At 55.4% G+C, this 126,151-nt stretch overlaps 12 protein-coding genes and 6 pseudogenes across 12 annotated transcripts; 12 read left to right on the top strand and 6 right to left on the bottom strand.

Annotated features, from left to right (window-relative positions):
- Positions 1-1,034: 1,034 nt before the first annotated feature.
- Positions 1,035-4,341, top strand: LOC149913556 (SUN domain-containing protein 2-like). Its single transcript, XM_090129386.1, has 7 exons — positions 1,035-1,315; positions 1,578-1,713; positions 2,021-2,105; positions 2,658-2,770; positions 3,175-3,342; positions 3,705-3,791; positions 4,221-4,341. Exons 1-7 carry the CDS (start codon positions 1,038-1,040, stop codon positions 4,326-4,328), a joined length of 975 nt encoding a protein of 324 aa, XP_089985512.1. The 5' UTR covers positions 1,035-1,037; the 3' UTR covers positions 4,329-4,341.
- Positions 4,342-8,895: 4,554 nt separating this feature from the next.
- LOC149913555 (SUN domain-containing protein 2-like) lies at positions 8,896-12,217 on the top strand. The gene is made up of 7 exons (XM_090129316.1): positions 8,896-9,176; positions 9,439-9,574; positions 9,882-9,966; positions 10,519-10,631; positions 11,036-11,203; positions 11,566-11,652; positions 12,082-12,217. The coding sequence occupies exons 1-7, from the start codon at positions 8,899-8,901 to the stop codon at positions 12,187-12,189; spliced, it is 975 nt and encodes a 324-aa protein (XP_089985442.1). The 5' UTR covers positions 8,896-8,898; the 3' UTR covers positions 12,190-12,217.
- Positions 12,218-15,954: 3,737 nt separating this feature from the next.
- LOC149913554 (endogenous retrovirus group V member 2 Env polyprotein-like) lies at positions 15,955-17,363 on the bottom strand (annotated as a pseudogene).
- A 6,194-nt stretch (positions 17,364-23,557) lies between these two features.
- Positions 23,558-27,308, top strand: LOC149913553 (SUN domain-containing protein 3-like). The gene is made up of 7 exons (XM_090129334.1): positions 23,558-23,562; positions 24,350-24,434; positions 24,791-24,875; positions 25,427-25,539; positions 25,945-26,112; positions 26,590-26,693; positions 27,203-27,308. Exons 1-7 carry the CDS (start codon positions 23,558-23,560, stop codon positions 27,306-27,308), a joined length of 666 nt encoding a protein of 221 aa, XP_089985460.1.
- A 3,376-nt stretch (positions 27,309-30,684) lies between these two features.
- Positions 30,685-32,190, bottom strand: LOC149913552 (endogenous retrovirus group V member 2 Env polyprotein-like). Its single transcript, XM_090129333.1, is given in 2 exon segments — positions 30,685-31,518; positions 31,521-32,190. Coding segments are annotated over 2 exon segments (822 nt in total). The 3' UTR covers positions 30,685-31,366.
- A 3,983-nt stretch (positions 32,191-36,173) lies between these two features.
- On the top strand, positions 36,174-39,573 carry LOC149913551 (SUN domain-containing protein 3-like). The gene is made up of 6 exons (XM_090129332.1): positions 36,174-36,236; positions 36,291-36,341; positions 37,667-37,751; positions 38,304-38,416; positions 38,821-38,988; positions 39,466-39,573. Exons 1-6 carry the CDS (start codon positions 36,174-36,176, stop codon positions 39,571-39,573), a joined length of 588 nt encoding a protein of 195 aa, XP_089985458.1.
- Positions 39,574-43,814: 4,241 nt separating this feature from the next.
- Positions 43,815-45,223, bottom strand: LOC149913550 (endogenous retrovirus group V member 2 Env polyprotein-like; annotated as a pseudogene).
- Positions 45,224-52,727: 7,504 nt separating this feature from the next.
- LOC149913549 (sperm-associated antigen 4 protein-like) lies at positions 52,728-55,003 on the top strand. The gene is made up of 5 exons (XM_090129429.1): positions 52,728-52,755; positions 53,307-53,419; positions 53,824-53,991; positions 54,354-54,440; positions 54,870-55,003. The coding sequence occupies exons 1-5, from the start codon at positions 52,728-52,730 to the stop codon at positions 54,975-54,977; spliced, it is 504 nt and encodes a 167-aa protein (XP_089985555.1). The 3' UTR covers positions 54,978-55,003.
- A 4,540-nt stretch (positions 55,004-59,543) lies between these two features.
- On the top strand, positions 59,544-62,850 carry LOC149913548 (SUN domain-containing protein 2-like). The gene is made up of 7 exons (XM_090129430.1): positions 59,544-59,824; positions 60,087-60,222; positions 60,530-60,614; positions 61,167-61,279; positions 61,684-61,851; positions 62,214-62,300; positions 62,730-62,850. Exons 1-7 carry the CDS (start codon positions 59,547-59,549, stop codon positions 62,835-62,837), a joined length of 975 nt encoding a protein of 324 aa, XP_089985556.1. The 5' UTR covers positions 59,544-59,546; the 3' UTR covers positions 62,838-62,850.
- Positions 62,851-67,404: 4,554 nt separating this feature from the next.
- Positions 67,405-70,711, top strand: LOC149913547 (SUN domain-containing protein 2-like). Its single transcript, XM_090129318.1, has 7 exons — positions 67,405-67,685; positions 67,948-68,083; positions 68,391-68,475; positions 69,028-69,140; positions 69,545-69,712; positions 70,075-70,161; positions 70,591-70,711. Exons 1-7 carry the CDS (start codon positions 67,408-67,410, stop codon positions 70,696-70,698), a joined length of 975 nt encoding a protein of 324 aa, XP_089985444.1. The 5' UTR covers positions 67,405-67,407; the 3' UTR covers positions 70,699-70,711.
- Positions 70,712-75,265: 4,554 nt separating this feature from the next.
- LOC149913546 (SUN domain-containing protein 2-like) lies at positions 75,266-78,572 on the top strand. The gene is made up of 7 exons (XM_090129387.1): positions 75,266-75,546; positions 75,809-75,944; positions 76,252-76,336; positions 76,889-77,001; positions 77,406-77,573; positions 77,936-78,022; positions 78,452-78,572. Exons 1-7 carry the CDS (start codon positions 75,269-75,271, stop codon positions 78,557-78,559), a joined length of 975 nt encoding a protein of 324 aa, XP_089985513.1. The 5' UTR covers positions 75,266-75,268; the 3' UTR covers positions 78,560-78,572.
- Positions 78,573-83,126: 4,554 nt separating this feature from the next.
- Positions 83,127-86,448, top strand: LOC149913545 (SUN domain-containing protein 2-like). Its single transcript, XM_090129315.1, has 7 exons — positions 83,127-83,407; positions 83,670-83,805; positions 84,113-84,197; positions 84,750-84,862; positions 85,267-85,434; positions 85,797-85,883; positions 86,313-86,448. The coding sequence occupies exons 1-7, from the start codon at positions 83,130-83,132 to the stop codon at positions 86,418-86,420; spliced, it is 975 nt and encodes a 324-aa protein (XP_089985441.1). The 5' UTR covers positions 83,127-83,129; the 3' UTR covers positions 86,421-86,448.
- A 3,737-nt stretch (positions 86,449-90,185) lies between these two features.
- On the bottom strand, positions 90,186-91,594 carry LOC149913544 (endogenous retrovirus group V member 2 Env polyprotein-like; annotated as a pseudogene).
- Positions 91,595-97,788: 6,194 nt separating this feature from the next.
- On the top strand, positions 97,789-101,539 carry LOC149913543 (SUN domain-containing protein 3-like). Its single transcript, XM_090129331.1, has 7 exons — positions 97,789-97,793; positions 98,581-98,665; positions 99,022-99,106; positions 99,658-99,770; positions 100,176-100,343; positions 100,821-100,924; positions 101,434-101,539. Exons 1-7 carry the CDS (start codon positions 97,789-97,791, stop codon positions 101,537-101,539), a joined length of 666 nt encoding a protein of 221 aa, XP_089985457.1.
- A 3,168-nt stretch (positions 101,540-104,707) lies between these two features.
- Positions 104,708-106,116, bottom strand: LOC149913542 (endogenous retrovirus group V member 2 Env polyprotein-like; annotated as a pseudogene).
- A 6,601-nt stretch (positions 106,117-112,717) lies between these two features.
- Positions 112,718-113,453, top strand: LOC149913541 (uncharacterized; annotated as a pseudogene).
- Positions 113,454-113,582: 129 nt separating this feature from the next.
- On the top strand, positions 113,583-115,873 carry LOC149913540 (sperm-associated antigen 4 protein-like). The gene is made up of 5 exons (XM_090129422.1): positions 113,583-113,610; positions 114,175-114,287; positions 114,692-114,859; positions 115,222-115,308; positions 115,738-115,873. The coding sequence occupies exons 1-5, from the start codon at positions 113,583-113,585 to the stop codon at positions 115,843-115,845; spliced, it is 504 nt and encodes a 167-aa protein (XP_089985548.1). The 3' UTR covers positions 115,846-115,873.
- A 3,854-nt stretch (positions 115,874-119,727) lies between these two features.
- Positions 119,728-124,289, bottom strand: LOC149913539 (uncharacterized; annotated as a pseudogene).
- Between the last annotated feature and the right edge of the window lie 1,862 nt (positions 124,290-126,151).

Below are 126,151 nucleotides of genomic sequence, written 5' to 3'. Positions count from 1 at the left end.
ATGAGTCTGTGACTTTCACAGCCAGGAGCACTCAGCCTGTCCGTGCCCAGGACGGGAGCAGCTGTGCAACAGCACAGACATCCTCACCGCGGCTCCTCTCTGCGCTCGGAGGTGTTTCTGGCAATTTCACCCCGGGCTGGGCTCACAGCCATGGGCTCTGTGCCTCCTGGGCACGCCCTGGGAGGGCCTAGAAGGCGTCCCTCGGCCTCGGCAGCTGTCAGCTATTATGACATCAGAACCCACCGTCCTACTCAGCCACGCCGCAGAGCTGTGCAGCAGTGCAGTCCCGCCAGGATTGCAGAGCAGGCGAGTGAGAAGAGGTGCTCGTGTCCTGGGAGGAGAGCGAGCTGTTCCCTGTGTCTGCTGGAGTGAAGGTGCCAAAATGCCAGCCCAGCTGGGCAGGTGGGTGCGGCAGGGCCCAGAATGCAGGGAGGGGAAGCCAGGAGCAGCGCGTGCTGCCGGGCTTTCTGCAGCCAGGCGGCCTCAAATCCCCTGCCGTGGGCACAGCCCTGCTCCCGCTCTGGGCCGTGATAACCGCTGTCTGATCTCTCCCTTAGGCAAGGCGTCACCCAAGAGAGGGGAAGGAGGAGCCCCGTCCTGCTTCTAGCAGTGCTTTCTGGTGAGCGTTCCCCACCCAAAGCCACCCCAGCAGAGCTGGGGAGCGGGACTGTCCCGCACGGCGTGTCCCCGCTGTGTCTGGAGGAGGAAAATGAGGCTGCGGGGCTCGGAGCGGTCTGAGCAAACTAACGGCCTGTCCCGACTGATGTCCCCCACAGCTGGAGCCTTCCTCTGGATATTGGCAGCTTGGAGAAGCGACGTCCCGCAGGTCAGTGCCGCGGTGTGCGGCGGAGGCCAAAGCTCTGCCCTTCTGCCTCTGCAGGGACGGGAGTTTGGCCACGGGCTCCTCACTGCTGAGGCAGAGGGCGGACCTTGAGCCGAGCTGGGGTCGCCTTGGCAGCAGAGTGGGCTTCGGTCTGGAAGCACCTTCCCGGTGCCCAGCTCGGAGCTTGGGCTGAAGGCGGCAGCACGTGGGAAGAATGGGCCTTTGGCCCATCCCTGGCACTGGGGAGTCTGGAGGGACTGGGAAAGCAAACGGAGAAGCAGCAGATGCTCTGCAGCACGGGGAGGGCTTAAGAGCCCGACTTTGGGCAGCGCTGCCCTGCAAACCGCTGGGAAGCAGCAGGAAATTCTGCCAGCGGTTCCCTGGGAAGCTCCTTCGGAAGCCCTGGCCGTGCTCCGTGCGCTTCCTGCCATGGAATGCCTTTCTCTTCCAGGTGGCTTCAGCAGAGGCTGTGCGTGAGCTCCCGTCCCTGGGGTAAGAACACTTCCTTGCCCTGCACCTGGTCCGTAGCGTGGCCTCAGCTGGCTGCGCGCTCTTGGCACGCCTTCGCCTCGTGCCCAGGGCTCCAGCCTTTGCCATCCGTACGGGGGAAGGCGGCCCTGGGCAAAGCGAAGGAATGAAAGGGGCTGGGGGATAAGGAAGGGCACAAAGCCCCAGGACCCTTCACCTCATGGCAATGGAGCTTTGAGCTGCGGGCTGAGCAGTGCCGAACAAGACTCTTTGCCTTTGCCTTCAGGAGCTCACCGGTTTGGCTGGAGGGGAAGAGGCGGGAGCTGAACGTGAAAACTCAGCTGTCGGCCGGGAAAGACCTGATTCTCCAGTCAGTGCTTGACGTCCTCCAAGAGAACGGGATCAATGGATTGAAGAGAGAGGTAAAGGTGCTGCTCCCTCCTGTTTGCTCTCAGCCCTTGCCAGAGACAGCTCTGTGCTCTGGCTGCCCAGGCTGTTCTGGAGATGGCACGAGGCTGGCAGCAGGGGGGTCAGGCAGAGCCCAAGGTCCATCTTTGTTGTGGCTCTGGAGTCCCGCGGCTCATCAAGGCACGCTTTGTGGAAGGTCTTGCCGGATTTCTGGAAAGACATGGAGCCGTCCCCTAGCTCTTGGATAGGACTCCCTGCTCACACCGATCTCCTCCTGCATCTGTGCTCACTGCTGTCTCTCCATTCCCTATTTGTTGCCAGGAAATTCTGCATCTGACACAGCACGCCATTGAGAAAGTCATGGAAAACGGCGTCTGGATGCCCAACTGGGCTCTGGAAACCATGGGTATGTAGACAGACGGACAGCTTCACTGCCCTCAGCTTTGCGTCTGGCACTCCCCAACACCTGCCAAGCTCTGCTTTCTGTCAGAGTTATCTCATAGAGTTTCAGAGTGGCTGAGGTCTGAGGGGACCTTACAGAGCATCCCAGTCCAACTGCCTGCCGTTGACAGGGCTGCCACCCTTTCCATCAGGTGCTCAGGGCCCCATCCCACCTGGTCTCCATCGCCTCCAGGAATGGGGCTTCCATCCATGGCTTCTGTGGGTAGCACATTGCAGGGCCTCTCCGCCCACTGCCGGTCAAGAATTTCCTCCTGACATCCCATCTGAATCTCCCCTCTCTGAGAATTTAAAAAGCCTTCACCTGTGCTCCTAGGGCTGAGCGGCTCCTTTCCCCAGGTGCACAATCAGTGGCTCAGGCTGGGACTCAACAGTTCCCAGACACAGCGGGAGGGATTTTGCACCGCAGAGCCCCACCCAGAGCTTCGGGGAATGAGCATTCACTCCTTCAGCTCATCTCTGGGCTGCCCCAGTGCACGTCTTCCCATCCTTATTTCAGGTGCCACTGTTGATGCAGAGAGGACATCCAAGAGCTTTGGTGGGAAAGGCTGGAAGAACCGCTGGCTTTCTCCACTCTTTTCCGCCGCCAAGCCTCCCGAGACGCTCTTGAAGGTATGGCAGGAGAAATGGTGGCTGTGTGTTCACTGCCTTGCCTTCTGGCTGCAGGAGCAAGCGCGCAGCAATTTCCTTGGCCCAGCTGCACTGCTCAGCCCACACTCTTCCCCACATTACTGGCACCAGCGCTACGGCCGATGGGTGATGGATGGGTTATAGATAGGTGATGGGCCGACAGATGCTGGGAGGGCTGCCCTGTGGCTCTGGGCGAGCAGGGAAAGGCGGTTGACTCCAGAGCTGTTGTCCAAACCTTTGCACATTCCCCTCCCGTCCCTTGACTAGCATTGCATTACGAGGAGAACAGCAGCCCACAGAGAAGGCAAGCTCTGTGCTCCTTGCCCAACAGCCAGCTCTGGCGGCTCTTTGCCTCAGCGCTGAGAGACGCGTCTTTCTCATTTCAGCCCGATATTTCTCCTGGCAACTGCTGGGCTTTCCAAGGATCTCGGGGCCACGTGGTCATCCGGCTGCCGGAGAAAATCTGGCCCACAGCTTTCACCATCTGGCACATCTCCAAGGCGGTCTCTCCCTCCGGGGAAGTCAGCAGTGCCCCCAGAGAGTTTGCTGTCTTGGTAAGTCTCTGCCTGCTGCTTCTTCTGGAGGGCCCCGGGGAAAAGCTTTGGCATAGAGCCCCAGAAGACCCCATAGTGGTGGCAGCTCCCAGAGAGCTGTGGTGGGCTGCTGCAGAGCGCGGCATCCTGCCCAAGGGACGGAGACCCTCGGGGTGGTTACACATCTCTGGAGGCCTCTGCTGCTCTTCGTGGCCGAGCAGCTAGGAGCTATTGCTCCACGTGCCCCAAATTAGCTTCACCCTCCTTTGTGCTCCAATCCTGCCAGAACCGAGGAGGGGGGAAGGGCTCCCACCTTTGGCCTCGACGGGTTCCTTTTCACACTGCCTGCCTAAATGTGACCGAAATCATCTCTTGCCTTTCAGGGACTGGATGAGGATGAAAGTGAAACTCTCCTGGGGTTATTCGTTTATGACGTGGACGGAGACATCGCCCAGACCTTCCACGTGCAGGTACGGCAAGCGCGTGCGCCAGGCTGCCAGGCAGGAAGGCCGGGCTGCCTGCAAGTCCTGGCAAGAAAGGGTTTGCCTGATCAGCCAGGCTCTGCTCTGTTCTCCAACGCGGCTGACTCCTACGGGGAAGACAGACGAGGCAGCCCAGCAATTTGGAAGCAATTATTCTTTCTGCTAGGGCAGAGAGAGCAGCACGGGAAGGCGCTGTGGGAGGGAAACTGTCTCCCTGTGGGTGTGGAGCGGCGATTGCTGGTGGGAGGGAGCAGTGCAGCTGCCTTCCTCCATCAGCAGTGCCATTCTGGCATCCCCCGGCAGCCCAGGGAGCCGAGCAGAGCAAGCCAGAGTTGGGCAGCTGGCAAAGGGAGCTGTGCGGATGCGCCGTGGCTCTTCCCATGTGCGTCACGAAGCCTCTCCTCTTTGTGTTGGCAGGAGGAGCCCCGCAAAGCCTTCGGCCGTGTCAAATTGGAGGTGCGGAGCAACTGGGGAAACGCAGAACACACCTGTGTGTACCAAGTGGAAATTCATGGAAATTTGTAAAAGACAGCAGAGATTTCTTAAAAGGCAATAATCACGACCACTGCCCAGCGGCCGCATGGCACCACCAGGGCGGCCCCTGCCAGGCCTGACAGCAGCCGGGCTCTGCTGCTCCCGCCGCAGCCCCCACAGCCCACCAGCCCAGGCTCTGCAGAGCGGGGGCATCAACACCAACCCCCGTCCCCCAGCACCATCCATCCTTCAGGGGTCGGGAGCGGTCCCTCCAGGTTGTCAGTTTGGGGGCATTATCCAACACCCAGAAAACCACGCAGAATGCCAGGGAGAAGGATACCAGGCCCTGCAGCCCCCAGCCCCCCCGCAAAGCACCACCTCTGCCCTCCCACTCCTCTCTGTCATCCATCAAGAGGTGGGAGTGGCACCCATGGGGGGGGCATCATGCAACACCTGTAAAACCACTGCCTGGGGGAAGTAGGACAGGCACAGCAGGCCCCTGAGCTCCCCTCTTCCCCCCGCCCCCCCCAGCATCACCTCTGCCCTCCCACTTCTCTCCACCATCAGTCAGGAGGTGGGAGCACCCCCGGCGTGTGGGTTTGGGGGCATCATCTGCAGGCCAGAGAACCACTGCTGGCATCAGCCGGGGCTTTCCAGGCTGTGCTGTGCCAATAAATAGAAAGTACCACCACAATTGTCCGCGCTGTACTGTTGTCATGTATGGGACATAAAGGGGGTCCAGTTGGGGAATATTGGGGGTCAAAATGGGGGAACGGACTCCCGAGGTCAGGAAGGAGGGCATGGGAGGTACAGGGGACTCTAGGGGTCAGAAAAGGGGGTCAGGATTGGGGGGGAGTAAGGGAAGACAGGAGGCCTGGGGTGGCAAAGTGAGGGGACTGGGGGACAGGAGGAGACTACGGATCAGAATGGGGGAGTTGGAGTGGGGATTCTTGGGGGGATGGGGAATTCTGGGTGTCAGAGGGGACTGGGGGAGATGTATCTAGGGGACAAAATGGGAAGACACATGGAGGGGGCAAGAAAGGGGACACAGGGGATCAGAGTGGGGGACTGAGGAAGGAACAGGGGGTCGGGGGTCAGACAGGGCACCCTGGGGGTCAGAATGGGGAAGACACTGATGGAGGAAACAACTGAGGGGAGGGAGGGGTGGAAGAGGACTCCATAGATGAGAATGGGGGAATTGGAGGTGGGGGAGAGGGGGGAGAGTGTAACCCCGGGGGTCAGACTGAGGGACGCGGGGGGTTGTGGACCACCCGTGGTGGGGGTGGGGGGAAGGCAGTGAAATACCCTGGGATGGGGATGTGGGGGGGTGAGGCGGTTGCATAGGGCCTGAAGCCCGAGTGGGGCTCGTGGGGCAGTAAGGTTGAAGGAGAAGAAGAGTGTGGGGGGAACGGAGAGCCCTCAGGGATCTGCTGGGGAGCTGGGGGAGCGACTGGGGGAGGGCAGAGCTCCGGGGATGGGATGCAACGGGCAGGCATCAGGATACTCCCCTCTATCCTCCTTCCCAGCTTATCTCTATGCAAGGACGAGCAGATGTCCAGAAACAATGACCGAGTGTTGAGTGAGCAGGTGTGAGAAGTTAAATAATCAGCAATCCATGCTGAGCTGGCAAAAATTCACGTTTGTCCAGCATCCGTGTGTTCAGCTGAGCGTCAGGAAGGTTGTGATCCTGAAGTACTCAGCCAATGAGGAACCAGGGGAGAAAGAGATAAGCAGTAGGGATAGTAGAGAGAATAACAGAGATAGGTAATAGGGCATAAAAGATGTAAGGCTGCTTTCTGTGCACGCTGCTGCTGGTGGGATCCTGCCGCTGCAATTGCGAATAAAGTCTGCTTTATCAAAGACACTGATAAGTGATTTGGATATTTCCAACAATATGAACATCGTAATCCTCAAAGGCAAAGGAGGCATTGATGCGGGGTGCTCTGTCCGGCATCAGGCATTAGCACATCAGTTTAAGAACCAACGTGTGAGTTTAGCAAAAGGAATCCATGAGCGACAGTTCCAAAACCTTCTGTTCCAGCCTTAGTGGGAGAACAGCCTCGTTCCTCCTCAATAACTTTGCACGGGTCACAAAGGAATACTTCTCCCTTCTGCCTCCATGATTGTGCCTCACGAGAAGCACCGCAGTCCCAGTAGAATACTTTTATCTTTTGCCTCAAAATGTGCAAGGACATTTTCCTCAGGTCCCACACACTGTTAGGAAAAAAGCTCACTATGGCCTCATCAGCCGCTCCGCTCGGCAGCCGGTAACGTCTGAGTGCAAAAACACAACATGTGATGGAACTCCAAGTTAAGCTCTGCAAATTGCCACGGCGCTGCTGTGTGTGTGTGCAGGGATAGGATTAGGAAAGCCAAGGCACAGGTGGAGCTGAACTTGGTGAGGGATGTGAAAATGACAAGGGGTTCTGCAGGCACACAGGCAGGAGAGGAGAGCGTTCCCCCTCTGATAAGTGAGGACGGAGAACTGGCTTCCTCCGACATGGGAAAAGCTGAGGTGCGCAATAAGAGCTTTGCCTCACTCCTCACTGCTGGTCAGGCTCCTCCCCACGGCTGCCAGGACCCCGAAGCCCTCAGTGTGGGTGAGAGGAGCGGATTCCGTCCCGCTGTAACAGCGGAACAAGTCCAGAGCTTCTCATGGAACTGAAGGTCTGTAAGGCCGGGGGAGCGGATGATACCCATCCCAGGGTTCGGAAAGAGATGGCTGATGTGGTCGCCGAGCCACTCTCCATCATATCTGCAAAATCGTGGCTGTCCGCTGAAGTCCCCGGTGTCCCTCAGGGGTCGGTCCTGGGAGCGGTGCTCTTCAACAACTTCATCAGTGACAGACGATGGCATCGAGTGCATCCTCAGCAGGTTTGCGATGACACCCAGCTGAGCGGTGTGATTGAGATGGCAGGGGGAAGGGAAGCCATCCAGGGGGTCCTGGACAGGCTGGAGAAGTGGGCTCACGAAAACCTAATGAGGTTCAATAAGGCCGAGGGCAGCGTGCTGCATCGGGTCGGGGCAATGCCAGGTACTGGTACAGACTGGGGGAAGATCTGCTGGAGAGCAGCCCTGCGGAGAAGGACTCGGGGGTCCTGGTGGATGAGAAGCTGGCCGCGGGCCAGCAGCGTGCGCTTGCAGCCAACTGTGTGCTGGGCTGCATGAAAAAAGGGGGGGCCAGCAGGGAGAGGGAGGTGATTGTCCTCCTCTGCTCGGCTTGTTTAGCCTGGAGAAGAGAAGGCTCTGGGGAGACCTGACTGTGGCCTTCCCGTGCGTGAAGGGAGCGTATGAACAGGAGGGGGAACGGCTGTTTGTGAGCAGATGGTGATAGGACAAGGGGGAATGGGCTTAAACTGAGACAGCAGACTTAGGTTGGGTATTAGGAGGAAGTTTTTTACTTGGAGGGCGTGGAGGCACTGGGACAGCTTGCCCAAGGAGGCTGTGGATGCACCATCCCTGCAGGCGTTCGAGGCCAGGCTGGATGTGGCTCTAGACAGCCTGCTCTGCTGGTTGGCGACCTGCACACAGCAGGGGGTTGGGACTGGATGAGCATCGTAGTCCTTTTCAACACCAGGCATTCCATGAGTCTGTGACTTTCACAGCCAGGAGCACTCAGCCTGTCCGTGCCCAGGACGGGAGCAGCTGTGCAACAGCACAGACATCCTCACCGCGGCTCCTCTCTGCGCTCGGAGGTGTTTCTGGCAATTTCACCCCGGGCTGGGCTCACAGCCATGGGCTCTGTGCCTCCTGGGCACGCCCTGGGAGGGCCTAGAAGGCGTCCCTCGGCCTCGGCAGCTGTCAGCTATTATGACATCAGAACCCACCGTCCTACTCAGCCACGCCGCAGAGCTGTGCAGCAGTGCAGTCCCGCCAGGATTGCAGAGCAGGCGAGTGAGAAGAGGTGCTCGTGTCCTGGGAGGAGAGCGAGCTGTTCCCTGTGTCTGCTGGAGTGAAGGTGCCAAAATGCCAGCCCAGCTGGGCAGGTGGGTGCGGCAGGGCCCAGAATGCAGGGAGGGGAAGCCAGGAGCAGCGCGTGCTGCCGGGCTTTCTGCAGCCAGGCGGCCTCAAATCCCCTGCCGTGGGCACAGCCCTGCTCCCGCTCTGGGCCGTGATAACCGCTGTCTGATCTCTCCCTTAGGCAAGGCGTCACCCAAGAGAGGGGAAGGAGGAGCCCCGTCCTGCTTCTAGCAGTGCTTTCTGGTGAGCGTTCCCCACCCAAAGCCACCCCAGCAGAGCTGGGGAGCGGGACTGTCCCGCACGGCGTGTCCCCGCTGTGTCTGGAGGAGGAAAATGAGGCTGCGGGGCTCGGAGCGGTCTGAGCAAACTAACGGCCTGTCCCGACTGATGTCCCCCACAGCTGGAGCCTTCCTCTGGATATTGGCAGCTTGGAGAAGCGACGTCCCGCAGGTCAGTGCCGCGGTGTGCGGCGGAGGCCAAAGCTCTGCCCTTCTGCCTCTGCAGGGACGGGAGTTTGGCCACGGGCTCCTCACTGCTGAGGCAGAGGGCGGACCTTGAGCCGAGCTGGGGTCGCCTTGGCAGCAGAGTGGGCTTCGGTCTGGAAGCACCTTCCCGGTGCCCAGCTCGGAGCTTGGGCTGAAGGCGGCAGCACGTGGGAAGAATGGGCCTTTGGCCCATCCCTGGCACTGGGGAGTCTGGAGGGACTGGGAAAGCAAACGGAGAAGCAGCAGATGCTCTGCAGCACGGGGAGGGCTTAAGAGCCCGACTTTGGGCAGCGCTGCCCTGCAAACCGCTGGGAAGCAGCAGGAAATTCTGCCAGCGGTTCCCTGGGAAGCTCCTTCGGAAGCCCTGGCCGTGCTCCGTGCGCTTCCTGCCATGGAATGCCTTTCTCTTCCAGGTGGCTTCAGCAGAGGCTGTGCGTGAGCTCCCGTCCCTGGGGTAAGAACACTTCCTTGCCCTGCACCTGGTCCGTAGCGTGGCCTCAGCTGGCTGCGCGCTCTTGGCACGCCTTCGCCTCGTGCCCAGGGCTTCAGCCTTTGCCATCCGTACGGGGGAAGGCGGCCCTGGGCAAAGCGAAGGAATGAAAGGGGCTGGGGGATAAGGAAGGGCACAAAGCCCCAGGACCCTTCACCTCATGGCAATGGAGCTTTGAGCTGCGGGCTGAGCAGTGCCGAACAAGACTCTTTGCCTTTGCCTTCAGGAGCTCACCGGTTTGGCTGGAGGGGAAGAGGCGGGAGCTGAACGTGAAAACTCAGCTGTCGGCCTGGAAAGACCTGATTCTCCAGTCAGTGCTTGACGTCCTCCAAGAGAACGGGATCAATGGATTGAAGAGAGAGGTAAAGGTGCTGCTCCCTCCTGTTTGCTCTCAGCCCTTGCCAGAGACAGCTCTGTGCTCTGGCTGCCCAGGCTGTTCTGGAGATGGCACGAGGCTGGCAGCAGGGGGGTAAGGCAGTGCCAAAGCTCCATCTTTGTTGTGGCTCTGGAGTCCCGTGGCTCATCAAGGCACGCTTTGTGGAAGGTCTTGCCGGATTTCTGGAAAGACATGGAGCCCTCCCCTAGCTTTTGGATAGGACTCCCTGCTCACACCGATCTCCTCCTGCATCTGTGCTCACTGCTGTCTCTCCTTTCCCTATTTGTTGCCAGGAAATTCTGCGGCTGACACAGCACGCCATTGAGAAAGTCATGGAAAACGGCGTCTGGATGCCCAACTGGGCTCTGGAAACCATGGGTATGTAGACAGACGGACAGCTTCACTGCCCTCAGCTTTGCGTCTGGCACTCCCCAACACCTGCCAAGCTCTGCTTTCTGTCAGAGTTATCTCATAGAGTTTCAGAGTGGCTGAGGTCTGAGGGGACCTTACAGAGCATCCCAGTCCAACTGCCTGCCGTTGACAGGGCTGCCACCCTTTCCATCAGGTGCTCAGGGCCCCATCCCACCTGGTCTCCATCGCCTCCAGGAATGGGGCTTCCATCCATGGCTTCTGTGGGTAGCACATTGCAGGGCCTCTCCGCCCACTGCCGGTCAAGAATTTCCTCCTGACATCCCATCTGAATCTCCCCTCTCTGAGAATTTAAAAAGCCTTCACCTGTGCTCCTAGGGCTGAGCGGCTCCTTTCCCCAGGTGCACAATCAGTGGCTCAGGCTGGGACTCAACAGTTCCCAGACACAGCGGGAGGGATTTTGCACCGCAGAGCCCCACCCAGAGCTTCGGGGAATGAGCATTCACTCCTTCAGCTCATCTCTGGGCTGCCCCAGTGCACGTCTTCCCATCCTTATTTCAGGTGCCACTGTTGATGCAGAGAGGACATCCAAGAGCTTTGGTGGGAAAGGCTGGAAGAACCGCTGGCTTTCTCCACTCTTTTCCGCCGCCAAGCCTCCCGAGACGCTCTTGAAGGTATGGCAGGAGAAATGGTGGCTGTGTGTTCACTGCCTTGCCTTCTGGCTGCAGGAGCAAGCGCGCAGCAATTTCCTTGGCCCAGCTGCACTGCTCAGCCCACACTCTTCCCCACATTACTGGCACCAGCGCTACGGCCGATGGGTGATGGATGGGTTATAGATAGGTGATGGGCCGACAGATGCTGGGAGGGCTGCCCTGTGGCTCTGGGCGAGCAGGGAAAGGCGGTTGACTCCAGAGCTGTTGTCCAAACCTTTGCACATTCCCCTCCCGTCCCTTGACTAGCATTGCATTACGAGGAGAACAGCAGCCCACAGAGAAGGCAAGCTCTGTGCTCCTTGCCCAACAGCCAGCTCTGGCGGCTCTTTGCCTCAGCGCTGAGAGACGCGTCTTTCTCATTTCAGCCCGATATTTCTCCTGGCAACTGCTGGGCTTTCCAAGGATCTCGGGGCCACGTGGTCATCCGGCTGCCGGAGAAAATCTGGCCCACAGCCTTCACCATCTGGCACATCTCCAAGGTGGTCTCTCCCTCCGGGGAAGTCAGCAGTGCCCCCAGAGAGTTTGCTGTCTTGGTAAGTCTCTGCCTGCTGCTTCTTCTGGAGGGCCCCGGGGAAAAGCTTTGGCATAGAGCCCCAGAAGACCCCATAGCGGTGGCAGCTCCCAGAGAGCTGTGGTGGGCTGCTGCAGAGCGCGGCATCCTGCCCAAGGGACGGAGACCCTCAGGGTGGTTACACATCTCTGGAGGCCTCTGCTGCTCTTCGTGGCCGAGCAGCTAGGAGCTATTGCTCCACGTGCCCCAAATTAGATTCACCCTCCTTTGTGCTCCAATCCTGCCAGAACCGAGGAGGGGGGAAGGGCTCCCACCTTTGGCCTCGACGGTTTCCTTTTCACACTGCCTGCCTAAATGTGACTGAAATCATCTCTTGCCTTTCAGGGACTGGATGAGGATGAAAGTGAAACTCTCCTGGGGTTATTCGTTTATGACGTGGACGGAGACATCGCCCAGACCTTCCACGTGCAGGTACGGCAAGCGCGTGCACCAGGCTGCCAGGCAGGAAGGCCGGGCTGCCTGCAAGTCCTGGCAAGAAAGGGTTTGCCTGATCAGCCAGGCTCTGCTCTGTTCTCCAACGCGGCTGACTCCTACGGGGAAGACAGACGAGGCAGCCCAGCAATTTGGAAGCAATTATTCTTTCTGCTAGGGCAGAGAGAGCAGCACAGGAAGGCGCTGTGGGAGGGAAACTGTCTCCCTGTGGGTGTGGAGCGGCGATTGCTGGTGGGAGGGAGCAGTGCAGCTGCCTTCCTCCATCAGCAGTGCCATTCTGGCATCCCCCGGCAGCCCAGGGAGCCGAGCAGAGCAAGCCAGAGTTGGGCAGCTGGCAAAGGGAGCTGTGCGGATGTGCCGTGGCTCTTCCCATGTGCGTCACGAAGCCTCTCCTCTTTGTGTTGGCAGGAGGAGCCCCGCAAAGCCTTCGGCCGTGTCAAATTGGAGGTGCGGAGCAACTGGGGAAACGCAGAACACACCTGTGTGTACCAAGTGGAAATTCATGGAAATTTGTAAAAGACAGCAGAGATTTCTTAAAAGGCAATAATCACGACCACTGCCCAGCGGCCGCATGGCACCACCAGGGCGGCCCCTGCCAGGCCTGACAGCAGCCGGGCTCTGCTGCCCCCGCCGCGGCCCCCACAGCCCACCAGCCCAGGCTCTGCAGAGCGGGGGCATCAACACCAACCCCCGTCCCCCAGCACCATCCATCCTTCAGGGGTCGGGAGCGGTCCCTCCAGGTTGTCAGTTTGGGGGCATTATCCAACACCCAGTTTGGGGGCATTATCCAACACCCAGAAAACCACCCAGAATGCCAGGGAGAAGGATACCAGGCCCTGCAGCCCCCAGCAAAGCACCACTTCTGCCCTCCCACTCCTCTCTGTCATCCATCAAGAGGTGGGAGCGGCACCCATGGGGGGGGCACCATGCAACACCTGTAAAACCACTGCCTGGGGGAAGTAGGACAGGCACAGCAGGCCCCTGAGCTCCCCTCTTCCCCCTGCCCCCCCCAGCATCACCTCTGCCCTCCCACTTCTCTCCACCATCAGTCAGGAGGTGGGAGCACCCCCGGCGTGTGGGTTTGGGGGCATCATCTGCCAGCCAGAGAACTATGGCTGACATCAACCGGGGCTTTCCAGGCTGTGCTGTGCCAATAAATAGAAAGTACCCCCACAATTGTCCGCGCTGTACTGTTGTCATGTCATTACCTGACCCCAACATCCTATCCCCATCCCGTACCCCATATCCATATCTATCCCAAATCCGTATCCGCACATCCATCCCATGTCCATTCCATATACTTACCCCAATGCATTCTCATCCCAGTCCCATCCCATATCTATATCCCATCCCCAATCCATCCCATGTTCTTCCCATATTGATCCCATCTCCATCCTAAACTCATCCCGTATCCATCCCATATCCACATCCTCACACCCCAATCCTAAACTTCACATCCCAATCCCACATCCAACATGCCAATTCCAATTCCAAACCTCATTCCCAATCCCACATCCCAACCCCATCTCCCACCTGTCAATCCCAATCCCATATCCCACCCCCTATAGCAATAGGGCACACCCTTTGGCCCTGTGGTTGTGTGGGGAAAAGAGGTGAACAGACTCTCTACGAGGCAGGAAGGACATCTGGGGGCAAAGGGAGGAGTGGGACAGGAGAGCCAGGAGTTGTGAGGGGCTTCTATGGGACACAAAAGGTGTCCGACTGGGGGGGGACTAGAAGTCAAAATGGGGGAAAGGACTCCAGGGGTAAGGAAGGAGCACACAGGGGATACAGGGGTCAGAAAAAGGGGGAGAAGGGAGGACAGGGGACCTTGGCAGTCAAATACAGCGGCCCCCGCCGAGCGGAAGCCCCGAGCACCGCAGAGATGCCGCGGGGCCGAGGCAGAGCAGCACCTTAAGCCCGGCCCACCTGAAGGCAGTGACACTCAGAGACACCCAATATCGTCCAGTGAAGGTGACACCCAACCACAGTGACACCAGCGACCCCATGTCACACCCACACCAGATCCCACGTGTCCCCGACTGTCCCCAGACCCCCTCCCTGTACCTCTCCTCGTCACCTCTTCAATGAGGATGGCACCGCGCTGCAGTTGTGCCACCATGGCAGGGGGGACAGCGTGGGACGGTCATGGACAGCCAGGGTGACAGCATCACCCGGCTCCAGGAGCTGCAGAGCGCTGATGGGGCTCTCGAGGTAGACGGGTTGGTACGGCCCCAGGTTCCATGGTTACAGTGACAGTGAGAACTTCGGGGACGGGCGGTTGTCCCGGTGTCACCCTGAGGCCCTGGGGGGAGATGTTTCCGTGGGGCTTTGCACGGGGATTTGGTGAGAACCATCCATTTCTGAAAGGAAGTGCGGAAAAAAATACAACTAAATTGACACAGTACTGATTTTAAGGGAAGCAGACATTTTTGGGGGCGATCCCACGGAGACAAAGCAGAGCGAGAACGTGTCGCTATGTGAGGTTGTCCTCAAAATCCCCATTGGAGACCTCTGCCGGACTCCGGGAACCCCTGGGGACACACTGGTCTCCCAGAGACCCCTCTGGGACATCTCCAACCCTTCTGGATGACTCCAGGACCTTCCTGGACACCACAAGACAACTCTGAAACATCTCCAGACCCTTCCAGAAGACAACAGGACCCTTTGAACCCACCTGAGAACTCCCTAGACCCTACAGGACCATTCTGGAACATCCCCAGACCCTTCTGGATGACTCCAGGACCACTGGAGAACATCAGACCCACATGAGAACTCCCTGGACCCTACCAGACTCTACTGGGACATCCCAGTGGCTCCTCAGAGCTCCTGGACACATCCTGGGAGCTTCCTGATCCTTCAATGGACCTCCAGGACCATCCTGGGGACCCCCTGGACAACTCCAAGACCCCTCCAAGACATCTCCAGACCCTTCTGTATGAATCCAAAGACCCCCAGCACCCACCGGGGGACCCCCTGCGCACCCCCAGACCCTTCTAGGACATCTCCAGATTCTTCTGCACGACTCCAGGAGTGGATAGGAGAGGCTGTGGGAGGAAAACAGGGGTTACTGAGGCTTCCATGCTGTGTAAAGGGAGTCTGGGGACAGACCTTAGGGGGACACTGGGCAGGGGGAAAGAGGGGAATGAGGTCTCAGTGGTGTTGAAAGAGAGTCTGGGGGGAACTGAGTGGCTTGTGTGGGGGAAAGAGGTGAACAGAGTCTCTACGAGGCAGAAAGGACATCTGAGGGCAGACGGAGTAGTGGAAGAGGAGAGCCAGGAGTTGTGAGGGGCTTCTATGGGACACAAAAGGTGTCCGACTGGGGGGGGCTAGAAGTCAAAATGGGGGAACGGACTCCAGGGGTCAGGGAAGAGCGCACGGGGGGGTACAGGGGTCAGAAAAAGGGGTGAGGAGGTGGGGGGAGAAGGGAGGACAGGGGACCTTGGCAGTCAAATACAGGGGACTGGGGCGTGGTTGGAGACTCTAGGGATCAGAATGGGGGAAATGGAGTGGGGGTACCTGGGGGGAGGAGAGGGGATTCTATGGGTCAGACAGAGGGGACTGGGAAAGGGGGGGGAATCTAGGGAACAGAATGAGTAGGGGGGGGAGGGACACTGGGGATCAGAATGGGGAGGGACGAGGGATTGAGCGGGGGGGTCGGGGACAGTCAAGGGGACCTTGGGGGTCAGAATGGGGACGGCACGGAGAGAGGGGTGGAAGAGGACTATAGCGATCAGAATGGGGGAACTGGAGGGGAGGGGGGAACGGGGAGAGGGTGTAACCCCGGCAGTGACACAGAGGGACTGGGGGGGTGGGCGATCAGCAGCGGGGGGAGGGGCGGAGGGCAGCGAAATACACGGGCTGGGGGAGGCGGGGAGACACAGGGCAGCGGCCCCCGCCGAGCGGAAGCCCCGAGCACCGCAGAGACGCCGCGGGGCCGAGGCAGAGCAGCACGCGGCCCCCCAGCACCTTAAGCCCGGCCCGCTGCCCCCCGATCACCCACCCTTCGTGCTGCTGGGTAGGGATGGGGAGCAGAATAGGCCCTGCAGGTCATTATCACGCGGCCGTGGCACGGCTTACTTGACTCGCTTTTCTCTTCCTTCTGGAGATGTCCTTGGCTCTCAGCGGTGCTTTCTCGTGCCGTTGGTGTTGCTCCACAGCTGCTGCTCTGAGCAGTCGTTCTTGTGCTCGCACAGGGTCGGGCCCGGTCAGCACGGGTTCCTGAAGGCAGGTCCTGTCTGGCGAAGCTGATTTCGTTCTCTGACAAGGTTGACTCGCGGAATCAGACTCCACAAGCCGAAGTGAGATTATGAAGCAGGTACGTTTTAATCAGTGCTGCGCGGGCACGGGGTGCAAGGGGGATATTTCCACCTATCTTGCCCAATGTAAGGAAGAAGCTTGGTACAGATACAGGCCGAAGGAATAGACCATCAGTGGAATTCGCATCCATATTCATGACATTCCTGACTTATCGCCATGAGCAGTGGGGGTCTCCTTTGATGGTGAGAAGACCCATTGTCTCTGACAGAAGTATTCCGATCCTGACCCATTCCTTGTGTAATGTTGCAACAGTTTCCAGATGTCCTCTTCTTATCTGACCACACATCCTGCTTAGCTACATTCCTAAACAAGAGTTAATCCTTATCTTGTCCTCTCCTTACTCAATTCCCCCCTTTTTCTTGAACCTAGCAAATTCTTTTGCTAAATTGCTCCATTCGGGAAAAGGGAAGTTTTGAAATAACTCCCGCTTTCCACTCTCTGCCTTAGCTTGTGCTTTTTCCATTCCTCATAACTATCCCCAGAAGTTTTACATATCCATAATGCACATCTCATTGCAACACACATAAACAGAGCAAGATGATTATAATAATACAAGCCACAGAGAGTTGCTTTAGCCACGCAAAGTTAGGTAACCAGCTGGTAAGCTTTTCCCACAATTCTGTGAATCCTAATGAGCTATCATCCCTCGTTACCTGATGAAGTAATTTAGTGTGCTCCCATATTGCCTGTAGATCAGTCTCTATCCCTTGAGTCTTATCTACATAAGCACAACAACTCTGATTAATTATCACACGAACCCCTCCCTCTTTGGCTGTTAGGAGATCCAATGCCATTCTGTTTTGTAATACAACCTTACTAAGCATTGAAATCTCAACTTGTAATGCTTTGACTGCATCAGCAGTAGCGTTCTCTATTACCTTTAGAGTGGCTGAAATATTAACAATTGCTTTCTCCAGCTCACTTACTCCAAGAGATGGGATGAGCCATCTCACAAAGCTGTGGAAACCAGTGGGTTTTTCCACCAAAGGATTTAGTACTCTTCTCACCCGTCTCCAGGATGTTCTCAAGAGTCCCCGTGGTATTTCCTTATGCACCGTGGTCTGAGGTACCAAGTATCCTGCAGAGCATGTTCCAATGCAATTGGGAGGCAGTGCTTTTTGTGCCTGCCCATCCCCACATAACCACCAGTATCCATAAGGTAATCTGCATGGATTAGACGTACCCTCTTGTTGGGTAAAAGACGTTCCCGTTCTCACAATCCCAAGTACATTCTTATCTGTAGGCCAAGATGAATTTTCACTTGTGCTAGGATCGCACCCTATGCCCTGCTTCCACCTTGTAGTTTCGTTGAGTCCTGATACTGTTCTCGAATTCCCATACTCCCAGCTACATCCTATACCTGTTAAATTTCACCACCCGACTTTCACACTAATTTTCCCTATCCACAAAGATAGATTTAGAGGAATTAATAATCAACAGATCAAACTTGGGGCCCTTTTGTAATTTATCCTCTATTCCATACTTACATTCCCCATGTTGCACCCAATTTGGAATTGTCCAATTAAGCGCTACTACCCCATAGACTGGCACCCCCCCTGCTCTGGGGAGGGCCGTACATATCCAACAATTTGTTAGGTTAAAATTTTGGGCCACTGCCCGAGTAGCTACTACCTTCCCAGGCTAAAGCAAATCTTATGAGGTTAATTACAATGCACAGTTTATCCATTTTTCTTAATTGTTAGCCGGAGGGGTCCTTTCTCCTCGCAGTCCACTGTGGTCGGACCGTCTTCTTCAGGCGCTTCCTCAGGCATGCCATGCCTTGTTCTCTGGTTTGATCTCGTGCAGGATCTTCTTGCAACGTGTAAGACAAAATATACATATATACACCTATGTACAGAGCCCACATACCAAACAATTACTGATACAAGTACACTTTGCAATGATGTTTTCCACCAGAGATACATAAGCATTTACATCAAATGCTGCACTTAATCAAATTAACATTTCTAACAATTATAAGAGCCCACATTACTGTCTCTGGATTCACAATTTTAAGGGTCCAGCTGACTTCAGTTCCCATTGTATTTGAGGGATCAAGCCGTCAAGGCCTTGGGCTCTAGTTCCTAGAACCAGTTTCTCTATTTCCTGACGCTAGTCTTGTAGACTTACCACATGCTCGGTATTTCACTCCCTACCTGGGTAGAGATCCTGTTTGTACAACATAAGGCCTTTTGTACCGTATTTTGAAAGACTTAACCCCTCTTTGGCTCTAGGTTTCCTAAGGAGAGCCAAAGGCAACAACTGTGGGCAGGGTAGTCCAGCTTCCTGGCCCAGTTTTACAACCTGCGATTTAATTCCAATTTATTCCCAATGCTTACTGACCTATTGGACAATCTCTGCAGTAAAGTGAGTTCCCTGGTTGAAGGTATTGTTGCAGGACATCCAAACCTTGGTATAATCTCCTGCAGCAATACCTTGGTTATTTCTTTGGCTTTATTGGTCCTGCAAGGGAATGCTTCTGGCCATCCTGAAAAGGGTATTTCTTAGAACCAGCATATACCGAAACCCTCCTTTTTCCTGGCAGTTCTGAAAAAAATCAATTTTCAATTGTTGTCCTAAAAGATTCTCTTTCCCAACAAGCCCCACTTGCACCCTGTTCCTGGTACTAGGATTGTACAGTTACTTTCTGATGTCTGTACCCCCATATGTTTTATTATGTTCCCTTAGAACCGATTTCTATAAAATAATAAAGGGCACAGCAATGTGTCCATCTGGGTATGCACCCACCTGTCAGCTTGCTCTCTTCCCTTCTAAATCATTAATTAGATTCCTATCCTCTCTACAATATCTTATAGGTTCTGATTAAGGTTCAGATATTTTAAGTTTACTGTCTGGAATTAAAGCCAGTTCACCAATTTCTTTTCCTTCAGCTGCCTGTTCTGCCCCCTGATCCACCATCATATTCCCAGTTTCCTGTACAGTGTCACTCCTCTGCTGTCCTTTACAATGTATAACAGCCATGCTGCTCTTTGGTAGATTTACATCATGCCGAATTTGTTTTCCATGTGTGTAAGAAAACCTCGATCTTTGCAGATGGTACCATGAGTGGGTACCACCCCAAAAGCATATTTAGCATCTGTCCATATGTTTAAGGTTCTTGTCAAGGCAGTTATTTCAGCCTTCTGAGCGGAAGTCCCCACAGGTGATGGTTTTGCTTCAGTTACCTTATCAGTAGCAGTTGCTGCATGTCCTGCTTTACAGTTTCCTTGTCTCACAAAACTGCTTCTGTCGATGAATCCAGGAATCCTCAGCGTTGTCCAACGGTTCCTCCTGTAGGTCTGACCAACTGGCACAGACAGCCTCCATGCAGTGCACACTGCTGGCTTGGAGGCAGCTCTGCATTGGTGTTCTGGGTGTTCAGCGAATTGCTTCCTTCTCTTTGATCAGTTGTGCTTTCTGTTGAGAAACTTGATAGCCATTTAAATCAAGAAATTCAGCAAACTCACAGTCCACTGTACACAGTCCTCCTTGGTTACTGTGGCATCCACGTACTGCAGTAAAGTTCCACTGTGAGATGGAGGAACCCAAATCTCAGGCTCACGAGTTGACCAGTTCTCAAAAATCACTGGGCTGTTCTCACAACCCTATGTAACACTGTCTAGGTTAGCTGAATTTTTCTTATATATTTATTATTATTTTGTTTAAATTATTATTATTATTATTATTATTATTATTATTATTATTATTATTTCCTTCTTCCCTTATTGGAGTTTTCCTATTCAAAGGCAAATAATTTTAGACTTTCTTTGGCAAAACCAGGCAGAAAAAGGTGTACTTCAAATCCAGAACGGTAAACCCCACCTACTTATTCCTTAACTTGGTTAATAAAGATATACACCACTGGTTGTATATATTCAACATTTCTATTAATTGCCCTCAAATCTTGTACCAAACTATAGCTCTTGCCATCCAATTTTTCATTTGCAAGATTGGGGTGTTCTATTTGGATTTCTATCCAATTAATAATCCAAAATTCATAAAGTTATTTATTATTTCTTTTATCCTCCTACAGTCTTGTATCCTCAAAGGGCACTGCTTTACCCTGGTTGGGCTGGCTCCCGTCTTTAACTTAACTTTTATTGGGCTGCATTTTTGGCTCTGCCAGGCATTCCTGATGCCTACAATCCTGTGTATACCTGATTTAGGATTTACCTAACTTCTATGGGTACAACATTGCTTTTCCCAGTTTGTGTTAAAGCCAGACTTAAAATTTTCCATCAATTGGTCTTGCTTGACACTTAGCTTCAATTGTCTCTACTGAATTTAATCTCTTTACCTCTTTATTCTGCTTCCCTAGCTGTAATTTAACCAGTGGATCTGCTAGGGTAAACTTCCCAAATTCCCATCCTTCATTTTTGCAACCAGAGGCGGTTCCCTCTTTCTCAGTAATTCACACATTACTTTCATTGCAGTGGGGCAGAGCCCTCCCCGGGCTCTTCCAGCCCCCCCACCCCCCTATCTCTGAGTGGATCCCTGGGTCCTACGCCCTACTCTAGTGCTGCGACAGTAACAGCTGCTGTTATCCCCAACTTCCTTACCATCTCTGTTTCTCAATCAGTTTTTTGTTTGTTTGTTTTTCCTCCATATCGCTCACCTCTACATCCCTGTCACACCCTGCTCATCCTTGCCTTCCTCAGCCTGTGTCCTTCCCAAACTTTTCGCTTTCCAAACTCTCATCGTTACATAAACTACTAACATCATATTTCAGTTTTACCTCCTCCTCTCCAGCGGCTTCCAGTGCTAACACTGGGATTTCGGGTTTCCTAGACCTCAGCAGAGGCTATTCTCACTTCCCCCTTCACAAGCTGGGCAGGTGGGTGCGGCAGGGCCCAGAATGCAGGGAGGGGAAGCCAGGAGCAGCGCGTGCTGCCGGGCTTTCTGCAGCCGGGCGGCCCCAAATCCCCTGCCGTGGGCACAGCCCTGCTCCCGCTCTGGGCCGTGATAACCGCTGTCTGATCTCTCCCTTAGGCAAGGCGTCGCCCAAGAGAGGGGAAGGAGGAGCCCCGTCCTGCTTCTAGCAGTGCTTTCTGGTGAGCGTTCCCCACCCAAAGCCACCCCAGCAGAGCTGGGGAGCGGGACTGTCCCGCACGGCGTGTCCCCGCTGGGTCTGGAGGAGGAAAACGGGGCTGCGGGGCTCACAGCGCTCTGAGCAAACTAACGGCCTGTCCCGACTGATGTCCCCCACAGCTGGAGCCTTCCTCTGGATATTGGCAGCTTGGAGAAGCGACGTCCCGCAGGTCAGTGCCGCGGTGTGCGGCAGAGGCCAAAGCTCTGCCCTTCTGCCTCTGCAGGGACGGGAGTTTGGCCACGGGCTCCTTGCTGCTGAGGTGGTGTTGCCTATCGTAGGCGTGGCGACCCGGTTCGGGAACGGCACGGCGACCAATCCCAGGTCGCTTGGTCCATCAGCTCGCTGACACCAATGTGGTGGACGGCAAATGGCGTTTATTGGCAGGAAAAACGGCCTTACATCACCTGGGCACTGAACGCTATCGGCTATCGGGAGAGGGACCCTGTCTTCCCATACAACGCGATATCTTCCGGGCGCCAGACCCTCACTACCTACATTTCCCCCCTCCCTATGCACAATTAAATTAGGTAAAATATAACAATAGATAACAATCTTCAGTAGAAAACTTGAATAAAACAATCTTCAATAGAAAACTCGAATAGAAAACATAAGGTGCTCTGAACAAGAACATTCTTATAACAGTTGTTGGTGCTCTACCAACATGATGTTAGTCTTTTCTAATAGGAAGAAAAGGGGGATGAGCTGCGGCCTCAGGCGCGCTCCCCACGGGTGCGCTGGGTGAGCTGGATGTCCTCGAAGAGCCCCACCAGGTAGGCCTCGCTTGCCTACGGCCGGGCTCTGGAAGCGCAGGTCGGTCTTGGAGTCCTGCGTGATCTCGCACACCAGGCGCTGGAAGGGAAGCTTGCGGATCAGCAGCTCCGTGGACTTCTGGTAGCGGCGCGCTCTTGTGGGCTGCCTTGGTGGCAACCGGGCCTTTCGCTTCCGCGGGCAGGGTCGAGGAGTCGACTGCTGCCTGGAGGCAATCTACAAATTGTGTAAAGCTCTCCCTTTCATTTTGTCTTATGGTGGACCATGGCGATGGCTTAACAATTTTAACAGCAGGGCTCCGTCAAAAACTAGTCTACAGGTTTGTTTTTTGTCAAATGGGAGCATATCGTCTCCCCCAACAACACCATCTATAAGGGTGGAGACCATAGCTGAGTGAAGCCCTTTATCTGCAATTGCCTTAACAATTGCTTGTATATCCCTAGGGTTTATCGGCGAGTGGACCCTCTGTCCCCCATCCATCACCCGGACCGGGAACGCTAGTGCGGCCGATGGGGCCCAGTCGGCGCATGCAATCTTTATTTTCCTCCAGTCTGTAAGAGGGATTTCGCCCCCTCGCGGTTTCTCTTTAATTTGGATGGGAATATTTCGGCTCTTAACTCTGTTCGTATTCATTCCCTCCTCCTCTGAGTTTAAGTCAATTGCGAACCACTCGTCCCAGCCACTGTCTGATCCGGAGTCAGAGCCCGACTGAGCGGCCACTTCCGGTTTCCCGTACCTCTTTGTTAGGCTCCGGCCCCGCCCGCCTCCCTTGCGGGCAGGCCGTTCCCTCCCTCTTGGTTCGTCCCGCCCTCTGCTCGGCGGGATGTTCGCCCCACAGCGGCATTTCTTCAGACGGCCGCTCTGATTGGCTTTCCACCCTTCACTCACGCTGCCCTCACCTTCCCGGTCGCTCCCACCGCCTTTATCTAACACCTCCTCGATGTTCCCGCCAAGGGCGTCCTCCCCCCGCCCTCCCTCTTCTGGCTCGGCGCCATCTTGGGGCGCATAGGGGGGCGGTCGAGCCCACACTTCCTCGGGCTCTGATTTCCCCGCGGCAGCCCTGGCCTCCTCGATTAACCCACCCCAGAAGGACTTCGCTCGTTTCTGTCCCTCCGTGGGCGGGTCGGGGTTCGACTGAGAGGACATGTCATCATCACCGTCAGAGGGGTGCAAAGTCCGCGTGGCCGCCCCGACTCCCAGTCCCGGGGTGGCCAACAAACGGCTCTCCACCGCCCTCCAGGTCTCCCGCTCCTGCATGGCCCTGCGCAGGGCCCGCACGACTCTCCCCCACGACTCTAGGCTTCTCTCACAGCCCGAGGACATCGTCTCCTCAGTTAACGCTTTAGTGCGCTTACCGCACACTTCGGGGTGGAGAATATCCACCGGCTGGTCAATGACCCTCATTTGCAAAAGCCTCGCAATAGTGAGAGTAAAATCTTTGGGCTTACGATCGATACCCCACCGCTTATCTAACTGTGATACGACCTTCACAAGGACTTCCATCCTCCTTGTTGGTCCGGGAGCGTCTTCCCCGCCAGGCTGGTCCGGCCGCTCCGGCCGCCGTTCACCCATCCAGGTGACAATCCCGGGTTTCGGCACCACTTATTGCCTATCGTAGGCGTGGCAACCTGGTTCGGGAACGGCACGGCGACCAATCCCAGGTCGCTCGGTCCATCAGCTCGCTGACACCAATGTGGTAGACGGCAAATGGCGTTTATTGGCGGGAAAAACGGCCTTATATCACCTGGGCACTGAACGCTATCGGCTATCGGGAGAGGGACCCTGTCTTCCTGTACAACGCGATATCTTCCGGGCGCCAGACCCTCACTACCTACAGGTGGAGGGCGGACCTTGAGCCGGGCTGGGGTCGCCTTGGCAGCAGGGTGCGCTTCGGGTGTGGAAGCACCTTCCCAGTGCCCAGCTCGGAGCTCGGGCTGAAGGCGGCAGCGCGTGAGAAGAATGGGCCTTTGGCCCATCCCTGGCACTGGGGAGTGTGGAGGGGCTGGGAAAGCAAACGGAGAAGCAGCAGATGCTCTGCAGCACGGGGAGGGCTTAAGAGCCCGACTTTGGGCAGCGCTGCTCTGCAAACCGCTTGGAAGCAGCAGGAAATTCTGCCAGCGGTTCCCTGGGAAGCTCCTTTGGAAGCCCTGGCCGTGCTCCGTGCACTTCCTGCCATGGAATGCCTTTCTCTTCCAGGTGGCGTCAGCAGAGCCTGTGTGTGAGCTCCCGTCTCTGGGGTAAGAACGCTTCCTTGCCCCGCACCTTGTCTGTAGCGTGGCCTCAGCTGGCTGCGCGCTCTTGGCACGCCTTCGCCTCGTGTCCAGGGCTCCAGCCTTTGCCATCCGTACGGGGGAAGGCAGCCCTGGGCAAAGCGAAGGAATGAAAGGGGCTGGGGGATAAGGAAGGGCACAAAGCCCCAGGACCCTTCACCTCGTGGCAATGGAGCTTTGAGCTGCGGGCTGAGCAGTGCCGAACAAGACTCTTTGCCTTTGCCTTCAGGAGCTCACCGGTTTGGCTGGCGGGGAAGAGGCGGGAGCTGAACGTGAAAAACTCAGCTATCGTCCGGGAAGGACCTGATTATCCAGTCAGTGCTTGATGTCCTCCAAGAGAACGGGATCAATGGATTGAAGAGAGGTAAAGGTGCTGCTCCCTCCTGTTTGCTCTCAGCCCTTGCCAGAGACAGCTCTGTGCTCTGGCTGCCCAGGCTGTTCTGGAGATGGCACGAGGCTGGCAGCAGGGGGGTCAGGCAGAGCCCAAGGTCCATCTTTGTTGTGGCTCTGGAGTCCCGCGGCTCATCAAGGCACGCTTTGTGGAAGGTCTTGCCGGATTTCTGGAAAGACATGGAGCCCTCCCCTAGCTTTTGGATAGGACTCCCTGCTCACACCGATCTCCTCTGCATCTGTGCTCACTGCTGTCTCTCCATTCCCTATTTGTTGCCAGGAAATTCTGCAGCTGACACAGCACGCCATTGAGAAAGTCATGGAAAACGGCGTCTGGATGCCCAACTGGGCTCTGGAAACCATGGGTATGTAGACAGACGGACAGCTTCACTGCCCTCAGCTTTGCGTCTGGCACTCCCCAACACCTGCCAAGCTCTGCTTTCTGTCAGAGTTATCTCATAGAGTTTCAGAGTGGCTGAGGTCTGAGGGGACCTTACAGAGCATCCCAGTCCAACTGCCTGCCGTTGACAGGGCTGCCACCCTTTCCATCAGGTGCTCAGGGCCCCATCCCACCTGGTCTCCATCGCCTCCAGGAATGGGGCTTCCATCCATGGCTTCTGTGGGTAGCACATTGCAGGGCCTCTCCGCCCACTGCCGGTCAAGAATTTCCTCCTGACATCCCATCTGAATCTCCCCTCTCTGAGAATTTAAAAAGCCTTCACCTGTGCTCCTAGGGCTGAGCGGCTCCTTTCCCCAGGTGCACAATCAGTGGCTCAGGCTGGGACTCAACAGTTCCCAGACACAGCGGGAGGGATTTTGCACCGCAGAGCCCCACCCAGAGCTTCAGGAATGAGCATTCACTCCTTCAGCTCATCTCTGGGCTGCCCCAGTGCACGTCTTCCCATCTTTATTTCAGGTGCCACTGTTGATGCAGAGAGGACATCCAAGAGCTTTGGTGGGAAAGGCTGGAAGAACCGCTGGCTTTCTCCACTCTTTTCCGCCGCCAAGCCTCCCGAGACGCTCTTGAAGGTATGGCAGGAGAAATGGTGGCTGTGTGTTCACTGCCTTGCCTTCTGGCTGCAGGAGCAAGCGCGCAGCAATTTCCTTGGCCCAGCTGCACTGCTCAGCCCACGCTCTTCCCCACATTACTGGCACCAGCGCTACGGCCGATGGGTGATGGATGGGTTATAGATAGGTGATGGGCCGACAGATGCCGGGAGGGCTGCCCTGCTGGCTCTGGGCGAGCAGGGAAAGGCGGTTGACTCCAGAGCTGTTGTCCAAACCTTTGCACATTCCCCTACCGTCCCTTGACTAGCATTGCATTACGAGGAGAACAGCAGCCCACAGAGAAGGCAAGCTCTGTGCTCCTTGCCCAACAGCCAGCTCTGGCGGCTCTTTGCCTCAGCGCTGAGAGACGCGTCTTTCTCATTTCAGCCCGATATTTCTCCTGGCAACTGCTGGGCTTTCCAAAGATCTCGGGGCCACGTGGTCATCCGGCTGCCAGAGAAAATCTGGCCCACAGCCTTCACCATCTGGCACATCTCCAAGGCGGTCTCTCCCTCCGGGGAAGTCAGCAGTGCCCCCAGAGAGTTTGCTGTCTTGGTAAGTCTCTGCCTGCTGCTTCTTCTGGAGGGCCCCGGGGAAAAGCTTTGGCATAGAGCCCCAGAAGACCCCATAGTGGTGGCAGCTCCCAGAGAGCTGTGGTGGGCTGCTGCAGAGCGCGGCATCCTGCCCAAGGGACGGAGACCCTCAGGGTGGTTACACATCTTCTGCAGGGAAGACAGACGAGGCGGCCCAGCAATTTGGAAGCAATTATTCTTTCTGCTAGGGCAGAGAGAGCAGCACGGGAAGGCGCTGTGGGAGGGAAACTGTCTCCCTGTGGGTGTGGAGCAGCGATTGCTGGTGGGAGGGAGCAGTGCAGCTGCCTTCCTCCATCAGCAGTGCCATTCTGGCATCCGCCGGCAGCCCAGGGAGCGGAGCAGAGCAAGCCAGAGTTGGGCAGCTGGCAAAGGGAGCTGTGCGGATGTGCCGTGGCTCTTCCCATGTGCGTCACGAAGCCTCTCCTCTTTGTGTTGGCAGGAGGAGCCCCGCAAAGCCTTCGGCCGTGTCAAATTGGAGGTGCGGAGCAACTGGGGAAACGCAGAACACACCTGTGTGTACCAAGTGGAAATTCATGGAAATTTGTAAAAGACAGCAGAGATTTCTTAAAAGGCAATAATCACGACCACTGCCCAGCGGCCGCATGGCACCACCAGGGCGGCCCCTGCCAGGCCTGACAGCAGCCGGGCTCTGCTGCCCCCGCCACGGCCCCCACAGCCCACCAGCCCAGGCTCTGCAGAGCGGGGGCATCAACACCAACCCCCGTCCCCCAGCACCATCCATCCTTCAGGGGTCGGGAGCGGTCCCTCCAGGTTGTCAGTTTGGGGGCATTATCCAACACCCAGTTTGGGGGCATTATCCAACACCCAGAAAACCACCCAGAATGCCAGGGAGAAGGATACCAGGCCCTGCAGCCCCCAGCCCCCCCGCAAAGCACCACCTCTGCCCTCCCACTCCTCTCTGTCATCCATCAAGAGGTGGGAGCGGCACCCATGGGGGGGGCACCATGCAACACCTGTAAAACCACTGCCTGGGGGAAGTATGACAGGCACAGCAGGCCCCTGAGCTCCCCTCTTCCCCCTGCCCCCCCCAGCATCACCTCTGCCCTCCCACTTCTCTTCACCATCAGTCAGGAGGTGGGAGCACCCCCGGCGTGTGGGTTTGGGGGCATCATCTGCCAGCCAGAGAACTATGGCTGACATCAACCGGGGCTTTCCAGGCTGTGCTGTGCCAATAAATAGAAAGTACCCCCACAATTGTCCACGCTGTACTGTTGTCATGTCATTACCTGACCCCAACATCCTATCCCCATCCCGTACCCCATATCCATATCTATCCCAAATCCGTATCCGCACATCCATCCCATGTCCATTCCATATACTTACCCCAATGCATTCTCATCCCAGTCCCATCCCATATCTATATCCCATCCCCAATCCATCCCATGTTCTTCCCATATTGATCCCATCTCCATCCTAAACTCATCCCGTATCCATCCCATATCCACATCCTCACACCCCAATCCTAAATTTCACATCCCAATCCCACATCCAACATGCCAATTCCAATTCCAAACCTCATTCCCAATCCCACATCCCAACCCCATCTCCCACCTGTCAATCCCAATCCCATATCCCACCCCCTATAGCAATAGAGCACACCCTTTGGCCCTGTGGTTGTGTGGGGGAAAGAGGTGAACAGACTCTCTACGAGGCAGGAAGGACATCTGGGGGCAAAGGGAGGAGTGGGACAGGAGAGCCAGGAGTTGTGAGGGGCTTCTATGGGACACAAAAGGTGTCCGACTGGGGGGGACTAGAAGTCAAATGGGGGAAAGGACTCCAGGGGTAAGGAAGGAGCACACAGGGGGGTACAGGGGTCAGAAAAAGGGGGAGAAGGGAGGACAGGGGACCTTGGCAGTCAAATACAGCGGCCCCCGCCGAGCGGAAGCCCCGAGCACCGCAGAGATGCCGCGGGGCCGAGGCAGAGCAGCACGCGGCCCCCCAGCACCTTAAGCCCGGCCCACCTGAAGGCAGTGACACTCAGAGACACCCAATATCGTCCAGTGAAGGTGACACCCAACCACAGTGACACCAGCGACCCCATGTCACACCCACACCAGACCCCACGTGTCCCCGACTGTCCCCAGACCCCCTCCCTGTACCTGTCCTTGTCACCTCTTCAATGAGGATGGCACCGCGCTGCAGTTGTGCCACCATGGCAGGGGGGACAGCGTGGGACGGTCATGGACAGCCAGGGTGACAGCATCACCCGGCTCCAGGAGCTGCAGAGCGCTGATGGGGCTCTCGAGGTAGACGGGTTGGTACGGCCCCAGGTTCCATGGTTACAGTGACAGTGAGAACTTCGGGGACGGGCGGTTGTCCCGGTGTCACCCTGAGGCCCTGGGGGGAGATGTTTCCGTGGGGCTTTGCACGGGGATTTGGTGAGAACCATCCATTTCTGAAAGGAAGTGCGGAAAAAAATACAACTAAATTGACACAGTACTGATTTTAAGGGAAGCAGACATTTTTGGGGGCGATCCCACGGAGACAAAGCAGAGCGAGAACGTGTCGCTATGTGAGGTTGTCCTCAAAATCCCCATTGGAGACCTCTGCCGGACTCCAGGAACCCCTGGGGACACACTGGTCTCCCAGAGACCCCTCTGGGACATCTCCAACCCTTCTGGATGACTCCAGGACCTTCCTGGACACCACAAGACAACTCTGAAACATCTCCAGACCCTTCCAGAAGACAACAGGACCCTTTGAACCCACCTGAGAACTCCCTAGACCCTACAGGACCATTCTGGAACATCCCCAGACCCTTCTGGATGACTCCAGGACCACTCAGACCCACATGAGAACTCCCTGGACCCTACCAGACTCTACTGGGACATCCCAGTGGCTCCTCAGAGCTCCTGGACACATCCTGGGAGCTTCCTGATCCTTCAATGGACCTCCAGGACCATCCTGGGGACCCCCTGGACAACTCCAAGACCCCTCCAAGACATCTCCAGACCCTTCTGTATGAATCCAAAGACCCCCAGCACCCACCGGGGGACCCCCTGCGCACCCCCAGACCCTTCTAGGACATCTCCAGATTCTTCTGCACGACTCCAGGAGTGGATAGGAGAGGCTGTGGGAGGAAAACAGGGGTTACTGAGGCTTCCATGCTGTGTAAAGGGAGTCTGGGGACAGACCTTAGGGGGACACTGGGCAGGGGGAAAGAGGGGAATGAGGTCTCAGTGGTGTTGAAAGAGAGTCTGGGGGGAACTGAGTGGCTTGTGTGGGGGAAAGAGGTGAACAGAGTCTCTACGAGGCAGAAAGGACATCTGAGGGCAGACGGAGTAGTGGAGGAGGAGAGCCAGGAGTTGTGAGGGGCTTCTATGGGACACAAAAGGTGTCCGACTGGGGGGGGCTAGAAGTCAAAATGGGGGAACGGACTCCAGGGGTCAGGGAAGAGCGCACGGGGGGGTACAGGGGTCAGAAAAAGGGGTGAGGAGGTGGGGGGAGAAGGGAGGACAGGGGACCTTGGCAGTCAAATACAGGGGACTGGGGCGTGGTTGGAGACTCTAGGGATCAGAATGGGGGAAATGGAGTGGGGGTACCTGGGGGGAGGAGAGGGGATTCTATGGGTCAGACAGAGGGGACTGGGAAAGGGGGGGGAATCTAGGGAACAGAATGAGTAAGGGGGGGAGGGACACTGGGGATCAGAATGGGGAGGGACGAGGGATTGAGCGGGGGGGTCGGGGACAGTCAAGGGGACCTTGGGGGTCAGAATGGGGACGGCACGGAGAGAGGGGTGGAAGAGGACTATAGCGATCAGAATGGGGGAACTGGAGGGGAGGGGGGAACGGGGAGAGGGTGTAACCCCGGCAGTGACACAGAGGGACTGGGGGGGTGGGCGATCAGCAGCGGGGGGAGGGGCGGAGGGCAGCGAAATACACGGGCTGGGGGAGGCGGGGAGACACAGGGCAGCGGCCCCCGCCGAGCGGAAGCCCCGAGCACCGCAGAGACGCCGCGGGGCCGAGGCAGAGCAGCACGCGGCCCCCCAGCACCTTAAGCCCGGCCCGCTGCCCCCCGATCACCCACCTGTAGGAGCCGAGCCGGCGCTCGGAGCCCCGAGGTGCCCCGCGGCGCCGGAGCGGTGCGGGACCCGGCACGACTTCCGCGTGGCCGGCTGCTCGGGTCGCAGCGTGATGACGTCACTCGGCCGGGCCGAGGCCGGGGCCGGGGCCGGGGGCGGTGCCGCAGCCACAACCGCGGAGCGGCGCGGGCGCGCTCAGGCGCCGTCGGCATGGAGACGCGGGGACGGCTGCACGCGCCGCACGGAGGCAGGGCGCGCCGTCGCCATGGCAACGCGGCCCGCACGCGCGGCCTGAAGCCCGAGTGGGGCTCGAGGGGCAGCGGGGGGCGAGGAAGACGGGAGGGGGGAACGGAGAGCCCTCGGGGATCTCCTGGGGAGGTGGGGAGGGGTCGGGCAGATCAGGATCAGGATCAGGCTGAGGTGCTCAGCGCCTTCTTTGCCTGCAGGCTTTGCTGGTTGTTCCCTGGGCACGCAGCCCCTCGTGCTGCTGGGTAGGGATGGGGAGCAGAATCGGCCCTGCAGGTCATTATCACGCGGCCGTGGCACGGCTTACTTGACTCGCTTTTCTCTTCCTTCTGGAGATGTCCTTGGCTCTCAGCGGTGCTTTCTCGTGCCGTTGGTGTTGCTCCACAGCTGCTGCTCTGAGCAGTCGTTCTTGTGCTCGCACAGGGTCGGGCCCGGTCAGCACGGGTTCCTGAAGGCAGGTCCTGTCTGGCGAAGCTGATTTCGTTCTCTGACAAGGTTGACTCGCGGAATCAGACTCCACAAGCCGAAGTGAGATTATGAAGCAGGTACGTTTTAATCAGTGCTGCGCGGGCACGGGGTGCAAGGGGGATATTTCCACCTATCTTGCCCAATGTAAGGAAGAAGCTTGGTACAGATACAGGCCGAAGGAATAGACCATCAGTGGAATTCGCATCCATATTCATGACATTCCTGACTTATCGCCATGAGCAGTGGGGGTCTCCTTTGATGGTGAGAAGACCCATTGTCTCTGACAGAAGTAATCCGATCCTGACCCATTCCTTGTGTAATGTTGCAACAGTTTCCAGATGTCCTCTTCTTATCTGACCACACATCCTGCTTAGCTACATTCCTAAACAAGAGTTAATCCTTATCTTGTCCTCTCCTTACTCAATTCCCCCCTTTTTCTTGAACCTAGCAAATTCTTTTGCTAAATTGCTCCATTCGGGAAAAGGGAAGTTTTGAAATAACTCCCGCTTTCCACTCTCTGCCTTAGCTTGTGCTTTTTCCATTCCTCATAACTATCCCCAGAAGTTTTACATATCCATAATGCACATCTCATTGCAACACACATAAACAGAGCAAGATGATTATAATAATACAAGCCACAGAGAGTTGCTTTAGCCACGCAAAGTTAGGTAACCAGCTGGTAAGCTTTTCCCACAATTCTGTGAATCCTAATGAGCTATCATCCCTCGTTACCTGATGAAGTAATTTAGTGTGCTCCCATATTGCCTGTAGATCAGTCTCTATCCCTTGAGTCTTATCTACATAAGCACAACAACTCTGATTAATTATCACACGAACCCCTCCCTCTTTGGCTGTTAGGAGATCCAATGCCATTCTATTTTGTAATACAACCTTACTAAGCATTGAAATCTCAACTTGTAATGCTTTGACTGCATCAGCAGTAGCGTTCTCTATTACCTTTAGAGTGGCTGAAATATTAACAATTGCTTTCTCCAGCTCACTTACTCCAAGAGATGGGATGAGCCATCTCACAAAGCTGTGGAAACCAGTGGGTTTTTCCACCAAAGGATTTAGTACTCTTCTCACCCGTCTCCAGGATGTTCTCAAGAGTCCCCGTGGTATTTCCTTATGCACCGTGGTCTGAGGTACCAAGTATCCTGCAGAGCATGTTCCAATGCAATTGGGAGGCAGTGCTTTTCGTGCCTGCCCATCCCCACATAACCACCAGTATCCATAAGGTAATCTGCATGGATTAGACGTACCCTCTTGTTGGGTAAAAGACATTCCCGTTCTCACAATCCCAAGTACATTCTTATCTGTAGGCCAAGATGAATTTTCACTTGTGCTAGGATCGCACCCTATGCCCTGCTTCCACCTTGTAGTTTCGTTGAGTCCTGATACTGTTCTCGAATTCCCATACTCCCAGCTACATCCTATACCTGTTAAATTTCACCACCCGACTTTCACACTAATTTTCCCTATCCACAAAGATAGATTTAGAGGAATTAATAATCAACAGATCAAACTTGGGGCCCTTTTGTAATTTATCCTCTATTCCATACTTACATTCCCCATGTTGCACCCAATTTGGAATTGTCCAATTAAGCGCTACTACCCCATAGACTGGCACCCCCCCTGCTCTGGGGAGGGCCGTACATATCCAACAATTTGTTAGGTTAAAATTTTGGGCCACTGCCCGAGTAGCTACTACCTTCCCAGGCTAAAGCAAATCTTATGAGGTTAATTACAATGCACAGTTTATCCATTTTTCTTAATTGTTAGCCGGAGGGGTCCTTTCTCCTCGCAGTCCACTGTGGTCGGACCGTCTTCTTCAGGCGCTTCCTCAGGCATGCCATGCCTTGTTCTCTGGTTTGATCTCGTGCAGGATCTTCTTGCAATGTGTAAGACAAAATATACATATATACACCTATGTACAGAGCCCACATACCAAACAATTACTGATACAAGTACACTTTGCAATGATGTTTTCCACCAGAGATACATAAGCATTTACATCAAATGCTGCACTTAATCAAATTAACATTTCTAACAATTATAAGAGCCCACATTACTGTCTCTGGATTCACAATTTTAAGGGTCCAGCTGACTTCAGTTCCCATTGTATTTGAGGGATCAAGCCGTCAAGGCCTTGGGCTCTAGTTCCTAGAACCAGTTTCTCTATTTCCTGACGCTAGTCTTGTAGACTTACCACATGCTCGGTATTTCACTCCCTACCTGGGTAGAGATCCTGTTTGTACAACATAAGGCCTTTTGTACCGTATTTTGAAAGACTTAACCCCTCTTTGGCTCTAGGTTTCCTAAGGAGAGCCAAAGGCAACAACTGTGGGCAGGGTAGTCCAGCTTCCTGGCCCAGTTTTACAACCTGCGATTTAATTCCAGTTTATTCCCAATGCTTACTGACCTATTGGACAATCTCTGCAGTAAAGTGAGTTCCCTGGTTGAAGGTATTGTTGCAGGACATCCAAACCTTGGTATAATCTCCTGCAGCAATACCTTGGTTATTTCTTTGGCTTTATTGGTCCTGCAAGGGAATGCTTCTGGCCATCCTGAAAAGGGTATTTCTTAGAACCAGCATATACCGAAACCCTCCTTTTTCCTGGCAGTTCTGAAAAAAATCAATTTACAATTGTTGTCCTAAAAGATTCTCTTTCCCAACAAGCCCCACTTGCACCCTGTTCCTGGTACTAGGATTGTACAGTTACTTTCTGATGTCTGTACCCCCATATGTTTTATTATGTTCCCTTAGAACCGATTTCTATAAAATAATAAAGGGCACAGCAATGTGTCCATCTGGGTATGCACCCACCTGTCAGCTTGCTCTCTTCCCTTCTAAATCATTAATTAGATTCCTATCCTCTCTACAATATCTTATAGGTTCTGATTAAGGTTCAGATATTTTAAGTTTACTGTCTGGAATTAAAGCCAGTTCACCAATTTCTTTTCCTTCAGCTGCCTGTTCTGCCCCCTGATCCACCATCATATTCCCAGTTTCCTGTACAGTGTCACTCTTCTGCTGTCCTTTACAATGTATAACAGCCATGCTGCTCTTTGGTAGATTTACATCATGCCGAATTTGTTTTCCATGTGTGTAAGAAAACCTCGCTCTTTGCAGATGGTACCATGAGTGGGTACCACCCCAAAAGCATATTTAGCATCTGTCCATATGTTTAAGGTTCTTGTCAAGGCAGTTATTTCAGCCTTCTGAGCGGAAGTCCCCACAGGTGATGGTTTTGCTTCAGTTACCTTATCAGTAGCAGTTGCTGCATGTCCTGCCTTACAGTTTCCTTGTCTCACAAAACTGCTTCTGTCGATGAATCCAGGAATCCTCAGCGTTGTCCAACGGTTCCTCCTGTAGGTCTGACCAACTGGCACAGACAGCCTCCATGCAGTGCACACTGCTGGCTTGGAGGCAGCTCTGCATTGGTGTTCTGGGTGTTCAGCAAATTGCTTCCTTCTCTTTGATCAGTTGTGCTTTCTGTTGAGAAACTTGATAGCCATTTAAATCAAGAAATTCAGCAAACTCACAGTCCACTGTACACAGTCCTCCTTGGTTACTGTGGCATCCACGTACTGCAGTAAAGTTCCACTGTGAGATGGAGGAACCCAAATCTCAGGCTCACGAGTTGACCAGTTCTCAAAAATCACTGGGCTGTTCTCACAACCCTATGTAACACTGTCTAGGTTTTCTTATATCTTTATTATTATTTTGTTTAAATTATTATTATTATTATTATTATTATTATTATTATTATTATTATTATTTCCTTCTTCCCTTATTGGAGTTTTCCTATTCAAAGGCAAATAATTTTAGACTTTCTTTGGCAAAACCAGGCAGAAAAAGGTGTACTTCAAATCCAGAACGGTAAACCCCACCTACTTATTCCTTAACTTGGTTAATAAAGATATACACCACTGGTTGTATATATTCAACATTTCTATTAATTGCCCTCAAATCTTGTACCAAACTATAGCTCTTGCCATCCAATTTTTCATTTGCAAGATTGGGGTGTTCTATTTGGATTTCTATCCAATTAATAATCCAAAATTCATAAAGTTATTTATTATTTCTTTTATCCTCCTACAGTCTTGTATCCTCAAAGGGCACTGCTTTACCCTGGTTGGGCTGGCTCCCGTCTTTAACTTAACTTTTATTGGGCTGCATTTTTGGCTCTGCCAGGCATTCCTGATGCCTACAATCCTGTGTATACCTGATTTAGGATTTACCTAACTTCTATGGGTACAACATTGCTTTTCCCAGTTTGTGTTAAAGCCAGACTTAAAATTTTCCATCAATTGGTCTTGCTTGACACTTAGCTTCAATTGTCTCTACTGAATTTAATCTCTTTACCTCTTTATTCTGCTTCCCTAGCTGTAATTTAACCAGTGGATCTGCTAGGGTAAACTTCCCAAATTCCCATCCTTCATTTTTGCAACCAGAGGCGGTTCCCTCTTTCTCAGTAATTCACACATTACTTTCATTGCAGTGGGGCAGAGCCCTCCCCGGGCTCTTCCAGCCCCCCCACCCCCCTATCTCTGAGTGGATCCCTGGGTCCTACGCCCTACTCTAGTGCTGCGACAGTAACAGCTGCTGTTATCCCCAACTTCCTTACCATCTCTGTTTCTCAATCAGTTTTTTGTTTGTTTGTTTTTCCTCCATATCGCTCACCTCTACATCCCTGTCACACCCTGCTCATCCTTGCCTTCCTCAGCCTGTGTCCTTCCCAAACTTTTCGCTTTCCAAACTCTCATCGTTACATAAACTACTAACATCATATTTCAGTTTTACCTCCTCCTCTCCAGCGGCTTCCAGTGCTAACACTGGGATTTCGGGTTTCCTAGACCTCAGCAGAGGCTATTCTCACTTCCCCCTTCACAAGCTGGGCAGGTGGGTGCGGCAGGGCCCAGAATGCAGGGAGGGGAAGCCAGGAGCAGCGCGTGCTGCCGGGCTTTCTGCAGCCGGGCGGCCCCAAATCCCCTGCCGTGGGCACAGCCCTGCTCCCGCTCTGGGCCGTGATAACCGCTGTCTGATCTCTCCCTTAGGCAAGGCGTTGCCCAAGAGAGGGGAAGGAGGAGCCCCGTCCTGCTTCTAGCAGTGCTTTCTGGTGAGCGTTCCCCACCCAAAGCCACCCCAGCAGAGCTGGGGAGCGGGACTGTCCCGCACGGCGTGTCCCCGCTGGGCCTGGAGGAGGAAAACGGGGCTGCGGGGCTCACAGCGCTCTGAGCAAACTAACGGCCTGTCCCGACTGATGTCCCCCACAGCTGGAGCCTTCCTCTGGATATTGGCAGCTTGGAGAAGCGACGTCCCGCAGGTCAGTGCCGCGGTGTGCGGCAGAGGCCAAAGCTCTGCCCTTCTGCCTCTGCAGGGACGGGAGTTTGGCCACGGGCTCCTTGCTGCTGAGGTGGTGTTGCCTATCGTAGGCGTGGCGACCCGGTTCGGGAACGGCACGGCGACCAATCCCAGGTCGCTCGGTCCATCAGCTCGCTGACACCAATGTGGTAGACGGCAAATGGCGTTTATTGGCGGGAAAAACAGCCTTATATCACCTGGGCACTGAACGCTATCGGCTATCGGGAGAGGGACCCTGTCTTCCTGTACAACGCGATATCTTCCGGGCGCCAGACCCTCACTACCTACAGGTGGAGGGCGGACCTTGAGCCGGGCTGGGGTCGCCTTGGCAGCAGGGTGCGCTTCGGGTGTGGAAGCACCTTCCCAGTGCCCAGCTCGGAGCTCGGGCTGAAGGCGGCAGCGCGTGAGAAGAATGGGCCTTTGGCCCATCCCTGGCACTGGGGAGTCTGGAGGGGCTGGGAAAGCAAACAGAGAAGCAGCAGATGCTCTGCAGCACGGGGAGGGCTTAAGAGCCCGACTTTGGGCAGCGCTGCTCTGCAAACCGCTGGGAAGCAGCAGGAAATTCTGCCAGCGGTTCCCTGGGAAGCTCCTTTGGAAGCCCTGGCCGTGCTCCGTGCACTTCCTGCCATGGAATGCCTTTCTCTTCCCGGTGGCGTCAGCAGAGCCTGTGCGTGAGCTCCCGTCTCTGGGGTAAGAACGCTTCCTTGCCCCGCACCTTGTCTGTAGCGTGGCCTCAGCTGGCTGCGCGCTCTTGGCACGCCTTCGCCTCGTGTCCAGGGCTCCAGCCTTTGCCATCCGTACGGGGGAAGGCAGCCCTGGGCAAAGCGAAGGAATGAAAGGGGCTGGGGGATAAGGAAGGGCACAAAGCCCCAGGACCCTTCACCTCGTGGCAATGGAGCTTTGAGCTGCGGGCTGAGCAGTGCCGAACAAGACTCTTTGCCTTTGCCTTCAGGAGCTCACCGGTTTGGCTGGCGGGGAAGAGGCGGGAGCTGAACGTGAAAACTCAGCTATCGTCCGGGAAGGACCTGATTCTCCAGTCAGTGCTTGATGTCCTCCAAGAGAACGGGATCAATGGATTGAAGAGAGGTAATGGTGCTGCTCCCTCCTGTTTGCTCTCAGCCCTTGCCAGAGACAGCTCTGTGCTCTGGCTGCCCAGGCTGTTCTGGAGATGGCACGAGGCTGGCAGCAGGGGGGTCAGGCAGAGCCCAAGGTCCATCTTTGTTGTGGCTCTGGAGTCCCGCGGCTCATCAAGGCACGCTTTGTGGAAGGTCTTGCCGGATTTCTGGAAAGACATGGAGCCCTCCCCTAGCTTTTGGATAGGACTCCCTGCTCACACCGATCTCCTCTGCATCTGTGCTCACTGCTGTCTCTCCATTCCCTATTTGTTGCCAGGAAATTCTGCAGCTGACACAGCACGCCATTGAGAAAGTCATGGAAAACGGCGTCTGGATGCCCAACTGGGCTCTGGAAACCATGGGTATGTAGACAGACGGACAGCTTCACTGCCCTCAGCTTTGCGTCTGGCACTCCCCAACACCTGCCAAGCTCTGCTTTCTGTCAGAGTTATCTCATAGAGTTTCAGAGTGGCTGAGGTCTGAGGGGACCTTACAGAGCATCCCAGTCCAACTGCCTGCCGTTGACAGGGCTGCCACCCTTTCCATCAGGTGCTCAGGGCCCCATCCCACCTGGTCTCCATCGCCTCCAGGAATGGGGCTTCCATCCATGGCTTCTGTGGGTAGCACATTGCAGGGCCTCTCCGCCCACTGCCGGTCAAGAATTTCCTCCTGACATCCCATCTGAATCTCCCCTCTCTGAGAATTTAAAAAGCCTTCACCTGTGCTCCTAGGGCTGAGCGGCTCCTTTCCCCAGGTGCACAATCAGTGGCTCAGGCTGGGACTCAACAGTTCCCAGACACAGCGGGAGGGATTTTGCACCGCAGAGCCCCACCCAGAGCTTCGGGGAATGAGCATTCACTCCTTCAGCTCATCTCTGGGCTGCCCCAGTGCACGTCTTCCCATCTTTATTTCAGGTGCCACTGTTGATGCAGAGAGGACATCCAAGAGCTTTGGTGGGAAAGGCTGGAAGAACCGCTGGCTTTCTCCACTCTTTTCCGCCGCCAAGCCTCCCGAGACGCTCTTGAAGGTATGGCAGGAGAAATGGTGGCTGTGTGTTCACTGCCTTGCCTTCTGGCTGCAGGAGCAAGCGCGCAGCAATTTCCTTGGCCCAGCTGCACTGCTCAGCCCACACTCTTCCCCACATTACTGGCACCAGCGCTACGGCCGATGGGTGATGGATGGGTTATAGATAGGTGATGGGCCGACAGATGCTGGGAGGGCTGCCCTGTGGCTCTGGGCGAGCAGGGAAAGGCGGTTGACTCCAGAGCTGTTGTCCAAACCTTTGCACATTCCCCTCCCGTCCCTTGACTAGCATTGCATTACGAGGAGAACAGCAGCCCACAGAGAAGGCAAGCTCTGTGCTCCTTGCCCAACAGCCAGCTCTGGCGGCTCTTTGCCTCAGCGCTGAGAGACGCGTCTTTCTCATTTCAGCCCGATATTTCTCCTGGCAACTGCTGGGCTTTCCAAAGATCTCGGGGCCACGTGGTCATCCAGCTGCCAGAGAAAATCTGGCCCACAGCCTTCACCATGTGGCACATCTCCAAGGCGGTCTCTCCCTCCGGGGAAGTCAGCAGTGCCCCCAGAGAGTTTGCTGTCTTGGTAAGTCTCTGCCTGCTGCTTCTTCTGGAGGGCCCCGGGGAAAAGCATTGGCATAGAGCCCCAGAAGACCCCATAGTGGTGGCAGCTCCCAGAGAGCTGTGGTGGGCTGCTGCAGAGCGCGGCATCCTGCCCAAGGGACGGAGACCCTCAGGGTGGTTACACATCTTCTGCAGGGAAGACAGACGAGGCGGCCCAGCAATTTGGAAGCAATTATTCTTTCTGCTAGGGCAGAGAGAGCAGCACGGGAAGGCGCTGTGGGAGGGAAACTGTCTCCCTGTGGGTGTGGAGCAGCGATTGCTGGTGGGAGGGAGCAGTGCAGCTGCCTTCCTCCATCAGCAGTGCCATTCTGGCATCCGCCGGCAGCCCAGGGAGCAGAGCAGAGCAAGCCAGAGTTGGGCAGCTGGCAAAGGGAGCTGTGCGGATGTGCCGTGGCTCTTCCCATGTGCATCATGAAGCCTCTCCTCTTTGTGTTGGCAGGAGGAGCCCCGCAAAGCCTTCGGCCGTGTCAAATTGGAGGTGCGGAGCAACTGGGGAAACGCAGAACACACCTGTGTGTACCAAGTGGAAATTCATGGAAATTTGTAAAAGACAGCAGAGATTTCTTAAAAGGCAATAATCACGACCACTGCCCAGCGGCCGCATGGCACCACCAGGGCGGCCCCTGCCAGGCCTGACAGCAGCCGGGCTCTGCTGCCCCCGCCACGGCCCCCACAGCCCACCAGCCCAGGCTCTGCAGAGCGGGGGCATCAACACCAACCCCCGTCCCCCAGCACCATCCATCCTTCAGGGGTCGGGAGCGGTCCCTCCAGGTTGTCAGTTTGGGGGCATTATCCAACACCCAGTTTGGGGGCATTATCCAACACCCAGAAAACCACCCAGAATGCCAGGGAGAAGGATACCAGGCCCTGCAGCCCCCAGCAAAGCACCACCTCTGCCCTCCCACTCCTCTCTGTCATCCATCAAGAGGTGGGAGCGGCACCCATGGGGGGGGCACCATGCAACACCTGTAAAACCACTGCCTGGGGGAAGTAGGACAGGCACAGCAGGCCCCTGAGCTCCCCTCTTCCCCCTGCCCCCCCCAGCATCACCTCTGCCCTCCCACTTCTCTCCACCATCAGTCAGGAGGTGGGAGCACCCCCGGCGTGTGGGTTTGGGGGCATCATCTGCCAGCCAGAGAACTATGGCCGACATCAACCGGGGCTTTCCAGGCTGTGCTGTGCCAATAAATAGAAAGTACCCCCACAATTGTCGCGCTGTACTGTTGTCATGTCATTACCTGACCCCAACATCCTATCCCCATCCCGTACCCCATATCCATATCTATCCCAAATCCGTATCCGCACATCCATCCCATGTCCATTCCATATACTTACCCCAATGCATTCTCATCCCAGTCCCATCCCATATCTATATCCCATCCCCAATCCATCCCATGTTCTTCCCATATTGATCCCATCTCCATCCTAAACTCATCCCGTATCCATCCCATATCCACATCCTCACACCCCAATCCTAAATTTCACATCCCAATCCCACATCCAACATGCCAATTCCAATTCCAAACCTCATTCCCAATCCCACATCCCAACCCCATCTCCCACCTGTCAATCCCAATCCCATATCCCACCCCCTATAGCAATAGGGCACACCCTTTGGCCCTGTGGTTGTGTGGGGAAAAGAGGTGAACAGACTCTCTACGAGGCAGGAAGGACATCTGGGGGCAAAGGGAGGAGTGGGACAGGAGAGCCAGGAGTTGTGAGGGGCTTCTATGGGACACAAAAGGTGTCCGACTGGGGGGGGACTAGAAGTCAAATGGGGGAACGGACTCCAGGGGTAAGGAAGGAGCACACAGGGGATACAGGGGTCAGAAAAAGGGGGAGAAGGGAGGACAGGGGACCTTGGCTGTCAAATACAGCGGCCCCCGCCGAGCGGAAGCCCCGAGCACCGCAGAGATGCCGCGGGGCCGAGGCAGAGCAGCACGCGGCCCCCCAGCACCTTAAGCCCGGCCCACCTGAAGGCAGTGACACTCAGAGACACCCAATATCGTCCAGTGAAGGTGACACCCAACCACAGTGACACCAGCGACCCCATGTCACACCCACACCAGACCCCACGTGTCCCCGACTGTCCCCAGACCCCCTCCCTGTACCTGTCCTTGTCACCTCTTCAATGAGGATGGCACCGCGCTGCAGTTGTGCCACCATGGCAGGGGGGACAGCGTGGGACGGTCATGGACAGCCAGGGTGACAGCATCACCCGGCTCCAGGAGCTGCAGAGCGCTGATGGGGCTCTCGAGGTAGACGGGTTGGTACGGCCCCAGGTTCCATGGTTACAGTGACAGTGAGAACTTCGGGGACGGGCGGTTGTCCCGGTGTCACCCTGAGGCCCTGGGGGGAGATGTTTCCGTGGGGCTTTGCACGGGGATTTGGTGAGAACCATCCATTTCTGAAAGGAAGTGCGGAAAAAAATACAACTAAATTGACACAGTACTGATTTTAAGGGAAGCAGACATTTTTGGGGGCGATCCCACGGAGACAAAGCAGAGCGAGAACGTGTCGCTATGTGAGGTTGTCCTCAAAATCCCCATTGGAGACCTCTGCCGGACTCCGGGAACCCCTGGGGACACACTGGTCTCCCAGAGACCCCTCTGGGACATCTCCAACCCTTCTGGATGACTCCAGGACCTTCCTGGACACCACAAGACAACTCTGAAACATCTCCAGACCCTTCCAGAAGACAACAGGACCCTTTGAACCCACCTGAGAACTCCCTAGACCCTACAGGACCATTCTGGAACATCCCCAGACCCTTCTGGATGACTCCAGGACCACTCAGACCCACATGAGAACTCCCTGGACCCTACCAGACTCTACTGGGACATCCCAGTGGCTCCTCAGAGCTCCTGGACACATCCTGGGAGCTTCCTGATCCTTCAATGGACCTCCAGGACCATCCTGGGGACCCCCTGGACAACTCCAAGACCCCTCCAAGACATCTCCAGACCCTTCTGTATGAATCCAAAGACCCCCAGCACCCACCGGGGGACCCCCTGCGCACCCCCAGACCCTTCTAGGACATCTCCAGATTCTTCTGCACGACTCCAGGAGTGGATAGGAGAGGCTGTGGGAGGAAAACAGGGGTTACTGAGGCTTCCATGCTGTGTAAAGGGAGTCTGGGGACAGACCTTAGGGGGACACTGGGCAGGGGGAAAGAGGGGAATGAGGTCTCAGTGGTGTTGAAAGAGAGTCTGGGGGGAACTGAGTGGCTTGTGTGGGGGAAAGAGGTGAACAGAGTCTCTACGAGGCAGAAAGGACATCTGAGGGCAGACGGAGTAGTGGAGGAGGAGAGCCAGGAGTTGTGAGGGGCTTCTATGGGACACAAAAGGTGTCCGACTGGGGGGGGCTAGAAGTCAAAATGGGGGAACGGACTCCAGGGGTCAGGGAAGAGCGCACGGGGGGGTACAGGGGTCAGAAAAAGGGGTGAGGAGGTGGGGGGAGAAGGGAGGACAGGGGACCTTGGCAGTCAAATACAGGGGACTGGGGCGTGGTTGGAGACTCTAGGGATCAGAATGGGGGAAATGGAGTGGGGGTACCTGGGGGGAGGAGAGGGGATTCTATGGGTCAGACAGAGGGGACTGGGAAAGGGGGGGGAATCTAGGGAACAGAATGAGTAGGGGGGGGAGGGACACTGGGGATCAGAATGGGGAGGGACGAGGGATTGAGCGGGGGGGTCGGGGACAGTCAAGGGGACCTTGGGGGTCAGAATGGGGACGGCACGGAGAGAGGGGTGGAAGAGGACTATAGCGATCAGAATGGGGGAACTGGAGGGGAGGGGGGAACGGGGAGAGGGTGTAACCCCGGCAGTGACACAGAGGGACTGGGGGGGTGGGCGATCAGCAGCGGGGGGAGGGGCGGAGGGCAGCGAAATACACGGGCTGGGGGAGGCGGGGAGACACAGGGCAGCGGCCCCCGCCGAGCGGAAGCCCCGAGCACCGCAGAGACGCCGCGGGGCCGAGGCAGAGCAGCACGCGGCCCCCCAGCACCTTAAGCCCGGCCCGCTGCCCCCCGATCACCCACCTGTAGGAGCCGAGCCGGCGCTCGGAGCCCCGAGGTGCCCCGCGGCGCCGGAGCGGTGCGGGACCCGGCACGACTTCCGCGTGGCCGGCTGCTCGGGTCGCAGCGTGATGACGTCACTCGGCCGGGCCGAGGCCGGGGCCGGGGCCGGGGGCGGTGCCGCAGCCACAACCGCGGAGCGGCGCGGGCGCGCTCAGGCGCCGTCGGCATGGAGACGCGGGGACGGCTGCACGCGCCGCACGGAGGCAGGGCGCGCCGTCGCCATGGCAACGCGGCCCGCACGCGCGGCCTGAAGCCCGAGTGGGGCTCGAGGGGCAGCGGGGGGCGAGGAAGACGGGAGGGGGGGAACGGAGAGCCCTCGGGGATCTCCTGGGGAGGTGGGGAGGGGTCGGGCAGATCAGGATCAGGATCAGGCTGAGGTGCTCAGCGCCTTCTTTGCCTGCAGGCTTTGCTGGTTGTTCCCTGGGCACGCAGCCCCTCGTGCTGCTGGGTAGGGATGGGGAGCAGAATCGGCCCTGCAGGTCATTATCACGCGGCCGTGGCACGGCTTACTTGACTCGCTTTTCTCTTCCTTCTGGAGATGTCCTTGGCTCTCAGCGTTGCTTTCTCGTGCCGTTGGTGTTGCTGCACAGCTGCTGCTCTGAGCAGTCGTTCTTGTGCTCGCACAGGGTCGGGCCCGGTCAGCACGGGTTCCTGAAGGCAGGTCCTGTCTGGCGAAGCTGATTTCGTTCTCTGACAAGGTTGACTCGCGGAATCAGACTCCACAAGCCGAAGTGAGATTATGAAGCAGGTACGTTTTAATCAGTGCTGCGCGGGCACGGGGTGCAAGGGGGATATTTCCACCTATCTTGCCCAATGTAAGGAAGAAGCTTGGTACAGATACAGGCCGAAGGAATAGACCATCAGTGGAATTCGCATCCATATTCATGACATTCCTGACTTATCGCCATGAGCAGTGGGGGTCTCCTTTGATGGTGAGAAGACCCATTGTCTCTGACAGAAGTATTCCGATCCTGACCCATTCCTTGTGTAATGTTGCAACAGTTTCCAGATGTCCTCTTCTTATCTGACCACACATCCTGCTTAGCTACATTCCTAAACAAGAGTTAATCCTTATCTTGTCCTCTCCTTACTCAATTCCCCCCTTTTTCTTGAACCTAGCAAATTCTTTTGCTAAATTGCTCCATTCGGGAAAAGGGAAGTTTTGAAATAACTCCCGCTTTCCACTCTCTGCCTTAGCTTGTGCTTTTTCCATTCCTCATAACTATCCCCAGAAGTTTTACATATCCATAATGCACATCTCATTGCAACACACATAAACAGAGCAAGATGATTATAATAATACAAGCCACAGAGAGTTGCTTTAGCCACGCAAAGTTAGGTAACCAGCTGGTAAGCTTTTCCCACAATTCTGTGAATCCTAATGAGCTATCATCCCTCGTTACCTGATGAAGTAATTTAGTGTGCTCCCATATTGCCTGTAGATCAGTCTCTATCCCTTGAGTCTTATCTACATAAGCACAACAACTCTGATTAATTATCACACGAACCCCTCCCTCTTTGGCTGTTAGGAGATCCAATGCCATTCTATTTTGTAATACAACCTTACTAAGCATTGAAATCTCAACTTGTAATGCTTTGACTGCATCAGCAGTAGCGTTCTCTATTACCTTTAGAGTGGCTGAAATATTAACAATTGCTTTCTCCAGCTCACTTACTCCAAGAGATGGGATGAGCCATCTCACAAAGCTGTGGAAACCAGTGGGTTTTTCCACCAAAGGATTTAGTACTCTTCTCACCCGTCTCCAGGATGTTCTCAAGAGTCCCCGTGGTATTTCCTTATGCACCGTGGTCTGAGGTACCAAGTATCCTGCAGAGCATGTTCCAATGCAATTGGGAGGCAGTGCTTTTCGTGCCTGCCCATCCCCACATAACCACCAGTATCCATAAGGTAATCTGCATGGATTAGACGTACCCTCTTGTTGGGTAAAAGACGTTCCCGTTCTCACAATCCCAAGTACATTCTTATCTGTAGGCCAAGATGAATTTTCACTTGTGCTAGGATCGCACCCTATGCCCTGCTTCCACCTTGTAGTTTCGTTGAGTCCTGATACTGTTCTCGAATTCCCATACTCCCAGCTACATCCTATACCTGTTAAATTTCACCACCCGACTTTCACACTAATTTTCCCTATCCACAAAGATAGATTTAGAGGAATTAATAATCAACAGATCAAACTTGGGGCCCTTTTGTAATTTATCCTCTATTCCATACTTACATTCCCCATGTTGCACCCAATTTGGAATTGTCCAATTAAGCGCTACTACCCCATAGACTGGCACCCCCCCTGCTCTGGGGAGGGCCGTACATATCCAACAATTTGTTAGGTTAAAATTTTGGGCCACTGCCCGAGTAGCTACTACCTTCCCAGGCTAAAGCAAATCTTATGAGGTTAATTACAATGCACAGTTTATCCATTTTTCTTAATTGTTAGCCGGAGGGGTCCTTTCTCCTCGCAGTCCACTGTGGTCGGACCGTCTTCTTCAGGCGCTTCCTCAGGCATGCCATGCCTTGTTCTCTGGTTTGATCTCGTGCAGGATCTTCTTGCAACGTGTAAGACAAAATATACATATATACACCTATGTACAGAGCCCACATACCAAACAATTACTGATACAAGTACACTTTGCAATGATGTTTTCCACCAGAGATATATAAGCATTTACATCAAATGCTGCACTTAATCAAATTAACATTTAACAATTATAAGAGCCCGCATTACTGTCTCTGGATTCACAATTTTAAGGGTCCAGCTGACTTCAGTTCCCATTGTATTTGAGGGATCAAGCCGTCAAGGCCTTGGGCTCTAGTTCCTAGAACCAGTTTCTCTATTTCCTGACGCTAGTCTTGTAGACTTACCACATGCTCGGTATTTCACTCCCTACCTGGGTAGAGATCCTGTTTGTACAACATAAGGCCTTTTGTACCGTATTTTGAAAGACTTAACCCCTCTTTGGCTCTAGGTTTCCTAAGGAGAGCCAAAGGCAACAACTGTGGGCAGGGTAGTCCAGCTTCCTGGCCCAGTTTTACAACCTGCGATTTAATTCCAGTTTATTCCCAATGCTTACTGACCTATTGGACAATCTCTGCAGTAAAGTGAGTTCCCTGGTTGAAGGTATTGTTGCAGGACATCCAAACCTTGGTATAATCTCCTGCAGCAATACCTTGGTTATTTCTTTGGCTTTATTGGTCCTGCAAGGGAATGCTTCTGGCCATCCTGAAAAGGGTATTTCTTAGAACCAGCATATACCGAAACCCTCCTTTTTCCTGGCAGTTCTGAAAAAAATCAATTTACAATTGTTGTCCTAAAAGATTCTCTTTCCCAACAAGCCCCACTTGCACCCTGTTCCTGGTACTAGGATTGTACAGTTACTTTCTGATGTCTGTACCCCCATATGTTTTATTATGTTCCCTTAGAACCGATTTCTATAAAATAATAAAGGGCACAGCAATGTGTCCATCTGGGTATGCACCCACCTGTCAGCTTGCTCTCTTCCCTTCTAAATCATTAATTAGAGTCCTATCCTCTCTACAATATCTTATAGGTTCTGATTAAGGTTCAGATATTTTAAGTTTACTGTCTGGAATTAAAGCCAGTTCACCAATTTCTTTTCCTTCAGCTGCCTGTTCTGCCCCCTGATCCACCATCATATTCCCAGTTTCCTGTACAGTGTCACTCTTCTGCTGTCCTTTACAATGTATAACAGCCATGCTGCTCTTTGGTAGATTTACATCATGCCGAATTTGTTTTCCATGTGTGTAAGAAAACCTCGCTCTTTGCAGATGGTACCATGAGTGGGTACCACCCCAAAAGCATATTTAGCATCTGTCCATATGTTTAAGGTTCTTGTCAAGGCAGTTATTTCAGCCTTCTGAGCGGAAGTCCCCACAGGTGATGGTTTTGCTTCAGTTACCTTATCAGTAGCAGTTGCTGCATGTCCTGCCTTACAGTTTCCTTGTCTCACAAAACTGCTTCTGTCGATGAATCCAGGAATCCTCAGCGTTGTCCAACGGTTCCTCCTGTAGGTCTGACCAACTGGCACAGACAGCCTCCATGCAGTGCACACTGCTGACTTGGAGGCAGCTCTGCATTGGTGTTCTGGGTGTTCAGCAAATTGCTTCCTTCTCTTTGATCAGTTGTGCTTTCTGTTGAGAAACTTGATAGCCATTTAAATCAAGAAATTCAGCAAACTCACAGTCCACTGTACACAGTCCTCCTTGGTTACTGTGGCATCCACGTACTGCAGTAAAGTTCCACTGTGAGATGGAGGAACCCAAATCTCAGGCTCACGAGTTGACCAGTTCTCAAAAATCACTGGGCTGTTCTCACAACCCTATGTAACACTGTCTAGGTTAGCTGAATTTTTCTTATATATTTATTATTATTTTGTTTAAATTATTATTATTATTATTATTATTATTATTATTATTATTATTATTATTATTATTATTATTATTATTTCCTTCTTCCCTTATTGGAGTTTTCCTATTCAAAGGCAAATAATTTTAGACTTTCTTTGGCAAAACCAGGCAGAAAAAGGTGTACTTCAAATCCAGAACGGTAAACCCCACCTACTTATTCCTTAACTTGGTTAATAAAGATATACACCACTGGTTGTATATATTCAACATTTCTATTAATTGCCCTCAAATCTTGTACCAAACTATAGCTCTTGCCATCCAATTTTTCATTTGCAAGATTGGGGTGTTCTATTTGGATTTCTATCCAATTAATAATCCAAAATTCATAAAGTTATTTATTATTTCTTTTATCCTCCTACAGTCTTGTATCCTCAAAGGGCACTGCTTTACCCTGGTTGGGCTGGCTCCCGTCTTTAACTTAACTTTTATTGGGCTGCATTTTTGGCTCTGCCAGGCATTCCTGATGCCTACAATCCTGTGTATACCTGATTTAGGATTTACCTAACTTCTATGGGTACAACATTGCTTTTCCCAGTTTGTGTTAAAGCCAGACTTAAAATTTTCCATCAATTGGTCTTGCTTGACACTTAGCTTCAATTGTCTCTACTGAATTTAATCTCTTTACCTCTTTATTCTGCTTCCCTAGCTGTAATTTAACCAGTGGATCTGCTAGGGTAAACTTCCCAAATTCCCATCCTTCATTTTTGCAACCAGAGGCGGTTCCCTCTTTCTCAGTAATTCACACATTACTTTCATTGCAGTGGGGCAGAGCCCTCCCCGGGCTCTTCCAGCCCCCCCACCCCCCTATCTCTGAGTGGATCCCTGGGTCCTACGCCCTACTCTAGTGCTGCGACAGTAACAGCTGCTGTTATCCCCAACTTCCTTACCATCTCTGTTTCTCAATCAGTTTTTTGTTTGTTTGTTTTTCCTCCATATCGCTCACCTCTACATCCCTGTCACACCCTGCTCATCCTTGCCTTCCTCAGCCTGTGTCCTTCCCAAACTTTTCGCTTTCCAAACTCTCATCATTACATAAACTACTAACATCATATTTCAGTTTTACCTCCTCCTCTCCAGCGGCTTCCAGTGCTAACACTGGGATTTCGGGTTTCCTAGACCTCAGCAGAGGCTATTCTCACTTCCCCCTTCACAAGCTGGGCAGGTGGGTGCGGCAGGGCCCAGAATGCAGGGAGGGGAAGCCAGGAGCAGCACGTGCTGCCGGGCTTTCTGCAGCCGGGCGGCCCCAAATCCCCTGCCGTGGGCACAGCCCTGCTCCCGCTCTGGGCCGTGATAACCGCTGTCTGATCTCTCCCTTAGGCAAGGCGTCGCCCAAGAGAGGGGAAGGAGGAGCCCCATCCTGCTTCTAGCAGTGCTTTCTGGTGAGCGTTCCCCACCCAAAGCCACCCCAGCAGAGCTGGGGAGCGGGACTGTCCCGCACGGCGTGTCCCCGCTGGGTCTGGAGGAGGAAAACGGGGCTGCGGGGCTCACAGCGCTCTGAGCAAACTAACGGCCTGTCCCGACTGATGTCCCCCACAGCTGGAGCCTTCCTCTGGATATTGGCAGCTTGGAGAAGCGACGTCCCGCAGGTCAGTGCCGCGGTGTGCGGCACAGGCCAAAGCTCTGCCCTTCTGCCTCTGCAGGGACGGGAGTTTGGCCACGGGCTCCTTGCTGCTGAGGTGGTGTTGCCTATCGTAGGCGTGGCGACCCGGTTCGGGAACGGCACGGCGACCAATCCCAGGTCGCTCGGTCCATCAGCTCGCTGACACCAATGTGGTGGACGGCAAATGGCGTTTATTGGCAGGAAAAACGGCCTTATATCACCTGGGCACTGAACGCTATCGGCTATCGGGAGAGGGACCCTGTCTTCCCATACAACGCGATATCTTCCGGGCGCCAGACCCTCACTACCTACATTTCCCCCCTCCCTATGCACAATTAAATTAGGTAAAATATAACAATAGATAACAATCTTCAGTAGAAAACTTGAATAAAACAATCTTCAATAGAAAACTCGAATAGAAAACATAAGGTGCTCTGAACAAGAACATTCGTATAACAGTTGTTGGTGCTCTACCAACATGATGTTAGTCTTTTCTAATAGGAAGAAAAGGGGGATGAGCTGCGGCCTCAGGCGCGCTCCCCACGGGTGCGCTGGGTGAGCTGGATGTCCTCGAAGAGCCCCACCAGGTAGGCCTCGCTTGCCTACGGCCGGGCTCTGGAAGCGCAGGTCGGTCTTGGAGTCCTGCGTGATCTCGCACACCAGGCGCTGGAAGGGAAGCTTGCGGATCAGCAGCTCCGTGGACTTCTGGTAGCGGCGCGCTCTTGTGGGCTGCCTTGGTGGCAACCGGGCCTTTCGCTTCCGCGGGCAGGGTCGAGGAGTCGACTGCTGCCTGGAGGCAATCTACAAATTGTGTAAAGCTCTCCCTTTCATTTTGTCTTATGGTGGACCATGGCGATGGCTTAACAATTTTAACGGCAGGGCTCCGTCAAAAATTAGTCTACAGGTTTGTTTTTTGTCAAATGGGAGCATATCGTCTCCCCCAACAACACCATCTATAAGGGTGGAGACCATAGCTGAGTGAAGCCCTTTATCTGCAATTGCCTTAACAATTGCTTGTATATCCCTAGGGTTTATCGGCGAGTGGACCCTCTGTCCCCCATCCATCACCCGGACCGGGAACGCTAGTGCGGCCGATGGGGCCCAGTCGGCGCATGCAATCTTTATTTTCCTCCAGTCTGTAAGAGGGATTTCGCCCCCTCGCGGTTTCTCTTTAATTTGGATGGGAATATTTCGGCTCTTAACTCTGTTCGTATTCATTCCCTCCTCCTCTGAGTTTAAGTCAATTGCGAACCACTCGTCCCAGCCACTGTCTGATCCGGAGTCAGAGCCCGACTGAGCGGCCACTTCCGGTTTCCCGTACCTCTTTGTTAGGCTCCGGCCCCGCCCGCCTCCCTTGCGGGCAGGCCGTTCCCTCCCTCTTGGTTCGTCCCGCCCTCTGCTCGGCGGGATGTTCGCCCCACAGCGGCATTTCTTCAGACGGCCGCTCTGATTGGCTTTCCACCCTTCACTCACGCTGCCCTCACCTTCCCGGTCGCTCCCACCGCCTTTATCTAACACGTCCTCCATGTTCCCGCCAAGGGCGTCCTCCCCCCGCCCTCCCTCTTCTGGCTCGGCGCCATCTTGGGGCGCATAGGGGGGCGGTCGAGCCCACACTTCCTCGGGCTCTGATTTCCCCGCGGCAGCCCTGGCCTCCTCGATTAACCCACCCCAGAAGGACTTCACTCGTTTCTGTCCCTCCGTGGGCGGGTCGGGGTTCGACTGAGAGGACATGTCATCATCACCGTCAGAGGGGTGCAAAGTCCGCGTGGCCGCCCCGACTCCCAGTCCCGGGGTGGCCAACAAACGGCTCTCCACCGCCCTCCAGGTCTCCCGCTCCTGCATGGCCCTGCGCAGGGCCCGCACGACTCTCCCCCACGACTCTAGGCTTCTCTCACAGCCCGAGGACATCGTCTCCTCAGTTAACGCTTTAGTGCGCTTACCCCACACTTCGGGGTGGAGAATATCCACCGGCTGGTCAATGACCCTCATTTGCAAAAGCCTCGCAATAGTGAGAGTAAAATCTTTGGGCTTACGATCGATACCCCACCGCTTATCTAACTGTGATACGACCTTCACAAGGACTTCCATCCTCCTTGTTGGTCCGGGAGCGTCCTCCCCGCCAGGCTGGTCCGGCCGCTCCGGCCGCCGTTCACCCATCCAGGTGACAATCCCGGGTTTCGGCACCACTTATTGCCTATCGTAGGCCTGGCGACCTGGTTCGGGAACGGCACGGCGACCAATCCCAGGTCGCTCGGTCCATCAGCTCGCTGACACCAATGTGGTAGACGGCAAATGGCGTTTATTGGCGGGAAAAACAGCCTTATATCACCTGGGCACTGAACGCTATCGGCTATCGGGAGAGGGACCCTGTCTTCCTGTACAACGCGATATCTTCCGGGCGCCAGACCCTCACTACCTACAGGTGGAGGGCGGACCTTGAGCCGGGCTGGGGTCGCCTTGGCAGCAGGGTGCGCTTCGGGTGTGGAAGCACCTTCCCAGTGCCCAGCTCGGAGCTCGGGCTGAAGGCGGCAGCGCGTGAGAAGAATGGGCCTTTGGCCCATCCCTGGCACTGGGGAGTCTGGAGGGGCTGGGAAAGCAAACAGAGAAGCAGCAGATGCTCTGCAGCACGGGGAGGGCTTAAGAGCCCGACTTTGGGCAGCGCTGCTCTGCAAACCGCTGGGAAGCAGCAGGAAATTCTGCCAGCGGTTCCCTGGGAAGCTCCTTCGGAAGCCCTGGCCGTGCTCCGTGCACTTCCTGCCATGGAATGCCTTTCTCTTCCAGGTGGCGTCAGCAGAGCCTGTGCGTGAGCTCCCGTCTCTGGGGTAAGAACGCTTCCTTGCCCCGCACCTTGTCTGTACCGTGGCCTCAGCTGGCTGCGCACTCTTGGCACGCCTTCGCCTCGTGTCCAGGGCTCCAGCCTTTGCCATCCGTACGGGGGAAGGCAGCCCTGGGCAAAGCGAAGGAATGAAAGGGGCTGGGGGATAAGGAAGGGCACAAAGCCCCAGGACCCTTCACCTCATGGCAATGGAGCTTTGAGCTGCGGGCTGAGCAGTGCCGAACAAGACTCTTTGCCTTTGCCTTCAGGAGCTCACCGGTTTGGCTGGCGGGGAAGAGGCGGGAGCTGAACGTGAAAAACTCAGCTATCGTCCGGGAAGGACCTGATTATCCAGTCAGTGCTTGATGTCCTCCAAGAGAACGGGATCAATGGATTGAAGAGAGGTAATGGTGCTGCTCCCTCCTGTTTGCTCTCAGCCCTTGCCAGAGACAGCTCTGTGCTCTGGCTGCCCAGGCTGTTCTGGAGATGGCACGAGGCTGGCAGCAGGGGGGTCAGGCAGAGCCCAAGGTCCATCTTTGTTGTGGCTCTGGAGTCCCGCGGCTCATCAAGGCACGCTTTGTGGAAGGTCTTGCCGGATTTCTGGAAAGACATGGAGCCCTCCCCTAGCTTTTGGATAGGACTCCCTGCTCACACCGATCTCCTCCTGCATCTGTGCTCACTGCTGTCTCTCCATTCCCTATTTGTTGCCAGGAAATTCTGCAGCTGACACAGCACGCCATTGAGAAAGTCATGGAAAACGGCGTCTGGATGCCCAACTGGGCTCTGGAAACCATGGGTATGTAGACAGACGGACAGCTTCACTGCCCTCAGCTTTGCGTCTGGCACTCCCCAACACCTGCCAAGCTCTGCTTTCTGTCAGAGTTATCTCATAGAGTTTCAGAGTGGCTGAGGTCTGAGGGGACCTTACAGAGCATCCCAGTCCAACTGCCTGCCGTTGACAGGGCTGCCACCCTTTCCATCAGGTGCTCAGGGCCCCATCCCACCTGGTCTCCATCGCCTCCAGGAATGGGGCTTCCATCCATGGCTTCTGTGGGTAGCACATTGCAGGGCCTCTCCGCCCACTGCCGGTCAAGAATTTCCTCCTGACATCCCATCTGAATCTCCCCTCTCTGAGAACTTAAAAAGCCTTCACCTGTGCTCCTAGGGCTGAGCGGCTCCTTTCCCCAGGTGCACAATCAGTGGCTCAGGCTGGGACTCAACAGTTCCCAGACACAGCGGGAGGGATTTTGCACCGCAGAGCCCCACCCAGAGCTTCAGGAATGAGCATTCACTCCTTCAGCTCATCTCTGGGCTGCCCCAGTGCACGTCTTCCCATCCTTATTTCAGGTGCCACTGTTGATGCAGAGAGGACATCCAAGAGCTTTGGTGGGAAAGGCTGGAAGAACCGCTGGCTTTCTCCACTCTTTTCCGCCGCCAAGCCTCCCGAGACGCTCTTGAAGGTATGGCAGGAGAAATGGTGGCTGTGTGTTCACTGCCTTGCCTTCTGGCTGCAGGAGCAAGCGCGCAGCAATTTCCTTGGCCCAGCTGCACTGCTCAGCCCACACTCTTCCCCACATTACTGGCACCAGCGCTACGGCCGATGGGTGATGGATGGGTTATAGATAGGTGATGGGCCGACAGATGCTGGGAGGGCTGCCCTGTGGCTCTGGGCGAGCAGGGAAAGGCGGTTGACTCCAGAGTTGTTGTCCAAACCTTTGCACATTCCCCTCCCGTCCCTTGACTAGCATTGCATTACGAGGAGAACAGCAGCCCACAGAGAAGGCAAGCTCTGTGCTCCTTGCCCAACAGCCAGCTCTGGCGGCTCTTTGCCTCAGCGCTGAGAGACGCGTCTTTCTCATTTCAGCCCGATATTTCTCCTGGCAACTGCTGGGCTTTCCAAGGATCTCGGGGCCACGTGGTCATCCGGCTGCCGGAGAAAATCTGGCCCACAGCTTTCACCATCTGGCACATCTCCAAGGCGGTCTCTCCCTCCGGGGAAGTCAGCAGTGCCCCCAGAGAGTTTGCTGTCTTGGTAAGTCTCTGCCTGCTGCTTCTTCTGGAGGGCCCCGGGGAAAAGCTTTGGCATAGAGCCCCAGAAGACCCCATAGTGGTGGCAGCTCCCAGAGAGCTGTGGTGGGCTGCTGCAGAGCGCGGCATCCTGCCCAAGGGACGGAGACCCTCAGGGTGGTTACACATCTCTGGAGGCCTCTGCTGCTCTTCGTGGCCGAGCAGCTAGGAGCTATTGCTCCACGTGCCCCAAATTAGCTTCACCCTCCTTTGTGCTCCAATCCTGCCAGAACCGAGGAGGGGGGAAGGGCTCCCACCTTTGGCCTCGACGGGTTCCTTTTCACACTGCCTGCCTAAATGTGACTGAAATCATCTCTTGCCTTTCAGGGACTGGATGAGGATGAAAGTGAAACTCTCCTGGGGTTATTCGTTTATGACGTGGACGGAGACATCGCCCAGACCTTCCACGTGCAGGTACGGCAAGCGCGTGCGCCAGGCTGCCAGGCAGGAAGGCCGGGCTGCCTGCAAGTCCTGGCAAGAAAGGGTTTGCCTGATCAGCCAGGCTCTGCTCTGTTCTCCAACGCGGCTGACTCCTACGGGGAAGACAGACGAGGCAGCCCAGCAATTTGGAAGCAATTATTCTTTCTGCTAGGGCAGAGAGAGCAGCACGGGAAGGCGCTGTGGGAGGGAAACTGTCTCCCTGTGGGTGTGGAGCGGCGATTGCTGGTGGGAGGGAGCAGTGCAGCTGCCTTCCTCCATCAGCAGTGCCATTCTGGCATCCCCCGGCAGCCCAGGGAGCGGAGCAGAGCAAGCCAGAGTTGGGCAGCTGGCAAAGGGAGCTGTGCGGATGCGCCGTGGCTCTTCCCATGTGCGTCACGAAGCCTCTCCTCTTTGTGTTGGCAGGAGGAGCCCCGCAAAGCCTTCGGCCGTGTCAAATTGGAGGTGCGGAGCAACTGGGGAAACGCAGAACACACCTGTGTGTACCAAGTGGAAATTCATGGAAATTTGTAAAAGACAGCAGAGATTTCTTAAAAGGCAATAATCACGACCACTGCCCAGCGGCCGCATGGCACCACCAGGGCGGCCCCTGCCAGGCCTGACAGCAGCCGGGCTCTGCTGCCCCCGCCGCGGCCCCCACAGCCCACCAGCCCAGGCTCTGCAGAGCGGGGGCATCAACACCAACCCCCGTCCCCCAGCACCATCCATCCTTCAGGGGTTGGGAGCGGTCCCTCCAGGTTGTCAGTTTGGGGGCATTATCCAACACCCAGAAAACCACGCAGAATGCCAGGGAGAAGGATACCAGGCACTGCAGCCCCCAGCCCCCCCGCAAAGCACCACCTCTGCCCTCCCACTCCTCTCTGTCATCCATCAAGAGGTGGGAGCGGCACCCATGGGGGGGGCATCATGCAACACCTGTAAAACCACTGCCTGGGGGAAGTAGGACAGGCACAGCAGGCCCCTGAGCTCCCCTCTTCCCCCCGCCCCCCCCAGCATCACCTCTGCCCTCCCACTTCTCTCCACCATCAGTCAGGAGGTGGGAGCACCCCCGGCGTGTGGGTTTGGGGGCATCATCTGCAGACCAGAGAACCACTGCTGGCATCAGCCGGGGCTTTCCAGGCTGTGCTGTGCCAATAAATAGAAAGTACCACCACAATTGTCCGCGCTGTACTGTTGTCATGTATGGGACATAAAGGGGGTCCAGTTGGGGAATATTGGGGGTCAAAATGGGGGAACGGACTCCCGAGGTCAGGAAGGAGGGCATGGGGGGTACAGGGGACTCTAGGGGTCAGAAAAGGGGGTCAGGATTGGGGGGGAGTAAGGGAAGACAGGAGGCCTGGGGTGGCAAAGTGAGGGGACTGGGGGACAGGAGGAGACTACGGATCAGAATGGGGGAGTTGGAGTGGGGATTCTTGGGGGGATGGGGAATTCTGGGTGTCAGAGGGGACTGGGGGAGATGTATCTAGGGGACAAAATGGGAAGACACATGGGGGGCAAGAAAGGGGACACAGGGGATCAGAGTGGGGGACTGAGGAAGGAACAGGGGGTCGGGGGTCAGACAGGGCACCCTGGGGGTCAGAATGGGGAAGACACTGATGGAGGAAACAACTGAGGGGAGGGAGGGGTGGAAGAGGACTCCATAGATGAGAATGGGGGAATTGGAGGTGGGGGAGAGGGGGGAGAGTGTAACCCCGGGGGTCAGACTGAGGGACGCGGGGGGTTGTGGGCCACCCGTGGTGGGGGTGGGGGGGAAGGCAGTGAAATACCCTGGGATGGGGATGTGGGGGGGTGAGGCGGTTGCATAGGGCCTGAAGCCCGAGTGGGGCTCGTGGGGCAGTAAGGTTGAAGGAGAAGAAGAGTGTGGGGGGAACGGAGAGCCCTCAGGGATCTGCTGGGGAGCTGGGGGAGCGACTGGGGGAGGGCAGAGCTCCGGGGATGGGATGCAACGGGCAGGCATCAGGATACTCCCCTCTATCCTCCTTCCCAGCTTATCTCTATGCAAGGACGAGCAGATGTCCAGAAACAATGACCGAGTGTTGAGTGAGCAGGTGTGAGAAGTTAAATAATCAGCAATCCATGCTGAGCTGGCAAAAATTCACGTTTGTCCAGCATCCGTGTGTTCAGCTGAGCGTCAGGAAGGTTGTGATCCTGAAGTACTCAGCCAATGAGGAACCAGGGGAGAAAGAGATAAGCAGTAGGGATAGTAGAGAGAATAACAGAGATAGGTAATAGGGCATAAAAGATGTAAGGCTGCTTTCTGTGCACGCTGCTGCTGGTGGGATCCTGCCGCTGCAATTGCGAATAAAGTCTGCTTTATCAAAGACACTGATAAGTGATTTGGATATTTCCAACAATATGAACATCGTAATCCTCAAAGGCAAAGGAGGCATTGATGCGGGGTGCTCTGTCCGGCATCAGGCATTAGCACATCAGTTTAAGAACCAACGTGTGAGTTTAGCAAAAGGAATCCATGAGCGACAGTTCCAAAACCTTCTGTTCCAGCCTTAGTGGGAGAACAGCCTCGTTCCTCCTCAATAACTTTGCACGGGTCACAAAGGAATACTTCTCCCTTCTGCCTCCATGATTGTGCCTCACGAGAAGCACCGCAGTCCCAGTAGAATACTTTTATCTTTTGCCTCAAAATGTGCAAGGACATTTTCCTCAGGTCCCACACACTGTTAGGAAAAAAGCTCACTATGGCCTCATCAGCCGCTCCGCTCGGCAGCCGGTAACGTCTGAGTGCAAAAACACAACATGTGATGGAACTCCAAGTTAAGCTCTGCAAATTGCCACGGCGCTGCTGTGTGTGTGTGCAGGGATAGGATTAGGAAAGCCAAGGCACAGGTGGAGCTGAACTTGGTGAGGGATGTGAAAATGACAAGGGGTTCTGCAGGCACACAGGCAGGAGAGGAGAGCGTTCCCCCTCTGATAAGTGAGGACGGAGAACTGGCTTCCTCCGACATGGGAAAAGCTGAGGTGCGCAATAAGAGCTTTGCCTCACTCCTCACTGCTGGTCAGGCTCCTCCCCACGGCTGCCAGGACCCCGAAGCCCTCAGTGTGGGTGAGAGGAGCGGATTCCGTCCCGCTGTAACAGCGGAACAAGTCCAGAGCTTCTCATGGAACTGAAGGTCTGTAAGGCCGGGGGAGCGGATGATACCCATCCCAGGGTTCGGAAAGAGATGGCTGATGTGGTCGCCGAGCCACTCTCCATCATATCTGCAAAATCGTGGCTGTCCGCTGAAGTCCCCGGTGTCCCTCAGGGGTCGGTCCTGGGAGCGGTGCTCTTCAACAACTTCATCAGTGACAGACGATGGCATCGAGTGCATCCTCAGCAGGTTTGCGATGACACCCAGCTGAGCGGTGTGATTGAGATGGCAGGGGGAAGGGAAGCCATCCAGGGGGTCCTGGACAGGCTGGAGAAGTGGGCTCACGAAAACCTAATGAGGTTCAATAAGGCCGAGGGCAGCGTGCTGCATCGGGTCGGGGCAATGCCAGGTACTGGTACAGACTGGGGGAAGATCTGCTGGAGAGCAGCCCTGCGGAGAAGGACTCGGGGGTCCTGGTGGATGAGAAGCTGGCCGCGGGCCAGCAGCGTGCGCTTGCAGCCAACTGTGTGCTGGGCTGCATGAAAAAAGGGGGGGCCAGCAGGGAGAGGGAGGTGATTGTCCTCCTCTGCTCGGCTTGTTTAGCCTGGAGAAGAGAAGGCTCTGGGGAGACCTGACTGTGGCCTTCCCGTGCGTGAAGGGAGCGTATGAACAGGAGGGGGAACGGCTGTTTGTGAGCAGATGGTGATAGGACAAGGGGGAATGGGCTTAAACTGAGACAGCAGACTTAGGTTGGGTATTAGGAGGAAGTTTTTTACTTGGAGGGCGTGGAGGCACTGGGACAGCTTGCCCAAGGAGGCTGTGGATGCACCATCCCTGCAGGCGTTCGAGGCCAGGCTGGATGTGGCTCTAGACAGCCTGCTCTGCTGGTTGGCGACCTGCACACAGCAGGGGGTTGGGACTGGATGAGCATCGTAGTCCTTTTCAACACCAGGCATTCCATGAGTCTGTGACTTTCACAGCCAGGAGCACTCAGCCTGTCCGTGCCCAGGACGGGAGCAGCTGTGCAACAGCACAGACATCCTCACCGCGGCTCCTCTCTGCGCTCGGAGGTGTTTCTGGCAATTTCACCCCGGGCTGGGCTCACAGCCATGGGCTCTGTGCCTCCTGGGCACGCCCTGGGAGGGCCTAGAAGGCGTCCCTCGGCCTCGGCAGCTGTCAGCTATTATGACATCAGAACCCACCGTCCTACTCAGCCACGCCGCAGAGCTGTGCAGCAGTGCAGTCCCGCCAGGATTGCAGAGCAGGCGAGTGAGAAGAGGTGCTCGTGTCCTGGGAGGAGAGCGAGCTGTTCCCTGTGTCTGCTGGAGTGAAGGTGCCAAAATGCCAGCCCAGCTGGGCAGGTGGGTGCGGCAGGGCCCAGAATGCAGGGAGGGGAAGCCAGGAGCAGCGCGTGCTGCCGGGCTTTCTGCAGCCAGGCGGCCTCAAATCCCCTGCCGTGGGCACAGCCCTGCTCCCGCTCTGGGCCGTGATAACCGCTGTCTGATCTCTCCCTTAGGCAAGGCGTCACCCAAGAGAGGGGAAGGAGGAGCCCCGTCCTGCTTCTAGCAGTGCTTTCTGGTGAGCGTTCCCCACCCAAAGCCACCCCAGCAGAGCTGGGGAGCGGGACTGTCCCGCACGGCGTGTCCCCGCTGTGTCTGGAGGAGGAAAATGAGGCTGCGGGGCTCGGAGCGGTCTGAGCAAACTAACGGCCTGTCCCGACTGATGTCCCCCACAGCTGGAGCCTTCCTCTGGATATTGGCAGCTTGGAGAAGCGACGTCCCGCAGGTCAGTGCCGCGGTGTGCGGCGGAGGCCAAAGCTCTGCCCTTCTGCCTCTGCAGGGACGGGAGTTTGGCCACGGGCTCCTCACTGCTGAGGCAGAGGGCGGACCTTGAGCCGAGCTGGGGTCGCCTTGGCAGCAGAGTGGGCTTCGGTCTGGAAGCACCTTCCCGGTGCCCAGCTCGGAGCTTGGGCTGAAGGCGGCAGCACGTGGGAAGAATGGGCCTTTGGCCCATCCCTGGCACTGGGGAGTCTGGAGGGACTGGGAAAGCAAACGGAGAAGCAGCAGATGCTCTGCAGCACGGGGAGGGCTTAAGAGCCCGACTTTGGGCAGCGCTGCCCTGCAAACCGCTGGGAAGCAGCAGGAAATTCTGCCAGCGGTTCCCTGGGAAGCTCCTTCGGAAGCCCTGGCCGTGCTCCGTGCGCTTCCTGCCATGGAATGCCTTTCTCTTCCAGGTGGCTTCAGCAGAGGCTGTGCGTGAGCTCCCGTCCCTGGGGTAAGAACACTTCCTTGCCCTGCACCTGGTCCGTAGCGTGGCCTCAGCTGGCTGCGCGCTCTTGGCACGCCTTCGCCTCGTGCCCAGGGCTCCAGCCTTTGCCATCCGTACGGGGGAAGGCGGCCCTGGGCAAAGCGAAGGAATGAAAGGGGCTGGGGGATAAGGAAGGGCACAAAGCCCCAGGACCCTTCACCTCATGGCAATGGAGCTTTGAGCTGCGGGCTGAGCAGTGCCGAACAAGACTCTTTGCCTTTGCCTTCAGGAGCTCACCGGTTTGGCTGGAGGGGAAGAGGCGGGAGCTGAACGTGAAAACTCAGCTGTCGGCCGGGAAAGACCTGATTCTCCAGTCAGTGCTTGACGTCCTCCAAGAGAACGGGATCAATGGATTGAAGAGAGAGGTAAAGGTGCTGCTCCCTCCTGTTTGCTCTCAGCCCTTGCCAGAGACAGCTCTGTGCTCTGGCTGCCCAGGCTGTTCTGGAGATGGCACGAGGCTGGCAGCAGGGGGGTCAGGCAGAGCCCAAGGTCCATCTTTGTTGTGGCTCTGGAGTCCCGCGGCTCATCAAGGCACGCTTTGTGGAAGGTCTTGCCGGATTTCTGGAAAGACATGGAGCCGTCCCCTAGCTCTTGGATAGGACTCCCTGCTCACACCGATCTCCTCCTGCATCTGTGCTCACTGCTGTCTCTCCATTCCCTATTTGTTGCCAGGAAATTCTGCATCTGACACAGCACGCCATTGAGAAAGTCATGGAAAACGGCGTCTGGATGCCCAACTGGGCTCTGGAAACCATGGGTATGTAGACAGACGGACAGCTTCACTGCCCTCAGCTTTGCGTCTGGCACTCCCCAACACCTGCCAAGCTCTGCTTTCTGTCAGAGTTATCTCATAGAGTTTCAGAGTGGCTGAGGTCTGAGGGGACCTTACAGAGCATCCCAGTCCAACTGCCTGCCGTTGACAGGGCTGCCACCCTTTCCATCAGGTGCTCAGGGCCCCATCCCACCTGGTCTCCATCGCCTCCAGGAATGGGGCTTCCATCCATGGCTTCTGTGGGTAGCACATTGCAGGGCCTCTCCGCCCACTGCCGGTCAAGAATTTCCTCCTGACATCCCATCTGAATCTCCCCTCTCTGAGAATTTAAAAAGCCTTCACCTGTGCTCCTAGGGCTGAGCGGCTCCTTTCCCCAGGTGCACAATCAGTGGCTCAGGCTGGGACTCAACAGTTCCCAGACACAGCGGGAGGGATTTTGCACCGCAGAGCCCCACCCAGAGCTTCGGGGAATGAGCATTCACTCCTTCAGCTCATCTCTGGGCTGCCCCAGTGCACGTCTTCCCATCCTTATTTCAGGTGCCACTGTTGATGCAGAGAGGACATCCAAGAGCTTTGGTGGGAAAGGCTGGAAGAACCGCTGGCTTTCTCCACTCTTTTCCGCCGCCAAGCCTCCCGAGACGCTCTTGAAGGTATGGCAGGAGAAATGGTGGCTGTGTGTTCACTGCCTTGCCTTCTGGCTGCAGGAGCAAGCGCGCAGCAATTTCCTTGGCCCAGCTGCACTGCTCAGCCCACACTCTTCCCCACATTACTGGCACCAGCGCTACGGCCGATGGGTGATGGATGGGTTATAGATAGGTGATGGGCCGACAGATGCTGGGAGGGCTGCCCTGTGGCTCTGGGCGAGCAGGGAAAGGCGGTTGACTCCAGAGCTGTTGTCCAAACCTTTGCACATTCCCCTCCCGTCCCTTGACTAGCATTGCATTACGAGGAGAACAGCAGCCCACAGAGAAGGCAAGCTCTGTGCTCCTTGCCCAACAGCCAGCTCTGGCGGCTCTTTGCCTCAGCGCTGAGAGACGCGTCTTTCTCATTTCAGCCCGATATTTCTCCTGGCAACTGCTGGGCTTTCCAAGGATCTCGGGGCCACGTGGTCATCCGGCTGCCGGAGAAAATCTGGCCCACAGCTTTCACCATCTGGCACATCTCCAAGGCGGTCTCTCCCTCCGGGGAAGTCAGCAGTGCCCCCAGAGAGTTTGCTGTCTTGGTAAGTCTCTGCCTGCTGCTTCTTCTGGAGGGCCCCGGGGAAAAGCTTTGGCATAGAGCCCCAGAAGACCCCATAGTGGTGGCAGCTCCCAGAGAGCTGTGGTGGGCTGCTGCAGAGCGCGGCATCCTGCCCAAGGGACGGAGACCCTCGGGGTGGTTACACATCTCTGGAGGCCTCTGCTGCTCTTCGTGGCCGAGCAGCTAGGAGCTATTGCTCCACGTGCCCCAAATTAGCTTCACCCTCCTTTGTGCTCCAATCCTGCCAGAACCGAGGAGGGGGGAAGGGCTCCCACCTTTGGCCTCGACGGGTTCCTTTTCACACTGCCTGCCTAAATGTGACCGAAATCATCTCTTGCCTTTCAGGGACTGGATGAGGATGAAAGTGAAACTCTCCTGGGGTTATTCGTTTATGACGTGGACGGAGACATCGCCCAGACCTTCCACGTGCAGGTACGGCAAGCGCGTGCGCCAGGCTGCCAGGCAGGAAGGCCGGGCTGCCTGCAAGTCCTGGCAAGAAAGGGTTTGCCTGATCAGCCAGGCTCTGCTCTGTTCTCCAACGCGGCTGACTCCTACGGGGAAGACAGACGAGGCAGCCCAGCAATTTGGAAGCAATTATTCTTTCTGCTAGGGCAGAGAGAGCAGCACGGGAAGGCGCTGTGGGAGGGAAACTGTCTCCCTGTGGGTGTGGAGCGGCGATTGCTGGTGGGAGGGAGCAGTGCAGCTGCCTTCCTCCATCAGCAGTGCCATTCTGGCATCCCCCGGCAGCCCAGGGAGCGGAGCAGAGCAAGCCAGAGTTGGGCAGCTGGCAAAGGGAGCTGTGCGGATGCGCCGTGGCTCTTCCCATGTGCGTCACGAAGCCTCTCCTCTTTGTGTTGGCAGGAGGAGCCCCGCAAAGCCTTCGGCCGTGTCAAATTGGAGGTGCGGAGCAACTGGGGAAACGCAGAACACACCTGTGTGTACCAAGTGGAAATTCATGGAAATTTGTAAAAGACAGCAGAGATTTCTTAAAAGGCAATAATCACGACCACTGCCCAGCGGCCGCATGGCACCACCAGGGCGGCCCCTGCCAGGCCTGACAGCAGCCGGGCTCTGCTGCTCCCGCCGCAGCCCCCACAGCCCACCAGCCCAGGCTCTGCAGAGCGGGGGCATCAACACCAACCCCCGTCCCCCAGCACCATCCATCCTTCAGGGGTCGGGAGCGGTCCCTCCAGGTTGTCAGTTTGGGGGCATTATCCAACACCCAGAAAACCACGCAGAATGCCAGGGAGAAGGATACCAGGCCCTGCAGCCCCCAGCCCCCCCGCAAAGCACCACCTCTGCCCTCCCACTCCTCTCTGTCATCCATCAAGAGGTGGGAGTGGCACCCATGGGGGGGGCATCATGCAACACCTGTAAAACCACTGCCTGGGGGAAGTAGGACAGGCACAGCAGGCCCCTGAGCTCCCCTCTTCCCCCCGCCCCCCCCAGCATCACCTCTGCCCTCCCACTTCTCTCCACCATCAGTCAGGAGGTGGGAGCACCCCCGGCGTGTGGGTTTGGGGGCATCATCTGCAGGCCAGAGAACCACTGCTGGCATCAGCCGGGGCTTTCCAGGCTGTGCTGTGCCAATAAATAGAAAGTACCACCACAATTGTCCGCGCTGTACTGTTGTCATGTATGGGACATAAAGGGGGTCCAGTTGGGGAATATTGGGGGTCAAAATGGGGGAACGGACTCCCGAGGTCAGGAAGGAGGGCATGGGAGGTACAGGGGACTCTAGGGGTCAGAAAAGGGGGTCAGGATTGGGGGGGAGTAAGGGAAGACAGGAGGCCTGGGGTGGCAAAGTGAGGGGACTGGGGGACAGGAGGAGACTACGGATCAGAATGGGGGAGTTGGAGTGGGGATTCTTGGGGGGATGGGGAATTCTGGGTGTCAGAGGGGACTGGGGGAGATGTATCTAGGGGACAAAATGGGAAGACACATGGAGGGGGCAAGAAAGGGGACACAGGGGATCAGAGTGGGGGACTGAGGAAGGAACAGGGGGTCGGGGGTCAGACAGGGCACCCTGGGGGTCAGAATGGGGAAGACACTGATGGAGGAAACAACTGAGGGGAGGGAGGGGTGGAAGAGGACTCCATAGATGAGAATGGGGGAATTGGAGGTGGGGGAGAGGGGGGAGAGTGTAACCCCGGGGGTCAGACTGAGGGACGCGGGGGGTTGTGGACCACCCGTGGTGGGGGTGGGGGGAAGGCAGTGAAATACCCTGGGATGGGGATGTGGGGGGGTGAGGCGGTTGCATAGGGCCTGAAGCCCGAGTGGGGCTCGTGGGGCAGTAAGGTTGAAGGAGAAGAAGAGTGTGGGGGGAACGGAGAGCCCTCAGGGATCTGCTGGGGAGCTGGGGGAGCGACTGGGGGAGGGCAGAGCTCCGGGGATGGGATGCAACGGGCAGGCATCAGGATACTCCCCTCTATCCTCCTTCCCAGCTTATCTCTATGCAAGGACGAGCAGATGTCCAGAAACAATGACCGAGTGTTGAGTGAGCAGGTGTGAGAAGTTAAATAATCAGCAATCCATGCTGAGCTGGCAAAAATTCACGTTTGTCCAGCATCCGTGTGTTCAGCTGAGCGTCAGGAAGGTTGTGATCCTGAAGTACTCAGCCAATGAGGAACCAGGGGAGAAAGAGATAAGCAGTAGGGATAGTAGAGAGAATAACAGAGATAGGTAATAGGGCATAAAAGATGTAAGGCTGCTTTCTGTGCACGCTGCTGCTGGTGGGATCCTGCCGCTGCAATTGCGAATAAAGTCTGCTTTATCAAAGACACTGATAAGTGATTTGGATATTTCCAACAATATGAACATCGTAATCCTCAAAGGCAAAGGAGGCATTGATGCGGGGTGCTCTGTCCGGCATCAGGCATTAGCACATCAGTTTAAGAACCAACGTGTGAGTTTAGCAAAAGGAATCCATGAGCGACAGTTCCAAAACCTTCTGTTCCAGCCTTAGTGGGAGAACAGCCTCGTTCCTCCTCAATAACTTTGCACGGGTCACAAAGGAATACTTCTCCCTTCTGCCTCCATGATTGTGCCTCACGAGAAGCACCGCAGTCCCAGTAGAATACTTTTATCTTTTGCCTCAAAATGTGCAAGGACATTTTCCTCAGGTCCCACACACTGTTAGGAAAAAAGCTCACTATGGCCTCATCAGCCGCTCCGCTCGGCAGCCGGTAACGTCTGAGTGCAAAAACACAACATGTGATGGAACTCCAAGTTAAGCTCTGCAAATTGCCACGGCGCTGCTGTGTGTGTGTGCAGGGATAGGATTAGGAAAGCCAAGGCACAGGTGGAGCTGAACTTGGTGAGGGATGTGAAAATGACAAGGGGTTCTGCAGGCACACAGGCAGGAGAGGAGAGCGTTCCCCCTCTGATAAGTGAGGACGGAGAACTGGCTTCCTCCGACATGGGAAAAGCTGAGGTGCGCAATAAGAGCTTTGCCTCACTCCTCACTGCTGGTCAGGCTCCTCCCCACGGCTGCCAGGACCCCGAAGCCCTCAGTGTGGGTGAGAGGAGCGGATTCCGTCCCGCTGTAACAGCGGAACAAGTCCAGAGCTTCTCATGGAACTGAAGGTCTGTAAGGCCGGGGGAGCGGATGATACCCATCCCAGGGTTCGGAAAGAGATGGCTGATGTGGTCGCCGAGCCACTCTCCATCATATCTGCAAAATCGTGGCTGTCCGCTGAAGTCCCCGGTGTCCCTCAGGGGTCGGTCCTGGGAGCGGTGCTCTTCAACAACTTCATCAGTGACAGACGATGGCATCGAGTGCATCCTCAGCAGGTTTGCGATGACACCCAGCTGAGCGGTGTGATTGAGATGGCAGGGGGAAGGGAAGCCATCCAGGGGGTCCTGGACAGGCTGGAGAAGTGGGCTCACGAAAACCTAATGAGGTTCAATAAGGCCGAGGGCAGCGTGCTGCATCGGGTCGGGGCAATGCCAGGTACTGGTACAGACTGGGGGAAGATCTGCTGGAGAGCAGCCCTGCGGAGAAGGACTCGGGGGTCCTGGTGGATGAGAAGCTGGCCGCGGGCCAGCAGCGTGCGCTTGCAGCCAACTGTGTGCTGGGCTGCATGAAAAAAGGGGGGGCCAGCAGGGAGAGGGAGGTGATTGTCCTCCTCTGCTCGGCTTGTTTAGCCTGGAGAAGAGAAGGCTCTGGGGAGACCTGACTGTGGCCTTCCCGTGCGTGAAGGGAGCGTATGAACAGGAGGGGGAACGGCTGTTTGTGAGCAGATGGTGATAGGACAAGGGGGAATGGGCTTAAACTGAGACAGCAGACTTAGGTTGGGTATTAGGAGGAAGTTTTTTACTTGGAGGGCGTGGAGGCACTGGGACAGCTTGCCCAAGGAGGCTGTGGATGCACCATCCCTGCAGGCGTTCGAGGCCAGGCTGGATGTGGCTCTAGACAGCCTGCTCTGCTGGTTGGCGACCTGCACACAGCAGGGGGTTGGGACTGGATGAGCATCGTAGTCCTTTTCAACACCAGGCATTCCATGAGTCTGTGACTTTCACAGCCAGGAGCACTCAGCCTGTCCGTGCCCAGGACGGGAGCAGCTGTGCAACAGCACAGACATCCTCACCGCGGCTCCTCTCTGCGCTCGGAGGTGTTTCTGGCAATTTCACCCCGGGCTGGGCTCACAGCCATGGGCTCTGTGCCTCCTGGGCACGCCCTGGGAGGGCCTAGAAGGCGTCCCTCGGCCTCGGCAGCTGTCAGCTATTATGACATCAGAACCCACCGTCCTACTCAGCCACGCCGCAGAGCTGTGCAGCAGTGCAGTCCCGCCAGGATTGCAGAGCAGGCGAGTGAGAAGAGGTGCTCGTGTCCTGGGAGGAGAGCGAGCTGTTCCCTGTGTCTGCTGGAGTGAAGGTGCCAAAATGCCAGCCCAGCTGGGCAGGTGGGTGCGGCAGGGCCCAGAATGCAGGGAGGGGAAGCCAGGAGCAGCGCGTGCTGCCGGGCTTTCTGCAGCCAGGCGGCCTCAAATCCCCTGCCGTGGGCACAGCCCTGCTCCCGCTCTGGGCCGTGATAACCGCTGTCTGATCTCTCCCTTAGGCAAGGCGTCACCCAAGAGAGGGGAAGGAGGAGCCCCGTCCTGCTTCTAGCAGTGCTTTCTGGTGAGCGTTCCCCACCCAAAGCCACCCCAGCAGAGCTGGGGAGCGGGACTGTCCCGCACGGCGTGTCCCCGCTGTGTCTGGAGGAGGAAAATGAGGCTGCGGGGCTCGGAGCGGTCTGAGCAAACTAACGGCCTGTCCCGACTGATGTCCCCCACAGCTGGAGCCTTCCTCTGGATATTGGCAGCTTGGAGAAGCGACGTCCCGCAGGTCAGTGCCGCGGTGTGCGGCGGAGGCCAAAGCTCTGCCCTTCTGCCTCTGCAGGGACGGGAGTTTGGCCACGGGCTCCTCACTGCTGAGGCAGAGGGCGGACCTTGAGCCGAGCTGGGGTCGCCTTGGCAGCAGAGTGGGCTTCGGTCTGGAAGCACCTTCCCGGTGCCCAGCTCGGAGCTTGGGCTGAAGGCGGCAGCACGTGGGAAGAATGGGCCTTTGGCCCATCCCTGGCACTGGGGAGTCTGGAGGGACTGGGAAAGCAAACGGAGAAGCAGCAGATGCTCTGCAGCACGGGGAGGGCTTAAGAGCCCGACTTTGGGCAGCGCTGCCCTGCAAACCGCTGGGAAGCAGCAGGAAATTCTGCCAGCGGTTCCCTGGGAAGCTCCTTCGGAAGCCCTGGCCGTGCTCCGTGCGCTTCCTGCCATGGAATGCCTTTCTCTTCCAGGTGGCTTCAGCAGAGGCTGTGCGTGAGCTCCCGTCCCTGGGGTAAGAACACTTCCTTGCCCTGCACCTGGTCCGTAGCGTGGCCTCAGCTGGCTGCGCGCTCTTGGCACGCCTTCGCCTCGTGCCCAGGGCTCCAGCCTTTGCCATCCGTACGGGGGAAGGCGGCCCTGGGCAAAGCGAAGGAATGAAAGGGGCTGGGGGATAAGGAAGGGCACAAAGCCCCAGGACCCTTCACCTCATGGCAATGGAGCTTTGAGCTGCGGGCTGAGCAGTGCCGAACAAGACTCTTTGCCTTTGCCTTCAGGAGCTCACCGGTTTGGCTGGAGGGGAAGAGGCGGGAGCTGAACGTGAAAACTCAGCTGTCGGCCGGGAAAGACCTGATTCTCCAGTCAGTGCTTGACGTCCTCCAAGAGAACGGGATCAATGGATTGAAGAGAGAGGTAAAGGTGCTGCTCCCTCCTGTTTGCTCTCAGCCCTTGCCAGAGACAGCTCTGTGCTCTGGCTGCCCAGGCTGTTCTGGAGATGGCACGAGGCTGGCAGCAGGGGGGTCAGGCAGAGCCCAAGGTCCATCTTTGTTGTGGCTCTGGAGTCCCGCGGCTCATCAAGGCACGCTTTGTGGAAGGTCTTGCCGGATTTCTGGAAAGACATGGAGCCGTCCCCTAGCTCTTGGATAGGACTCCCTGCTCACACCGATCTCCTCCTGCATCTGTGCTCACTGCTGTCTCTCCATTCCCTATTTGTTGCCAGGAAATTCTGCATCTGACACAGCACGCCATTGAGAAAGTCATGGAAAACGGCGTCTGGATGCCCAACTGGGCTCTGGAAACCATGGGTATGTAGACAGACGGACAGCTTCACTGCCCTCAGCTTTGCGTCTGGCACTCCCCAACACCTGCCAAGCTCTGCTTTCTGTCAGAGTTATCTCATAGAGTTTCAGAGTGGCTGAGGTCTGAGGGGACCTTACAGAGCATCCCAGTCCAACTGCCTGCCGTTGACAGGGCTGCCACCCTTTCCATCAGGTGCTCAGGGCCCCATCCCACCTGGTCTCCATCGCCTCCAGGAATGGGGCTTCCATCCATGGCTTCTGTGGGTAGCACATTGCAGGGCCTCTCCGCCCACTGCCGGTCAAGAATTTCCTCCTGACATCCCATCTGAATCTCCCCTCTCTGAGAATTTAAAAAGCCTTCACCTGTGCTCCTAGGGCTGAGCGGCTCCTTTCCCCAGGTGCACAATCAGTGGCTCAGGCTGGGACTCAACAGTTCCCAGACACAGCGGGAGGGATTTTGCACCGCAGAGCCCCACCCAGAGCTTCGGGGAATGAGCATTCACTCCTTCAGCTCATCTCTGGGCTGCCCCAGTGCACGTCTTCCCATCCTTATTTCAGGTGCCACTGTTGATGCAGAGAGGACATCCAAGAGCTTTGGTGGGAAAGGCTGGAAGAACCGCTGGCTTTCTCCACTCTTTTCCGCCGCCAAGCCTCCCGAGACGCTCTTGAAGGTATGGCAGGAGAAATGGTGGCTGTGTGTTCACTGCCTTGCCTTCTGGCTGCAGGAGCAAGCGCGCAGCAATTTCCTTGGCCCAGCTGCACTGCTCAGCCCACACTCTTCCCCACATTACTGGCACCAGCGCTACGGCCGATGGGTGATGGATGGGTTATAGATAGGTGATGGGCCGACAGATGCTGGGAGGGCTGCCCTGTGGCTCTGGGCGAGCAGGGAAAGGCGGTTGACTCCAGAGCTGTTGTCCAAACCTTTGCACATTCCCCTCCCGTCCCTTGACTAGCATTGCATTACGAGGAGAACAGCAGCCCACAGAGAAGGCAAGCTCTGTGCTCCTTGCCCAACAGCCAGCTCTGGCGGCTCTTTGCCTCAGCGCTGAGAGACGCGTCTTTCTCATTTCAGCCCGATATTTCTCCTGGCAACTGCTGGGCTTTCCAAGGATCTCGGGGCCACGTGGTCATCCGGCTGCCGGAGAAAATCTGGCCCACAGCTTTCACCATCTGGCACATCTCCAAGGCGGTCTCTCCCTCCGGGGAAGTCAGCAGTGCCCCCAGAGAGTTTGCTGTCTTGGTAAGTCTCTGCCTGCTGCTTCTTCTGGAGGGCCCCGGGGAAAAGCTTTGGCATAGAGCCCCAGAAGACCCCATAGTGGTGGCAGCTCCCAGAGAGCTGTGGTGGGCTGCTGCAGAGCGCGGCATCCTGCCCAAGGGACGGAGACCCTCGGGGTGGTTACACATCTCTGGAGGCCTCTGCTGCTCTTCGTGGCCGAGCAGCTAGGAGCTATTGCTCCACGTGCCCCAAATTAGCTTCACCCTCCTTTGTGCTCCAATCCTGCCAGAACCGAGGAGGGGGGAAGGGCTCCCACCTTTGGCCTCGACGGGTTCCTTTTCACACTGCCTGCCTAAATGTGACCGAAATCATCTCTTGCCTTTCAGGGACTGGATGAGGATGAAAGTGAAACTCTCCTGGGGTTATTCGTTTATGACGTGGACGGAGACATCGCCCAGACCTTCCACGTGCAGGTACGGCAAGCGCGTGCGCCAGGCTGCCAGGCAGGAAGGCCGGGCTGCCTGCAAGTCCTGGCAAGAAAGGGTTTGCCTGATCAGCCAGGCTCTGCTCTGTTCTCCAACGCGGCTGACTCCTACGGGGAAGACAGACGAGGCAGCCCAGCAATTTGGAAGCAATTATTCTTTCTGCTAGGGCAGAGAGAGCAGCACGGGAAGGCGCTGTGGGAGGGAAACTGTCTCCCTGTGGGTGTGGAGCGGCGATTGCTGGTGGGAGGGAGCAGTGCAGCTGCCTTCCTCCATCAGCAGTGCCATTCTGGCATCCCCCGGCAGCCCAGGGAGCCGAGCAGAGCAAGCCAGAGTTGGGCAGCTGGCAAAGGGAGCTGTGCGGATGCGCCGTGGCTCTTCCCATGTGCGTCACGAAGCCTCTCCTCTTTGTGTTGGCAGGAGGAGCCCCGCAAAGCCTTCGGCCGTGTCAAATTGGAGGTGCGGAGCAACTGGGGAAACGCAGAACACACCTGTGTGTACCAAGTGGAAATTCATGGAAATTTGTAAAAGACAGCAGAGATTTCTTAAAAGGCAATAATCACGACCACTGCCCAGCGGCCGCATGGCACCACCAGGGCGGCCCCTGCCAGGCCTGACAGCAGCCGGGCTCTGCTGCTCCCGCCGCAGCCCCCACAGCCCACCAGCCCAGGCTCTGCAGAGCGGGGGCATCAACACCAACCCCCGTCCCCCAGCACCATCCATCCTTCAGGGGTCGGGAGCGGTCCCTCCAGGTTGTCAGTTTGGGGGCATTATCCAACACCCAGAAAACCACGCAGAATGCCAGGGAGAAGGATACCAGGCCCTGCAGCCCCCAGCCCCCCCGCAAAGCACCACCTCTGCCCTCCCACTCCTCTCTGTCATCCATCAAGAGGTGGGAGTGGCACCCATGGGGGGGGCATCATGCAACACCTGTAAAACCACTGCCTGGGGGAAGTAGGACAGGCACAGCAGGCCCCTGAGCTCCCCTCTTCCCCCCGCCCCCCCCAGCATCACCTCTGCCCTCCCACTTCTCTCCACCATCAGTCAGGAGGTGGGAGCACCCCCGGCGTGTGGGTTTGGGGGCATCATCTGCAGGCCAGAGAACCACTGCTGGCATCAGCCGGGGCTTTCCAGGCTGTGCTGTGCCAATAAATAGAAAGTACCACCACAATTGTCCGCGCTGTACTGTTGTCATGTATGGGACATAAAGGGGGTCCAGTTGGGGAATATTGGGGGTCAAAATGGGGGAACGGACTCCCGAGGTCAGGAAGGAGGGCATGGGAGGTACAGGGGACTCTAGGGGTCAGAAAAGGGGGTCAGGATTGGGGGGGAGTAAGGGAAGACAGGAGGCCTGGGGTGGCAAAGTGAGGGGACTGGGGGACAGGAGGAGACTACGGATCAGAATGGGGGAGTTGGAGTGGGGATTCTTGGGGGGATGGGGAATTCTGGGTGTCAGAGGGGACTGGGGGAGATGTATCTAGGGGACAAAATGGGAAGACACATGGAGGGGGCAAGAAAGGGGACACAGGGGATCAGAGTGGGGGACTGAGGAAGGAACAGGGGGTCGGGGGTCAGACAGGGCACCCTGGGGGTCAGAATGGGGAAGACACTGATGGAGGAAACAACTGAGGGGAGGGAGGGGTGGAAGAGGACTCCATAGATGAGAATGGGGGAATTGGAGGTGGGGGAGAGGGGGGAGAGTGTAACCCCGGGGGTCAGACTGAGGGACGCGGGGGGTTGTGGACCACCCGTGGTGGGGGTGGGGGGAAGGCAGTGAAATACCCTGGGATGGGGATGTGGGGGGGTGAGGCGGTTGCATAGGGCCTGAAGCCCGAGTGGGGCTCGTGGGGCAGTAAGGTTGAAGGAGAAGAAGAGTGTGGGGGGAACGGAGAGCCCTCAGGGATCTGCTGGGGAGCTGGGGGAGCGACTGGGGGAGGGCAGAGCTCCGGGGATGGGATGCAACGGGCAGGCATCAGGATACTCCCCTCTATCCTCCTTCCCAGCTTATCTCTATGCAAGGACGAGCAGATGTCCAGAAACAATGACCGAGTGTTGAGTGAGCAGGTGTGAGAAGTTAAATAATCAGCAATCCATGCTGAGCTGGCAAAAATTCACGTTTGTCCAGCATCCGTGTGTTCAGCTGAGCGTCAGGAAGGTTGTGATCCTGAAGTACTCAGCCAATGAGGAACCAGGGGAGAAAGAGATAAGCAGTAGGGATAGTAGAGAGAATAACAGAGATAGGTAATAGGGCATAAAAGATGTAAGGCTGCTTTCTGTGCACGCTGCTGCTGGTGGGATCCTGCCGCTGCAATTGCGAATAAAGTCTGCTTTATCAAAGACACTGATAAGTGATTTGGATATTTCCAACAATATGAACATCGTAATCCTCAAAGGCAAAGGAGGCATTGATGCGGGGTGCTCTGTCCGGCATCAGGCATTAGCACATCAGTTTAAGAACCAACGTGTGAGTTTAGCAAAAGGAATCCATGAGCGACAGTTCCAAAACCTTCTGTTCCAGCCTTAGTGGGAGAACAGCCTCGTTCCTCCTCAATAACTTTGCACGGGTCACAAAGGAATACTTCTCCCTTCTGCCTCCATGATTGTGCCTCACGAGAAGCACCGCAGTCCCAGTAGAATACTTTTATCTTTTGCCTCAAAATGTGCAAGGACATTTTCCTCAGGTCCCACACACTGTTAGGAAAAAAGCTCACTATGGCCTCATCAGCCGCTCCGCTCGGCAGCCGGTAACGTCTGAGTGCAAAAACACAACATGTGATGGAACTCCAAGTTAAGCTCTGCAAATTGCCACGGCGCTGCTGTGTGTGTGTGCAGGGATAGGATTAGGAAAGCCAAGGCACAGGTGGAGCTGAACTTGGTGAGGGATGTGAAAATGACAAGGGGTTCTGCAGGCACACAGGCAGGAGAGGAGAGCGTTCCCCCTCTGATAAGTGAGGACGGAGAACTGGCTTCCTCCGACATGGGAAAAGCTGAGGTGCGCAATAAGAGCTTTGCCTCACTCCTCACTGCTGGTCAGGCTCCTCCCCACGGCTGCCAGGACCCCGAAGCCCTCAGTGTGGGTGAGAGGAGCGGATTCCGTCCCGCTGTAACATCGGAACAAGTCCAGAGCTTCTCATGGAACTGAAGGTCTGTAAGGCCGGGGGAGCGGATGATACCCATCCCAGGGTTCGGAAAGAGATGGCTGATGTGGTCGCCGAGCCACTCTCCATCATATCTGCAAAATCGTGGCTGTCCGCTGAAGTCCCCGGTGTCCCTCAGGGGTCGGTCCTGGGAGCGGTGCTCTTCAACAACTTCATCAGTGACAGACGATGGCATCGAGTGCATCCTCAGCAGGTTTGCGATGACACCCAGCTGAGCGGTGTGATTGAGATGGCAGGGGGAAGGGAAGCCATCCAGGGGGTCCTGGACAGGCTGGAGAAGTGGGCTCACGAAAACCTAATGAGGTTCAATAAGGCCGAGGGCAGCGTGCTGCATCGGGTCGGGGCAATGCCAGGTACTGGTACAGACTGGGGGAAGATCTGCTGGAGAGCAGCCCTGCGGAGAAGGACTCGGGGGTCCTGGTGGATGAGAAGCTGGCCGCGGGCCAGCAGCGTGCGCTTGCAGCCAACTGTGTGCTGGGCTGCATGAAAAAAGGGGGGGCCAGCAGGGAGAGGGAGGTGATTGTCCTCCTCTGCTCGGCTTGTTTAGCCTGGAGAAGAGAAGGCTCTGGGGAGACCTGACTGTGGCCTTCCCGTGCGTGAAGGGAGCGTATGAACAGGAGGGGGAACGGCTGTTTGTGAGCAGATGGTGATAGGACAAGGGGGAATGGGCTTAAACTGAGACAGCAGACTTAGGTTGGGTATTAGGAGGAAGTTTTTTACTTGGAGGGCGTGGAGGCACTGGGACAGCTTGCCCAAGGAGGCTGTGGATGCACCATCCCTGCAGGCGTTCGAGGCCAGGCTGGATGTGGCTCTAGACAGCCTGCTCTGCTGGTTGGCGACCTGCACACAGCAGGGGGTTGGGACTGGATGAGCATCGTAGTCCTTTTCAACACCAGGCATTCCATGAGTCTGTGACTTTCACAGCCAGGAGCACTCAGCCTGTCCGTGCCCAGGACGGGAGCAGCTGTGCAACAGCACAGACATCCTCACCGCGGCTCCTCTCTGCGCTCGGAGGTGTTTCTGGCAATTTCACCCCGGGCTGGGCTCACAGCCATGGGCTCTGTGCCTCCTGGGCACGCCCTGGGAGGGCCTAGAAGGCGTCCCTCGGCCTCGGCAGCTGTCAGCTATTATGACATCAGAACCCACCGTCCTACTCAGCCACGCCGCAGAGCTGTGCAGCAGTGCAGTCCCGCCAGGATTGCAGAGCAGGCGAGTGAGAAGAGGTGCTCGTGTCCTGGGAGGAGAGCGAGCTGTTCCCTGTGTCTGCTGGAGTGAAGGTGCCAAAATGCCAGCCCAGCTGGGCAGGTGGGTGCGGCAGGGCCCAGAATGCAGGGAGGGGAAGCCAGGAGCAGCGCGTGCTGCCGGGCTTTCTGCAGCCAGGCGGCCTCAAATCCCCTGCCGTGGGCACAGCCCTGCTCCCGCTCTGGGCCGTGATAACCGCTGTCTGATCTCTCCCTTAGGCAAGGCGTCACCCAAGAGAGGGGAAGGAGGAGCCCCGTCCTGCTTCTAGCAGTGCTTTCTGGTGAGCGTTCCCCACCCAAAGCCACCCCAGCAGAGCTGGGGAGCGGGACTGTCCCGCACGGCGTGTCCCCGCTGTGTCTGGAGGAGGAAAATGAGGCTGCGGGGCTCGGAGCGGTCTGAGCAAACTAACGGCCTGTCCCGACTGATGTCCCCCACAGCTGGAGCCTTCCTCTGGATATTGGCAGCTTGGAGAAGCGACGTCCCGCAGGTCAGTGCCGCGGTGTGCGGCGGAGGCCAAAGCTCTGCCCTTCTGCCTCTGCAGGGACGGGAGTTTGGCCACGGGCTCCTCACTGCTGAGGCAGAGGGCGGACCTTGAGCCGAGCTGGGGTCGCCTTGGCAGCAGAGTGGGCTTCGGTCTGGAAGCACCTTCCCGGTGCCCAGCTCGGAGCTTGGGCTGAAGGCGGCAGCACGTGGGAAGAATGGGCCTTTGGCCCATCCCTGGCACTGGGGAGTCTGGAGGGACTGGGAAAGCAAACGGAGAAGCAGCAGATGCTCTGCAGCACGGGGAGGGCTTAAGAGCCCGACTTTGGGCAGCGCTGCCCTGCAAACCGCTGGGAAGCAGCAGGAAATTCTGCCAGCGGTTCCCTGGGAAGCTCCTTCGGAAGCCCTGGCCGTGCTCCGTGCGCTTCCTGCCATGGAATGCCTTTCTCTTCCAGGTGGCTTCAGCAGAGGCTGTGCGTGAGCTCCCGTCCCTGGGGTAAGAACACTTCCTTGCCCTGCACCTGGTCCGTAGCGTGGCCTCAGCTGGCTGCGCGCTCTTGGCACGCCTTCGCCTCGTGCCCAGGGCTCCAGCCTTTGCCATCCGTACGGGGGAAGGCGGCCCTGGGCAAAGCGAAGGAATGAAAGGGGCTGGGGGATAAGGAAGGGCACAAAGCCCCAGGACCCTTCACCTCATGGCAATGGAGCTTTGAGCTGCGGGCTGAGCAGTGCCGAACAAGACTCTTTGCCTTTGCCTTCAGGAGCTCACCGGTTTGGCTGGAGGGGAAGAGGCGGGAGCTGAACGTGAAAACTCAGCTGTCGGCCGGGAAAGACCTGATTCTCCAGTCAGTGCTTGACGTCCTCCAAGAGAACGGGATCAATGGATTGAAGAGAGAGGTAAAGGTGCTGCTCCCTCCTGTTTGCTCTCAGCCCTTGCCAGAGACAGCTCTGTGCTCTGGCTGCCCAGGCTGTTCTGGAGATGGCACGAGGCTGGCAGCAGGGGGGTCAGGCAGAGCCCAAGGTCCATCTTTGTTGTGGCTCTGGAGTCCCGCGGCTCATCAAGGCACGCTTTGTGGAAGGTCTTGCCGGATTTCTGGAAAGACATGGAGCCGTCCCCTAGCTCTTGGATAGGACTCCCTGCTCACACCGATCTCCTCCTGCATCTGTGCTCACTGCTGTCTCTCCATTCCCTATTTGTTGCCAGGAAATTCTGCATCTGACACAGCACGCCATTGAGAAAGTCATGGAAAACGGCGTCTGGATGCCCAACTGGGCTCTGGAAACCATGGGTATGTAGACAGACGGACAGCTTCACTGCCCTCAGCTTTGCGTCTGGCACTCCCCAACACCTGCCAAGCTCTGCTTTCTGTCAGAGTTATCTCATAGAGTTTCAGAGTGGCTGAGGTCTGAGGGGACCTTACAGAGCATCCCAGTCCAACTGCCTGCCGTTGACAGGGCTGCCACCCTTTCCATCAGGTGCTCAGGGCCCCATCCCACCTGGTCTCCATCGCCTCCAGGAATGGGGCTTCCATCCATGGCTTCTGTGGGTAGCACATTGCAGGGCCTCTCCGCCCACTGCCGGTCAAGAATTTCCTCCTGACATCCCATCTGAATCTCCCCTCTCTGAGAATTTAAAAAGCCTTCACCTGTGCTCCTAGGGCTGAGCGGCTCCTTTCCCCAGGTGCACAATCAGTGGCTCAGGCTGGGACTCAACAGTTCCCAGACACAGCGGGAGGGATTTTGCACCGCAGAGCCCCACCCAGAGCTTCGGGGAATGAGCATTCACTCCTTCAGCTCATCTCTGGGCTGCCCCAGTGCACGTCTTCCCATCCTTATTTCAGGTGCCACTGTTGATGCAGAGAGGACATCCAAGAGCTTTGGTGGGAAAGGCTGGAAGAACCGCTGGCTTTCTCCACTCTTTTCCGCCGCCAAGCCTCCCGAGACGCTCTTGAAGGTATGGCAGGAGAAATGGTGGCTGTGTGTTCACTGCCTTGCCTTCTGGCTGCAGGAGCAAGCGCGCAGCAATTTCCTTGGCCCAGCTGCACTGCTCAGCCCACACTCTTCCCCACATTACTGGCACCAGCGCTACGGCCGATGGGTGATGGATGGGTTATAGATAGGTGATGGGCCGACAGATGCTGGGAGGGCTGCCCTGTGGCTCTGGGCGAGCAGGGAAAGGCGGTTGACTCCAGAGCTGTTGTCCAAACCTTTGCACATTCCCCTCCCGTCCCTTGACTAGCATTGCATTACGAGGAGAACAGCAGCCCACAGAGAAGGCAAGCTCTGTGCTCCTTGCCCAACAGCCAGCTCTGGCGGCTCTTTGCCTCAGCGCTGAGAGACGCGTCTTTCTCATTTCAGCCCGATATTTCTCCTGGCAACTGCTGGGCTTTCCAAGGATCTCGGGGCCACGTGGTCATCCGGCTGCCGGAGAAAATCTGGCCCACAGCTTTCACCATCTGGCACATCTCCAAGGCGGTCTCTCCCTCCGGGGAAGTCAGCAGTGCCCCCAGAGAGTTTGCTGTCTTGGTAAGTCTCTGCCTGCTGCTTCTTCTGGAGGGCCCCGGGGAAAAGCTTTGGCATAGAGCCCCAGAAGACCCCATAGTGGTGGCAGCTCCCAGAGAGCTGTGGTGGGCTGCTGCAGAGCGCGGCATCCTGCCCAAGGGACGGAGACCCTCGGGGTGGTTACACATCTCTGGAGGCCTCTGCTGCTCTTCGTGGCCGAGCAGCTAGGAGCTATTGCTCCACGTGCCCCAAATTAGCTTCACCCTCCTTTGTGCTCCAATCCTGCCAGAACCGAGGAGGGGGGAAGGGCTCCCACCTTTGGCCTCGACGGGTTCCTTTTCACACTGCCTGCCTAAATGTGACCGAAATCATCTCTTGCCTTTCAGGGACTGGATGAGGATGAAAGTGAAACTCTCCTGGGGTTATTCGTTTATGACGTGGACGGAGACATCGCCCAGACCTTCCACGTGCAGGTACGGCAAGCGCGTGCGCCAGGCTGCCAGGCAGGAAGGCCGGGCTGCCTGCAAGTCCTGGCAAGAAAGGGTTTGCCTGATCAGCCAGGCTCTGCTCTGTTCTCCAACGCGGCTGACTCCTACGGGGAAGACAGACGAGGCAGCCCAGCAATTTGGAAGCAATTATTCTTTCTGCTAGGGCAGAGAGAGCAGCACGGGAAGGCGCTGTGGGAGGGAAACTGTCTCCCTGTGGGTGTGGAGCGGCGATTGCTGGTGGGAGGGAGCAGTGCAGCTGCCTTCCTCCATCAGCAGTGCCATTCTGGCATCCCCCGGCAGCCCAGGGAGCCGAGCAGAGCAAGCCAGAGTTGGGCAGCTGGCAAAGGGAGCTGTGCGGATGCGCCGTGGCTCTTCCCATGTGCGTCACGAAGCCTCTCCTCTTTGTGTTGGCAGGAGGAGCCCCGCAAAGCCTTCGGCCGTGTCAAATTGGAGGTGCGGAGCAACTGGGGAAACGCAGAACACACCTGTGTGTACCAAGTGGAAATTCATGGAAATTTGTAAAAGACAGCAGAGATTTCTTAAAAGGCAATAATCACGACCACTGCCCAGCGGCCGCATGGCACCACCAGGGCGGCCCCTGCCAGGCCTGACAGCAGCCGGGCTCTGCTGCTCCCGCCGCAGCCCCCACAGCCCACCAGCCCAGGCTCTGCAGAGCGGGGGCATCAACACCAACCCCCGTCCCCCAGCACCATCCATCCTTCAGGGGTCGGGAGCGGTCCCTCCAGGTTGTCAGTTTGGGGGCATTATCCAACACCCAGAAAACCACGCAGAATGCCAGGGAGAAGGATACCAGGCCCTGCAGCCCCCAGCCCCCCCGCAAAGCACCACCTCTGCCCTCCCACTCCTCTCTGTCATCCATCAAGAGGTGGGAGTGGCACCCATGGGGGGGGCATCATGCAACACCTGTAAAACCACTGCCTGGGGGAAGTAGGACAGGCACAGCAGGCCCCTGAGCTCCCCTCTTCCCCCCGCCCCCCCCAGCATCACCTCTGCCCTCCCACTTCTCTCCACCATCAGTCAGGAGGTGGGAGCACCCCCGGCGTGTGGGTTTGGGGGCATCATCTGCAGGCCAGAGAACCACTGCTGGCATCAGCCGGGGCTTTCCAGGCTGTGCTGTGCCAATAAATAGAAAGTACCACCACAATTGTCCGCGCTGTACTGTTGTCATGTATGGGACATAAAGGGGGTCCAGTTGGGGAATATTGGGGGTCAAAATGGGGGAACGGACTCCCGAGGTCAGGAAGGAGGGCATGGGAGGTACAGGGGACTCTAGGGGTCAGAAAAGGGGGTCAGGATTGGGGGGGAGTAAGGGAAGACAGGAGGCCTGGGGTGGCAAAGTGAGGGGACTGGGGGACAGGAGGAGACTACGGATCAGAATGGGGGAGTTGGAGTGGGGATTCTTGGGGGGATGGGGAATTCTGGGTGTCAGAGGGGACTGGGGGAGATGTATCTAGGGGACAAAATGGGAAGACACATGGAGGGGGCAAGAAAGGGGACACAGGGGATCAGAGTGGGGGACTGAGGAAGGAACAGGGGGTCGGGGGTCAGACAGGGCACCCTGGGGGTCAGAATGGGGAAGACACTGATGGAGGAAACAACTGAGGGGAGGGAGGGGTGGAAGAGGACTCCATAGATGAGAATGGGGGAATTGGAGGTGGGGGAGAGGGGGGAGAGTGTAACCCCGGGGGTCAGACTGAGGGACGCGGGGGGTTGTGGACCACCCGTGGTGGGGGTGGGGGGAAGGCAGTGAAATACCCTGGGATGGGGATGTGGGGGGGTGAGGCGGTTGCATAGGGCCTGAAGCCCGAGTGGGGCTCGTGGGGCAGTAAGGTTGAAGGAGAAGAAGAGTGTGGGGGGAACGGAGAGCCCTCAGGGATCTGCTGGGGAGCTGGGGGAGCGACTGGGGGAGGGCAGAGCTCCGGGGATGGGATGCAACGGGCAGGCATCAGGATACTCCCCTCTATCCTCCTTCCCAGCTTATCTCTATGCAAGGACGAGCAGATGTCCAGAAACAATGACCGAGTGTTGAGTGAGCAGGTGTGAGAAGTTAAATAATCAGCAATCCATGCTGAGCTGGCAAAAATTCACGTTTGTCCAGCATCCGTGTGTTCAGCTGAGCGTCAGGAAGGTTGTGATCCTGAAGTACTCAGCCAATGAGGAACCAGGGGAGAAAGAGATAAGCAGTAGGGATAGTAGAGAGAATAACAGAGATAGGTAATAGGGCATAAAAGATGTAAGGCTGCTTTCTGTGCACGCTGCTGCTGGTGGGATCCTGCCGCTGCAATTGCGAATAAAGTCTGCTTTATCAAAGACACTGATAAGTGATTTGGATATTTCCAACAATATGAACATCGTAATCCTCAAAGGCAAAGGAGGCATTGATGCGGGGTGCTCTGTCCGGCATCAGGCATTAGCACATCAGTTTAAGAACCAACGTGTGAGTTTAGCAAAAGGAATCCATGAGCGACAGTTCCAAAACCTTCTGTTCCAGCCTTAGTGGGAGAACAGCCTCGTTCCTCCTCAATAACTTTGCACGGGTCACAAAGGAATACTTCTCCCTTCTGCCTCCATGATTGTGCCTCACGAGAAGCACCGCAGTCCCAGTAGAATACTTTTATCTTTTGCCTCAAAATGTGCAAGGACATTTTCCTCAGGTCCCACACACTGTTAGGAAAAAAGCTCACTATGGCCTCATCAGCCGCTCCGCTCGGCAGCCGGTAACGTCTGAGTGCAAAAACACAACATGTGATGGAACTCCAAGTTAAGCTCTGCAAATTGCCACGGCGCTGCTGTGTGTGTGTGCAGGGATAGGATTAGGAAAGCCAAGGCACAGGTGGAGCTGAACTTGGTGAGGGATGTGAAAATGACAAGGGGTTCTGCAGGCACACAGGCAGGAGAGGAGAGCGTTCCCCCTCTGATAAGTGAGGACGGAGAACTGGCTTCCTCCGACATGGGAAAAGCTGAGGTGCGCAATAAGAGCTTTGCCTCACTCCTCACTGCTGGTCAGGCTCCTCCCCACGGCTGCCAGGACCCCGAAGCCCTCAGTGTGGGTGAGAGGAGCGGATTCCGTCCCGCTGTAACAGCGGAACAAGTCCAGAGCTTCTCATGGAACTGAAGGTCTGTAAGGCCGGGGGAGCGGATGATACCCATCCCAGGGTTCGGAAAGAGATGGCTGATGTGGTCGCCGAGCCACTCTCCATCATATCTGCAAAATCGTGGCTGTCCGCTGAAGTCCCCGGTGTCCCTCAGGGGTCGGTCCTGGGAGCGGTGCTCTTCAACAACTTCATCAGTGACAGACGATGGCATCGAGTGCATCCTCAGCAGGTTTGCGATGACACCCAGCTGAGCGGTGTGATTGAGATGGCAGGGGGAAGGGAAGCCATCCAGGGGGTCCTGGACAGGCTGGAGAAGTGGGCTCACGAAAACCTAATGAGGTTCAATAAGGCCGAGGGCAGCGTGCTGCATCGGGTCGGGGCAATGCCAGGTACTGGTACAGACTGGGGGAAGATCTGCTGGAGAGCAGCCCTGCGGAGAAGGACTCGGGGGTCCTGGTGGATGAGAAGCTGGCCGCGGGCCAGCAGCGTGCGCTTGCAGCCAACTGTGTGCTGGGCTGCATGAAAAAAGGGGGGGCCAGCAGGGAGAGGGAGGTGATTGTCCTCCTCTGCTCGGCTTGTTTAGCCTGGAGAAGAGAAGGCTCTGGGGAGACCTGACTGTGGCCTTCCCGTGCGTGAAGGGAGCGTATGAACAGGAGGGGGAACGGCTGTTTGTGAGCAGATGGTGATAGGACAAGGGGGAATGGGCTTAAACTGAGACAGCAGACTTAGGTTGGGTATTAGGAGGAAGTTTTTTACTTGGAGGGCGTGGAGGCACTGGGACAGCTTGCCCAAGGAGGCTGTGGATGCACCATCCCTGCAGGCGTTCGAGGCCAGGCTGGATGTGGCTCTAGACAGCCTGCTCTGCTGGTTGGCGACCTGCACACAGCAGGGGGTTGGGACTGGATGAGCATCGTAGTCCTTTTCAACACCAGGCATTCCATGAGTCTGTGACTTTCACAGCCAGGAGCACTCAGCCTGTCCGTGCCCAGGACGGGAGCAGCTGTGCAACAGCACAGACATCCTCACCGCGGCTCCTCTCTGCGCTCGGAGGTGTTTCTGGCAATTTCACCCCGGGCTGGGCTCACAGCCATGGGCTCTGTGCCTCCTGGGCACGCCCTGGGAGGGCCTAGAAGGCGTCCCTCGGCCTCGGCAGCTGTCAGCTATTATGACATCAGAACCCACCGTCCTACTCAGCCACGCCGCAGAGCTGTGCAGCAGTGCAGTCCCGCCAGGATTGCAGAGCAGGCGAGTGAGAAGAGGTGCTCGTGTCCTGGGAGGAGAGCGAGCTGTTCCCTGTGTCTGCTGGAGTGAAGGTGCCAAAATGCCAGCCCAGCTGGGCAGGTGGGTGCGGCAGGGCCCAGAATGCAGGGAGGGGAAGCCAGGAGCAGCGCGTGCTGCCGGGCTTTCTGCAGCCAGGCGGCCTCAAATCCCCTGCCGTGGGCACAGCCCTGCTCCCGCTCTGGGCCGTGATAACCGCTGTCTGATCTCTCCCTTAGGCAAGGCGTCACCCAAGAGAGGGGAAGGAGGAGCCCCGTCCTGCTTCTAGCAGTGCTTTCTGGTGAGCGTTCCCCACCCAAAGCCACCCCAGCAGAGCTGGGGAGCGGGACTGTCCCGCACGGCGTGTCCCCGCTGTGTCTGGAGGAGGAAAATGAGGCTGCGGGGCTCGGAGCGGTCTGAGCAAACTAACGGCCTGTCCCGACTGATGTCCCCCACAGCTGGAGCCTTCCTCTGGATATTGGCAGCTTGGAGAAGCGACGTCCCGCAGGTCAGTGCCGCGGTGTGCGGCGGAGGCCAAAGCTCTGCCCTTCTGCCTCTGCAGGGACGGGAGTTTGGCCACGGGCTCCTCACTGCTGAGGCAGAGGGCGGACCTTGAGCCGAGCTGGGGTCGCCTTGGCAGCAGAGTGGGCTTCGGTCTGGAAGCACCTTCCCGGTGCCCAGCTCGGAGCTTGGGCTGAAGGCGGCAGCACGTGGGAAGAATGGGCCTTTGGCCCATCCCTGGCACTGGGGAGTCTGGAGGGACTGGGAAAGCAAACGGAGAAGCAGCAGATGCTCTGCAGCACGGGGAGGGCTTAAGAGCCCGACTTTGGGCAGCGCTGCCCTGCAAACCGCTGGGAAGCAGCAGGAAATTCTGCCAGCGGTTCCCTGGGAAGCTCCTTCGGAAGCCCTGGCCGTGCTCCGTGCGCTTCCTGCCATGGAATGCCTTTCTCTTCCAGGTGGCTTCAGCAGAGGCTGTGCGTGAGCTCCCGTCCCTGGGGTAAGAACACTTCCTTGCCCTGCACCTGGTCCGTAGCGTGGCCTCAGCTGGCTGCGCGCTCTTGGCACGCCTTCGCCTCGTGCCCAGGGCTTCAGCCTTTGCCATCCGTACGGGGGAAGGCGGCCCTGGGCAAAGCGAAGGAATGAAAGGGGCTGGGGGATAAGGAAGGGCACAAAGCCCCAGGACCCTTCACCTCATGGCAATGGAGCTTTGAGCTGCGGGCTGAGCAGTGCCGAACAAGACTCTTTGCCTTTGCCTTCAGGAGCTCACCGGTTTGGCTGGAGGGGAAGAGGCGGGAGCTGAACGTGAAAACTCAGCTGTCGGCCTGGAAAGACCTGATTCTCCAGTCAGTGCTTGACGTCCTCCAAGAGAACGGGATCAATGGATTGAAGAGAGAGGTAAAGGTGCTGCTCCCTCCTGTTTGCTCTCAGCCCTTGCCAGAGACAGCTCTGTGCTCTGGCTGCCCAGGCTGTTCTGGAGATGGCACGAGGCTGGCAGCAGGGGGGTAAGGCAGTGCCAAAGCTCCATCTTTGTTGTGGCTCTGGAGTCCCGTGGCTCATCAAGGCACGCTTTGTGGAAGGTCTTGCCGGATTTCTGGAAAGACATGGAGCCCTCCCCTAGCTTTTGGATAGGACTCCCTGCTCACACCGATCTCCTCCTGCATCTGTGCTCACTGCTGTCTCTCCTTTCCCTATTTGTTGCCAGGAAATTCTGCGGCTGACACAGCACGCCATTGAGAAAGTCATGGAAAACGGCGTCTGGATGCCCAACTGGGCTCTGGAAACCATGGGTATGTAGACAGACGGACAGCTTCACTGCCCTCAGCTTTGCGTCTGGCACTCCCCAACACCTGCCAAGCTCTGCTTTCTGTCAGAGTTATCTCATAGAGTTTCAGAGTGGCTGAGGTCTGAGGGGACCTTACAGAGCATCCCAGTCCAACTGCCTGCCGTTGACAGGGCTGCCACCCTTTCCATCAGGTGCTCAGGGCCCCATCCCACCTGGTCTCCATCGCCTCCAGGAATGGGGCTTCCATCCATGGCTTCTGTGGGTAGCACATTGCAGGGCCTCTCCGCCCACTGCCGGTCAAGAATTTCCTCCTGACATCCCATCTGAATCTCCCCTCTCTGAGAATTTAAAAAGCCTTCACCTGTGCTCCTAGGGCTGAGCGGCTCCTTTCCCCAGGTGCACAATCAGTGGCTCAGGCTGGGACTCAACAGTTCCCAGACACAGCGGGAGGGATTTTGCACCGCAGAGCCCCACCCAGAGCTTCGGGGAATGAGCATTCACTCCTTCAGCTCATCTCTGGGCTGCCCCAGTGCACGTCTTCCCATCCTTATTTCAGGTGCCACTGTTGATGCAGAGAGGACATCCAAGAGCTTTGGTGGGAAAGGCTGGAAGAACCGCTGGCTTTCTCCACTCTTTTCCGCCGCCAAGCCTCCCGAGACGCTCTTGAAGGTATGGCAGGAGAAATGGTGGCTGTGTGTTCACTGCCTTGCCTTCTGGCTGCAGGAGCAAGCGCGCAGCAATTTCCTTGGCCCAGCTGCACTGCTCAGCCCACACTCTTCCCCACATTACTGGCACCAGCGCTACGGCCGATGGGTGATGGATGGGTTATAGATAGGTGATGGGCCGACAGATGCTGGGAGGGCTGCCCTGTGGCTCTGGGCGAGCAGGGAAAGGCGGTTGACTCCAGAGCTGTTGTCCAAACCTTTGCACATTCCCCTCCCGTCCCTTGACTAGCATTGCATTACGAGGAGAACAGCAGCCCACAGAGAAGGCAAGCTCTGTGCTCCTTGCCCAACAGCCAGCTCTGGCGGCTCTTTGCCTCAGCGCTGAGAGACGCGTCTTTCTCATTTCAGCCCGATATTTCTCCTGGCAACTGCTGGGCTTTCCAAGGATCTCGGGGCCACGTGGTCATCCGGCTGCCGGAGAAAATCTGGCCCACAGCCTTCACCATCTGGCACATCTCCAAGGTGGTCTCTCCCTCCGGGGAAGTCAGCAGTGCCCCCAGAGAGTTTGCTGTCTTGGTAAGTCTCTGCCTGCTGCTTCTTCTGGAGGGCCCCGGGGAAAAGCTTTGGCATAGAGCCCCAGAAGACCCCATAGCGGTGGCAGCTCCCAGAGAGCTGTGGTGGGCTGCTGCAGAGCGCGGCATCCTGCCCAAGGGACGGAGACCCTCAGGGTGGTTACACATCTCTGGAGGCCTCTGCTGCTCTTCGTGGCCGAGCAGCTAGGAGCTATTGCTCCACGTGCCCCAAATTAGATTCACCCTCCTTTGTGCTCCAATCCTGCCAGAACCGAGGAGGGGGGAAGGGCTCCCACCTTTGGCCTCGACGGTTTCCTTTTCACACTGCCTGCCTAAATGTGACTGAAATCATCTCTTGCCTTTCAGGGACTGGATGAGGATGAAAGTGAAACTCTCCTGGGGTTATTCGTTTATGACGTGGACGGAGACATCGCCCAGACCTTCCACGTGCAGGTACGGCAAGCGCGTGCACCAGGCTGCCAGGCAGGAAGGCCGGGCTGCCTGCAAGTCCTGGCAAGAAAGGGTTTGCCTGATCAGCCAGGCTCTGCTCTGTTCTCCAACGCGGCTGACTCCTACGGGGAAGACAGACGAGGCAGCCCAGCAATTTGGAAGCAATTATTCTTTCTGCTAGGGCAGAGAGAGCAGCACAGGAAGGCGCTGTGGGAGGGAAACTGTCTCCCTGTGGGTGTGGAGCGGCGATTGCTGGTGGGAGGGAGCAGTGCAGCTGCCTTCCTCCATCAGCAGTGCCATTCTGGCATCCCCCGGCAGCCCAGGGAGCCGAGCAGAGCAAGCCAGAGTTGGGCAGCTGGCAAAGGGAGCTGTGCGGATGTGCCGTGGCTCTTCCCATGTGCGTCACGAAGCCTCTCCTCTTTGTGTTGGCAGGAGGAGCCCCGCAAAGCCTTCGGCCGTGTCAAATTGGAGGTGCGGAGCAACTGGGGAAACGCAGAACACACCTGTGTGTACCAAGTGGAAATTCATGGAAATTTGTAAAAGACAGCAGAGATTTCTTAAAAGGCAATAATCACGACCACTGCCCAGCGGCCGCATGGCACCACCAGGGCGGCCCCTGCCAGGCCTGACAGCAGCCGGGCTCTGCTGCCCCCGCCGCGGCCCCCACAGCCCACCAGCCCAGGCTCTGCAGAGCGGGGGCATCAACACCAACCCCCGTCCCCCAGCACCATCCATCCTTCAGGGGTCGGGAGCGGTCCCTCCAGGTTGTCAGTTTGGGGGCATTATCCAACACCCAGTTTGGGGGCATTATCCAACACCCAGAAAACCACCCAGAATGCCAGGGAGAAGGATACCAGGCCCTGCAGCCCCCAGCAAAGCACCACTTCTGCCCTCCCACTCCTCTCTGTCATCCATCAAGAGGTGGGAGCGGCACCCATGGGGGGGGCACCATGCAACACCTGTAAAACCACTGCCTGGGGGAAGTAGGACAGGCACAGCAGGCCCCTGAGCTCCCCTCTTCCCCCTGCCCCCCCCAGCATCACCTCTGCCCTCCCACTTCTCTCCACCATCAGTCAGGAGGTGGGAGCACCCCCGGCGTGTGGGTTTGGGGGCATCATCTGCCAGCCAGAGAACTATGGCTGACATCAACCGGGGCTTTCCAGGCTGTGCTGTGCCAATAAATAGAAAGTACCCCCACAATTGTCCGCGCTGTACTGTTGTCATGTCATTACCTGACCCCAACATCCTATCCCCATCCCGTACCCCATATCCATATCTATCCCAAATCCGTATCCGCACATCCATCCCATGTCCATTCCATATACTTACCCCAATGCATTCTCATCCCAGTCCCATCCCATATCTATATCCCATCCCCAATCCATCCCATGTTCTTCCCATATTGATCCCATCTCCATCCTAAACTCATCCCGTATCCATCCCATATCCACATCCTCACACCCCAATCCTAAACTTCACATCCCAATCCCACATCCAACATGCCAATTCCAATTCCAAACCTCATTCCCAATCCCACATCCCAACCCCATCTCCCACCTGTCAATCCCAATCCCATATCCCACCCCCTATAGCAATAGGGCACACCCTTTGGCCCTGTGGTTGTGTGGGGAAAAGAGGTGAACAGACTCTCTACGAGGCAGGAAGGACATCTGGGGGCAAAGGGAGGAGTGGGACAGGAGAGCCAGGAGTTGTGAGGGGCTTCTATGGGACACAAAAGGTGTCCGACTGGGGGGGGACTAGAAGTCAAAATGGGGGAAAGGACTCCAGGGGTAAGGAAGGAGCACACAGGGGATACAGGGGTCAGAAAAAGGGGGAGAAGGGAGGACAGGGGACCTTGGCAGTCAAATACAGCGGCCCCCGCCGAGCGGAAGCCCCGAGCACCGCAGAGATGCCGCGGGGCCGAGGCAGAGCAGCACCTTAAGCCCGGCCCACCTGAAGGCAGTGACACTCAGAGACACCCAATATCGTCCAGTGAAGGTGACACCCAACCACAGTGACACCAGCGACCCCATGTCACACCCACACCAGATCCCACGTGTCCCCGACTGTCCCCAGACCCCCTCCCTGTACCTCTCCTCGTCACCTCTTCAATGAGGATGGCACCGCGCTGCAGTTGTGCCACCATGGCAGGGGGGACAGCGTGGGACGGTCATGGACAGCCAGGGTGACAGCATCACCCGGCTCCAGGAGCTGCAGAGCGCTGATGGGGCTCTCGAGGTAGACGGGTTGGTACGGCCCCAGGTTCCATGGTTACAGTGACAGTGAGAACTTCGGGGACGGGCGGTTGTCCCGGTGTCACCCTGAGGCCCTGGGGGGAGATGTTTCCGTGGGGCTTTGCACGGGGATTTGGTGAGAACCATCCATTTCTGAAAGGAAGTGCGGAAAAAAATACAACTAAATTGACACAGTACTGATTTTAAGGGAAGCAGACATTTTTGGGGGCGATCCCACGGAGACAAAGCAGAGCGAGAACGTGTCGCTATGTGAGGTTGTCCTCAAAATCCCCATTGGAGACCTCTGCCGGACTCCGGGAACCCCTGGGGACACACTGGTCTCCCAGAGACCCCTCTGGGACATCTCCAACCCTTCTGGATGACTCCAGGACCTTCCTGGACACCACAAGACAACTCTGAAACATCTCCAGACCCTTCCAGAAGACAACAGGACCCTTTGAACCCACCTGAGAACTCCCTAGACCCTACAGGACCATTCTGGAACATCCCCAGACCCTTCTGGATGACTCCAGGACCACTGGAGAACATCAGACCCACATGAGAACTCCCTGGACCCTACCAGACTCTACTGGGACATCCCAGTGGCTCCTCAGAGCTCCTGGACACATCCTGGGAGCTTCCTGATCCTTCAATGGACCTCCAGGACCATCCTGGGGACCCCCTGGACAACTCCAAGACCCCTCCAAGACATCTCCAGACCCTTCTGTATGAATCCAAAGACCCCCAGCACCCACCGGGGGACCCCCTGCGCACCCCCAGACCCTTCTAGGACATCTCCAGATTCTTCTGCACGACTCCAGGAGTGGATAGGAGAGGCTGTGGGAGGAAAACAGGGGTTACTGAGGCTTCCATGCTGTGTAAAGGGAGTCTGGGGACAGACCTTAGGGGGACACTGGGCAGGGGGAAAGAGGGGAATGAGGTCTCAGTGGTGTTGAAAGAGAGTCTGGGGGGAACTGAGTGGCTTGTGTGGGGGAAAGAGGTGAACAGAGTCTCTACGAGGCAGAAAGGACATCTGAGGGCAGACGGAGTAGTGGAAGAGGAGAGCCAGGAGTTGTGAGGGGCTTCTATGGGACACAAAAGGTGTCCGACTGGGGGGGGCTAGAAGTCAAAATGGGGGAACGGACTCCAGGGGTCAGGGAAGAGCGCACGGGGGGGTACAGGGGTCAGAAAAAGGGGTGAGGAGGTGGGGGGAGAAGGGAGGACAGGGGACCTTGGCAGTCAAATACAGGGGACTGGGGCGTGGTTGGAGACTCTAGGGATCAGAATGGGGGAAATGGAGTGGGGGTACCTGGGGGGAGGAGAGGGGATTCTATGGGTCAGACAGAGGGGACTGGGAAAGGGGGGGGAATCTAGGGAACAGAATGAGTAGGGGGGGGAGGGACACTGGGGATCAGAATGGGGAGGGACGAGGGATTGAGCGGGGGGGTCGGGGACAGTCAAGGGGACCTTGGGGGTCAGAATGGGGACGGCACGGAGAGAGGGGTGGAAGAGGACTATAGCGATCAGAATGGGGGAACTGGAGGGGAGGGGGGAACGGGGAGAGGGTGTAACCCCGGCAGTGACACAGAGGGACTGGGGGGGTGGGCGATCAGCAGCGGGGGGAGGGGCGGAGGGCAGCGAAATACACGGGCTGGGGGAGGCGGGGAGACACAGGGCAGCGGCCCCCGCCGAGCGGAAGCCCCGAGCACCGCAGAGACGCCGCGGGGCCGAGGCAGAGCAGCACGCGGCCCCCCAGCACCTTAAGCCCGGCCCGCTGCCCCCCGATCACCCACCCTTCGTGCTGCTGGGTAGGGATGGGGAGCAGAATAGGCCCTGCAGGTCATTATCACGCGGCCGTGGCACGGCTTACTTGACTCGCTTTTCTCTTCCTTCTGGAGATGTCCTTGGCTCTCAGCGGTGCTTTCTCGTGCCGTTGGTGTTGCTCCACAGCTGCTGCTCTGAGCAGTCGTTCTTGTGCTCGCACAGGGTCGGGCCCGGTCAGCACGGGTTCCTGAAGGCAGGTCCTGTCTGGCGAAGCTGATTTCGTTCTCTGACAAGGTTGACTCGCGGAATCAGACTCCACAAGCCGAAGTGAGATTATGAAGCAGGTACGTTTTAATCAGTGCTGCGCGGGCACGGGGTGCAAGGGGGATATTTCCACCTATCTTGCCCAATGTAAGGAAGAAGCTTGGTACAGATACAGGCCGAAGGAATAGACCATCAGTGGAATTCGCATCCATATTCATGACATTCCTGACTTATCGCCATGAGCAGTGGGGGTCTCCTTTGATGGTGAGAAGACCCATTGTCTCTGACAGAAGTATTCCGATCCTGACCCATTCCTTGTGTAATGTTGCAACAGTTTCCAGATGTCCTCTTCTTATCTGACCACACATCCTGCTTAGCTACATTCCTAAACAAGAGTTAATCCTTATCTTGTCCTCTCCTTACTCAATTCCCCCCTTTTTCTTGAACCTAGCAAATTCTTTTGCTAAATTGCTCCATTCGGGAAAAGGGAAGTTTTGAAATAACTCCCGCTTTCCACTCTCTGCCTTAGCTTGTGCTTTTTCCATTCCTCATAACTATCCCCAGAAGTTTTACATATCCATAATGCACATCTCATTGCAACACACATAAACAGAGCAAGATGATTATAATAATACAAGCCACAGAGAGTTGCTTTAGCCACGCAAAGTTAGGTAACCAGCTGGTAAGCTTTTCCCACAATTCTGTGAATCCTAATGAGCTATCATCCCTCGTTACCTGATGAAGTAATTTAGTGTGCTCCCATATTGCCTGTAGATCAGTCTCTATCCCTTGAGTCTTATCTACATAAGCACAACAACTCTGATTAATTATCACACGAACCCCTCCCTCTTTGGCTGTTAGGAGATCCAATGCCATTCTGTTTTGTAATACAACCTTACTAAGCATTGAAATCTCAACTTGTAATGCTTTGACTGCATCAGCAGTAGCGTTCTCTATTACCTTTAGAGTGGCTGAAATATTAACAATTGCTTTCTCCAGCTCACTTACTCCAAGAGATGGGATGAGCCATCTCACAAAGCTGTGGAAACCAGTGGGTTTTTCCACCAAAGGATTTAGTACTCTTCTCACCCGTCTCCAGGATGTTCTCAAGAGTCCCCGTGGTATTTCCTTATGCACCGTGGTCTGAGGTACCAAGTATCCTGCAGAGCATGTTCCAATGCAATTGGGAGGCAGTGCTTTTTGTGCCTGCCCATCCCCACATAACCACCAGTATCCATAAGGTAATCTGCATGGATTAGACGTACCCTCTTGTTGGGTAAAAGACGTTCCCGTTCTCACAATCCCAAGTACATTCTTATCTGTAGGCCAAGATGAATTTTCACTTGTGCTAGGATCGCACCCTATGCCCTGCTTCCACCTTGTAGTTTCGTTGAGTCCTGATACTGTTCTCGAATTCCCATACTCCCAGCTACATCCTATACCTGTTAAATTTCACCACCCGACTTTCACACTAATTTTCCCTATCCACAAAGATAGATTTAGAGGAATTAATAATCAACAGATCAAACTTGGGGCCCTTTTGTAATTTATCCTCTATTCCATACTTACATTCCCCATGTTGCACCCAATTTGGAATTGTCCAATTAAGCGCTACTACCCCATAGACTGGCACCCCCCCTGCTCTGGGGAGGGCCGTACATATCCAACAATTTGTTAGGTTAAAATTTTGGGCCACTGCCCGAGTAGCTACTACCTTCCCAGGCTAAAGCAAATCTTATGAGGTTAATTACAATGCACAGTTTATCCATTTTTCTTAATTGTTAGCCGGAGGGGTCCTTTCTCCTCGCAGTCCACTGTGGTCGGACCGTCTTCTTCAGGCGCTTCCTCAGGCATGCCATGCCTTGTTCTCTGGTTTGATCTCGTGCAGGATCTTCTTGCAACGTGTAAGACAAAATATACATATATACACCTATGTACAGAGCCCACATACCAAACAATTACTGATACAAGTACACTTTGCAATGATGTTTTCCACCAGAGATACATAAGCATTTACATCAAATGCTGCACTTAATCAAATTAACATTTCTAACAATTATAAGAGCCCACATTACTGTCTCTGGATTCACAATTTTAAGGGTCCAGCTGACTTCAGTTCCCATTGTATTTGAGGGATCAAGCCGTCAAGGCCTTGGGCTCTAGTTCCTAGAACCAGTTTCTCTATTTCCTGACGCTAGTCTTGTAGACTTACCACATGCTCGGTATTTCACTCCCTACCTGGGTAGAGATCCTGTTTGTACAACATAAGGCCTTTTGTACCGTATTTTGAAAGACTTAACCCCTCTTTGGCTCTAGGTTTCCTAAGGAGAGCCAAAGGCAACAACTGTGGGCAGGGTAGTCCAGCTTCCTGGCCCAGTTTTACAACCTGCGATTTAATTCCAATTTATTCCCAATGCTTACTGACCTATTGGACAATCTCTGCAGTAAAGTGAGTTCCCTGGTTGAAGGTATTGTTGCAGGACATCCAAACCTTGGTATAATCTCCTGCAGCAATACCTTGGTTATTTCTTTGGCTTTATTGGTCCTGCAAGGGAATGCTTCTGGCCATCCTGAAAAGGGTATTTCTTAGAACCAGCATATACCGAAACCCTCCTTTTTCCTGGCAGTTCTGAAAAAAATCAATTTTCAATTGTTGTCCTAAAAGATTCTCTTTCCCAACAAGCCCCACTTGCACCCTGTTCCTGGTACTAGGATTGTACAGTTACTTTCTGATGTCTGTACCCCCATATGTTTTATTATGTTCCCTTAGAACCGATTTCTATAAAATAATAAAGGGCACAGCAATGTGTCCATCTGGGTATGCACCCACCTGTCAGCTTGCTCTCTTCCCTTCTAAATCATTAATTAGATTCCTATCCTCTCTACAATATCTTATAGGTTCTGATTAAGGTTCAGATATTTTAAGTTTACTGTCTGGAATTAAAGCCAGTTCACCAATTTCTTTTCCTTCAGCTGCCTGTTCTGCCCCCTGATCCACCATCATATTCCCAGTTTCCTGTACAGTGTCACTCCTCTGCTGTCCTTTACAATGTATAACAGCCATGCTGCTCTTTGGTAGATTTACATCATGCCGAATTTGTTTTCCATGTGTGTAAGAAAACCTCGATCTTTGCAGATGGTACCATGAGTGGGTACCACCCCAAAAGCATATTTAGCATCTGTCCATATGTTTAAGGTTCTTGTCAAGGCAGTTATTTCAGCCTTCTGAGCGGAAGTCCCCACAGGTGATGGTTTTGCTTCAGTTACCTTATCAGTAGCAGTTGCTGCATGTCCTGCTTTACAGTTTCCTTGTCTCACAAAACTGCTTCTGTCGATGAATCCAGGAATCCTCAGCGTTGTCCAACGGTTCCTCCTGTAGGTCTGACCAACTGGCACAGACAGCCTCCATGCAGTGCACACTGCTGGCTTGGAGGCAGCTCTGCATTGGTGTTCTGGGTGTTCAGCGAATTGCTTCCTTCTCTTTGATCAGTTGTGCTTTCTGTTGAGAAACTTGATAGCCATTTAAATCAAGAAATTCAGCAAACTCACAGTCCACTGTACACAGTCCTCCTTGGTTACTGTGGCATCCACGTACTGCAGTAAAGTTCCACTGTGAGATGGAGGAACCCAAATCTCAGGCTCACGAGTTGACCAGTTCTCAAAAATCACTGGGCTGTTCTCACAACCCTATGTAACACTGTCTAGGTTAGCTGAATTTTTCTTATATATTTATTATTATTTTGTTTAAATTATTATTATTATTATTATTATTATTATTATTATTATTATTATTTCCTTCTTCCCTTATTGGAGTTTTCCTATTCAAAGGCAAATAATTTTAGACTTTCTTTGGCAAAACCAGGCAGAAAAAGGTGTACTTCAAATCCAGAACGGTAAACCCCACCTACTTATTCCTTAACTTGGTTAATAAAGATATACACCACTGGTTGTATATATTCAACATTTCTATTAATTGCCCTCAAATCTTGTACCAAACTATAGCTCTTGCCATCCAATTTTTCATTTGCAAGATTGGGGTGTTCTATTTGGATTTCTATCCAATTAATAATCCAAAATTCATAAAGTTATTTATTATTTCTTTTATCCTCCTACAGTCTTGTATCCTCAAAGGGCACTGCTTTACCCTGGTTGGGCTGGCTCCCGTCTTTAACTTAACTTTTATTGGGCTGCATTTTTGGCTCTGCCAGGCATTCCTGATGCCTACAATCCTGTGTATACCTGATTTAGGATTTACCTAACTTCTATGGGTACAACATTGCTTTTCCCAGTTTGTGTTAAAGCCAGACTTAAAATTTTCCATCAATTGGTCTTGCTTGACACTTAGCTTCAATTGTCTCTACTGAATTTAATCTCTTTACCTCTTTATTCTGCTTCCCTAGCTGTAATTTAACCAGTGGATCTGCTAGGGTAAACTTCCCAAATTCCCATCCTTCATTTTTGCAACCAGAGGCGGTTCCCTCTTTCTCAGTAATTCACACATTACTTTCATTGCAGTGGGGCAGAGCCCTCCCCGGGCTCTTCCAGCCCCCCCACCCCCCTATCTCTGAGTGGATCCCTGGGTCCTACGCCCTACTCTAGTGCTGCGACAGTAACAGCTGCTGTTATCCCCAACTTCCTTACCATCTCTGTTTCTCAATCAGTTTTTTGTTTGTTTGTTTTTCCTCCATATCGCTCACCTCTACATCCCTGTCACACCCTGCTCATCCTTGCCTTCCTCAGCCTGTGTCCTTCCCAAACTTTTCGCTTTCCAAACTCTCATCGTTACATAAACTACTAACATCATATTTCAGTTTTACCTCCTCCTCTCCAGCGGCTTCCAGTGCTAACACTGGGATTTCGGGTTTCCTAGACCTCAGCAGAGGCTATTCTCACTTCCCCCTTCACAAGCTGGGCAGGTGGGTGCGGCAGGGCCCAGAATGCAGGGAGGGGAAGCCAGGAGCAGCGCGTGCTGCCGGGCTTTCTGCAGCCGGGCGGCCCCAAATCCCCTGCCGTGGGCACAGCCCTGCTCCCGCTCTGGGCCGTGATAACCGCTGTCTGATCTCTCCCTTAGGCAAGGCGTCGCCCAAGAGAGGGGAAGGAGGAGCCCCGTCCTGCTTCTAGCAGTGCTTTCTGGTGAGCGTTCCCCACCCAAAGCCACCCCAGCAGAGCTGGGGAGCGGGACTGTCCCGCACGGCGTGTCCCCGCTGGGTCTGGAGGAGGAAAACGGGGCTGCGGGGCTCACAGCGCTCTGAGCAAACTAACGGCCTGTCCCGACTGATGTCCCCCACAGCTGGAGCCTTCCTCTGGATATTGGCAGCTTGGAGAAGCGACGTCCCGCAGGTCAGTGCCGCGGTGTGCGGCAGAGGCCAAAGCTCTGCCCTTCTGCCTCTGCAGGGACGGGAGTTTGGCCACGGGCTCCTTGCTGCTGAGGTGGTGTTGCCTATCGTAGGCGTGGCGACCCGGTTCGGGAACGGCACGGCGACCAATCCCAGGTCGCTTGGTCCATCAGCTCGCTGACACCAATGTGGTGGACGGCAAATGGCGTTTATTGGCAGGAAAAACGGCCTTACATCACCTGGGCACTGAACGCTATCGGCTATCGGGAGAGGGACCCTGTCTTCCCATACAACGCGATATCTTCCGGGCGCCAGACCCTCACTACCTACATTTCCCCCCTCCCTATGCACAATTAAATTAGGTAAAATATAACAATAGATAACAATCTTCAGTAGAAAACTTGAATAAAACAATCTTCAATAGAAAACTCGAATAGAAAACATAAGGTGCTCTGAACAAGAACATTCTTATAACAGTTGTTGGTGCTCTACCAACATGATGTTAGTCTTTTCTAATAGGAAGAAAAGGGGGATGAGCTGCGGCCTCAGGCGCGCTCCCCACGGGTGCGCTGGGTGAGCTGGATGTCCTCGAAGAGCCCCACCAGGTAGGCCTCGCTTGCCTACGGCCGGGCTCTGGAAGCGCAGGTCGGTCTTGGAGTCCTGCGTGATCTCGCACACCAGGCGCTGGAAGGGAAGCTTGCGGATCAGCAGCTCCGTGGACTTCTGGTAGCGGCGCGCTCTTGTGGGCTGCCTTGGTGGCAACCGGGCCTTTCGCTTCCGCGGGCAGGGTCGAGGAGTCGACTGCTGCCTGGAGGCAATCTACAAATTGTGTAAAGCTCTCCCTTTCATTTTGTCTTATGGTGGACCATGGCGATGGCTTAACAATTTTAACAGCAGGGCTCCGTCAAAAACTAGTCTACAGGTTTGTTTTTTGTCAAATGGGAGCATATCGTCTCCCCCAACAACACCATCTATAAGGGTGGAGACCATAGCTGAGTGAAGCCCTTTATCTGCAATTGCCTTAACAATTGCTTGTATATCCCTAGGGTTTATCGGCGAGTGGACCCTCTGTCCCCCATCCATCACCCGGACCGGGAACGCTAGTGCGGCCGATGGGGCCCAGTCGGCGCATGCAATCTTTATTTTCCTCCAGTCTGTAAGAGGGATTTCGCCCCCTCGCGGTTTCTCTTTAATTTGGATGGGAATATTTCGGCTCTTAACTCTGTTCGTATTCATTCCCTCCTCCTCTGAGTTTAAGTCAATTGCGAACCACTCGTCCCAGCCACTGTCTGATCCGGAGTCAGAGCCCGACTGAGCGGCCACTTCCGGTTTCCCGTACCTCTTTGTTAGGCTCCGGCCCCGCCCGCCTCCCTTGCGGGCAGGCCGTTCCCTCCCTCTTGGTTCGTCCCGCCCTCTGCTCGGCGGGATGTTCGCCCCACAGCGGCATTTCTTCAGACGGCCGCTCTGATTGGCTTTCCACCCTTCACTCACGCTGCCCTCACCTTCCCGGTCGCTCCCACCGCCTTTATCTAACACCTCCTCGATGTTCCCGCCAAGGGCGTCCTCCCCCCGCCCTCCCTCTTCTGGCTCGGCGCCATCTTGGGGCGCATAGGGGGGCGGTCGAGCCCACACTTCCTCGGGCTCTGATTTCCCCGCGGCAGCCCTGGCCTCCTCGATTAACCCACCCCAGAAGGACTTCGCTCGTTTCTGTCCCTCCGTGGGCGGGTCGGGGTTCGACTGAGAGGACATGTCATCATCACCGTCAGAGGGGTGCAAAGTCCGCGTGGCCGCCCCGACTCCCAGTCCCGGGGTGGCCAACAAACGGCTCTCCACCGCCCTCCAGGTCTCCCGCTCCTGCATGGCCCTGCGCAGGGCCCGCACGACTCTCCCCCACGACTCTAGGCTTCTCTCACAGCCCGAGGACATCGTCTCCTCAGTTAACGCTTTAGTGCGCTTACCGCACACTTCGGGGTGGAGAATATCCACCGGCTGGTCAATGACCCTCATTTGCAAAAGCCTCGCAATAGTGAGAGTAAAATCTTTGGGCTTACGATCGATACCCCACCGCTTATCTAACTGTGATACGACCTTCACAAGGACTTCCATCCTCCTTGTTGGTCCGGGAGCGTCTTCCCCGCCAGGCTGGTCCGGCCGCTCCGGCCGCCGTTCACCCATCCAGGTGACAATCCCGGGTTTCGGCACCACTTATTGCCTATCGTAGGCGTGGCAACCTGGTTCGGGAACGGCACGGCGACCAATCCCAGGTCGCTCGGTCCATCAGCTCGCTGACACCAATGTGGTAGACGGCAAATGGCGTTTATTGGCGGGAAAAACGGCCTTATATCACCTGGGCACTGAACGCTATCGGCTATCGGGAGAGGGACCCTGTCTTCCTGTACAACGCGATATCTTCCGGGCGCCAGACCCTCACTACCTACAGGTGGAGGGCGGACCTTGAGCCGGGCTGGGGTCGCCTTGGCAGCAGGGTGCGCTTCGGGTGTGGAAGCACCTTCCCAGTGCCCAGCTCGGAGCTCGGGCTGAAGGCGGCAGCGCGTGAGAAGAATGGGCCTTTGGCCCATCCCTGGCACTGGGGAGTGTGGAGGGGCTGGGAAAGCAAACGGAGAAGCAGCAGATGCTCTGCAGCACGGGGAGGGCTTAAGAGCCCGACTTTGGGCAGCGCTGCTCTGCAAACCGCTTGGAAGCAGCAGGAAATTCTGCCAGCGGTTCCCTGGGAAGCTCCTTTGGAAGCCCTGGCCGTGCTCCGTGCACTTCCTGCCATGGAATGCCTTTCTCTTCCAGGTGGCGTCAGCAGAGCCTGTGTGTGAGCTCCCGTCTCTGGGGTAAGAACGCTTCCTTGCCCCGCACCTTGTCTGTAGCGTGGCCTCAGCTGGCTGCGCGCTCTTGGCACGCCTTCGCCTCGTGTCCAGGGCTCCAGCCTTTGCCATCCGTACGGGGGAAGGCAGCCCTGGGCAAAGCGAAGGAATGAAAGGGGCTGGGGGATAAGGAAGGGCACAAAGCCCCAGGACCCTTCACCTCGTGGCAATGGAGCTTTGAGCTGCGGGCTGAGCAGTGCCGAACAAGACTCTTTGCCTTTGCCTTCAGGAGCTCACCGGTTTGGCTGGCGGGGAAGAGGCGGGAGCTGAACGTGAAAAACTCAGCTATCGTCCGGGAAGGACCTGATTATCCAGTCAGTGCTTGATGTCCTCCAAGAGAACGGGATCAATGGATTGAAGAGAGGTAAAGGTGCTGCTCCCTCCTGTTTGCTCTCAGCCCTTGCCAGAGACAGCTCTGTGCTCTGGCTGCCCAGGCTGTTCTGGAGATGGCACGAGGCTGGCAGCAGGGGGGTCAGGCAGAGCCCAAGGTCCATCTTTGTTGTGGCTCTGGAGTCCCGCGGCTCATCAAGGCACGCTTTGTGGAAGGTCTTGCCGGATTTCTGGAAAGACATGGAGCCCTCCCCTAGCTTTTGGATAGGACTCCCTGCTCACACCGATCTCCTCTGCATCTGTGCTCACTGCTGTCTCTCCATTCCCTATTTGTTGCCAGGAAATTCTGCAGCTGACACAGCACGCCATTGAGAAAGTCATGGAAAACGGCGTCTGGATGCCCAACTGGGCTCTGGAAACCATGGGTATGTAGACAGACGGACAGCTTCACTGCCCTCAGCTTTGCGTCTGGCACTCCCCAACACCTGCCAAGCTCTGCTTTCTGTCAGAGTTATCTCATAGAGTTTCAGAGTGGCTGAGGTCTGAGGGGACCTTACAGAGCATCCCAGTCCAACTGCCTGCCGTTGACAGGGCTGCCACCCTTTCCATCAGGTGCTCAGGGCCCCATCCCACCTGGTCTCCATCGCCTCCAGGAATGGGGCTTCCATCCATGGCTTCTGTGGGTAGCACATTGCAGGGCCTCTCCGCCCACTGCCGGTCAAGAATTTCCTCCTGACATCCCATCTGAATCTCCCCTCTCTGAGAATTTAAAAAGCCTTCACCTGTGCTCCTAGGGCTGAGCGGCTCCTTTCCCCAGGTGCACAATCAGTGGCTCAGGCTGGGACTCAACAGTTCCCAGACACAGCGGGAGGGATTTTGCACCGCAGAGCCCCACCCAGAGCTTCAGGAATGAGCATTCACTCCTTCAGCTCATCTCTGGGCTGCCCCAGTGCACGTCTTCCCATCTTTATTTCAGGTGCCACTGTTGATGCAGAGAGGACATCCAAGAGCTTTGGTGGGAAAGGCTGGAAGAACCGCTGGCTTTCTCCACTCTTTTCCGCCGCCAAGCCTCCCGAGACGCTCTTGAAGGTATGGCAGGAGAAATGGTGGCTGTGTGTTCACTGCCTTGCCTTCTGGCTGCAGGAGCAAGCGCGCAGCAATTTCCTTGGCCCAGCTGCACTGCTCAGCCCACGCTCTTCCCCACATTACTGGCACCAGCGCTACGGCCGATGGGTGATGGATGGGTTATAGATAGGTGATGGGCCGACAGATGCCGGGAGGGCTGCCCTGCTGGCTCTGGGCGAGCAGGGAAAGGCGGTTGACTCCAGAGCTGTTGTCCAAACCTTTGCACATTCCCCTCCCGTCCCTTGACTAGCATTGCATTACGAGGAGAACAGCAGCCCACAGAGAAGGCAAGCTCTGTGCTCCTTGCCCAACAGCCAGCTCTGGCGGCTCTTTGCCTCAGCGCTGAGAGACGCGTCTTTCTCATTTCAGCCCGATATTTCTCCTGGCAACTGCTGGGCTTTCCAAAGATCTCGGGGCCACGTGGTCATCCGGCTGCCAGAGAAAATCTGGCCCACAGCCTTCACCATCTGGCACATCTCCAAGGCGGTCTCTCCCTCCGGGGAAGTCAGCAGTGCCCCCAGAGAGTTTGCTGTCTTGGTAAGTCTCTGCCTGCTGCTTCTTCTGGAGGGCCCCGGGGAAAAGCTTTGGCATAGAGCCCCAGAAGACCCCATAGTGGTGGCAGCTCCCAGAGAGCTGTGGTGGGCTGCTGCAGAGCGCGGCATCCTGCCCAAGGGACGGAGACCCTCAGGGTGGTTACACATCTTCTGCAGGGAAGACAGACGAGGCGGCCCAGCAATTTGGAAGCAATTATTCTTTCTGCTAGGGCAGAGAGAGCAGCACGGGAAGGCGCTGTGGGAGGGAAACTGTCTCCCTGTGGGTGTGGAGCAGCGATTGCTGGTGGGAGGGAGCAGTGCAGCTGCCTTCCTCCATCAGCAGTGCCATTCTGGCATCCGCCGGCAGCCCAGGGAGCGGAGCAGAGCAAGCCAGAGTTGGGCAGCTGGCAAAGGGAGCTGTGCGGATGTGCCGTGGCTCTTCCCATGTGCGTCACGAAGCCTCTCCTCTTTGTGTTGGCAGGAGGAGCCCCGCAAAGCCTTCGGCCGTGTCAAATTGGAGGTGCGGAGCAACTGGGGAAACGCAGAACACACCTGTGTGTACCAAGTGGAAATTCATGGAAATTTGTAAAAGACAGCAGAGATTTCTTAAAAGGCAATAATCACGACCACTGCCCAGCGGCCGCATGGCACCACCAGGGCGGCCCCTGCCAGGCCTGACAGCAGCCGGGCTCTGCTGCCCCCGCCACGGCCCCCACAGCCCACCAGCCCAGGCTCTGCAGAGCGGGGGCATCAACACCAACCCCCGTCCCCCAGCACCATCCATCCTTCAGGGGTCGGGAGCGGTCCCTCCAGGTTGTCAGTTTGGGGGCATTATCCAACACCCAGTTTGGGGGCATTATCCAACACCCAGAAAACCACCCAGAATGCCAGGGAGAAGGATACCAGGCCCTGCAGCCCCCAGCCCCCCCGCAAAGCACCACCTCTGCCCTCCCACTCCTCTCTGTCATCCATCAAGAGGTGGGAGCGGCACCCATGGGGGGGGCACCATGCAACACCTGTAAAACCACTGCCTGGGGGAAGTATGACAGGCACAGCAGGCCCCTGAGCTCCCCTCTTCCCCCTGCCCCCCCCAGCATCACCTCTGCCCTCCCACTTCTCTTCACCATCAGTCAGGAGGTGGGAGCACCCCCGGCGTGTGGGTTTGGGGGCATCATCTGCCAGCCAGAGAACTATGGCTGACATCAACCGGGGCTTTCCAGGCTGTGCTGTGCCAATAAATAGAAAGTACCCCCACAATTGTCCACGCTGTACTGTTGTCATGTCATTACCTGACCCCAACATCCTATCCCCATCCCGTACCCCATATCCATATCTATCCCAAATCCGTATCCGCACATCCATCCCATGTCCATTCCATATACTTACCCCAATGCATTCTCATCCCAGTCCCATCCCATATCTATATCCCATCCCCAATCCATCCCATGTTCTTCCCATATTGATCCCATCTCCATCCTAAACTCATCCCGTATCCATCCCATATCCACATCCTCACACCCCAATCCTAAATTTCACATCCCAATCCCACATCCAACATGCCAATTCCAATTCCAAACCTCATTCCCAATCCCACATCCCAACCCCATCTCCCACCTGTCAATCCCAATCCCATATCCCACCCCCTATAGCAATAGAGCACACCCTTTGGCCCTGTGGTTGTGTGGGGGAAAGAGGTGAACAGACTCTCTACGAGGCAGGAAGGACATCTGGGGGCAAAGGGAGGAGTGGGACAGGAGAGCCAGGAGTTGTGAGGGGCTTCTATGGGACACAAAAGGTGTCCGACTGGGGGGGACTAGAAGTCAAATGGGGGAAAGGACTCCAGGGGTAAGGAAGGAGCACACAGGGGGGTACAGGGGTCAGAAAAAGGGGGAGAAGGGAGGACAGGGGACCTTGGCAGTCAAATACAGCGGCCCCCGCCGAGCGGAAGCCCCGAGCACCGCAGAGATGCCGCGGGGCCGAGGCAGAGCAGCACGCGGCCCCCCAGCACCTTAAGCCCGGCCCACCTGAAGGCAGTGACACTCAGAGACACCCAATATCGTCCAGTGAAGGTGACACCCAACCACAGTGACACCAGCGACCCCATGTCACACCCACACCAGACCCCACGTGTCCCCGACTGTCCCCAGACCCCCTCCCTGTACCTGTCCTTGTCACCTCTTCAATGAGGATGGCACCGCGCTGCAGTTGTGCCACCATGGCAGGGGGGACAGCGTGGGACGGTCATGGACAGCCAGGGTGACAGCATCACCCGGCTCCAGGAGCTGCAGAGCGCTGATGGGGCTCTCGAGGTAGACGGGTTGGTACGGCCCCAGGTTCCATGGTTACAGTGACAGTGAGAACTTCGGGGACGGGCGGTTGTCCCGGTGTCACCCTGAGGCCCTGGGGGGAGATGTTTCCGTGGGGCTTTGCACGGGGATTTGGTGAGAACCATCCATTTCTGAAAGGAAGTGCGGAAAAAAATACAACTAAATTGACACAGTACTGATTTTAAGGGAAGCAGACATTTTTGGGGGCGATCCCACGGAGACAAAGCAGAGCGAGAACGTGTCGCTATGTGAGGTTGTCCTCAAAATCCCCATTGGAGACCTCTGCCGGACTCCAGGAACCCCTGGGGACACACTGGTCTCCCAGAGACCCCTCTGGGACATCTCCAACCCTTCTGGATGACTCCAGGACCTTCCTGGACACCACAAGACAACTCTGAAACATCTCCAGACCCTTCCAGAAGACAACAGGACCCTTTGAACCCACCTGAGAACTCCCTAGACCCTACAGGACCATTCTGGAACATCCCCAGACCCTTCTGGATGACTCCAGGACCACTCAGACCCACATGAGAACTCCCTGGACCCTACCAGACTCTACTGGGACATCCCAGTGGCTCCTCAGAGCTCCTGGACACATCCTGGGAGCTTCCTGATCCTTCAATGGACCTCCAGGACCATCCTGGGGACCCCCTGGACAACTCCAAGACCCCTCCAAGACATCTCCAGACCCTTCTGTATGAATCCAAAGACCCCCAGCACCCACCGGGGGACCCCCTGCGCACCCCCAGACCCTTCTAGGACATCTCCAGATTCTTCTGCACGACTCCAGGAGTGGATAGGAGAGGCTGTGGGAGGAAAACAGGGGTTACTGAGGCTTCCATGCTGTGTAAAGGGAGTCTGGGGACAGACCTTAGGGGGACACTGGGCAGGGGGAAAGAGGGGAATGAGGTCTCAGTGGTGTTGAAAGAGAGTCTGGGGGGAACTGAGTGGCTTGTGTGGGGGAAAGAGGTGAACAGAGTCTCTACGAGGCAGAAAGGACATCTGAGGGCAGACGGAGTAGTGGGAGAGGAGAGCCAGGAGTTGTGAGGGGCTTCTATGGGACACAAAAGGTGTCCAACTGGGGGGGACTAGAAGTCAAAATGGGGGAACGGACTCCAGGGGTCAGGGAAGAGCGCACGGGGGGGTACAGGGGTCAGAAAAAGGGGTGAGGAGGTGGGGGGAGAAGGGAGGACAGGGGACCTTGGCAGTCAAATACAGGGGACTGGGGCGTGGTTGGAGACTCTAGGGATCAGAATGGGGGAAATGGAGTGGGGGTACCTGGGGGGAGGAGAGGGGATTCTATGGGTCAGACAGAGGGGACTGGGAAAGGGGGGGGAATCTAGGGAACAGAATGAGTAGGGGGGGGAGGGACACTGGGGATCAGAATGGGGAGGGACGAGGGATTGAGCGGGGGGGGTCGGGGACAGTCAAGGGGACCTTGGGGGTCAGAATGGGGACGGCACGGAGAGAGGGGTGGAAGAGGACTATAGCGATCAGAATGGGGGAACTGGAGGGGAGGGGGGAACGGGGAGAGGGTGTAACCCCGGCAGTGACACAGAGGGACTGGGGGGGTGGGCGATCAGCAGCGGGGGGAGGGGCGGAGGGCAGCGAAATACACGGGCTGGGGGAGGCGGGGAGACACAGGGCAGCGGCCCCCGCCGAGCGGAAGCCCCGAGCACCGCAGAGACGCCGCGGGGCCGAGGCAGAGCAGCACGCGGCCCCCCAGCACCTTAAGCCCGGCCCGCTGCCCCCCGATCACCCACCCTTCGTGCTGCTGGGTAGGGATGGGGAGCAGAATCGGCCCTGCAGGTCATTATCACGCGGCCGTGGCACGGCTTACTTGACTCGCTTTTCTCTTCCTTCTGGAGATGTCCTTGGCTCTCAGCGGTGCTTTCTCGTGCCGTTGGTGTTGCTCCACAGCTGCTGCTCTGAGCAGTCGTTCTTGTGCTCGCACAGGGTCGGGCCCGGTCAGCACGGGTTCCTGAAGGCAGGTCCTGTCTGGCGAAGCTGATTTCGTTCTCTGACAAGGTTGACTCGCGGAATCAGACTCCACAAGCCGAAGTGAGATTATGAAGCAGGTACGTTTTAATCAGTGCTGCGCGGGCACGGGGTGCAAGGGGGATATTTCCACCTATCTTGCCCAATGTAAGGAAGAAGCTTGGTACAGATACAGGCCGAAGGAATAGACCATCAGTGGAATTCGCATCCATATTCATGACATTCCTGACTTATCGCCATGAGCAGTGGGGGTCTCCTTTGATGGTGAGAAGACCCATTGTCTCTGACAGAAGTAATCCGATCCTGACCCATTCCTTGTGTAATGTTGCAACAGTTTCCAGATGTCCTCTTCTTATCTGACCACACATCCTGCTTAGCTACATTCCTAAACAAGAGTTAATCCTTATCTTGTCCTCTCCTTACTCAATTCCCCCCTTTTTCTTGAACCTAGCAAATTCTTTTGCTAAATTGCTCCATTCGGGAAAAGGGAAGTTTTGAAATAACTCCCGCTTTCCACTCTCTGCCTTAGCTTGTGCTTTTTCCATTCCTCATAACTATCCCCAGAAGTTTTACATATCCATAATGCACATCTCATTGCAACACACATAAACAGAGCAAGATGATTATAATAATACAAGCCACAGAGAGTTGCTTTAGCCACGCAAAGTTAGGTAACCAGCTGGTAAGCTTTTCCCACAATTCTGTGAATCCTAATGAGCTATCATCCCTCGTTACCTGATGAAGTAATTTAGTGTGCTCCCATATTGCCTGTAGATCAGTCTCTATCCCTTGAGTCTTATCTACATAAGCACAACAACTCTGATTAATTATCACACGAACCCCTCCCTCTTTGGCTGTTAGGAGATCCAATGCCATTCTGTTTTGTAATACAACCTTACTAAGCATTGAAATCTCAACTTGTAATGCTTTGACTGCATCAGCAGTAGCGTTCTCTATTACCTTTAGAGTGGCTGAAATATTAACAATTGCTTTCTCCAGCTCACTTACTCCAAGAGATGGGATGAGCCATCTCACAAAGCTGTGGAAACCAGTGGGTTTTTCCACCAAAGGATTTAGTACTCTTCTCACCCGTCTCCAGGATGTTCTCAAGAGTCCCCGTGGTATTTCCTTATGCACCGTGGTCTGAGGTACCAAGTATCCTGCAGAGCATGTTCCAATGCAATTGGGAGGCAGTGCTTTTCGTGCCTGCCCATCCCCACATAACCACCAGTATCCATAAGGTAATCTGCATGGATTAGACGTACCCTCTTGTTGGGTAAAAGACGTTCCCGTTCTCACAATCCCAAGTACATTCTTATCTGTAGGCCAAGATGAATTTTCACTTGTGCTAGGATCGCACCCTATGCCCTGCTTCCACCTTGTAGTTTCGTTGAGTCCTGATACTGTTCTCGAATTCCCATACTCCCAGCTACATCCTATACCTGTTAAATTTCACCACCCGACTTTCACACTAATTTTCCCTATCCACAAAGATAGATTTAGAGGAATTAATAATCAACAGATCAAACTTGGGGCCCTTTTGTAATCTATCCTCTATTCCATACTTACATTCCCCATGTTGCACCCAATTTGGAATTGTCCAATTAAGCGCTACTACCCCATAGACTGGCACCCCCCCTGCTCTGGGGAGGGCCGTACATATCCAACAATTTGTTAGGTTAGAATTTTGGGCCACTGCCCGAGTAGCTACTACCTTCCCAGGCTAAAGCAAATCTTATGAGGTTAATTACAATGCACAGTTTATCCATTTTTCTTAATTGTTAGCCGGAGGGGTCCTTTCTCCTCGCAGTCCACTGTGGTCGGACCGTCTTCTTCAGGCGCTTCCTCAGGCATGCCATGCCTTGTTCTCTGGTTTGATCTCGTGCAGGATCTTCTTGCAACGTGTAAGACAAAATATACATATATACACCTATGTACAGAGCCCACATACCAAACAATTACTGATACAAGTACACTTTGCAATGATGTTTTCCACCAGAGATATATAAGCATTTACATCAAATGCTGCACTTAATCAAATTAACATTTCTAACAATTATAAGAGCCCACATTACTGTCTCTGGATTCACAATTTTAAGGGTCCAGCTGACTTCAGTTCCCATTGTATTTGAGGGATCAAGCCGTCAAGGCCTTGGGCTCTAGTTCCTAGAACCAGTTTCTCTATTTCCTGACGCTAGTCTTGTAGACTTACCACATGCTCGGTATTTCACTCCCTACCTGGGTAGAGATCCTGTTTGTACAACATAAGGCCTTTTGTACCGTATTTTGAAAGACTTAACCCCTCTTTGGCTCTAGGTTTCCTAAGGAGAGCCAAAGGCAACAACTGTGGGCAGGGTAGTCCAGCTTCCTGGCCCAGTTTTACAACCTGCGATTTAATTCCAGTTTATTCCCAATGCTTACTGACCTATTGGACAATCTCTGCAGTAAAGTGAGTTCCCTGGTTGAAGGTATTGTTGCAGGACATCCAAACCTTGGTATAATCTCCTGCAGCAATACCTTGGTTATTTCTTTGGCTTTATTGGTCCTGCAAGGGAATGCTTCTGGCCATCCTGAAAAGGGTATTTCTTAGAACCAGCATATACCGAAACCCTCCTTTTTCCTGGCAGTTCTGAAAAAAATCAATTTACAATTGTTGTCCTAAAAGATTCTCTTTCCCAACAAGCCCCACTTGCACCCTGTTCCTGGTACTAGGATTGTACAGTTACTTTCTGATGTCTGTACCCCCATATGTTTTATTATGTTCCCTTAGAACCGATTTCTATAAAATAATAAAGGGCACAGCAATGTGTCCATCTGGGTATGCACCCACCTGTCAGCTTGCTCTCTTCCCTTCTAAATCATTAATTAGATTCCTATCCGCTCTACAATATCTTATAGGTTCTGATTAAGGTTCAGATATTTTAAGTTTACTGTCTGGAATTAAAGCCAGTTCACCAATTTCTTTTCCTTCAGCTGCCTGTTCTGCCCCCTGATCCACCATCATATTCCCAGTTTCCTGTACAGTGTCACTCTTCTGCTGTCCTTTACAATGTATAACAGCCATGCTGCTCTTTGGTAGATTTACATCATGCCGAATTTGTTTTCCATGTGTGTAAGAAAACCTCGCTCTTTGCAGATGGTACCATGAGTGGGTACCACCCCAAAAGCATATTTAGCATCTGTCCATATGTTTAAGGTTCTTGTCAAGGCAGTTATTTCAGCCTTCTGAGCGGAAGTCCCCACAGGTGATGGTTTTGCTTCAGTTACCTTGTCAGTAGCAGTTGCTGCATGTCCTGCCTTACAGTTTCCTTGTCTCACAAAACTGCTTCTGTCGATGAATCCAGGAATCCTCAGCGTTGTCCGACGGTTCCTCCTGTAGGTCTGACCAACTGGCACAGACAGCCTCCATGCAGTGCACACTGCTGGCTTGGAGGCAGCTCTGCATTGGTGTTCTGGGTGTTCAGCAAATTGCTTCCTTCTCTTTGATCAGTTGTGCTTTCTGTTGAGAAACTTGATAGCCATTTAAATCAAGAAATTCAGCAAACTCACAGTCCACTGTACACAGTCCTCCTTGGTTACTGTGGCATCCACGTACTGCAGTAAAGTTCCACTGTGAGATGGAGGAACCCAAATCTCAGGCTCACGAGTTGACCAGTTCTCAAAAATCACTGGGCTGTTCTCACAACCCTATGTAACACTGTCTAGGTTTTCTTATATCTTTATTATTATTATTATTATTATTATTATTATTATTATTATTATTATTATTATTATTTCCTTCTTCCCTTATTGGAGTTTTCCTATTCAAAGGCAAATAATTTTAGACTTTCTTTGGCAAAACCAGGCAGAAAAAGGTGTACTTCAAATCCAGAACGGTAAACCCCACCTACTTATTCCTTAACTTGGTTAATAAAGATATACACCACTGGTTGTATATATTCAACATTTCTATTAATTGCCCTCAAATCTTGTACCAAACTATAGCTCTTGCCATCCAATTTTTCATTTGCAAGATTGGGGTGTTCTATTTGGATTTCTATCCAATTAATAATCCAAAATTCATAAAGTTATTTATTATTTCTTTTATCCTCCTACAGTCTTGTATCCTCAAAGGGCACTGCTTTACCCTGGTTGGGCTGGCTCCCGTCTTTAACTTAACTTTTATTGGGCTGCATTTTTGGCTCTGCCAGGCATTCCTGATGCCTACAATCCTGTGTATACCTGATTTAGGATTTACCTAACTTCTATGGGTACAACATTGCTTTTCCCAGTTTGTGTTAAAGCCAGACTTAAAATTTTCCATCAATTGGTCTTGCTTGACACTTAGCTTCAATTGTCTCTACTGAATTTAATCTCTTTACCTCTTTATTCTGCTTCCCTAGCTGTAATTTAACCAGTGGATCTGCTAGGGTAAACTTCCCAAATTCCCATCCTTCATTTTTGCAACCAGAGGCGGTTCCCTCTTTCTCAGTAATTCACACATTACTTTCATTGCAGTGGGGCAGAGCCCTCCCCGGGCTCTTCCAGCCCCCCCACCCCCCTATCTCTGAGTGGATCCCTGGGTCCTACGCCCTACTCTAGTGCTGCGACAGTAACAGCTGCTGTTATCCCCAACTTCCTTACCATCTCTGTTTCTCAATCAGTTTTTTGTTTGTTTGTTTTTCCTCCATATCGCTCACCTCTACATCCCTGTCACACCCTGCTCATCCTTGCCTTCCTCAGCCTGTGTCCTTCCCAAACTTTTCGCTTTCCAAACTCTCATCGTTACATAAACTACTAACATCATATTTCAGTTTTACCTCCTCCTCTCCAGCGGCTTCCAGTGCTAACACTGGGATTTCGGGTTTCCTAGACCTCAGCAGAGGCTATTCTCACTTCCCCCTTCACAAGCTGGGCAGGTGGGTGCGGCAGGGCCCAGAATGCAGGGAGGGGAAGCCAGGAGCAGCGCGTGCTGCCGGGCTTTCTGCAGCCGGGCGGCCCCAAATCCCCTGCCGTGGGCACAGCCCTGCTCCCGCTCTGGGCCGTGATAACCGCTGTCTGATCTCTCCCTTAGGCAAGGCGTCGCCCAAGAGAGGGGAAGGAGGAGCCCCGTCCTGCTTCTAGCAGTGCTTTCTGGTGAGCGTTCCCCACCCAAAGCCACCCCAGCAGAGCTGGGGAGCGGGACTGTCCCGCACGGCGTGTCCCCGCTGGGTCTGGAGGAGGAAAACGGGGCTGCGGGGCTCACAGCGCTCTGAGCAAACTAACGGCCTGTCCCGACTGATGTCCCCCACAGCTGGAGCCTTCCTCTGGATATTGGCAGCTTGGAGAAGCGACGTCCCGCAGGTCAGTGCCGCGGTGTGCGGCAGAGGCCAAAGCTCTGCCCTTCTGCCTCTGCAGGGACGGGAGTTTGGCCACGGGCTCCTTGCTGCTGAGGTGGTGTTGCCTATCGTAGGCGTGGCGACCCGGTTCGGGAACGGCACGGCGACCAATCCCAGGTCGCTTGGTCCATCAGCTCGCTGACACCAATGTGGTGGACGGCAAATGGCGTTTATTGGCAGGAAAAACGGCCTTATATCACCTGGGCACTGAACGCTATCGGCTATCGGGAGAGGGACCCTGTCTTCCCATACAACGCGATATCTTCCGGGCGCCAGACCCTCACTACCTACATTTCCCCCCTCCCTATGCACAATTAAATTAGGTAAAATATAACAATAGATAACAATCTTCAGTAGAAAACTTGAATAAAACAATCTTCAATAGAAAACTCGAATAGAAAACATAAGGTGCTCTGAACAAGAACATTCTTATAACAGTTGTTGGTGCTCTACCAACATGATGTTAGTCTTTTCTAATAGGAAGAAAAGGGGGATGAGCTGCGGCCTCAGGCGCGCTCCCCACGGGTGCGCTGGGTGAGCTGGATGTCCTCGAAGAGCCCCACCAGGTAGGCCTCGCTTGCCTACGGCCGGGCTCTGGAAGCGCAGGTCGGTCTTGGAGTCCTGCGTGATCTCGCACACCAGGCGCTGGAAGGGAAGCTTGCGGATCAGCAGCTCCGTGGACTTCTGGTAGCGGCGCGCTCTTGTGGGCTGCCTTGGTGGCAACCAGGCCTTTCGCTTCCGCGGGCAGGGTCGAGGAGTCGACTGCTGCCTGGAGGCAATCTACAAATTGTGTAAAGCTCTCCCTTTCATTTTGTCTTATGGTGGACCATGGCGATGGCTTAACAATTTTAACAGCAGGGCTCCGTCAAAAATTAGTCTACAGGTTTGTTTTTTGTCAAATGGGAGCATATCGTCTCCCCCAACAACACCATCTATAAGGGTGGAGACCATAGCTGAGTGAAGCCCTTTATCTGCAATTGCCTTAACAATTGCTTGTATATCCCTAGGGTTTATCGGCGAGTGGACCCTCTGTCCCCCATCCATCACCCGGACCGGGAACGCTAGTGCGGCCGATGGGGCCCAGTCGGCGCATGCAATCTTTATTTTCCTCCAGTCTGTAAGAGGGATTTCGCCCCCTCGCGGTTTCTCTTTAATTTGGATGGGAATATTTCGGCTCTTAACTCTGTTCGTATTCATTCCCTCCTCCTCTGAGTTTAAGTCAATTGCGAACCACTCGTCCCAGCCACTGTCTGATCCGGAGTCAGAGCCCGACTGAGCGGCCACTTCCGGTTTCCCGTACCTCTTTGTTAGGCTCCGGCCCCGCCCGCCTCCCTTGCGGGCAGGCCGTTCCCTCCCTCTTGGTTCGTCCCGCCCTCTGCTCGGCGGGATGTTCGCCCCACAGCGGCATTTCTTCAGACGGCCGCTCTGATTGGCTTTCCACCCTTCACTCACGCTGCCCTCACCTTCCCGGTCGCTCCCACCGCCTTTATCTAACACCTCCTCGATGTTCCCGCCAAGGGCGTCCTCCCCCCGCCCTCCCTCTTCTGGCTCGGCGCCATCTTGGGGCGCATAGGGGGGCGGTCGAGCCCACACTTCCTCGGGCTCTGATTTCCCCGCGGCAGCCCTGGCCTCCTCGATTAACCCACCCCAGAAGGACTTCGCTCGTTTCTGTCCCTCCGTGGGCGGGTCGGGGTTCGACTGAGAGGACATGTCATCATCACCGTCAGAGGGGTGCAAAGTCCGCGTGGCCGCCCCGACTCCCAGTCCCGGGGTGGCCAACAAACGGCTCTCCACCGCCCTCCAGGTCTCCCGCTCCTGCATGGCCCTGCGCAGGGCCCGCACGACTCTCCCCCACGACTCTAGGCTTCTCTCACAGCCCGAGGACATCGTCTCCTCAGTTAACGCTTTAGTGCGCTTACCCCACACTTCGGGGTGGAGAATATCCACCGGCTGGTCAATGACCCTCATTTGCAAAAGCCTCGCAATAGTGAGAGTAAAATCTTTGGGCTTACGATCGATACCCCACCGCTTATCTAACTGTGATACGACCTTCACAAGGACTTCCATCCTCCTTGTTGGTCCGGGAGCGTCTTCCCCGCCAGGCTGGTCCGGCCGCTCCGGCTGCCGTTCACCCATCCAGGTGACAATCCCGGGTTTCGGCACCACTTATTGCCTATCGTAGGCGTGGCGACCTGGTTCGGGAACGGCACGGCGACCAATCCCAGGTCGCTCGGTCCATCAGCTCACTGACACCAATGTGGTAGACGGCAAATGGCGTTTATTGGCGGGAAAAACGGCCTTATATCACCTGGGCACTGAACGCTATCGGCTATCGGGAGAGGGACCCTGTCTTCCTGTACAACGCGATATCTTCCGGGCGCCAGACCCTCACTACCTACAGGTGGAGGGCGGACCTTGAGCCGGGCTGGGGTCGCCTTGGCAGCAGGGTGCGCTTCGGGTGTGGAAGCACCTTCCCAGTGCCCAGCTCGGAGCTCGGGCTGAAGGCGGCAGCGCGTGAGAAGAATGGGCCTTTGGCCCATCCCTGGCACTGGGGAGTGTGGAGGGGCTGGGAAAGCAAACGGAGAAGCAGCAGATGCTCTGCAGCACGGGGAGGGCTTAAGAGCCCGACTTTGGGCAGCGCTGCTCTGCAAACCGCTGGGAAGCAGCAGGAAATTCTGCCAGCGGTTCCCTGGGAAGCTCCTTTGGAAGCCCTGGCCGTGCTCCGTGCACTTCCTGCCATGGAATGCCTTTCTCTTCCAGGTGGCGTCAGCAGAGCCTGTGCGTGAGCTCCCGTCTCTGGGGTAAGAACGCTTCCTTGCCCCGCACCTTGTCTGTAGCGTGGCCTCAGCTGGCTGCGCGCTCTTGGCACGCCTTCGCCTCGTGTCCAGGGCTCCAGCCTTTGCCATCCGTACGGGGGAAGGCAGCCCTGGGCAAAGCGAAGGAATGAAAGGGGCTGGGGGATAAGGAAGGGCACAAAGCCCCAGGACCCTTCACCTCGTGGCAATGGAGCTTTGAGCTGCGGGCTGAGCAGTGCCGAACAAGACTCTTTGCCTTTGCCTTCAGGAGCTCAAAGGTTTGGCTGGCGGGGAAGAGGCGGGAGCTGAACATGAAAAACTCAGCTATCGTCCGGGAAGGACCTGATTATCCAGTCAGTGCTTGATGTCCTCCAAGAGAACGGGATCAATGGATTGAAGAGAGGTAATGGTGCTGCTCCCTCCTGTTTGCTCTCAGCCCTTGCCAGAGACAGCTCTGTGCTCTGGCTGCCCAGGCTGTTCTGGAGATGGCACGAGGCTGGCAGCAGGGGGGTCAGGCAGAGCCCAAGGTCCATCTTTGTTGTGGCTCTGGAGTCCCGCGGCTCATCAAGGCACGCTTTGTGGAAGGTCTTGCCGGATTTCTGGAAAGACATGGAGCCCTCCCCTAGCTTTTGGATAGGACTCCCTGCTCACACCGATCTCCTCTGCATCTGTGCTCACTGCTGTCTCTCCATTCCCTATTTGTTGCCAGGAAATTCTGCATCTGACACAGCACGCCATTGAGAAAGTCATGGAAAACGGCGTCTGGATGCCCAACTGGGCTCTGGAAACCATGGGTATGTAGACAGACGGACAGCTTCACTGCCCTCAGCTTTGCGTCTGGCACTCCCCAACACCTGCCAAGCTCTGCTTTCTGTCAGAGTTATCTCATAGAGTTTCAGAGTGGCTGAGGTCTGAGGGGACCTTACAGAGCATCCCAGTCCAACTGCCTGCCGTTGACAGGGCTGCCACCCTTTCCATCAGGTGCTCAGGGCCCCATCCCACCTGGTCTCCATCGCCTCCAGGAATGGGGCTTCCATCCATGGCTTCCATCCATGGCTTCTGTGGGTAGCACATTGCAGGGCCTCTCCGCCCACTGCCGGTCAAGAATTTCCTCCTGACATCCCATCTGAATCTCCCCTCTCTGAGAACTTAAAAAGCCTTCACCTGTGCTCCTAGGGCTGAGCGGCTCCTTTCCCCAGGTGCACAATCAGTGGCTCAGGCTGGGACTCAACAGTTCCCAGACACAGCGGGAGGGATTTTGCACCGCAGAGCCCCACCCAGAGCTTCAGGAATGAGCATTCACTCCTTCAGCTCATCTCTGGGCTGCCCCAGTGCACGTCTTCCCATCCTTATTTCAGGTGCCACTGTTGATGCAGAGAGGACATCCAAGAGCTTTGGTGGGAAAGGCTGGAAGAACCGCTGGCTTTCTCCACTCTTTTCCGCCGCCAAGCCTCCCGAGACGCTCTTGAAGGTATGGCAGGAGAAATGGTGGCTGTGTGTTCACTGCCTTGCCTTCTGGCTGCAGGAGCAAGCGCGCAGCAATTTCCTTGGCCCAGCTGCACTGCTCAGCCCACACTCTTCCCCACATTACTGGCACCAGCGCTACGGCCGATGGGTGATGGATGGGTTATAGATAGGTGATGGGCCGACAGATGCTGGGAGGGCTGCCCTGTGGCTCTGGGCGAGCAGGGAAAGGCGGTTGACTCCAGAGCTGTTGTCCAAACCTTTGCACATTCCCCTCCCGTCCCTTGACTAGCATTGCATTACGAGGAGAACAGCAGCCCACAGAGAAGGCAAGCTCTGTGCTCCTTGCCCAACAGCCAGCTCTGGCAGCTCTTTGCCTCAGCGCTGAGAGACGCGTCTTTCTCATTTCAGCCCGATATTTCTCCTGGCAACTGCTGGGCTTTCCAAGGATCTCGGGGCCACGTGGTCATCCGGCTGCCGGAGAAAATCTGGCCCACAGCTTTCACCATCTGGCACATCTCCAAGGCGGTCTCTCCCTCCGGGGAAGTCAGCAGTGCCCCCAGAGAGTTTGCTGTCTTGGTAAGTCTCTGCCTGCTGCTTCTTCTGGAGGGCCCCGGGGAAAAGCTTTGGCATAGAGCCCCAGAAGACCCCATAGCGGTGGCAGCTCCCAGAGAGCTGTGGTGGGCTGCTGCAGAGCGCGGCATCCTGCCCAAGGGACGGAGACCCTCGGGGTGGTTACACATCTCTGGAGGCCTCTGCTGCTCTTCGTGGCCGAGCAGCTAGGAGCTATTGCTCCACGTGCCCCGACTTAGCTTCACCCTCCTTTGTGCTCCAATCCTGCCAGAACCGAGGAGGGGGGAAGGGCTCCCACCTTTGGCCTCGACGGGTTCCTTTTCACACTGCCTGCCTAAATGTGACCGAAATCATCTCTTGCCTTTCAGGGACTGGATGAGGATGAAAGTGAAACTCTCCTGGGGTTATTCGTTTATGACGTGGACGGAGACATCGCCCAGACCTTCCACGTGCAGGTACGGCAAGCGCGTGCGCCAGGCTGCCAGGCAGGAAGGCCGGGCTGCCTGCAAGTCCTGGCAAGAAAGGGTTTGCCTGATCAGCCAGGCTCTGCTCTGTTCTCCAACGCGGCTGACTCCTACGGGGAAGACAGACGAGGCAGCCCAGCAATTTGGAAGCAATTATTCTTTCTGCTAGGGCAGAGAGAGCAGCACGGGAAGGCGCTGTGGGAGGGAAACTGTCTCCCTGTGGGTGTGGAGCGGCGATTGCTGGTGGGAGGGAGCAGTGCAGCTGCCTTCCTCCATCAGCAGTGCCATTCTGGCATCCCCCGGCAGCCCAGGGAGCGGAGCAGAGCAAGCCAGAGTTGGGCAGCTGGCAAAGGGAGCTGTGCGGATGCGCCGTGGCTCTTCCCATGTGCGTCACGAAGCCTCTCCTCTTTGTGTTGGCAGGAGGAGCCCCGCAAAGCCTTCGGCCGTGTCAAATTGGAGGTGCGGAGCAACTGGGGAAACGCAGAACACACCTGTGTGTACCAAGTGGAAATTCATGGAAATTTGTAAAAGACAGCAGAGATTTCTTAAAAGGCAATAATCACGACCACTGCCCAGCGGCCGCATGGCACCACCAGGGCGGCCCCTGCCAGGCCTGACAGCAGCCGGGCTCTGCTGCCCCCGCCGCGGCCCCCACAGCCCACCAGCCCAGGCTCTGCAGAGCGGGGGCATCAACACCAACCCCCGTCCCCCAGCACCATCCATCCTTCAGGGGTCGGGAGCGGTCCCTCCAGGTTGTCAGTTTGGGGGCATTATCCAACACCCAGTTTGGGGGCATTATCCAACACCCAGAAAACCACCCAGAATGCCAGGGAGAAGGATACCTGGCCCTGCAGCCCCCAGCAAAGCACCACCTCTGCCCTCCCACTCCTCTCTGTCATCCATCAAGAGGTGGGAGCGGCACCCATGGGGGGGGCACCATGCAACACCTGTAAAACCACTGCCTGGGGGAAGTAGGACAGGCACAGCAGGCCCCTGAGCTCCCCTCTTCCCCCTGCCCCCCCCAGCATCACCTCTGCCCTCCCACTTCTCTCCACCATCAGTCAGGAGGTGGGAGCACCCCCGGCGTGTGGGTTTGGGGGCATCATCTGCCAGCCAGAGAACTATGGCTGACATCAACCGGGGCTTTCCAGGCTGTGCTGTGCCAATAAATAGAAAGTACCCCCACAATTGTCCGCGCTGTACTGTTGTCATGTCATTACCTGACCCCAACATCCTATCCCCATCCCGTACCCCATATCCATATCTATCCCAAATCCGTATCCGCACATCCATCCCATGTCCATTCCATATACTTACCCCAATGCATTCTCATCCCAGTCCCATCCCATATCTATATCCCATCCCCAATCCATCCCATGTTCTTCCCATATTGATCCCATCTCCATCCTAAACTCATCCCGTATCCATCCCATATCCACATCCTCACACCCCAATCCTAAATTTCACATCCCAATCCCACATCCAACATGCCAATTCCAATTCCAAACCTCATTCCCAATCCCACATCCCAACCCCATCTCCCACCTGTCAATCCCAATCCCATATCCCACCCCCTATAGCAATAGGGCACACCCTTTGGCCCTGTGGTTGTGTGGGGAAAAGAGGTGAACAGACTCTCTACGAGGCAGGAAGGACATCTGGGGGCAAAGGGAGGAGTGGGACAGGAGAGCCAGGAGTTGTGAGGGGCTTCTATGGGACACAAAAGGTGTCCGACTGGGGGGGACTAGAAGTCAAATGGGGGAAAGGACTCCAGGGGTAAGGAAGGAGCACACAGGGGGGTACAGGGGTCAGAAAAAGGGGGAGAAGGGAGGACAGGGGACCTTGGCAGTCAAATACAGCGGCCCCCGCCGAGCGGAAGCCCCGAGCACCGCAGAGATGCCGCGGGGCCGAGGCAGAGCAGCACCGCAGAGATGCCGCGGGGCCGAGGCAGAGCAGCACCTTAAGCCCGGCCCACCTGAAGGCAGTGACACTCAGAGACACCCAATATCGTCCAGTGAAGGTGACACCCAACCACAGTGACACCAGCGACCCCATGTCACACCCACACCAGACCCCACGTGTCCCCGACTGTCCCCAGACCCCCTCCCTGTACCTGTCCTTGTCACCTCTTCAATGAGGATGGCACCGCGCTGCAGTTGTGCCACCATGGCAGGGGGGACAGCGTGGGACGGTCATGGACAGCCAGGGTGACAGCATCACCCAGCTCCAGGAGCTGCAGAGCGCTGATGGGGCTCTCGAGGTAGACGGGTTGGTACGGCCCCAGGTTCCATGGTTACAGTGACAGTGAGAACTTCGGGGACGGGCGGTTGTCCCGGTGTCACCCTGAGGCCCTGGGGGGAGATGTTTCCGTGGGGCTTTGCACGGGGATTTGGTGAGAACCATCCATTTCTGAAAGGAAGTGCGGAAAAAAATACAACTAAATTGACACAGTACTGATTTTAAGGGAAGCAGACATTTTTGGGGGCGATCCCACGGAGACAAAGCAGAGCGAGAACGTGTCGCTATGTGAGGTTGTCCTCAAAATCCCCATTGGAGACCTCTGCCGGACTCCGGGAACCCCTGGGGACACACTGGTCTCCCAGAGACCCCTCTGGGACATCTCCAACCCTTCTGGATGACTCCAGGACCTTCCTGGACACCACAAGACAACTCTGAAACATCTCCAGACCCTTCCAGAAGACAACAGGACCCTTTGAACCCACCTGAGAACTCCCTAGACCCTACAGGACCATTCTGGAACATCCCCAGACCCTTCTGGATGACTCCAGGACCACTGGAGAACATCAGACCCACATGAGAACTCCCTGGACCCTACCAGACTCTACTGGGACATCCCAGTGGCTCCTCAGAGCTCCTGGACACATCCTGGGAGCTTCCTGATCCTTCAATGGACCTCCAGGACCATCCTGGGGACCCCCTGGACAACTCCAAGACCCCTCCAAGACATCTCCAGACCCTTCTGTATGAATCCAAAGACCCCCAGCACCCACCGGGGGACCCCCTGCGCACCCCCAGACCCTTCTAGGACATCTCCAGATTCTTCTGCACGACTCCAGGAGTGGATAGGAGAGGCTGTGGGAGGAAAACAGGGGTTACTGAGGCTTCCATGCTGTGTAAAGGGAGTCTGGGGACAGACCTTAGGGGGACACTGGGCAGGGGGAAAGAGGGGAATGAGGTCTCAGTGGTGTTGAAAGAGAGTCTGGGGGGAACTGAGTGGCTTGTGTGGGGGAAAGAGGTGAACAGAGTCTCTACGAGGCAGAAAGGACATCTGAGGGCAGACGGAGTAGTGGGAGAGGAGAGCCAGGAGTTGTGAGGGGCTTCTATGGGACACAAAAGGTGTCCGACTGGGGGGACTAGAAGTCAAAATGGGGGAACGGACTCCAGGGGTCAGGGAAGAGCACACGGGGGGGTACAGGGGTCAGAAAAAGGGGTGAGGAGGTGGGGGGAGAAGGGAGGACAGGGGACCTTGGCAGTCAAATACAGGGGACTGGGGCGTGGTTGGAGACTCTAGGGATCAGAATGGGGGAAATGGAGTGGGGGTACCTGGGGGGAGGAGAGGGGATTCTATGGGTCAGACAGAGGGGACTGGGAAAGGGGGGGAATCTAGGGAACAGAATGAGTAGGGGGGGGAGGGACACTGGGGATCAGAATGGGGAGGGACGAGGGATTGAGCGGGGGGGTCGGGGACAGTCAAGGGGACCTTGGGGGTCAGAATGGGGACGGCACGGAGAGAGGGGTGGAAGAGGACTATAGCGATCAGAATGGGGGAACTGGAGGGGAGGGGGGAACGGGGAGAGGGTGTAACCCCGGCAGTGACACAGAGGGACTGGGGGGGTGGGCGATCAGCAGCGGGGGGAGGGGCGGAGGGCAGCGAAATACACGGGCTGGGGGAGGCGGGGAGACACAGGGCAGCGGCCCCCGCCGAGCGGAAGCCCCGAGCACCGCAGAGACGCCGCGGGGCCGAGGAAGATGGGAGGGGGGGAACGGAGAGCCCTCGGGGATCTCCTGGGGAGGTGGGGAGGGGTCGGGCAGATCAGGATCAGGATCAGGCTGAGGTGCTCAGCGCCTTCTTTGCCTGCAGGCTTTGCTGGTTGTTCCCTGGGCACGCAGCCCCTCGTGCTGCTGGGTAGGGATGGGGAGCAGAATCGGCCCTGCAGGTCATTATCACGCGGCCGTGGCACGGCTTACTTGACTCGCTTTTCTCTTCCTTCTGGAGATGTCCTTGGCTCTCAGCGTTGCTTTCTCGTGCCGTTGGTGTTGCTGCACAGCTGCTGCTCTGAGCAGTCGTTCTTGTGCTCGCACAGGGTCGGGCCCGGTCAGCACGGGTTCCTGAAGGCAGGTCCTGTCTGGCGAAGCTGATTTCGTTCTCTGACAAGGTTGACTCGCGGAATCAGACTCCACAAGCCGAAGTGAGATTATGAAGCAGGTACGTTTTAATCAGTGCTGCGCGGGCACGGGGTGCAAGGGGGATATTTCCACCTATCTTGCCCAATGTAAGGAAGAAGCTTGGTACAGATACAGGCCGAAGGAATAGACCATCAGTGGAATTCGCATCCATATTCATGACATTCCTGACTTATCGCCATGAGCAGTGGGGGTCTCCTTTGATGGTGAGAAGACCCATTGTCTCTGACAGAAGTATTCCGATCCTGACCCATTCCTTGTGTAATGTTGCAACAGTTTCCAGATGTCCTCTTCTTATCTGACCACACATCCTGCTTAGCTACATTCCTAAACAAGAGTTAATCCTTATCTTGTCCTCTCCTTACTCAATTCCCCCCTTTTTCTTGAACCTAGCAAATTCTTTTGCTAAATTGCTCCATTCGGGAAAAGGGAAGTTTTGAAATAACTCCCGCTTTCCACTCTCTGCCTTAGCTTGTGCTTTTTCCATTCCTCATAACTATCCCCAGAAGTTTTACATATCCATAATGCACATCTCATTGCAACACACATAAACAGAGCAAGATGATTATAATAATACAAGCCACAGAGAGTTGCTTTAGCCACGCAAAGTTAGGTAACCAGCTGTTAAGCTTTTCCCACAATTCTGTGAATCCTAATGAGCTATCATCCCTCGTTACCTGATGAAGTAATTTAGTGTGCTCCCATATTGCCTGTAGATCAGTCTCTATCCCTTGAGTCTTATCTACATAAGCACAACAACTCTGATTAATTATCACACGAACCCCTCCCTCTTTGGCTGTTAGGAGATCCAATGCCATTCTGTTTTGTAATACAACATACCTTTAGAGTGGCTGAAATATTAACAATTGCTTTCTCCAGCTCACTTACTCCAAGAGATGGGATGAGCCATCTCACAAAGCTGTGGAAACCAGTGGGTTTTTCCACCAAAGGATTTAGTACTCTTCTCACCCGTCTCCAGGATGTTCTCAAGAGTCCCCGTGGTATTTCCTTATGCACCGTGGTCTGAGGTACCAAGTATCCTGCAGAGCATGTTCCAATGCAATTGGGAGGCAGTGCTTTTCGTGCCTGCCCATCCCCACATAACCACCAGTATCCATAAGGTAATCTGCATGGATTAGACGTACCCTCTTGTTGGGTAAAAGACGTTCCCGTTCTCACAATCCCAAATACATTCTTATCTGTAGGCCAAGATGAATTTTCACTTGTGCTAGGATCGCACCCTATGCCCTGCTTCCACCTTGTAGTTTCGTTGAGTCCTGATACTGTTCTCGAATTCCCATACTCCCAGCTACATCCTATACCTGTTAAATTTTACCACCCGACTTTCACACTAATTTTCCCTATCCACAAAGATAGATTTAGAGGAATTAATAATCAACAGATCAAACTTGGGGCCCTTTTGTAATTTATCCTCTATTCCATACTTACATTCCCCATGTTGCACCCAATTTGGAATTGTCCAATTAAGCGCTACTACCCCATAGACTGGCACCCCCCCTGCTCTGGGGAGGGCCGTACATATCCAACAATTTGTTAGGTTAAAATTTTGGGCCACTGCCCGAGTAGCTACTACCTTCCCAGGCTAAAGCAAATCTTATGAGGTTAATTACAATGCACAGTTTATCCATTTTTCTTAATTGTTAGCCGGAGGGGTCCTTTCTCCTCGCAGTCCACTGTGGTCGGACCGTCTTCTTCAGGCGCTTCCTCAAGCATGCCATGCCTTGTTCTCTGGTTTGATCTCGTGCAGGATCTTCTTGCAACGTGTAAGACAAAATATACATATATACACCTATGTACAGAGCCCACATACCAAACAATTACTGATACAAGTACACTTTGCAATGATGTTTTCCACCAGAGATACATAAGCATTTACATCAAATGCTGCACTTAATCAAATTAACATTTCTAACAATTATAAGAGCCCACATTACTGTCTCTGGATTCACAATTTTAAGGGTCCAGCTGACTTCAGTTCCCATTGTATTTGAGGGATCAAGCCGTCAAGGCCTTGGGCTCTAGTTCCTAGAACCAGTTTCTCTATTTCCTGACGCTAGTCTTGTAGACTTACCACATGCTCGGTATTTCACTCCCTACCTGGGTAGAGATCCTGTTTGTACAACATAAGGCCTTTTGTACCGTATTTTGAAAGACTTAACCCCTCTTTGGCTCTAGGTTTCCTAAGGAGAGCCAAAGGCAACAACTGTGGGCAGGGTAGTCCAGCTTCCTGGCCCAGTTTTACAACCTGCGATTTAATTCCAATTTATTCCCAATGCTTACTGACCTATTGGACAATCTCTGCAGTAAAGTGAGTTCCCTGGTTGAAGGTATTGTTGCAGGACATCCAAACCTTGGTATAATCTCCTGCAGCAATACCTTGGTTATTTCTTTGGCTTTATTGGTCCTGCAAGGGAATGCTTCTGGCCATCCTGAAAAGGGTATTTCTTAGAACCAGCATATACCGAAACCCTCCTTTTTCCTGGCAGTTCTGAAAAAAATCAATTTACAATTGTTGTCCTAAAAGATTCTCTTTCCCAACAAGCCCCACTTGCACCCTGTTCCTGGTACTAGGATTGTACAGTTACTTTCTGATGTCTGTACCCCCATATGTTTTATTATGTTCCCTTAGAACCGATTTCTATAAAATAATAAAGGGCACAGCAATGTGTCCATCTGGGTATGCACCCACCTGTCAGCTTGCTCTCTTCCCTTCTAAATCATTAATTAGATTCCTATCCGCTCTACAATATCTTATAGGTTCTGATTAAGGTTCAGATATTTTAAGTTTACTGTCTGGAATTAAAGCCAGTTCACCAATTTCTTTTCCTTCAGCTGCCTGTTCTGCCCCCTGATCCACCATCATATTCCCAGTTTCCTGTACAGTGTCACTCTTCTGCTGTCCTTTACAATGTATAACAGCCATGCTGCTCTTTGGTAGATTTACATCATGCCGAATTTGTTTTCCATGTGTGTAAGAAAACCTCGCTCTTTGCAGATGGTACCATGAGTGGGTACCACCCCAAAAGCATATTTAGCATCTGTCCATATGTTTAAGGTTCTTGTCAAGGCAGTTATTTCAGCCTTCTGAGCGGAAGTCCCCACAGGTGATGGTTTTGCTTCAGTTACCTTGTCAGTAGCAGTTGCTGCATGTCCTGCCTTACAGTTTCCTTGTCTCACAAAACTGCTTCTGTCGATGAATCCAGGAATCCTCAGCGTTGTCCGACGGTTCCTCCTGTAGGTCTGACCAACTGGCACAGACAGCCTCCATGCAGTGCACACTGCTGGCTTGGAGGCAGCTCTGCATTGGTGTTCTGGGTGTTCAGCAAATTGCTTCCTTCTCTTTGATCAGTTGTGCTTTCTGTTGAGAAACTTGATAGCCATTTAAATCAAGAAATTCAGCAAACTCACAGTCCACTGTACACAGTCCTCCTTGGTTACTGTGGCATCCACGTACTGCAGTAAAGTTCCACTGTGAGATGGAGGAACCCAAATCTCAGGCTCACAAGTTGACCAGTTCTCAAAAATCACTGGGCTGTTCTCACAACCCTATGTAACACTGTCTAGGTTTTCTTATATCTTTATTATTATTATTATTATTATTATTATTATTATTATTATTATTATTATTATTTCCTTCTTCCCTTATTGGAGTTTTCCTATTCAAAGGCAAATAATTTTAGACTTTCTTTGGCAAAACCAGGCAGAAAAAGGTGTACTTCAAATCCAGAACGGTAAACCCCACCTACTTATTCCTTAACTTGGTTAATAAAGATATACACCACTGGTTGTATATATTCAACATTTCTATTAATTGCCCTCAAATCTTGTACCAAACTATAGCTCTTGCCATCCAATTTTTCATTTGCAAGATTGGGGTGTTCTATTTGGATTTCTATCCAATTAATAATCCAAAATTCATAAAGTTATTTATTATTTCTTTTATCCTCCTACAGTCTTGTATCCTCAAAGGGCACTGCTTTACCCTGGTTGGGCTGGCTCCCGTCTTTAACTTAACTTTTATTGGGCTGCATTTTTGGCTCTGCCAGGCATTCCTGATGCCTACAATCCTGTGTATACCTGATTTAGGATTTACCTAACTTCTATGGGTACAACATTGCTTTTCCCAGTTTGTGTTAAAGCCAGACTTAAAATTTTCCATCAATTGGTCTTGCTTGACACTTAGCTTCAATTGTCTCTACTGAATTTAATCTCTTTACCTCTTTATTCTGCTTCCCTAGCTGTAATTTAACCAGTGGATCTGCTAGGGTAAACTTCCCAAATTCCCATCCTTCATTTTTGCAACCAGAGGCGGTTCCCTCTTTCTCAGTAATTCACACATTACTTTCATTGCAGTGGGGCAGAGCCCTCCCCGGGCTCTTCCAGCCCCCCCACCCCCCTATCTCTGAGTGGATCCCTGGGTCCTACGCCCTACTCTAGTGCTGCGACAGTAACAGCTGCTGTTATCCCCAACTTCCTTACCATCTCTGTTTCTCAATCAGTTTTTTGTTTGTTTGTTTTTCCTCCATATCGCTCACCTCTACATCCCTGTCACACCCTGCTCATCCTTGCCTTCCTCAGCCTGTGTCCTTCCCAAACTTTTCGCTTTCCAAACTCTCATCGTTACATAAACTACTAACATCATATTTCAGTTTTACCTCCTCCTCTCCAGCGGCTTCCAGTGCTAACACTGGGATTTCGGGTTTCCTAGACCTCAGCAGAGGCTATTCTCACTTCCCCCTTCACAAGCTGGGCAGGTGGGTGCGGCAGGGCCCAGAATGCAGGGAGGGGAAGCCAGGAGCAGCGCGTGCTGCCGGGCTTTCTGCAGCCGGGCGGCCCCAAATCCCCTGCCGTGGGCACAGCCCTGCTCCCGCTCTGGGCCGTGATAACCGCTGTCTGATCTCTCCCTTAGGCAAGGCGTTGCCCAAGAGAGGGGAAGGAGGAGCCCCGTCCTGCTTCTAGCAGTGCTTTCTGGTGAGCGTTCCCCACCCAAAGCCACCCCAGCAGAGCTGGGGAGCGGGACTGTCCCGCACGGCGTGTCCCGCTGGGTCTGTCCCGCACGGCGTGTCCCCGCTGGGTCTGGAGGAGGAAAACGGGGCTGCGGGGCTCACAGCGCTCTGAGCAAACTAACGGCCTGTCCCGACTGATGTCCCCCACAGCTGGAGCCTTCCTCTGGATATTGGCAGCTTGGAGAAGCGACGTCCCGCAGGTCAGTGCCGCGGTGTGCGGCAGAGGCCAAAGCTCTGCCCTTCTGCCTCTGCAGGGACGGGAGTTTGGCCACGGGCTCCTTGCTGCTGAGGTGGTGTTGCCTATCGTAGGCGTGGCGACCCGGTTCGGGAACGGCACGGCGACCAATCCCAGGTTGCTCGGTCCATCAGCTCGCTGACACCAATGTGGTGGACGGCAAATGGCGTTTATTGGCAGGAAAAACGGCCTTATATCACCTGGGCACTGAACGCTATCGGCTATCGGGAGAGGGACCCTGTCTTCCCATACAACGCGATATCTTCCGGGCGCCAGACCCTCCCTACCTACGTTTCCCCCCTCCCTATGCACAATTAAATTAGGTAAAATATAACAATAGATAACAATCTTCAGTAGAAAACTTGAATAAAACAATCTTCAATAGAAAACTCGAATAGAAAACATAAGGTGCTCTGAACAAGAACATTCTTATAACAGTTGTTGGTGCTCTACCAACATGATGTTAGTCTTTTCTAATAGGAAGAAAAGGGGGATGAGCTGCGGCCTCAGGCGCGCTCCCCACGGGTGCGCTGGGTGAGCTGGATGTCCTCGAAGAGCCCCACCAGGTAGGCGTCGCTTGCCTACGGCCGGGCTCTGGAAGCGCAGGTCGGTCTTGGAGTCCTGCGTGATCTCGCACACCAGGCACTGGAAGGGAAGCTTGCGGATCAGCAGCTCCGTGGACTTCTGGTAGCGGCGCGCTCTTGTGGGCTGCCTTGGTGGCAACCAGGCCTTTCGCTTCCGCGGGCAGGGTCGAGGAGTCGACTGCTGCCTGGAGGCAATCTACAAATTGTGTAAAGCTCTCACTTTCATTTTGTCTTATGGTGGACCATGGCGATGGCTTAACAATTTTAACAGCAGGGCTCCGTCAAAAATTAGTCTACAGGTTTGTTTTTTGTCAAATGGGAGCATATCGTCTCCCCCAACAACACCATCTATAAGGGTGGAGACCATAGCTGAGTGAAGCCCTTTATCTGCAATTGCCTTAACAATTGCTTGTATATCCCTAGGGTTTATCGGCGAGTGGACCCTCTGTCCCCCATCCATCACCCGGACCGGGAACGCTAGTGCGGCCGATGGGGCCCAGTCGGCGCATGCAATCTTTATTTTCCTCCAGTCTGTAAGAGGGATTTCGCCCCCTCGCGGTTTC

The sequence above is a fragment of the Phasianus colchicus genome, chromosome 36, assembly GCF_987193195.1.
Source record: "Phasianus colchicus chromosome 36, bPhaCol1.hap1.1, whole genome shotgun sequence".
NCBI lineage: Eukaryota > Metazoa > Chordata > Aves > Galliformes > Phasianidae > Phasianus > Phasianus colchicus.
The sequence above is the reverse complement of the archived record's forward strand: the minus strand, read 5'-3'. Positions and strand labels throughout refer to the sequence as shown.

What these genes read in the sequence shown, in the direction of transcription:
- LOC149913556 (XM_090129386.1), top strand. Translation starts at nt 1,038, where the DNA reads ATGGGCCTTTGGCCCATCCCTGGCACTGGGGAGTCTGGAGGGACTGGG. An exon ending in CGTGAGCTCCCGTCCCTGGG is followed by an intron (nt 1,316 to 1,577) that starts GTAAGAACACTT and finishes CTTTGCCTTCAG; the next exon opens with GAGCTCACCGGTTTGGCTGG. An exon ending in CCCAGACCTTCCACGTGCAG is followed by an intron (nt 3,792 to 4,220) that starts GTACGGCAAGCG and finishes TTGTGTTGGCAG; the next exon opens with GAGGAGCCCCGCAAAGCCTT.
- LOC149913555 (XM_090129316.1), top strand. Translation starts at nt 8,899, where the DNA reads ATGGGCCTTTGGCCCATCCCTGGCACTGGGGAGTCTGGAGGGACTGGG. An exon ending in CGTGAGCTCCCGTCCCTGGG is followed by an intron (nt 9,177 to 9,438) that starts GTAAGAACACTT and finishes CTTTGCCTTCAG; the next exon opens with GAGCTCACCGGTTTGGCTGG. An exon ending in CTGGGCTCTGGAAACCATGG is followed by an intron (nt 9,967 to 10,518) that starts GTATGTAGACAG and finishes TCCTTATTTCAG; the next exon opens with GTGCCACTGTTGATGCAGAG.
- LOC149913553 (XM_090129334.1), top strand. An exon ending in CTGGGCTCTGGAAACCATGG is followed by an intron (nt 24,876 to 25,426) that starts GTATGTAGACAG and finishes TCTTTATTTCAG; the next exon opens with GTGCCACTGTTGATGCAGAG. An exon ending in CCAGAGAGTTTGCTGTCTTG is followed by an intron (nt 26,113 to 26,589) that starts GTAAGTCTCTGC and finishes TTGTGTTGGCAG; the next exon opens with GAGGAGCCCCGCAAAGCCTT.
- LOC149913551 (XM_090129332.1), top strand. Translation starts at nt 36,174, where the DNA reads ATGTCCCCCACAGCTGGAGCCTTCCTCTGGATATTGGCAGCTTGGAGA. An exon ending in CTGGGCTCTGGAAACCATGG is followed by an intron (nt 37,752 to 38,303) that starts GTATGTAGACAG and finishes TCTTTATTTCAG; the next exon opens with GTGCCACTGTTGATGCAGAG. An exon ending in CTCCCGAGACGCTCTTGAAG is followed by an intron (nt 38,417 to 38,820) that starts GTATGGCAGGAG and finishes TTCTCATTTCAG; the next exon opens with CCCGATATTTCTCCTGGCAA.
- LOC149913549 (XM_090129429.1), top strand. Translation starts at nt 52,728, where the DNA reads ATGCCCAACTGGGCTCTGGAAACCATGG. An exon ending in CCAGAGAGTTTGCTGTCTTG is followed by an intron (nt 53,992 to 54,353) that starts GTAAGTCTCTGC and finishes CTTGCCTTTCAG; the next exon opens with GGACTGGATGAGGATGAAAG. An exon ending in CCCAGACCTTCCACGTGCAG is followed by an intron (nt 54,441 to 54,869) that starts GTACGGCAAGCG and finishes TTGTGTTGGCAG; the next exon opens with GAGGAGCCCCGCAAAGCCTT.
- LOC149913548 (XM_090129430.1), top strand. Translation starts at nt 59,547, where the DNA reads ATGGGCCTTTGGCCCATCCCTGGCACTGGGGAGTCTGGAGGGACTGGG. An exon ending in CTCCCGAGACGCTCTTGAAG is followed by an intron (nt 61,280 to 61,683) that starts GTATGGCAGGAG and finishes TTCTCATTTCAG; the next exon opens with CCCGATATTTCTCCTGGCAA. An exon ending in CCAGAGAGTTTGCTGTCTTG is followed by an intron (nt 61,852 to 62,213) that starts GTAAGTCTCTGC and finishes CTTGCCTTTCAG; the next exon opens with GGACTGGATGAGGATGAAAG.
- LOC149913547 (XM_090129318.1), top strand. Translation starts at nt 67,408, where the DNA reads ATGGGCCTTTGGCCCATCCCTGGCACTGGGGAGTCTGGAGGGACTGGG. An exon ending in CTGGGCTCTGGAAACCATGG is followed by an intron (nt 68,476 to 69,027) that starts GTATGTAGACAG and finishes TCCTTATTTCAG; the next exon opens with GTGCCACTGTTGATGCAGAG. An exon ending in CCCAGACCTTCCACGTGCAG is followed by an intron (nt 70,162 to 70,590) that starts GTACGGCAAGCG and finishes TTGTGTTGGCAG; the next exon opens with GAGGAGCCCCGCAAAGCCTT.
- LOC149913546 (XM_090129387.1), top strand. Translation starts at nt 75,269, where the DNA reads ATGGGCCTTTGGCCCATCCCTGGCACTGGGGAGTCTGGAGGGACTGGG. An exon ending in CGTGAGCTCCCGTCCCTGGG is followed by an intron (nt 75,547 to 75,808) that starts GTAAGAACACTT and finishes CTTTGCCTTCAG; the next exon opens with GAGCTCACCGGTTTGGCTGG. An exon ending in CCAGAGAGTTTGCTGTCTTG is followed by an intron (nt 77,574 to 77,935) that starts GTAAGTCTCTGC and finishes CTTGCCTTTCAG; the next exon opens with GGACTGGATGAGGATGAAAG.
- LOC149913545 (XM_090129315.1), top strand. Translation starts at nt 83,130, where the DNA reads ATGGGCCTTTGGCCCATCCCTGGCACTGGGGAGTCTGGAGGGACTGGG. An exon ending in CTCCCGAGACGCTCTTGAAG is followed by an intron (nt 84,863 to 85,266) that starts GTATGGCAGGAG and finishes TTCTCATTTCAG; the next exon opens with CCCGATATTTCTCCTGGCAA. An exon ending in CCCAGACCTTCCACGTGCAG is followed by an intron (nt 85,884 to 86,312) that starts GTACGGCAAGCG and finishes TTGTGTTGGCAG; the next exon opens with GAGGAGCCCCGCAAAGCCTT.
- LOC149913543 (XM_090129331.1), top strand. An exon ending in GGGAAGGACCTGATTATCCA is followed by an intron (nt 98,666 to 99,021) that starts GTCAGTGCTTGA and finishes ATTTGTTGCCAG; the next exon opens with GAAATTCTGCAGCTGACACA. An exon ending in GTGGAAATTCATGGAAATTT is followed by an intron (nt 100,925 to 101,433) that starts GTAAAAGACAGC and finishes TGCCCCCCCCAG; the next exon opens with CATCACCTCTGCCCTCCCAC.
- LOC149913540 (XM_090129422.1), top strand. Translation starts at nt 113,583, where the DNA reads ATGCCCAACTGGGCTCTGGAAACCATGG. An exon ending in CTGGGCTCTGGAAACCATGG is followed by an intron (nt 113,611 to 114,174) that starts GTATGTAGACAG and finishes TCCTTATTTCAG; the next exon opens with GTGCCACTGTTGATGCAGAG. An exon ending in CCAGAGAGTTTGCTGTCTTG is followed by an intron (nt 114,860 to 115,221) that starts GTAAGTCTCTGC and finishes CTTGCCTTTCAG; the next exon opens with GGACTGGATGAGGATGAAAG.